Genomic DNA, 106,965 nt, shown 5'->3' with positions numbered 1-106,965 from the left:
TGTCCTGTGGGTTTTAGGCATTTCCAGCACTAAGCAGATACTGACTCAAGGACTAGGGAGAAGGTTGGGTAGCTATTTTGGACTTTTTGGATCTGGCCCTTGCTAAATGTATAAAGTCTGTTCTAGAACTGTTTAGATGAACTGACATGAATAATCCCATAACTCTATTGGAGAATGAATCCAAGAAGTGATAAATAATTATGTGCACTAATGGCTATGTAGCTCTGGCTTGATACTAAAATCACATGGCTAGTCTAGCACAGAACTCATACATACAGGTTTGCCTTTATATCAAGACAGCAACAGGACCTTGAATTACTAGTACTTAACCTTTATTTATCATCTTTGAAAGCTGCTGAGTTCAGCTTTTAGACATTATGAATGCTCTCATCCAATCATCTTTGTTTTCCTTTCTGTTATTTCTTATTTCCTTCAACAGATATTTAAGAACATATGCGATGCATAGGTGGGTCATTGGGGGGGGGGGGGGGGGGGGCATCTGCTCCCCCACCCGAGATTGGCTACTGCCGAAGCTGCCACCGGCTTCTAGGGGCAGTCGCCGCTTGCCACCCCTCCAATGCGGTTGCTGGCGTCTGCAGGCGGTTTCCACTTGCCGCCACCAATGCTGGTGGCCAAGGGCAGACCCCTCCTGCCACTTGCTGCTGCTGACACTGGTGGCTGCAGGCAGTCCTCACATGCCGCTCGCCACCATGGTGCCCCGCCAGTCTCAGGAAGCACCAGTCATTCATATATAAGAAACCTCATAAATTCATAATAATTCTCCACTTCATTCTTTAGCTAAAGGAAGCAGATGGAAAGAACAATAAGAGATCTTGTAGATGTAACTGGCTAATTAAATAACTCAGCTAATGTGCCTTTCTCACACAAAGCATGAGTCTACCACAGTGGATTACGTTAACCTGGTTGCTTGAATGGTTGCTTTAATTGCAGGGCGGGGTGGGGGAAATGTGAATGCATTGCTTTATAGCCAACCATGAGTGTTCATACACCATTATTTAGGCCCCAGATTCGGGAGACTAGCTTAAAATCATAAGACTGTCAAATAATAAACTTGGCATCTTGTTTGTCTTATGATTTTCTAAGCTACTGGTGGCCCTTTTCCAAGCTTTTCTCTATAAAGGGGCTAAAACCTTTTCTCTTTAATGTGAGAATTTCAGCTACCCTTTTTTATTACTTGGTTTCAGAATCTGGGGTTTTAAGAGAAACACTCAACACTGAAAGATTTAGCAAAATCACAAGAGTTAACAACAGTGATCTGGTATCTCTAATCATAATGTTATAGTTAGACAGAGATGAGACACAGAAATCTCATCCTTTTACTGGTATGATTGCTCATGCAGTTTATAGGGTGCTGGTAAGTGTAGCAGTAACAACTATCACTTTTCTACAGGAAGTTCAATTCAAGATTTACCAGCATGGAACACAGCAGTAAAAACCATATTAACCAAAGACATGAGGAGAGATTATATAGTTTTGAGACAAGCATGCAGTACTGAATCCTGTTTTACTCTGATTTATCCTGCAAACTGATCATAGCTTTTATACTTATAATCAGTGATCCTAGTTTTCTTTGTTTAAAAATTGCAAATTCTTTGATAAAAAAAATTGTGAATTCTCCAATTAAAACCCCCAAAATCCATGTTTTTCCATGATTAAAATGAAATGCCACTATATACATATAGGTATCAGTTGAACACAATGTTTTACTGATATATTTACAATTTTAAAACAATTTGGAAACCTCTCAGTGCTTCAATTATTGGCATTTGATTTGGGGTTTTTGAACATAGAAAATCAGAGCTCTCCGTGCCTCCTTCATTTACCAGGATGTGGGTCCAGCTGTGGATGCCTCCTAGGGTTGCCAACTCTGACTGAAGCTATTCCAGGAGATTTTTTTTTCTAACATGACGTAATGTCATTAATAGAGGTGCACCGATAGAGATTTTTTTGACCAATGCCGATGGCTGATTTTTAATGCGCCATGTTGGCTGATACCTATCTGATTGCCGATATGCAGCCAGGCAACTTGGAGAGCAGCATTGTCCTGGTAAGTCTGTTGTGGGGGGAGGGAAGGGGTGCAGAGGGGCAGATTGAGGCACTACCCCCAGTCCCCACCTGAAGCAGCAGCCCGTCCTTGCCCCGCACACAGATCCAGGGGCACATGCCCCCCATGCCCTCCTCAGGTGCATGTAGTAGTGGGAGCTGCCAGCCCCTCCCTTCACCCCCCAGATGAGCTGCTTGTGGCTCCGTGCTGTGCCCCACCCTGGCTGTGCAGTGCCTGCCCCTGCTCCAGCCCCACTCCCTCCCTCATTGCTGGGGCCTCAATCTGCACACCCCATACCCCTTCCCTCACAACAGACTTACCAGCCAGACCTGGCTGCTCTCCTTGCTGCTGGGCTGCACTCCTGGCCACCTGCGCGCTGAGCTGCGGCTGCACATATGCACCGGGCATTTACTGGCCACATTAGCCAAAAATAGCCGATTGCCGATACCGTTGATTTTCCTTATGTTGGTGCCTATCTGATATGGGTCCAATGTATCAGCGGACCTCAAGTCATTAATTGTACTGTTCAACCCCTTCACAATACTTTCAGTAGTCACTGGGAGATAGATGCCCATTCCAGTAGACTCCCAGCCAATCTGGGAGGGTTGGCAATCCTAATGCCTCCTCCCCTCTCACCACACTGCTTTGTGGCTTTGAGCAGCCCTGATATGCCGGTGGCCTGCCCAAGCCATTGCCCCTCACTTCTGACCCACAGCCCCCTGGCCCTGCTGGTGCCCCCTCACTCCCCATCCACAGTCCCCCATCCCCCCAGCTGTACTGGTGCCCCTCACTCCCCATCCACTGCTCTCCCACCTCTGCTGGTACCCCTCACCCATTACCTGAAGCCCCCTTCCCCACCTCCGTCCTGCCAGAGGGGGGCCACAGCTGCCAAGAATATGGGGCCAGGGACAAGGGTCCACATGTCCCTGTCCCCCCCCAGCAGAACCTGAGCCCTGGGTGCCACCCATGGGAGGCAGCGGCTGCTGTGGCTGGAGTGGATTGTGGAGCACAGTTCCCCCTCCCCCACAGGCAGCACAGCTGGATGCCTGTTGGGGGTGGCAGATGCAGACTGGTAGCCATGGGCTTGGGCCCCACACCCTGGTGCCCTCCCCCCAGGGGCCTCTACGGCCCAGTGGGTGGGACCCAGCCTGGTAGGCCAGAGTGGGATGGGGAGGCTCGGTGCTACCACCAGGACCCCTGTGTCCCCATTGCAAGATGCCCAACAGCAGGAGGCACAACTCCATGCCTCTAGCTCTTCTCCTGTTGGGTGGGCAGGGGGCACATAGCCATGGTAGCCTACAGCTCCCAATGGTGGCACTGAGCCTCCCTGCCCCTCTTTACAGCACTGAGTCCTATACACTGGGCCATGGAGGCCCCTGGGGGGAGGGCAGCAGGGTGGGGAGCACCTAGCCTGCAACCACATCCACCTCGCCCCACACAAAAATCTGAGGCACATGTATCCCCCAGGCCCTTCGCAGGAGTTCATGCAGTGGCGAGGAGCTGGTTCCACCACCGCCCTCGGATGAGCTGCCCACAGTTCTGTCTCACTCGCCAGCTAGGCCCTGCCACTGTGCATTCCCAATCTGGCCTGGACCCCAAGCCCCAGACCCCATGCACTGCCCCAGCTTAGCAGCGCCCCCAGCCTCAGCCCTGCTCAACTCCCTCACTCCTTCCCTCCCTCACTATAGGGGCCTGAATCTCTCCCATCCCCAGACTTAGCTGCAGGAGCTGCTCTCCACACTGCCTGGCAGCCGTGTACGTATATGCACACGCACATGAATGTGACACCCTCTGCCTGATCACTATTCTCCTACTCCCCCCAGTCCCTTGGAGGCTGGCACTCTATAAAGCTGCAAGGGGAAACCTGACATTCCCTACATTTTTTCTTCTTTAAAGGAGAAAATCTTCATTTTTCTCCTTAAAAAGAGAAAATCTATGTTTTCCTCTTTAAAATTTAAAAAAATCTATGTTTTCCCATGGCAAATGGAAAACCTGGATTCCTGCTTATAAGAGCTGAAACTCTATGTCTGAAGGGGAACTCTAGGCTAGCTTTGGGGGCGTAGATAAATGTTAAGTAGCGCTGATCCCATCTCCCCAGAATAAGCAGCAGCAAGAACACTGCAATAAACACTGCAAAAAGGAGAGGGGAGGGGAGGGGAGGGGAAGGGTAGATGGTTTCTGGAAAAAGGAAGGATTCACCTCTTTCTTTCCAGTCTGCAAGGCATACCTCAGTGAAGCACATTCTTTCCAAGTGTCTCATTCCTTCAGTATTCAGTAAGGCTCAGGCATTTGCCCCCCTCCCCCCCCCCCCTGCCAAATCTATACTCCAACTAGATTGCCCAGGTGGGCTAATGTCCACTCAGGATGGTAAGCTGCCCACTTTTCACTAAGGGCTGAAACTAACCCAGCTGAGTGCTGCTAATCCTCAACTGCTTTCTCATATGCCCAGAAGAAAAAGACAAGTTCATATACTGAGCACTGAGAGTACTAAGAACCATGGGATAGGTCACCAGGGAGCCCTGGGGGTGCAAAGCACTAGTGAGGGTCCATAACTGGGAAGAACCATGTTGTATGACTGTTCATAGCACAGCAATGCTGATGAGGGTGTACAGAAGAAGAGTGCCAATCACTTCAGTTAGCTCTGAGTACAAACACCCTCTGGGCAAGAGAAGGCACCAGAACACTAATCTGTATAGAAAACCTCAGCATTCAACAGCATTGTTAGCTTTTCATTGACTTGAAACATTCTTTGCAATGAAATTCAGAGTGGTTTTACCAAGACAGCATTTTAAGTTAGATGTTGCATAACATAAATAGGTATTTGTCCTCTCTCTGAGCAGGCCATATGGTCTGTGACTTCGTTAGGGATCGCCACCATGAAAACATCCCCACCACTTGCTTCAGCTCCACTCTGCTTACACCACATGCCTAGCAGAGGGAAGGTAACTGTCATTAAAGCTGCACCAGGCTTATGCTAGTCAGTCCGCCCCAGGCTCAGAGCCTGGGAATAGTTCTGGGTGTGCCTTAGGCATGCAGGGTGCTTATATACATTTAGTGAGTCTGCTCTGACACTGTAATTACAGTGTGTCAGAGCAGACTGGATTAATCAAGTCTGCTGGAGCATGGTAATTACCGCGCTCCAGCAGACTCCGGCGTCACGTGTATCAGCGTCCCCACACTGAAAAATGGCAGTGTGGGTACTTTAACTCAAGCTGGTTTGGCAAGCTTTAGTTAAAGCGCCCCTACCACCATTTTTCAGCATGGGGACACTGATACACACAACACTCCAGGGACTTTAATTAGAGCGGCTCTCAGAGCCACTCTGATTAAAGCACCGCCCCCCCACACACACACACTCCTGGAGCATGTGAACAACAGCTACGTTACACTTTTTTTAGCTTTTGTGAGACTGCCCACTGCAGTGGCTTAGCCCCCTCGCACCAACAGTCCTGTGCTCTTCACAATTTAATTCTGGGGCCCAGGAGGTTAATTAACAGACCTCCCCTTTTCATCTCAAATGCAGAGAAGCAAACAGGGCATAGTTGAAGGACTGGCTGCTTAACTTGGCTACTGTATATTCAGGGCATCCTCTTCAGTAACAGGCACCTCAACCCACACCCACCTCCACCATTCTTCTTCTCTTCACTCCAAATGTACCCAAGCCTAACAGAGCCTGACCTTGCACTACTAAATTACTGGGCTTAGTCCTTGACATCTATGGCAGCGGGGGGAGGCCATAACTGAGGGGTGGCAAGACAGGTTGAGTTTACAGATACATTTTGGAACAAGGAAAGCATAAGCAGGGAATCCAGCAGTGTCTTAGAGATCTAAAGCCTTGCTCTAATGCTATGCTGTGGACAGCAGTCATTTAAAAACTGTTTACTGCCCAGAGCACTTGTATTGACAGGACAAGCAGTGAGTCATTATACCAGAAAACACGCAGCGGAGCCTAGAACGCATTCAGCCCCCAGGGACATTCCGTCTCCTTCCCAGTCCCACACCCCACAGTTACCTTCCGATCCGGGATTGAGTCTGCCTTGCTGCGCCGAGTCAAAACACAGAGCACATGTGAGGGGCATTAGACAATCCAAGACAATGTCTTCAAGGGCCCTTTGCCTTCTGTTGAGATGCCAGACACTACATCTGCAAAAAGCAGCTCCCTCCTCTGCACGACTGAAGTCAAGTTCTGAAATCAAGTGGGAGATGCACTTACTAATGTGATGTTCCTCATGTGCATATCCTCATCCTGGCTGCTGAACAGAAGGTGCCATGGGCGGGGGGCACAAAATGGGAGCACGGACAGACCGTCCACCCACAGCAGGAATTCCACAGCAGAGTTTGTTTCTTCAGGCAGAAGTACAGAAACCCTAAGGAGGAGGTGAACTGGAAACACAATGCTCAAATCCTCTTTATCCTGTCAGTCCTCATCCTGTCTGTGCCGTTGTTCACTCCCTTATTTTTACAGACAGCAGAAAGGAGCCGACTTCTGTTCATTGGACCAGTAATGGACATGGCACAGCTCACAAGCCAGGACTGTTCTCAATGCAGTGACATTGCAGGAAAAGCAGAGGACTTGTTCTTCATTGGAGACTAGATGTCTTCACTCTGCACATACATCATGAAAGCCAATGATGCAAAATGACAGGGGTCTTGAGTGTGCAGCTCCAGACAGGCAAGAGGGATGTAGCCAACAGCACAAAGGCAGCGTCTTTCCCATCGCTGTTGCTCTGCCCTGGAACGCTGTAGGAGAATGACTGCCCAGCACAAATCTGTTCCTCATTATCATCCCTGAGTGTCTGCTGATCTAAGCTCATTCACCCAAGATTTACGCTGTAGTCATAACCGGTACATATACCCATAGCACCGAATAACCAATAGTTCTACATGACTTCACCAGCTCCAGCTGAAAAGCAAAGTATAACTGGAAGGAGCCAGTATTTTCAGCTCCAAAAATGAAGTCCTGCAAAACATCAGGCCTTTATGAATGAAATGGTTCTCCAGGAGGGCATGTAAAACAGGCCATGGCAGGAGTCAGTGGGGAGAGGACAGCCTCTGGGCCGGTGTGCTAAAAGATCTCTCTAGCCATGTAGTCATTGGGAATGTACCTATCGCTGTAGTATCTTGGCCACTGACACAGCTGGCCTAGAAAGGGCTCTGAGGCAAGCTGCAGCAGTGGCATTCTGGAGGTGTTGGGTTAGATGCTGGGATGGCATTCTGGGGGCCCAGAACAAGCATTCAAAGAAAGGACACTAGGGCATTGAAGCAGCATGGAAATTAACTGCAAGGGTGGTTTCAAGGGAGAAGCTGCACAGGTGACATTTTGGAGGTGGTATGGCTAACTGTAGGGATGTCATTCACAGTCTCCAAGGGTGACATCCTGAGGATGCTAGGTTATATGCAAGGATGGCATTCAGAGGATGCTGGGGCAAACTGAAGAGGGATACAGTCAGAGCATGCTAGCACTAACTGCAGGGGCACTGGGGCAAGCTCTGGAGTGACTGCAGTGCTAGCATTTAGGTGTCAGAGAAGCACCCTGACTGGGTGGCATATGGGAACACAGGAGCTTGTTTCAGGATGGGTGTTCAGGAGATGCTGGGTCTAGCTAAAGGACTAGCATTTGGGACACTAGAACAAACTACAGGGTTTGCATTCAGGCAGCAAAATAACAGAGGCAGGCATTTAGGGGGGTGGAAGTGGTAGAGAATTGGTGTTTAGTGTAGAGGGGGTTCAAGGGCTCATTGGAGGAAAAGCATTAGGAATCAAGGAACATTCATACCCGCATTAGCTGATGTGAGGGGAAAGGTTGAGTCTAAGGTGTTGTCCCACACTCTGCCTGCTAACTCCTGTTAAAACTACTCCAGCCTGGTCCCTCTAGGACAGCGGTTCTCAACCTTTTTAGACTGAACACATCCCTCACTGGACTTGAGGCACTCCTCCACAACTTCTGTCAATTGAGCAGCACCTCATTTAACAAAATTATTTTATTTATTACAGTGCTTGCCTCCTTGCAGAGGGGGCAGGCAGGGGCCTGATCCTGAATTTATCTGCTTATCTCCTAATCTTGAGGCATCCTTCAAAGGATCTTGTGGCACCCTAGGGTGCCCTGGCACCATGGTTGAGAACCATTGCTCTAGGATTTTACCTCATGACAGCTATGGGAACACATCTTTTTTCATAGCAAGACAAGGCCAGAAGTTATGCTGTTCCAAAGTTTATCCCAGGACATATCTCATATCTTAGGACAGCTCAGAGAGGACATCTTGGCTCCTCCTTTTACCACTTCAGTGTAAAAGAGTCAGCTCTCGCAGTCCCACAGCTCCTTGCTTCAGCACAACCCAGCATAGGCACCACATTTTATTTTTGCGGGGGTGAGGGGTGAAGGGGGGCTAAGATGATGCCCCATCCCCCTAGCAACACAGCTGGAGCAGAGCCAAGCAGAGCCATGCTGTCCCAGAGTCATGCAGACTGGGACCGGGACTTCATGTTCCCATTTCAGGACTGTCCTGCCCAATTAGGAAGGGTGGTCACCCTACCCATTTCCTGAGGGGAGCCTGGGCCCTTGGGCCCCCATGTACTTAGTACCTATGTAACCCAGATGTATCTGAGTCCAACACCTGTTCTGCTGTGGGGACCAAAGAGCAGACCTGTGTGGCCTCTGAGACCTGCCCCACCACTAGCAATAGAGAAGGTCTCTCAACGAAAGCAGCCTGGTGAAAGCAGATCTCAGGGGAAAACAGCCTTGGTCCTCCCCTAGGAAGCAGCAAAGCTAGTAGTTGGCACCATGTTGCAGGACAAAGTAACACAAGATGCTTCAAGGCGCCATGGGCATTTATACGCATACTTTTTCATCCTGCAATGCGCTGGAGATCCTTTGCTTTGGAGCAGACTTGATTAGTTAATTAACCTTCTACGTGCTTTAGTAGAAGTGCAATTAACTCTGCACCCTCATTCTGGGCTGCAAAACTCCCTAGGCCTTTTTCCCTCTTGGCAGTGGCCCGCTCCGGGACCTTTGGCCACACAGGCCCTGGCCTTCCCTGTAGGCCATTTGGGACTCCAGACCCTTGCAGTGGGTGCTCTGGCCCTTTGACCAGTCTGGTCCTGACCCCAGCATGGGCCAGTTGAGGTTATTTTGGGTAGGCTATTGAGCTGCTCATCCTCTCTCTCATATGGGTCCACCTTATCAGGCCCCTCCAAACACTGTGCCACAGTTATTCTGGACTCCTCCTGGGCCTGCTGTTCCACCCCCACTGGGCTCGCTCACTTGCTACTCAGGCTGGCCTACGTACAGTCCTTCAGGCCCCGCATAAGGACCCTACTTGACACAGCTTACTCACTCTCACATGCCCATTCACTAGGACCACTAGGCCTTATGCCCCTTGGGCCTTCGGTGTCCGATGTTGTGCCTGGACCCATTGCCTGTCCCCTCTGTGGGGTAACCTACCAGGTAGCATGGGTTGAGGCTATACAGCGCCACATACTTGCCTTTCACTAGGGAGGTACCTCTGTGGCATTTCCTGGGGATCATCTTGCCACAGGCAGCCCCACCACACCATCCAACCCTAGAAGGGTATAGTTTTAGGTCATTCCCCAGGACTAGGAACCTCCTCCATCCCCATATTTCCTACCCTGTCCTCCAGATGTTCTGGGAACAGCAGTTCTCCAGCTGGGCAATGTTCTTTCAGAGGCATCCCTACAGCAACTGGCACCTCTGCTCTGAGGGCCTGGGTTTATACTGAGACTGCCCAGCCCCATCCTCCAATCCAGGAGCCCTCTTGCAGTCATGTGACTGCCTCTTAAGGCCTCACCGCACCTGCTGGCTGCTCCATAGCCTGCTCAAACCTCTTAAAATGGCAGGCACCAAAGGTGCCCTGCAACATGGGGCCTCCAGTAGGAATCAGTGTCACAGGAGGTCCCTTCCAGTCTTCTGCCCCAAGCCTGACTTCCCTGTGCTATCCCCTCACCCCACCCCACCCTATTCCAGCTGCCACATCCTCCTGTTCCCTTAGCTGATGACAGTTCCTGGTTAACCAAACACACTCAGCAAACTATATTTAAAAATTTGGCAGGACAAATTTAATATCAAAACAAATGACACAAGAACACAGTGCTGAGTGGTACTGACCTGTGGCATGGCGCTAGAAGGCTTTCAGGGGGAGCTCTGCAGGGTGGTCTGCTAGGGTGCTGCTGTTTGCTGAAAATTTCAACCTCTAAACCCACTGAACCCACTCTCCATTTAAAACCTAATGAATGGCTGACCACCATTTGCTAGCTAAAATGGTAATAAGTGCCCATTGGAACATTAGCTACGTGTAGGGGGTGCATGCGGGTGCATGTACACCCCATGAGATTGGTGGTGCACCCCCTGCAAAAAATGCCACCGATACTACCAGCAGCGCCTGTGGGCGGTCACCGCTCGCCACCCCCACTCTGCTGCTGACACTGCCGTGGCTACCCGCAGGAGCTCCCCACCCAGCCTGCCCCTGCTGCCAACAGTGCTGTAGCTGCCTGCTGGAGCTCCCCACTCACTGCCGCCACACCCCCACTGTTGACACTGCCACTGCCGCCTGCAGGTGGTCACCATGCCCCCCCACCCTCCGGTGGCATGCATCGTTCATGCATTGGATTGGAACATATTGGCCACTGGACAGCTTACCTAAGAGAGTACTTGTGTCTCTATTCCTGGGAGGTTTTTAACATACTGGATATCTTTCTAACTTAACTAGCTGAGCAGAAGAACTATATCTCAGAAGGGATTCATGTGGGAGGTTTCCTGGCCTGTTTTGTGCAGGTAGTCATGCTGGGTAAACACAACCTTCTGATCTTTGCATTGCTACACAAATGTTTGGTGTTGTTGTCTATCACACCTGGATGGTGATAGTGCTTATTAACAACGGAAGGTGCAGTTAAGGGTGTAGTTCCACCATTTGAATTAAATCCAGTGCTTTAAGGAAAACTGGGCAAACTCCCATGCAGTTATAAGGATGCTGCATGTAGATTTACAGCAGAGTTCAGACATTGGACCTTCTGCACAGACCTCTATCCACCTCAGGGACTGCTACCCCTTCAACTTTAGCAGTAACTGCTTCCATTTCTGAAGTCCAGTCCCAGGAGGCTGGTGTGACACAGAGTTGGACAGCAGGTGCACAGCTCTGTTAGAATAAGTGTGCTGCGAATCAGGTGCTCTGGGATGGAAGAGCAGACTGGCAGACAGACAGGACAGGCAAACTCACACGCTTGACACAGTTGTTCTGTAAAACTGACAGCTTCAGGCTTTGATCCAGTGGACTGGATGAAGACCTGGATTCTCTTCCTAGCTTTGCTTGCCATGACCTTTTGCAATCTCTTACATAATGTGGTTGCTAAAAGAAAAGGAGATAACAGCTACCTGTCTCCAGCTGCCAGATGAAGTAACTTAGCCTAGTAGTGAGGGCTATGAAGTGGCCAAAAATATACCACAGCTGGTAGAACAAGGGACTGAAGAATTTTTCTACCTTCTGGCTCCCAGTCAGTGCCGATTCCCCTAGGTGGAAGGGTAGTTCTCTCATGACACCTGAATATTATCTGTCTTATCTGTGCCTGCCACACAACCCCCAGCATAGCTGCAGCACAGAATGCACTCTGGCTTAGGTATCACAGGAGTAGGGAGGGTGTGAGGCACTCAAACAATGATGCATAAAACTCAACGTCAACAAATGCAGCGTGTTGCCTTTTAGATGGCAAGTCCATGAAACTAGGATCACCCCTCCAACAGAGGTCTCCATTCAACTCAGCCCTATTTCCACCCAGCCCCATCTGAAATGCTGTAGGCATTTCCTAGGTGGAGCAAAGAGAAATGACGCAGGCTTTCAAATGCAAGCAAGTGTTAACTGTGGGTGCTGGTGATATTTTCATTGTAATTGCTATATCCTTATAATAGCAATGAACAGACTCTGACTGTCCAACAAAAAATTAATTCTGCTTTACAATGGATGTGTGCATATTAACATTACCACAAATTGCATATATCAGTGGGTGTTATACACCCATTCATTGATTGAGACATTAATGGGTATTTTGATCATTTAGTCAGGACCTTCTGTTTGATGAAGAACAGAAAATGTCATCCTGATTCTTGCTCCAGCCCAAGAACTCTTTGTTGAACTAAAACAGAGGTGGCCAAACTCTGACATGTGTGACACAAGTGGCTTGAGCAACCTGTGTGTGTGGTATACAGCAGATCAGGGAGAGGACAGGCAACACAGTGGCAGACAGGGTAGGGAGCAGAAAACAGATCAAGCAGGGAGAACAAGGCAGAAAGCGCAACAAGGTAAATGAATTGTAGTAGTACTTGGGGAGTGTAAAGGGCTAATTTATACCATGTCTGCCAAAAAGGCTGGCACTCATTAAGATAAAGCATATTTAGCAAGAAAGACACACAGGTTTGATTCAAGAGCCCCTCCTCACACCCAGGTAAGTTTCTCCAATGACTAATCTCAGAATGCCTCTTGGTGTCTCTTCTCTTGACGCAAACTTGTTAACAATGTAGTTTGGGGCCCAAGAACGAATGTACTCGTGTCCTAGGGTACATCAAAAGGTTTTTATTGAATAGGACTTCCTCTTTGAGAGTGTGCTTTGACTCTCAGCATCCAACCAGGAAGCATATGAAAACAGAAGATAAACAGAAAGCACTGGAAAAGAGGAAAATGAGTCTTAACGATTTAAATGCATTTTTTCAATGTTCTCACAAAGTCTGATCTGTGAAGGTGCTGAGCACTTACAATGTTGGGTTAGTTCAGTGGGATTTAGGAATCCTTAGCACCTCAGGAATAATACTTTCTTATCTTGACCACATATGAAAGCAAATCACTTAAGGGGGGGGGGGGGAGGAAGGAGCAATAAACACACACACACACACACACACACACACACACACACACGTACATGGTTTCAAATGGAACAACAGTGAGAGGCCCCCATATGGAAAATTACAGGGTCTGGCTTACTCAGGCAGTTCCCTGATTGGACTGCTTGATAATAACAGTTACAGGAGTGAATGTTTTTGGCTATAACCTCATGAAGTGATTCATTCGGTTATTACATGACTCCAGTCCTGAAGAACTAGAGGTTTGGGCATGTGTGCTCATGGTTTGGCATGTGTGTTTTATTTTCCATAGAAGCATATGAGTATTTTTAGGTTGATAGATACCAACCAGTCTGTGTAGTGGGGTTAGGGTAGGAGCAACTCCATCCAGACCAGACTCCTCCTGCAGCCTGCTGTATTATAGTGAAACAAAGAGCCATCAAGATGCTGGGGAAAAAAAAGAATTGAAAAAATATCTATTGAGGAGCAGTTCTTACTGGAGGGGATTTCTATAGGGAATGAATAGAAAACTTCCACCCAGACATCAAAAATAAACATGAAGTGGCCTAGGATGAGAGCAATTAAGATTTATTTTAACCTCTCAGCAAGTGATGTGGAACTCCTGGAGATATGTTGCATTATGGAACTAGAAACCCTGGACAGTAAGAAAGTGTGTCTGAAGCCAACTTAATGCTGGGAAAGATATTACAGGCTGATCTCTACAAGCGAGTTTGACAGCTTAAACAAATTAGCTACTAGGATCAAATAACTGTTTCAGACACTAGCAATCAGAGCTAGTCATTGCTAAACCCCAAACATTTGTGGGATCTCCTCCTTGAGGAGTTATGTTCCATCGACACAACATTTCCGAGAAATTATTCGAGCACAGCATACAGCCTGTGGCAACTTCAGTGCCACATCACAAATCTAAACTCCTGAGAGTCAGAAAGTGCAAAGGCAAAGGTTAAACATGCCGCCTTGACACTGAGCTTTGTGCACTGGCACAGGATGGTACACAGTTCTTTAGCAAACAAAATGTATTTGTGATGGGTGGATACATAATTGAAAACTGAACACATTTTACTTGTACATTATATCTGACTGTGGTCACTATTCCTCCTCTTTACATGAGGATACAGGACCTCTTCAGTCAAGGATCATTTCCCTCTCAGTGGCCAATACCAGATGCTTTCAAGGAAGGTAACATTCATAAAATACACCTCTCTGCAATACTGTCCCTATCAAGAGAAGGTTCTTTTGTGACCTCACTGACTGGTCAGCCCATGCTTTGGAGCATGAGGATAAATAGAAGCAGAGCCATGATTCAGGGCTCTCCTTTTCCCAACGTGCTGTCTGCTAAGGGCCTGTCATAGTTCAGGAGTGAGCTGTACTTGCAACTTGTCTCTCAGTCTCTAAACAGGCATGTCTTTCCTGTGATGGGCCTCACTCTGAACTTCTCTGAGTGGAACACTTTGAGTCACCCCACTCTTGACCAGGCCACATAGATACAGAACCCCCATTTCCCACATGTATCACCTCTTGGCTCCAACCAGGCTTGTTTTCTGCTTTGAAGCCCTCTCTGGGAGCATGACCAGCCAGGGAACAGCTCATTCAGAACAAAGTGTGGTTTATTTATACATAGGCACATCACAAGAAGGTTGAAATGACAAGAAGGCCATATATGCCATCTTCTCTTTCCTACACCTTGTCCCTTTCCCTCCCCTTTTCAGGTGGATTCCTGTGGTCCTCATCACTTCTTCCAAACCCAAGGTTAATCCCACACTTTTGCAGATCCTTTCACATGCTCGGGGTCAGAATTCACAGACTGTTTTTAATTCAGTCCCAGATTTCTTTGTCTGCTCTGGGCCCCTAAACATGGGACAAATGAGTGTATACATCTTCATTAAAGGCTGGAGTTGGAGACTGAGGCTCTCTGCTTTAGCCTTTAATGATGAATGAGAAGCTATTGGAAATAGTATTCCTGGCTGTGGTGGTCAGCATCTGTTGGAAGTTACACCAGTGAACACTAGGCATGTGCAGAACAGCTAGTATTTGCTTCGAATTTGGATTCAGCGATTTGGGGGACAGTGATTTGAGTGAGTGATGCGAATGACTGTCCCAAATCAATTTGGCTGAATCAGATTTGGAGATTTGGCCTCAGCCGAACTGGCCAAATCTCCAAATCATCCCCATCCCCCACTCTCAATGGCTGCCCTGCCTGCTGTCCCAGCTCCCGGCTCTTTAGCAACAACAATAAAAAAAGTCTTCACTCACCGGCTGCTGCCAGGTTGGGGGGGGGAAGGGGAGAGGGGGTAATCCCTGCTGCCCCCTACTATCCCACGCTGCGTGGGGGGCTCTGTCAGGAGCCCCCTGACCCCCTCTTGCTCTCTCAGCCCCTCCCCCCATGGCTGCCCTAACCACCCGCCCCAGCTCCTGGCCTTCAAAAAAAAAAAAAAAAAAGCCCCACACTCACCAGCTCCTGCCAGGCAGGGGGGCAATCCCCGCTGCCCTGCACTGCCTCACGCTGTGTGAGGGTCTATGTCATGAGCCCCCACAAGCTCCAAGGCTGCTGCAGCAGTTGGTGAGTCAGGGGTGGGGGGATTGTTTGTTTGTTCTTTAAAGTGCTGGGAGCTGGGGCAGGCAGGGCAGCCATGGGGGGGGGCTGGGAGAGCGGGCGGGGGTCGGGGGACACTCAGAGGAGCTGGGGGAGCAGGCAGGGGATAGGGCCTGGCAGGGGTCCCCCCAAGGTCCTCTCCCCCTGCCCTTGCCCCCTACTTACCAGCATGGAATCTGGGTCCAGCTCCTTGCTGCAGCAAGTGGGGACTGCCTGAATCTCCGAAGCTCTCCGGATCTTTTCTAAAGCAATTTGGAGAGCTTCAAATAGATTCAGACCATTTAATTGGTCTGCTGATACAATTTGGATTCAGAGATTTGGCCACCAAATTGGGCCAAATCTCCTCCAAATTGTATCAGAACCTGAAGCTTTGCACAGCCCTAGTGAACACAAACCTCAACATCATAGCAAACATGAATATAGGTTTATCATAGGAAGAATCCAGCAATCTCTGCTGTTCATCACCATGCCCAGCATTGCATTGATGGCTCTGGTTTATACCCCCACAGAGATCTGGCAGTGTAAACTAGAGCAGCCCTTAGGCTGTTGTATCTTATGTTAGTGCTAAGGTCATGGCAGCAGTGGAGTCTCAAGTCTCAAAACAAGGGTCTCTGTTCATATGTATAAGTATCTAGCCTGGTTTTGCAATAAGAACTGCTGCCTCAGCTGTATGCTTCAGGCATGAGCTGTACAGGGCAATTATGACCTTTGGCGCACAGTATGAGGTTTGGATCCTGTGACAAGCAGTACACACTATTAGGAATCATTTCACCAGCTCCCTGCCCATCATAGGACCCTACAACGCAAGCTCCCTGGCTCCTTTTACATGTGATGCCCTTAGTGGTAAAATTATGTGGGCGCTCAACAGAACGCTTTAATCCCCGAACCCTGAATTTGGGCTCAGGTGCTTACTGCGCGTCATAGGTTCCACGTGCCCCATTTCTTAATAGGTCCCATTATCACAGTCAGAGCTAGGCACCAGAACCAAAAATCCCACTCCAAGTTTTGCCAGGTCTCCCAGGCAGCACCCCCTTTTTACATGACATGTCCTCAGCTCTAAAAAATGGTGTGCACCTTCAGGAGTTTGAGCTTATGTGGCCCCTGCATGCGGCACACAGCCACACAGCAGCCCTGGCCTGTGCTTCAGAGATCCAGCTTCAGTGAATTTGGTGATGGTGGGAGGGCTTGGTGTTGTCTGGGTGTGGGAGCATGCTGTATAGTCTCTGCTGCAGCCCCTTACTCCCAGCCCGCAGCCCCTCATGCCTGCTGTTGACCCTCAGTCCTTACCCTCAGACCCCTGGCCCTGCCAGTGCCCCTTACTCCCTATGCACAGTTCTGTGCTCCCCCAGCCATCCAGATGCCCCTCACTCCAGACCCACAGTCCCCTGCTCCTCCCAGCTCTGGTGAAGGGTGCCCCCCAGCTGCTTCCATCACGACTGGCCTGCCTCTGGCATGGGCTGGAGGGAAGGGGAAGGGGAAGGCTGAGGGTCCAGTGCTGCCCCAGATGCCTGGCCATTCCCCCTTCCCCACCTAGGCAGCATCTCCTGGCCACACCCAGGCCACAACTCTGGGCCGTACTGGGGAGACATGGAAGTTGAGCCATTGATTGGTATTTAGGGGGAACAAAAGGTAATAACGTACCTGGAAAATCAATTAAATAAGCTAGCCTAACGTGTCCATCGCTGAGCAAATGAAAGAACATGGGTACAATCAAGACTAGGTGCAGTGCCACAGCAAGGCGGAGGCCCTAAAATGTGCTTTCCATTGGGCCAAGGACCAGAATTTTTGTTCAGGGGCTGCATGCAGAATAGTCCTGTTCTATGATAAGCTGTAGACCCTTCTGATGAAGGATGCAGGAGACGCCTGCCTACATTTATTTGGAATGGCAGATGTAACAGAGGCAGCCACACTGTCACCTATCCAGGCCAAGTCCACAGACTGTCCTGACACCAGAGCAGGTAGTGCAGTTGCCACTGTTCAAACTACACTTAACCACTCGGAGGTGGGGGGCAAGTGTTTGCAGCAGCTATGGGACATGGAGAACCAAGACCAAGAAGTTATCTGGAACATGACTACAATCTCCCTGCGATCTTTCCTGAATATCCGAGAAGAGGAGTAGGAGGAAGAAGAGAACGCATTGGACTCCATCATTAACCTGATCCAGGATTTTTTTCTACGCACCAGAAAGATTGCTGTCTGTGCAGGAGACATCAAAAGATCCACACCCTGGGATTTGTAAGTTATGGAGAAGGGAAATTAGATTGTTTGGGGTGACTGGGGCTTTTGTGCATGAGAGTGAGTGAAGGGAAGGGGTTAGTGTTGGAAGCAGCACATATGTCCTCTCCTTGCAGTCATGCAATGTTTCTCATACATGGAAAAAGTGTGTGTGGGGGGGGGGGACAGGTACTGGGCTGCCTCATAAAATTACTTTTTTGTTTTCTCCTGTTACGAGCTACCACATCCACTGGAATTCTGGCATGTGCACCTGAAGCTCAGACAACAGCACACACCAGAGCTGAGCAAATGCATGAGCACCTTTGCGAACAGTGACAGTCAAAAAAAGGCATGATGGATGTTGAGTACAGGCCGCTGATTGATTGGGTGACAAAATGCATGAGGCATTTATAAAGATTAAAGACAGAGGCAGCAGCTCACCAGATCATGGCCAGCACAATAAGATTCCTAGACATGGCCAATAAGTTCTGTTTGAATGCCGAACAGAACTGGCATCAGGAGGCAAAGTTTAGACGGGAGTTCCTTAAATGACTGAGCAACAGCGGCCCCATTGAGACTGTATCAGGGTGACGTCCCTAGGGATGGCTGCAATACCCTTAGAGCCCTTTAACCATGCTAATCTTGTCTAATAGGCCACGCCACGTCTTGCTGGTACTATTAATATTGGGAGGCTGCCCCTTGGTCTAATTGCTTGGACACAGTCTTGCCGGACCCCACTGAACCCTGAAGTTCGTCGACCCCTTGGTGTTCCACTTCACGATGGATGCTTCAACGAGACACCCTCCGCCTTCTGGGCTATATGCGTGGCTCCAAACCACTCCTTTACCATGCCCCAAGCCTCACAGATGGTATTTACGTTGTCTCACCTAGGCCTTGCTATAATTAGGCCCCCTTGTCCTCACTGGGCTCTCCACAGCCCTGTCTCTACGCCTACCCTGTCATCGGGCTCTCCACAGCTCTGTCTCTCTGTGACTGCACCCTCAGGCACTGGGGTTTGTTCACCCTCAAACACTGCACCCACACTAGCACTGGGGTTTCCCCACACTGTAGTGGGTCCCCAATGAGGCCTCCTCCTTCCCCAGTAGCCTCAGACCATTCCTCTGGTGTTATAAAACAGCAAGCAAAACATGAGCCCCTGGGGTATAACATAACACAATAGTTTAAGGCGTATCTCTCCCTTTTCAAAAGAATCAAACTAGTGCCCCTAGCATTACCCGAAGCTAGACTTGCAATCAAGCCTCCTCCCATAGCTTCCTCTAGGAGGGCTCCTTCCCCCTTGGCCTCTGGCATAGAACTACCCTTCTGCTCCTAGCCCTGGGGTCTATATCTGCCCAACGCCCTGCCTCTCCTGGTCAGGTGACTGGGTGCAGGTGCAAGCCAATTTACTCCTTGGCCTGTTGCCACAGTAATCTGCATCTCTGGGCTTCTGCCTGGCTCTTAAGCTGCTCTCCCCAGGCAGTTTCTGGTCTTATAGGAGCAGGCACCTTAGTGCCCTGTAATGGAGACAAACTCGTTGCTAGGCTCTTGCCTGTGAACAAGGGGTGCCCCTCTTCTAACTGCAGAAGGCAAGCCCCAGTATGCTTTATGGATGAAGGGGACTTGGGGGGGCAAGAAGACCCAGTGATAGGTATTGAGTTCTCTGCTGTAAGTGAATTGCCCATGGTTTCATAGGAAAAACTGTGTGAGTTAGTGACAGATGTTGCAAGGTGGTGGTGGGGGGAAGGGAAAATGACTGGTGACAGGATCTTTACCTGTACTTGCTCGTGCTATAGTAAAACCAAGGAAAAATATGAGACCCCAGGTGCAGGAGAGGGGTGGGGAAGCAGGATAATGCAGGGTGATGGGTCTTTAGCAGTGAGTAACAGTGAGTGAATTCCTCATCCTTCCAGAGGAAGATCTAAGCAAGGTTGAGCCAGAGGGTACAAGGGTGAAGGGTAGGGGCAATTTAGGGTCATGGGGTTTTAGTTGTTAGAGAGTTTCTTCTCTTCTGGTTCATTTTAGTGACATTTAAATCAAGTCTAATATTAAATTTAAAATATTTTTTTCCATGTCTTTCTCATGACAGGGGAATGGTTGCAGTGGTGTGGCCTACTTTCACACCCTCTTCCTCCAGGTTACACCCCCAATGCACGTTTAGAGGCAGGAGGGAAACATTACAAGATTTTTTTATTGAGCTGCCTGTGCTCCAGAAGCTGTGCCAGCAATGGCCTCTCAAACACCTAGGAGGGCATCAATTCCTGTGGTGATGTCATCCTTGGCGGTGGGGGGCAGGAACATGTAGTGCTTTGACAGATATCTGTCCAGGCCTCAGCAGAGATGGTAGCCCAGTCTTGGTAGCCCAGATAGCCCATAGTAGCCCAGACTAGCCCCCAGCACCATCATAGCTCAGGGTCCTGAACCAGGAGCACTTGGAGTGTGTCCAGGGCACCAGTAGGATGAGCAGGAGCAGGGCATAGTGGCTCCATATGCCCTCTGCCTACATAAACAGATTATCTCCAACTGACCAGGGGACATGCTGCAGAGGCATACTCAGGGCACAGCACTGGCACAAGGGGGAGGCCATCCCCCTGGTACCTCCCTGGAGAAGGCACCTGTGGGAAGGCAGAGGAAAGGCCAGCCCCTTGCCCCAGGTGTCTGGAAGTCCCATGAGACCCAAGCTTAGATGCCATGAGCTGTGCGGCAGCATGGCTGCTCAAGATTGGCCAGCCTTAAGGGAAACAGGGGGGCAGTGGGCTCGGTTAAGCACCAACTGGCCAGGGGGAAGGGGAGGCAGCCAGGTTGGCTGCAGCCAGCACAAAGCATGGTGATGGCCACACAGGATCTAGCAGGGGACAGGTGGCTCAGCCAGCCAGCAGCCTCCTGGGAACATCCCAGCCAGCCCACTAAGCTTATCATGTTCCCTGGGCACCTTCCTCACACTGCCAACCTCCAATCTGAAGCTGGGCACCACTGGGCCGACAGTGCAGAACATCTCTTCAATGTTGCAAACTCACACAAAGACCTCTGTCTCTTCCCTGTTCAGTGCCAACATCTGGAATCAGGGGTGAGTGAGCAGGGCCTTGGGGGAGTGCAGCCTCAGGGGTGCCTACCAACACCCCCTGCTGCAGATGCCCAGGCATGCATCACAGACTGGACCCTACTCCAGCAGCAGATTTCAAGCCATGGACGTCCAGTGGTGGCCTCTTTCATAGGGTCTGATGCACTGCACTAATAATATTAACTATGAGTACATGCAGCTTTACATAATTCCTAGGGTAGCCTATCCAATTGGGGAGCAAGGTGGGCCATGGGCAATCAAGGCCCAGGCATTTAATACTATCACCACAAGAAGAGCAACCTTTCCCCAACCCCCAACCCCCACAAAGTCTACCTCTTAAACAAAGAGAACGTGAAGTAAAAAATCCAACAAAGCAAATAGAAAACTTTATTTACAAACAACAGAAATGTAACATGAAAAGAGGACTATAAATAACTATGAATCACTATTCTATAACTATGCTATTAATTAGGGCTGTGTGAAGCTTCACATGGTGATTCAATTTGGAGGAGATTCGGCCTGATTCAGTGGCTGAATCTCCGAATCCGAACTGAACTAGGTGGCCAATTAAAAGGTCCGAATTGATTCGAAGCTCTCTGAAATTTCAGAAAAGATTCGGAGAGCTTCAATGATTCAGGCAGTCCCTTGAGACTGCAGCAGGGAGCTGTAGACAGACTTAGAGCTGGTAAGCAGGGGCTGGAGGGGGGGAAGGGACCATGGGGAGACCCCTGCCAGGCCCCATTACCTCCCTGCGTGCTCCCCCAGCGGGGTACCCCCCATGGCTGTCCCGCCCACCCCAGCTTCCAGGGCTTTCAAAAAAAGCCCCAGTGCTCGCCAGGTGCTGCCAGGCAGGGGGGAGATCCCCGCTGCCCCCCATTGCCCCATGCTGCATGAGGGGCTCTTGCATGAGTCCCCCAATCACCGCCCTGCTCCCCCAGCACCCCCTCCCACCCCATGGCTGCCCTGCCCGCTGCAGCTCTGGACCTTTAAGGAAAAAAAAAAATGGAGAAAAGCCCTGGGACTCACTGTGGGGATGGCAGCACCCACTGAGTCCGGACTTTTTCTTTTCCAAATGCCTGGAGCTGGGGCGGGCAGGGCAACCATTGCCAGGCTGGGGGAGATGGGCCTGGCCTGGGTGGTTCAGAGATTCAGAGATTCAGCAGCAGCTGACTGGAGGTAGGCAGGGTCCTGGGACCTTATAGCCCAAGCCCAAACCTGGTTTGGGAAGTCTTTCCCTGGCAGCTGCAGGGGAAGGAGCTCCTACCCAGGAGAGCCAGCCAGGGATGCTGGGCCAACCACTTTGCTGCCTGCAGGAACAGTGGGGCTCAGGGAGCAAACAAGAAGCCTAGGATGCTGTGTTAGTGAGTGAAGGTTTACACTCTTAAAGGGACAGGTGGCTGTTATTCCTTAATGTTATGTTGTAGGCCAGGGGATTATGTTTACATTGTGTTTAAACTGGTGGTATGAGTTGGGAATATAGAGTACGTTTACAGAGATCCCATTAGTGCCCAAGGGGTACATAACCCCTGTGATGCTGTGCCAAAAACAGGCTCAAGTCTCTAGTAAGTATTGAGCCCAGAGTGGGCGTAGTGTAAGGCACAGCCACACAAGGGCCTGGGGCCTGGCACCAGAGAAAGCGCAGCCAAACAGGAGCCTGGAGACAGGAGACAGGGGCCAGCGGCCCAGTGACAGAAGGGACAAACATGAGCTAGAGCCTCAAAGCCAGGTCTGAAACAGTGAGCCTAGGCTAGAAAGCCTAGCCAGATTAAAGTGGCAGAGGCTGAGAAGGCTAAAGCCCCAACAGTGATGACAGTAACACCTGCGAGGCATGGAGCATGGGGTAGGGAAGGATTTGGAGCCTCCCAATTAGCCCTTAAGGCAGGGGTGGACAAAATATGGCCTGCAGGCTGGATCCGGCCCCAAAGCCATTCTATCCAGCCCATGGGGCCCCTAAAAATTTAGAAAATTAATATTTATCTGATCCTGGATTCCTGTCAAAGATGACAGGAGCCAGGGGCAGTAGGACCAAGGGGGAGCTGGCAGCAGGACACAGCAGCTCAGCCCTGCCTCACCCTGCCCCCCGCCCCCAGTTATTTCCCTGCCTTCCTGGCCTTGCACTGCCCCAGCACCACATGGCTCCTGGCTGCATCACCGGACTACAGGAGCATGGCCCATGCTGGTACCCCAGGTGTGTGTGTGTGTGTGTGTGTGTGTAGGGAGGGACTCAGTGTGTGTGTGTGTGTGTGTGTGTGTGTGTGTGTGTGTGTGTGTGTGTTCATAGGGTGAGTCTCACATGCACACCCCACCATACACGTGCACTCACACCCCCCTCACACTGCCATACACACAGACACCCACAGCCCCTCACACACTCCAGCCACCCTCTCTCCCCAAACACAGCCCCCCATAGACCCCATACCCACCCATACCCCACTTATCCACACACACACCCACATGCTCCCTCACCCCCACCCCACACCTATCCACTCCCCACAGGCACATCCACACCCTCCCCCACACCCCACATACCCACAGCCCCCCACAAATCTATACCCACCCCCCTACAATATATAAGAGTAAGACTTCATTTTAAGCTATTATATACAATCCCTTCTATGTACACTACACAAACACATGTAAACCAGGACAAAAATGTTTTTTGAAATGAAATTAATGAATGTTTTAGATGTTCACTTTTTAGAATATAATTTAGTATTTTTCTGGTTCCAAGAGAGCAAACTCCCTTGCTGAATGGAGTACTTTCTGGGGCAAGGGAGGGACTTCTGGTGGCAAAGGTCAGGGGTTAGGGGGCAGAACTTCCAGTCACGAGATGGCAACCAGGGGGCGGGGCACCTGCCAAGGTGTGGGGCTACCCATGTGCCCCTTGACCACTTGCCAAAACTCAGTAAGTGGCCGTTCACCCAAAATAATTGCCTGCCCCTGCCTTAAGGCTTTGAGTGCCCTGCCAGGCACAGTTGACTATGGGAGTCCATTTAGGGGCCTGGGACTATGGAGGCCCAGCCAGGGCCTGAGGATCAGTGAGGACTAGTAGGGTGCCAGGGACCCTAGTGGGGTTTAGCAGAACCAGGGGTACAAAAAGGGTCCACGAGCAGCTTCCCTATTCACCCTTTTTCCATCAAGGCATGGCAGCAAAGATGGGAAGGTGCCCAAGGGGCAGAGCAGGGCGCAGTTGTGGAGCCTGCAGGGGGTGTCACAGTTACCCTTGGGACCCCAACCTCATCACATGGGAGAGGTGTCAAAACTGGGAGTGGGATGCCAAGCTGTGGCTGTAATCATGGGAGCGATTAAGAAATGGTGCATGTGGAACCTGACACCTGCAGTACCCACCCACCCTGAATTCAGGTTTTAAGAGTTAAAGTGTTCTGCTGAGTGCCCAGATTTTTACCACTGAGGGTGTCACATGTAAAAAGGAGGTGCTGGGAGACGTGTCAAAACTGGGAGTGGGATGCTGAGCTGTGGCTGTGATAATGGGACCTATGAAGACATGGGGAGTGCACCTGTCATCCAAGCAGACCGAGACCTATGTGCTGCTGGCTGCTCAGTTTTGGCACGAACCTCAGACATCTCGGATAAATTAAGGGTACCCACCACCAGGGAGCTGTGCACTCAATTCATATTTTCACAGGTTGTAAGGCTGGAAGGGACATAGGAAGATCGAGTCCAGCTCCCTGCACCAAGCAGGAAAGACACCTGGGTGTCAGGTGACCCCAGTGAGGTGACCGTCCAGTCTCCTCTTGAAGATTTCCAGGGTAGGCGATTGTACCACCTCTGGAGGGACCTTATTCCACAGTCTGGACACCCTAGTTGTAAAGTAGTTTTTCCTAATGTTGAACCTGAAATGGTCTTCCAGGAGTTTGTGACCATTACTCCTAGTTTTCCCCAAGGGTGCCCTGGTGAACAGTTGTTCACTGAGCCCCAGATGTACACTTCTGATGTAGCAGTAAACTGCTACCAAGTCCCCTCTCAGCCTTCTTTTTTTTAGGCTGAAGAGTCCCAGATCCCTCAGCCTTTGCTTGTATGCCTTGCCGTGCAAGTGTCTGATCATACAGGTGGCCCTTCTCTGGACTCTCTCAAGCTTTTCTATGTCCTTGTTAAAGTGTGGTGCCCAGAACTGAACACAGTACTTAAGTTAATAGGTCAATTAATAGGTCTTGAGGTGACCTGTCCAAGGAAAGTTCAACACCCCCCCCCCACGCCCCTCTACTCCCAACCCTGTAGTGCCTGTGCAAAATTTGAAGACCAGACATGCTGCACAACTCTTGCAATTTTTGGTGTCAGACTGAGATGTTCACCTGTGTCATTTTAGGGCCAGGCAGGGTCAAGGAGTGGTGAGCTTTGTCTAAACCCAAAGCATCTCTGTGCATCAAAGGGCATGCTGGCTATGGAAGACATTGGACAGTGAGCACACACTATTCATAAACCTGCTCTGCTTTTAGGTCCATGAGTGGGTTCACAGAACCCCACTTTTCGGTGTTAAGTAAAAGTGCCCAGACATTAATGTCATGGGGGTGGGGAGGGGGAGTCAAGCCTCAGACAACAAAAAAGCTGTGAACCTGTAGTGCCTGTGTTTATAACCATAACATGTCTTCATAGGTCCCATTATCACAGCCACAGATAGGCACCAAAACACAAGAGCAAAATCCCTCTCCCAGCCTGGCCACGTCTCACAGCACTCCCTTTTTGCATGAGACACCCCCAGTGGTAAAAGAAAGTGGGTGCTCAGCAGAGCACTGAGATGCCCAAACCCTGAATTCAGGGTCAGGTGGCTACTGGGGGTGTAAGTTCCCCGTGCCCTATTTCTCAATAGGTCCCATTAACATACCCATAGCTATTCCAGGCATCAAGGCATCTTTGCAACAATAGAGGAGGCCAGCTCTGGCTCTGTTGGTTGTGTTTTGCTCTGAGCATTTAACACCTCATAGGACTTTAATGAATGTGCCCCCTAAGCTCGATGGGCATTGTCCTTATTCATAGATTGTAAGGGACTGGAAGGGACCTCGCGAGATCATCAGGTCCAACCCCCCTGCACCAGGCAGGAAAGACAACTAGGGTCAGGTGACCCCAGCAAGGTGACCATCCAGTCTCCTCTTGAAGATTTCCAGGGTGGGCAATTGCACCACCTCTGGAGGGAGTTTATTCCACAGTCTGGACACCCTAAAGTTTTTCCTAGTGTTAAGCCTGACACAGTCTTCCAGGAGTTTGTGACCATTACTCCTGGTTTTCCCCAAGGGTGCCCTGGTGAACAGTTGTTTGCTTAGTCCTTGATCTATTTTCCTGATGTAGAGGTAAGCTGCTACCAGTCCCCTCTCAGCCTTCTCTTTTTTTAGGCTGAAGAGACCCAAGTCCCTCAGCCTTTCCTCATATGGCTTGCCGTGCAAGTCTCTGATCATATGGGTGGCTCTTCTCTGGACTTCCAAGCTTTTCCACGTCCTTGCTGAAGTGTGGTGCCCAGAACTGGATGCAGTACTACAGCTGCAGTCTCTCCACTGCTGAGTAAAGCAGAAGAATCACTTCCTTGGTTTTGCTTGAGATGCATCGGTTGATGCATGCCAGAATATTGTTTGCCCTGCTGGCTACAGCATCACTCTGATGGCACATGTTCATACTATGGTGTATTATTACCCCTAGGTCCCTTTCAGTTGTGGTACTAGTCAGTTTGGTGCCACTGAGCCTGTAAGTATGTTGGGGATTGTTCATCCCCAGATGGAGCACTTTACACTTCTCAATGTTGAACTTCATCTTGTTCCAATCCACCCAACTTACCCACCTGTCTAGGTCCACCTGTATCTGCAGCCTATCTTCAAGTGTGACTTTGCTCCCCAATAACTTGGTGTTGTCTGCAAACTTGGCCAGTGAGCTCTTCACCCCCACATCCAAATCATTGATAAAGATGTTGAAAAGCCCTGGACCAAGAACGGACCCCTGAGGGACACCACTGGCCACTTTTCACCAGGATGACACAGATCCGTTCATTAGAACTCTCTGGGTCCTGCCCTGCAGCCAGCTTCCTACCCACCTAACTGTTGAGCAGTTAAGCCTGCAATCCTCCAATTTTTCCGTGAGAACATCATGAGATACCAGATCAAAAGCCTTTTGGAAGTCTAGGTATACAATGTCAACCTCCTCTCTCTTATTCAGGTGGTGAGTTGCCTGGTCATAGAAGGAGATGAGCTTGGTAAAATAAGACCTACCCGCAACAAAGCAAGCTGGGCTGTTGTTCAGAATCCTACCTTCTGGAAGCATATCACACATAAACTTCTTGATTAATTTTTCCAGGATTTTTCCTGGGATAAAAGTTAGGCTAATTGGCTTATAGTTGCCTGGGCCCTCTCTCCTCCCATTCTTGAAGACAGGCTCAACAGTGGCCCTCTTCCAGTCTTCAGGGACCTCTTGAGTGCCACAAGTTTTGGAAGAGTTTTGCAATGACTTTGGCCAGTTCCTTCAGCACTCTTGGATGAAGTTCATCTGGTCCTGCTGACTTACAAATGTCTTAACTTTTCTTGATCACACACCAGCTCAGCATCAACAGTAGGAAGGCTGTCATTCCTACTGTGCCCATTCTGAACCTTATCTACCATGATTTTCCCTTAGTTCAGTGAAATACTGAAACAAAGTTCAGGAGTTTAGTTTTCACCTGAGTGTCAGTAACCAGTTGTCCTGAGTTGTTGAGCAATAGCCCTACGCTTCCATTTGTTTTCCTCCTGTTCCCTGCATACCTAAAAAAGGACTTCTTATTGTCCTTGATTCCTGTTGCTAGTTTCAATTAAGTTGCCACCTTTGCCTTTCTAATCTGCTCCCTACAAGTGCAGGCTGGTGTTGTATAGTCCTCCTTGGGGACTGTCCCAAACTTCCATTGTTTGTATGCCTCTTTCTTCTTTTTCAAGAGGATCATGATATCCTGATTAAGCCAAGAAGGCTTCCCAGCCCTTCTGCTACCTTTCCTCCGTGTGGGAATGGACATCTTTTGTGCTTTGAGGATCATGTCCTTGAGGAATGACCACCCCTCATGCACTCCTTTCACCTTCAGTCCCTGGTCCCGCAGTGCTTCCCCTACAATTGCCCTGAGCCTGTTAAAATTCACTTTTTTGAAATCCAAAACTTCAATCTTGCTAGCTGATTTGCCTGCCTTGTGACGGACAGTGAACATGATGGTTTCATGGTTGCTGTCCCCCAGGCTACCCTCTATATTCAAGAGAAACGCAGGGCAAGGCAGGGCAGGGCAGCAGTTTTGGTTCAAACAGCCATGGATTCCAGGCTTGCAAGGAGGTCAGGTCTGCCAAGGAGACATGACTACCGATATCCTCCCCCCATTCTCCACCACCATTCTCCCCCCTCCTCCCCCCCCATCTGATCTTGTCCCACTTCATCCTCCACCTTTCACCTTTCCCATATATATTATCATGGTGGTGATGCTCCTGCCTCCCACTGTGTTCAAGTTCCCATCATCCACTGTGGTCATGATTTAACCACCTACAGTGGTGTGGCTTCCCTCACACACCCATTCCAGCCCCCGCCCCCAATTAGCAGCAATGTCAGGACCAGGACCCAGGGGCAGAAGTACAGCCAGTGCGGATATAGTAATAGGGTAATAGGGTATAGGTATTTCCACAGAAGGCTTGGGGACTGTGGCAGGGCAAATTTTGTGTCTGCCACTTTAAGGGCCAGAAGACAGCAGCCAGCAGGTGCCTGATGAGGGCTGCCCATATAAACAGGGCATTTTGCTGCTGGGTGCCAGGCAACAACATGGCCTGGCTGCAGGGAGGTAAGGGAGGAGCTGTAGGGGATGGTCAGGAGGCTCCTGGTCCTGGACATGACTTAAAACTGCACCCTGCCAGGAGTGGGTGGCCTGGTGGGGCTCTCAGTGGCGCAGGAGCCCCCAGGAAATGTCAGGCCAGTTACCACCCCGGTGAAAGGCAGGTCGGGGTGCCTTAACCTCAGCTCCCACAACTGGGTGAATTACCCAATAGAAGGGTCAGGAAGGTGGACCTGAGAGCGGGAGGGTGATAGACTCTTAAGCCTGACTTGAAATCCCCCGACTGGTCCAAGCTGGGGCCAAGACCAGAAGGGTCGAAGGGCTGGGGGCCCACCACAAGGAACGCCCAAGTGCTGAGGGCCCGGGGTTTCAATTGGCCTAGAGGTGGGCCAGGGCCAGTGTAGCTAAAGGTCCTGGGGGGACCACACCCGTAAGGGGGAACAGATCAGGGAGTTAGGCAGCCCCAAATGAAGGCAGCGTAGGCTGCCTGAAAGGAAGGATCTTAGAGGGGTCCTGACTGGGGGATTCTAGGGCCCAGAGTGCAGCCGATCATATTGACAACATCTGGATACCATCTGTGAGGCTTGGGCTGCAGTGCAGGGGAGGAACGGGAGGAACGGAGCCACAGATAACGCCCCCTGGCATTGGGGCAAGAAATGGGCAGCCTCCAGCTTAATCAACATCAATTAATTAATTATCATCAAGGCATGGCGGACGAGAAGGTGGGCGGTTAGCCTAGAAACAGGTGGGTGGGTCACAGGGAAATTGGCCCTGAGAAGGCCCCCTGTTACAGGGACATATCACTCAGGAAATCTGCTGTAAAGGGAGGTAAGAAAACAGAGTTTGGAAGTATGGGGCAAACCCTGACATCTTCTTTCTTCTTTAGCACTTCTTGAAGAGAGGATGTGGAGCTGAACCTCAGCAGCTCTCTATCTCTCTCTCTAGAAACACATGGGCACACTATGAACTGCCTGCCTCCAGAGGAAAGCTCTATCAGCCTCTGGATGATACTTGTGAGTAAGCTACTTTAAATCTAACTAGATATATAGCCTGCAGTAACTCAGATGCATGATCAAAGGCTACCATGCCACCGTTTGCTCTAAGGTGTTTCTTTGATGTTGCTCTACTCTGTACCCTATTCCAAACCTACTCCCTGTAATCAATAAAGTTCTCTTCTGTGCCTGGTGTGGGAGACTTATTGGGAGTGGGTCTAGATTATGCCTTGGGGTCCCCTTGGTCCAGCTGACTAAGGGAGACCACTATTTGTGCTTCAGACTAAGGGACCTGCCCCAAGTTCTTGCAGTGGGTCAAGTACCCTCTCCTATAAAGCCTGTCTACCTCATGAGGCACAGAGCCGCTAAGAGACCAAGACTCGTGAGTGGTGGCAGGCTTGTGGGTGTGCTTCAGAAAGGGGGTCAGCCAGACGTGAAGCACCTCCAGGGAGGCACTTGGAGCTTGGTAGGTGTTTGGCTGCAGTGAGGTGGGTAGCTCAGCACAGTAGCACCCCCTACTGGCCTGCCACACAAGTGACAGATTTTTGGCCATATTGGGACAGTTTGCTACATGCCAAACTAAACTACACTGAGCTGTAGTCTAGTTTGCCATGTTATGGGACAATTTGAGACACCCAACCCTTGTGCATGTGCATATGGTGACACAACTAAGCTACACCAATGGTGATTTTCATCATGTGCACATAGGAAAATTGTCATGGGTACAAGCACCCCAGAAGGCTACTTCCCAGAAGAGATGCCAACATCCTGAGGGATACCCAGCACTGGTTTCTTGTGGGTAGTTCTTGCTTGACCAATCTCATTTCCTTTTACGACCAGGTGACCTATCACCTGGACAGCCTGGAAGAGATTGATGTCATATATCTTGACTTCAAAAAAGCCTTCGATCTGGTATCCCATGACCACCTCTTGGCAAAACTGGCTAACTGCGGCCTTGACCTCACCACAATCTGCTGGCTGGGGAATTGGCTCCACAGTAGGACCCAGAGGGTGGTGGTTGATGGTAGCCAATCATCGTGGTGCACAGTGACCAGTGGGGTGCCTCAAGGCAAAGCATCCACACGTGAGGCCAGGAGGGTGATCCAGGCAGATCTTAACAGGCTCATGAAGTGGATGGATGAGAACCCGATGGTGTTTAACACCGAAAAATGCAAGGTTCTCCACCTTGGGAGAAATAACCTGCAGCATGCTTATAGGCTCGGCAGTGTGACTCTGGTTAGGACTACAGATGAAAGGGACTTGGGGGTAATGATTGATCACAAGATGAACACGAGCCTTCAATGTGATGCTGCGGCTAGTAAAGTGAGCTAAACACTGGCTTGCATCCATAGATGCTTCTCAAGCAAATCCCGGGGCGTCATTCTCCCCTTGTACTTGGCCTTGGTGGGGCCACAGCTGGAGTACTGCATCCAGTTTTGGGCTCCACAATTCAAAAAGGATGTGGAGAAGCTTCAGAGAGTGCAGAGGAGAGCCATGCGCATGATCAGAGTTCAGGAAAACAGACCTTACGATGACAGGCTGAGAGCTATGGGACTCTTCAGCCTGGAAAAGCGCAGACTCAGGGGTGATCTGGTGGCCACCTATCTATCAGGGGTGCTCACCACAATCTGGGGGAACATCTGCTCACCAGAGCACCCCAAAGGATGACAAGATTGAAGGGTCACAAACTCCGCTGTGTCTGATTCAGGCTGGACATAAAGGAAGAACTTCTTTACTGTCTGAGCCCCCAAGGTTTGGAATAGACTGCCGCTGGAGGAGGTTCAAGCACCCACTTTGAACGCCTTCAAGACAGATTTAGATGCTTATCTTGCTGGGATCCTATGATCCCTGATGACTTCCTACCTCTGGCACAGGGTGCTGGACTCGATGATCCTCTGGGGTCCCTTCCAGCCCAAATGTCTATGACTCTATGAAAGAAAGAGTAGGATTCTGCATCTGACTGGTTAGAACATCTCTCTGGGAGCAAGAAAGACCTTGTCCCTGCTCCCACCACTTGGGCTGGTCTTTTAATCCAATGCCTATCCAACCACCAAGCTGTTACATAACAGTGGCTAGCACCATTCCAGGCTGCATGTGAAAGTGGCCACAGCTCCATTCTGTGAGGGATGTGCATAGGGTGTGCAGAGAGTACCAGGCACACACTCCAGGGGACTCAGGCTGAGAAATTTCTGGGTTCCAGTGAGAGTTTGGCAGGTGATGAGCATTTTGGGATTTATACCCATCAGTTCCTTTTAAGTCTTTTATTAAATTAGCCCTAAATCTTCTTTAGGTAAACTGAACTGGCTTGGCCTATTATGGTTGCCAGAGATCCTATTACTATATGTAAAGGAGCATGGAAAGAGTGCCACCCTATTTTGACCTTATAAGGCCATGTTTTAACTACAGTTACAGCAGTTATGGCCCTTGGTGTAGACACAGCTTGAGAGCAGTGTCCTCAGCAGGGGTTTTGCTGGCAGAGCAGCATCTACTTTAGGGTGTGATCTGTTCAGACACCTCACTGACAGTTCTGCTGGTGGTACCTAGTAAGGTAGACAAGGCCTCTGCGTTCACATGTACCATTCCAGTTCAGGTCTGCCTAGCAGAGAGCAGCTCCTCACCTCATTAACAAAAACCAAGATATGCAAGCAAGGAAGTGACACATTTAAGAGCCTCATAAATCTTCCAGGGCCTGCAGAATAAGCCCAGGTGCATTGTTTTCATTTAGAATAAAAAGACAGCTCATTGTAATGCACCACCCTGCTTTCTGATTCAGACCTAATGCTATTCCTTTCGGCAGCAAGCCCTGAATGGAAACCCTGCACCAGAATGAACAGAGATGGCTGCAGGAAGAGAAAATTGCACCAGAGCTAGGCTTTAAACCAAACTTCTACCACAGACTTATTTTATATTCTTGTTTATACCCATATACAAAATCCAATCCATCAGCAAAGTGCCAATTCAGGTACCAGAGCCAGCTTGGTAGGTTGAATTTGACCCCATTTCCTGGACAATACTGACTACCCCCAAAATCATGTTAGACATCATAGCAAGATAGGAGGAAAGCAGGGAAAGAAACCTCTGGGCATAACCTTACTTCTGCTGGTGGGAGATGCTGTCTAACACAGTGGTTCTCAAAAAGGGTGCTAGGGCACCCTGGGGTGCCTTGACATCTTTTGAAAAGTATCATGAGGCAGGAGGAGATAAGTTCAGGCTCAGGCTCATCTCTGCCTGCCTATTGCCCTGTCCCTTTGCAAGGAGAGAAGCACTTTTTAATAAATCAATTAGTTTTGAAATGGGGTGCTGCCCAATTAACAGAAGTGATGGAAGGGTGCCTCAAGTACAAGGGTGCCTTAAGCCTCAAAAGGTTAAGAATCAGTGGTGTAGCACCCCAAAGAATGGGATGTGTGGAAATGTTGCCTATCTGAGGGGGCACTTGGTGTTCTACCTAATGTTCTACTTGGTGTTCCCCAAGTTTAGATAGCCAGCTGTGCTGAGGCTCTTTGCTTAGGTGAGGCTCTTTCAAGTGGGGGCTGCTTTTGAGGGAAGAATCCTGGCTCCTGGTATTCTGGAAAGAATATCTGAAAGATCTGTGCTACCCAACAGCAAAGGGTGTTAGCTCAAGTGGTGGCAGAGGGCCGTGGCTGGTTCTGAAGGGCTTGAGCTCAGCCTCTGTGCTGACCTCTGGCTAGTTTACATTAATGAAGGCTTGGTACAGAAGTTACACTTATTGCACAATAAGCGAGCTGAAAGCACTATCCAGCCATAATAAAACAGACAGTCAGGTCACACAGAATGCTGTAAAAATGGCAGATCCCACTCTAAGATGATTCTGGATGGATGTGGTATCATACTTCAGTGCTGTAGGTTAGAGCACAATAATGAACATCTGTACCAGATCCCCTCCTGACTCATGGTAGGTTGAATTCTGCTGACATCCCATGGAGCATTGCAGCACCCTGCTCATACCCTCCCCCCTCATGGGGCAGCGGTCTAACCTAGGCCAGAGGTTGTCTCTTCTGCCCAAACACTGGGACAGCCCTGCCCGGGCTCTCAGTGACCTGAGGCAGTGAAGCACCTGTTTCCAAACCCCCGACACCCTTGCTCCCTCCGGTCAGCTATAGGCCACCATCTAGTATTATCGCTCAGTGTGTGGATTCCATCTACCCCTGTGTGAATGTGGTGTCCAGCAAACAGCACAGCATTTAATCAAAATCTGTGCTGTTTGCTGGATACCACATTCAGACAGGGACTGTCCAAGATGTTCATCTTGTACAGTGTTGTTTTGATGGAGCCAAGTGCATGAAAACATAACTTCTGTCTGTGCCCTAGATCTAATGCCCAAGGGTACATCCAGACATACGTGGATGTTTGGCTCCCTGGGGACAAGTAGCAGCGGTGCACCTTGCACCACTGCTACTTGTCCCCAGGGAACACCAGTGCCACACACACTTTGGCACGTGGCAAGTTACCCCAGGGGAGGTAGGGGAGGCTGGGGCCAGCACAGTGCTGGCCCCAGCAGCCTTACCTGGGGTCCTGGGGGCCTCCCAGGACTGCAGCCATGGTAATTCTGCTGCACGGAGCCTGGCTGGCAGTGGAGCACAGCTCCAGGTGGCCCAGCTCCACTTTTCAGCAGCACAGGCTGCCTGAGCATGCACTGCTCTGGGTTTTTTCCCACTGTTTTTTTTACCCCTGGATATCCATTTTGACCCCTACTCATCCAGGGAGGGCTCCTAGACCACATGGGTGAGGAGCTACTCATCCAGGACTTTGAGAATCTGGACATCCTGCTGCTGTGTGGGGCTGTGGCCACCATTATCAGTGAGGGGAAATACAGGCATAAGAGATATGCACATGCATGCATGTATACATATACAACCCAGGCATCTGGGACAGACACACACATGCACACATGCATGCACAGACACACAGACACAGGACCTAGGCATCCAACATATGCAGACACACACATACTGGGCAGGCACAACGCGTGCTGGGTGATCATGTACTGGCTGATGAATTGTGGCCATGACAAGCCATTGCTGCTTCAGACCCAGGTGGGCAGCTATGTTCTTACTAGCCAAAGAGGGATAATTTGGCTTTTTGGCTCTGCCCAAGAGTCTTTGGCGGCCTGGGGATGCATACAAGAGCCCCCCCTACCTTCTGGGTTCGGATCGTGCAGGTAGGTTCTGAACCCTCACTCTCTCTCCCCCCACCTACCCACAAGGGATAACGTGTGTTCTGCTTCTTCTCAACCTAACTATGGGCACTTAGAGTAAAGCTCGGAAGTTAGAGTGCTTCCATCACAGGCTTCTTGAACACCTGTACTTAGCCTGTATAATAGAATTATGTTGTGGGATAATGTAGCGGGACCCAGGCTGAGCAGTTACACCAGGATGGGGCCTGTGTACCACACGCTCAGCAGGTGTCTCACTCTCTTATTTTCAAATCTTTCCCACCATTACTTGGTGTAACTGAAAAGGGGTAACAGGAGGTGTTACCTCCTTGAAGAGAGTTCGCTGAGACTGGCGTGGGTCATGACAACTGTGGGTCTTCTGTGGGGCTCCTCCTTCCCTACACCCCACCCCTTTCCACTCAGGTGTTCCTGTTGGTGCTTGGTGCAGATGCTTGGCTCTGCTTAGGATCTGGCCATGTAGTCCAGGCAAAATAATCCACAATGGGAAGAAACTGCATTGCCCAGAGTCAGCATGTTTTGGCTGAGCCCACCAGTTTCTACTGCAGTTCTGGATTAGTGGTCTATGGCCCACATAAACAAACAAATAAATTAATAACTTAAATAGTTGTGTTCCTGTCTGCTCCAGGCCTTTCCTTGGCCCAGCAGTGCACCCCAGATGTCTTTCTTCAGGCAACCCCAGTCCTCCAGGGCTTGCTCAGTCCAAATGGGCTGGTCCAATGGACTCCACCCTTCAAGTAATATGGAGCCAGTGGTATCATGAGCCCTGGAGTAGCCCCTAGAGGTACCTGGCTTCCTATGGCAGAGTGGTGGTCAGGAATCCATCTGGAGAGTCAGAGTGATCCAGGTCCTTGGTTCCTGGTCCTCTGCATCCATGGGGAAGCACAGTGAGAGTCCTGGCTTATACATGTGTTCCCCCCTTCCTGGAGTCAGTGCATCCTTATTTAAGGTGTTCTGGGTTGGTCCAAACCAATCCAGACCCTTACTTACCCTGACAAGCCCTGCTGCTGCTGACAGGTGCCAAGAGCCCCAGAGGAGCTCATTCTTCCCTGCACCTATCACCTCCAGGCCCTAGGCAGTACTTCCAGTGCCGGCTGCCAGTTTTCTCCTCAGGATGATGCCCAAGTCCACGTGGAACTGGGATTTTGATCCCTACCCTGTTCTGGGAGCAGGGCCCAGAGGATGTCTGCCGCATCCTGATTGCCTATCCGACAGTGCAGCAGAGTATTCCCTGGGCATACAGGCTTGCTGTTTTCTCGTGAGCCCGGTCAGGGATCTGCGTCCTGATGAGTATGCTGGCAGCCCTTGTCCTGGCCCCTGCAACAGGTAGTTATGTTGCAGCTAAGTTTTTGCTTAAAACTGAATTTTATATCGTCTCTGAAAATCTATCATAAAACCCCTGAACCTGAACTAAAATTGCAGCTCAGAGGTTTCTAAAAGCTGTATCCAGTTTGAGTAAGACTCAAACCCTGTTGCCTTCTATAGCAGAGCTGGCACTGGCCAGATCATGAGGCAACCCCTGGCTGAATCTCTGTGCTTTATGACAGTGCTTGTATGCAGGAGCATGCAGGAGCTGGCCCTGCATACCTGGTTTTGCAGAGCATTATAGAACACATGGTGTCTTTTTCCTACAAGAAATTTCTGCAGAGTGAATGAGGAAGTCACTGAATGGAAGAAAGGACAGCTCTGTGGTTAAGAAAGTGGCTTTCACACCTGGCTTTGCTACAGACTATCGACAGCAGGGGTGGCCAGCCTGCATCAGGTATGCCACAAGTGACACAAGCAGCTGCTGTGTGTGATATTTGAGCCCTGGGCACTCAATAAAGGGAGCCACTGCTGGAACGGAGGAAGAGGGAGCTCAAGCAGGGGCAGGACTATGGCCAGCTGCCAAAAGTCAAGTTAACCTTTCCTGACTCTGCAGCTGAACTCAGTCTTTGGATCCTTTCCTGCTATCACAGACCTCTATTGGTACTGGAACATCTTCATTCTCAGGCCCCAAATTTTCCTCTGCCACTGTGTGTCTCACCCATTTCTTGATGATCCTACAGGAGGCTGGAGAAAAGCTATGCCCCGAAAAAACTTATCAGGTGTGTTGTATATGGTGCTGACTCTATCCAGGGTTCCTCCACCCCTACACATTGGTCTGTCTCTCACCCTCTGATTTTAATGATATTGGCTGCCATATAGATAGCATCCGTCTGTTACTCTCTTCCATAGATTTGGTATGCCACAATCAGAATTGGGTCATGATTATCAGTCTATTTGTACACCACCTGAAATTATATCAACTGAGAAAATAACCAGAACAACCTTGGGTTTGTGGGCCTGTACTTTCAGTCGCTTCTCTTTTGGGGCCCTCTAAGCTCAGTGGACCCTCTTTACTTAATCCATGGGGTCTTTGGGGTGTTCTCCACCTGCACGTTGCTCTGAATGAGGTCTTCCCCCACTTCTTTTCCCCCTTTCTGGGCTGCAAGCCACAGGTGCAGTGCAGGGTATTTTCCTTGTTTATTTGGCTGCCTTGCCCCAAAGTGATAGGCTGTGGGCCACCTAGACCTCTCGAGCCTGGGAAATTGACAGTTCCCTCTGCCTAATCTAGATGCCAACCTGCAGTGTCCTACTACTACCCATAGCAGCTCCACAAACCCCAGTTGTGGCTTTACATAGATCCCTGAAAGTTCTCTTCGCTTTGCCCTGCTATTGCGCGGGGCTACAAATCCTTGTCACAGAGGGCTTTTGGGACAGGGTACCAGCATTCAATTATTGGCACTACTCATGATTGCTCCCCACCTCTGTTCATCTGTTGTCTCCCGCAGGTCCCTGGCTTTTCAGGATCTCTGCATGACACGATGAGAGCCCTGCATCCTCTCTCAACTTCCTTCAGGAACTCCAGAGCCGGTCTCACCCTGGATCTGCCCGCGCCTCCACGCAGGCACCCGGTAAATTGTTTACTCTTGGCTCCTTCCCCTTTCCAGGGGATGTGCTTGCCCTTACTCTAGGCAGTCTTGGCTTTTTGGGCTAGGATGCCAAAGTCCTTTTAAGTTTTGCTTCCCCACTTCCACTTGCCAAACTTGCCAGTCTTAAAAGGGCTCTGCCTGCAACCAGGAAATCTCGCTGTGGCACTTCCAGCTCAGGCTCGTCAGGGAGGACAAGCATAGCACAATCAAGCCCCGACTCCCTGCTACACCTGCCATATGAAAATGTGGTGGTTGTGGGAGCAGGGAAGAGTTAGCTTGGTCCTTGGTGGTGACACCTTTTTCACAGCAGCATTCTGCCCCTGCTCTGTACAGCTGGAGGCATGCGTTCCCCTTCTTCCAGTTCAGCACCCCGGGGTACAAATTCTATTAGGTACACCTCCTGGTGGACAGAAATTAAGGCAATACTCAGGAAGAGGGTGGAGCTTTACTTGTGGCACTGCCAAAAATGTTGGCTACCACTGGTCTATAGCAGGTATATCAAACATATAGCCCACAGGCCAGATCTGGCCCATATCACTGCTCTATCTGGTCTGATGGATTACTGGCATGGACGAGGAGTGGTGTGCCATGGAATCGCGATTGACAGGAGGAGGGTGAGTGAGGACTGAAAGCCCTGGTCATTTTACTGGTCACCACTGCCACAGCCCTAACTCCCCAGCTGCCAGCCCCAGGGCATGCCCTGTGCTGGAGCAAGAGCTACATTGCAGCAGCATGTATGACAATGGCAGCTCCAACTTCAGCACAGGGTATGCAGCAGGAGCTGCCACTGCTGCTGCATGCTGTGGTCTAGAGCAAGATCAGTAGCCTCTGGATTCCTCACACCCCAGTCTGGATTTGGTTCATAAGGAGCCCTGTGGTCTGGATCTGTCCCAGGGCACAATGTGCGTTTTACACCCCTGGTCTACAGGATGGTGGGTAAGTCACTTACACCACTCTTGGGTTGTGCCTTCTAGGGCTCTCCAAGTCCCCTTGTACAGAGTGACCTCTACTGTGCTCTGGAATGGTTTTCAAACGAATAGTGGTAATTGTGGCTGGAAACCTGTCATATTTACCTTGGGATGAGCCATCTTATCCTGAGACAAAGTGCAACTGCACTGACATCCATGTTGATTGTCTCAGGATAAATCCTAAAAAAAGTTTCTCAGATAAGAGGTTGGTAACAGTTTATCCTGAGATACTGCAATGTACATCTATACATTTATAGGATTGTGTCATTGAATCATTAGCAGAAAAGTGGCAATGCATTCAACCACTCACTAAACATCCTGATTAGAAGGGTGATATGTGTACCTGCCAATCCCAGGATATTTTTACAGACACAGACACAATTTATCCAGGGACAAGTGCAACATCTGTTCCTAGCCTGTGAGCTAGGTATTTCTGGTATTTTGATCCCCAAACAAGTGTTCATACTGGCCTTTGTCACCACCCCAGGGGAGGCTGGCTGGGGTATTCAGTGCCCAAGGATAATGTTGTGCTTCATGTAACATATTTGAATTCATGTATTTTAAAATCTGTTTTACAGGGGCACCTTCCTGTACAGATACCCATTTAGAGACAGTCCCTGCTGATCAATGCTCTCATCTTAAGACAAGGGACAGAATAAGACAGACACGAGACAACAAGACCATGATTTTCTGATGGGCCATGATATTGGCACATCATCTGCACTACCATTATCAAGTTTGTTGCAAGTATCATGGAAGAGGAGATAGCGAGGGGAATCACAACGGTACTCATTTAAGGCCCATAAGACTGGCATCAATCACCATCTTGCTAGTGCAGCAGGTGCGGAGGAACAGGGAGGAAGGACTCTGACAGCAAACAGAAGCAGCCTGCGCTTGCTGTCATTGTGAAGTGAGAGCAGGAACAGAGTGAAGAACCAGGGAGGAAGGACTCTGGGTGTGTCTACATGTGGATTAACGTGGTTTTCCTAATGTGCGTTAAATTTAGTACCTCCAATATGAGGTAGTAAATAAATGCACATTAGGCTACACTAATGCACAGTAGTGCAAGCGCATGCTTTTTAGCTAACAATGTGCAGTAGCTTATTCTACTGTGCATTAGTGTATTAGCACTTTCTTTTACAAACCACTTTAATGTGCAGTAGAATAGGCTACTGCACATTAAACCGCATGTGTAGACATGACCTCTGACAGCAAAGAGAAGTGGCCTGCTCTTTTCTTAAGTGGGAGCCAGTGGAAGAGTACAGTGGAGGGACATGGACCAAGCAATGAGTCAGGCAAGGATTCCTGCAGCCAAGTTGAGAGCAGAGGTAAAGGGAGTGAGATGGGACTAAGTAATTGGTTGGACAAACACTTGTCTGGTGTAGATGGATGATTCTGCCTTGATCAGATGATTGGACTAGAGCAGGGGTGCTTAACATCAGGCCCGTAGGCCAAATGCCTATGTGGAGCCATAGGTATTTGGCCGGCGGGACTCCCCAGGGATCCAGAGATTTGGCAACAGGGGAGCAGTGGCAATAAATACGTCCACCCACCCCCACTATTTCCAAGCCCAGAGCTGAGATCAGCCTGCGCGGGGCCTGTGCAGGGAGGTGAAGGTTGGTGAGTGACCGAAGTGTGAAGCCGACAGTACACAGCAGCTGTGCAGCATGGTGGTGCCCTCGGCATGTGCCAAAGGCACTGTCCGCAGGACCTGCACAGCACTGTCCACAGGGCCCCCCAAAGCGTGGGGTCTGGGGCGGTCGCCATGATTTGCACCCCTCCCCCCACCAAAGGGACGGCTCTCCACAAGTCTCACACAGCAGGTTGTGGCCAGGTCATGCCCTCTTCCCCACCCCAGTGGCTGGATGCAGGACCACACCCTTTCCTCCTGGCAGGGGGCAGGGGAGGGGGTTGAGCCCAGGACACACCCCCTTTCCTCTACAGGGCTGGGACACAACTCCTTCCTTCCCCCCGCACAGGGCCAGGTTGCAACCTGGATGAACCTTGCCCCCTCTGCGTGCCTGGATGGGTCCCTGCCATGACTGCCCCATGCCAGATCAGAACCAGTTGGATCTGCCTTATGGATGCCCTGGGCACTACCCATCCAGCCTACCAGCCAAAATAGTTTCATAGATTTTATAAACATTAGGGTTGGAAGGAACCTCAGAAGATTATCAAGTCCAGCCCCCTTCCCTAGGTGCAGGAAGTCAGCTGGGGTCATAGGATCCCAGCAAGATAGACATAGAAATTTCTCTTGAAGGTGTTCAAAGTGGGTGCTTGAACCACCTCCAGCGGCAGTCTATTCCAGACCTTGCGGGCTCGGACTATAAAGAAGTTCTTCCTTATGTCCAGCCTGAAACAGTCCTGAAGGAGTTTGTGACCATTTGATCTTGTCATCCCCTGGGGTGCTTTGGTGAACAGATGTTCCCCCAGATCCTGGTGAGCACCCCTGATAGACTTATAGGCAGCCACCAGATCACCCCTGAGCTTTCGCTTTTCCAAGCTGAAGAGTCCCATAGCTCTCAGACCCTCATCATAAGGTCTGTTTTCCTGACCTCTGATCATGCACATGGCTCTCCAGTGCACCCTCTCAAGCTTCTCCACATCCTTTTTGAATTGTGGAGCCCAAAACTGGACACAGTACTCTATCTGCGGCCTCACCAAGAAGGAGTACAATGGGAGAATGACATCCTGGGATTTGCTTGAGAAGCATCTATGGATGCAAGCCAGCATTTTGCTCACTTTACTAGCTGCAGCATCACATTGAAGACTCATGTTCATCTTGTGGTCAGTCATGACGCCCAAGTCCCTTTCGTCCATCGTGCTAGCCAGCGTAGCACTCACGAGCCTATAGGCATGCTGCGGGTTTTTCTTCCCAAGGTGGAGAACCTTGCATTTCAGTATTTCAATATTCCCCCTGGTTTCTCCCATGTTGCTTCCCTGCACATCAGCAGCACTGCTGCAGACAGAGGCAGGCAGGCAGGGGCACAGGTCACAGTCCAGTGGGGAGACAGAGTGGCATGATGCACCAGGCAGGCGGGCGGGGTAGGCTGCCTGGTGGGTATAAGCATGCTGTGGGTTTTTCTTCCCAAGGTGGTGAACCTTGCATTTTTCAGTGTTAAACACCATCAGGTTCTCGTCCGCCCATTTCCTGAGTCTGTCAAGGTCAGCCTGGATCACCCTCCTATCCTCAGGTGTGGACGCTTAACCCCAGAGTTTGGTGTCTTTGGCGAACTTGGCCAGTCTGCTTCTGATACCAATGTCCACATCATTAATGAAGATGTTGAATAGTCTTGGACCAAGGACAGAGCCTTGAGGGACCCCCTGGTCACAGGGCACCACGACGATTGACTTCCATCAACCACCACCCTCTGTGTCCGACCACGGAGCCAACTCCCCAGCCAGCGGATCATGGTGAAGTCGAGGCCACAGGTGGCCAGTTTTGCCAAGAGTTGATCATGGGATACCAGATCAAATGATAAAAGGAAATAAGATTGGTCAAGCAAGACCTACCTGCAACAAACCCGTGCTGGCTGTCCCTCAGGATGCTGCCATCGGCCAGTCTGTTAAGAATGGCCTCTTTGATAATCTTTTCTAAGACCTTCCCCAGAATACAGGCCAGGCTGATGGGCCTGTAGTTTGCCGGATCCACTTTCCTCCCCTTCTTGATAGGCACGACATTGGTCTTCTTCTAATCATCGGGCACTTCACCAGAGCATCAAGAGTTCTTGAAGATCCATGCCAGTGGCTAAGCCATGATGCTAGCCAGCTCCTTGAGTACCCTGGGGTGTAGGCTGTCAGGGCCAGCTAACTTGAAGGTGTCCAGCCTCTCAAGATGTTCCTTCACAAGGTCAGTATTGATGGAAGATAAGGAATCACCCTCACCCAGGCGTTCCTGTTCTGTAATGGGCAGGGGCGCCCCTTGGGACTGGTGAAAAACTGATGCAAAGTACCCATTTAGCAAGTTTGCTTTTTCCTGGGCATCAGTTGTCAGTTGTCCCATCTGGTTTAGCAGGGGTCCAATGTTGCCCTTGCTTTTCCTCCAGCTCCCCACATATTTAAAAAAGGACTTTTTATTGTCCTTGATACTTGTAGCTAGTTGGAGTTCAGTCGCAGCCTTGCCTTTCCTGGTTCACTCCCTGCAGGTCTGGACCAGTGCAGAATGTTCCTCCTTGGAGGAAGATCCAGTCCTCCATCCTTTGTAGGTCTTTCTTTTTAGATGCAGGAGGTCCGCTAGTTCCCTGCAGAGCCAAGGGGGCTGCTGTGCCCTTTGCTGCCTTTCCTCCGAGATAAGATAGACTTTGCTTGTGCATCCAGGATCGGTCCCTTGAGGAGCAACTACTCGTCCTGAACTCCCCTCCCCTTTGAGTCGTAGTCACTTAGGGCCTCACTGACAAGCCTCCTGAGCTTGTCAAAGTCAGCTTTCCTGAAGTCAAGGACTTCTGTATTGCTAACTGACTTGCAAGCTTTACAGCAGATGGTGAAGGTGATAAGCCATAGTCACTGTCACCCAGCTTCCCTTCGATCGCTAGGTCGCTGATTAGGTCGTCCCCCATAGCCAGTACCAGGTCAAGCAGCGCTTTATCTCTCATTGGCCCACTGACTTTTTGCGTCAGGTACAGCTCATCTATGCATGAGAGAAATCTTCATGACAGCTCAGATTTGGCCAAGCGCTCTTCCCATGAGATGTCTGGGTAGTTGAAGTTTGCCATGACAACCATCCACTGGGAGTGCACAGCTTCAGTCAATTCCCTGGCAAACTCCACCCTGGGCACCAATGTCGGCTTGCAGGGACGCGTAGCTTTCCTGGACATAGAGAGCTACACCCCTGCCCATTTTGTCCGCTTGATGTCTCCTGTACAGGGTATAGCTGTCTATACCCGTGGTCCAGTCATGGGTAGAATTCCACCAGGTCTCCGTTATCCCGTTAGCCACAATTTAAGGACTCTGCAGGAAGCAGGTGCAAGATTTAACCATTGCCTAGATGGGCGTGTATCTGCAGTGAAGCAGGGCTGTGTGAAACAGCAGGGTTCCACTTCAACTTCCGTTTCGACGGAACAGTGTTTCGTTTCGAGTTTTGTTTCATTTTGAAAGCACTGTTCCATTCACTTTTGTCGAAACAGTTTCACTGTTTCGACGTTTTGCCCATAGGCTAAAATGGGGAAGCACAAAACACCCTATAACTTTGGAATCAGGCAAGAAATGACAATGAAACTTGCAGGGATTGTAGCCCCTTCTGAGGCCATAAAGCCTACCAAGTATCAAGAAGATTGGTGCAGAGGTTTCTAGGAAACTGCACCTCAGGCTGCTCACAAGCAGAAGGTGGGGAGCAGGAGCAGCATCCTGTGACCATCAGGCAGATTGGGGGCCTGCACCCCCGGGGGGAGTCCTGCAGAGTCCCCACAGCCCTTCTGGGGGTGCAGGTGGGCCCCCGATCTGCCTATTGTGTCACAGGTCACTGCCTCTGCCGCCTGGGATCCAGCACTGGGGAACTGAGCCTGGCTGGGGTAAGTGCCTCCTCCAGCCAGGCTGAGTTCCAGGCCCCTAGCAGCCCTGGGGAACTCAGCCTGGCTGAGGGAAGCACCTCCTTCAACTGGGCTGAGTTCCCAGCCCCTCACAGTGCTGGGGAACTCAGCTGGGCTGGAGGAGGCAAGGGGCTGGGGAACTCAGCCAGGCTGGAGGAAGTGCTGGAGGAAGTGCCTCCTCCAGCCTGGCTGAGTTCCCAGGCCCTTGTTGCGAGGCACTGGGAACTCAGCCCAGCTGGAAGAGGTGCTTTCCCCAGCCTGGCTGAGATCCCCAGCACTGAAAGCCACTGGGAACAGAGCCCATCAGTGGGAGGTGCTTCCCCCAGCTGGTCTCAGTTCCCAGAAGCTTGCAGCCCCCTTGGAACTCAGCCTGGTGGTGGGAGACACCAGCTCTGCCCACCTTCTGCCACCGGGCTGAGGTCCAGGGGACTAGTGGAGCCAATCGGAGCGCAGCCCAGCAGCGGGAGGTAGGCAAAGCCAGTGCTGCACTCCAATTGGCTCCACCAGCCCCACAGAGCACAGCTTGGCAGTGGGAGGCAGGGAGAGCCAGGGCTGCGCTCCCCACCGCACTGAGTCACATGGGAACGTGAGCCGCTGGGAGCGCAGCCCTGGCTCTCCCCTGTCTCCCACTACCTGGCTGGCTGCTTCTTAAGTCGAAATGTTTCAAAACTTTCGAAACATTTCAACTGGCCTCGTTTCGTTTCGAGGCTGTTTTGAAGCCCTTCGTTTTGATTTCTCTGTTTCGAGCTCAAAACGAGCTGAAACAGCGTTGAAATGAAACAGCCGGTGAAGCTTCACACAGCCCTACAGTGAAGCATCCACCAGTCTTCGAGATTAGTATAATCCTGTCAGTAACCAACCTGAAATACCTTAGTTGTAATCCTCCAGCTATTGTTGGACATTACTGAAGGGTTTGGCAGGTTTGTTTGGATACCTTTCCTGAATGTTTCCAGCCTTCACCCATATAGATTACCTTTAACATTCATAGCATCCTGACATTTTGTTATATGCACCATCCTTGTATTTTGTTTTACCCCAACTTACCAAGATGGGCTCTTAACTTTAATTCTAGCCCAATGTCTGTTATTGTCTGACTGATGATACGTGTATTCCAGCAGGACGCAAAATGCTGCAAGAGTCAGAGAGAAATAAGGAAGGGAAGAGATGCCTGTTTGAGACCAGTTTATCGTAAGTTACAAAATACATGGTATATATTTCCACATTAAAACAAATATTCTTTTCAAGTAAATATATTACCTCTTTAAATAATTTGCCATACCATGGTTACAAAAAACACTGACAGAGCTATAGGTTTTATTGTGGTCTGATATCAGAAATCAAAGACCAAAATAAAGGGTACAAGTAATGCAAAGCAATATAAAAAGCCCTTGAAAACCTGCAAGGCCCTGCACACTCCACATTGCCAGGTACAAGGCACAAAAGCCTTCAGTGAGGGTGCCATGAAAGCAGAAAAAGCAAGAAGGAAGGATTATGAAAGAGTTGCTGTGCTGGTTTGGCCCAGGTTGTGCAGAGCAATGGAAGAAACCTGCTCTGTTCCTCCTGCCGTGCGGCCTCTCAGATTCCAACAAAATCTGCAAATTCTAATAAATTCCTTGTCACAAGGACACAAAAAAGGAAGGAAGCACTCCTAGGTTATGATAAACAAGTCATGACCTTTCTTTACTGTGGTGTTGGTCAAAGCTTACATATGTGACAAGTAACTCCAGGCTTACTTGCTTTCATAGATTTCATAGATGTTAGAGCTGGAAGGGACCTTGAAGATCATCGAGTCCAGCCCCCTGCCCCAGGGGCAGGAAGTCAGCTAGGGTCAAAGGATCCCAGCAAGATAAGCATCCAAACGTTTCTTGAATGAGTCCAGAGTAGGTGCCTGCACCACTTCCGGAGGGAGTCTATTCCAGGCCTTGGGGGCTCAGACAGTAAAGAAGTTTTTCCTTATGTCCAGCCTAAAACTGTCATGAAGAAGTTTATGACCGTTGGTAGGACTATTTCTGTAGCTAGTGGCACACAAGGGAATTATGAAGCCAACATCATATCCAGCTGCTTTCAGCTTCAGAGCCTGAATGACCAGGCACCATTTACAGCTGAGCTGACTGGGGTCAGGCATTTTTGGCAGGACCCCAGAGCAGGTTACTTGAGCCTAGAGACACAGGGAGATATTTTAACTGCTCTGCACCTGCACCTGCCCCTCCCCTGGGCTGGTGCTTCTGTGTATTAAAGGGTTACAACTAACCCTGTCAGCTGAGGTTGCCAATCCCAGGTAGTAGAGCAGCCCAGGATGCAGATTCCAAGCAGCCAGACTGGGAGGAAAGGCTCCAGGTGGTTTCAAAGCTTTGAGTTTGCATAAGAAATGAACTAAGTTTATGATCCATTCTTCCCATCTGCTGGCACAGAAACTGTTACGGCCTGAGGTCAGTTTACCTATGCATGATCCCAAATTAGCAGCTGCTCTGGCCAGCGCTCCTCCCTGGTGCAGTGTAAATGGGATTCCATCCCTGGGGAAGCAACAGGGCAGGCTCTCCAGCTGCTCTCCTGCTAGTCCTGTACTTTACAGAAACAGACACAAGCTCCACGATGCAAGCTAGTAGACCAGATGGCAAGTTCCAGATTAGTTTCCCACTCCACATGGATGGGCTACATGCACTGTCTGTCTTACAGTCTGGTTGGCCTGTTGAACTGAATTAACCACCTGCTGTTGCTTGGCCCTGCAGATGGACTCATCCTGGTATGATCTTCTGGAACCATCAAAGGCTGCAGCTCCTGTTGCTCAATACTCTCTGGGCTGCTGTCGCTCTGGGACCTGCCACTCTTAGCAACATGGTTGGGAAACTGAAAGCAGGTGCGCTGCTCTGGCATCGTCGGGCTGGCTGACTGGGGCTCCTCCTCTAGCACTGGGCTGGCCAGTTTCTTGCCATGAGGGCCTGTCTCGACCCCTGTTGGGGAGGCAATGCTCTCCAGTGAGGAGATGCTTTGGTTCCAGGCTTTTTTCATGTCCACTGGTACAATTTTGGTGGTTTCTGAGGAGATGTAAACAGCAAGGCTGTCCTGGTCACCCTTCCATGGCAGCTCTTTCTCTGCCAAGGTGGGTGAGGGGGGGATGATGCATGGGCTTGGGCAGATGTCCAGGCTACCTGGAGAAACAAAGACAAAAGAGAGTGACATCAAAGAGATGCATAGGCAGAGCCTGCTCTGCACTCCGTAAGGTAGATCTTGGCTGCCAGCTGCTGTTGTCCCCTTGGGAGCCCTTAACTAGATGCCAGCACAGAAGTCATGTGCAGAGCTGAGGTGGGGGGAAACAGCTTTACAGGCTCATTATCAGCAAGATAAGAGAGTGGCCTCCACAAAGGAGATGCATGTGTCTTACAAGCCCAGTGGATGAGGAGAGAGATGGAAACCTTTCCCTGCTATCGCACCCTGGCAGACACTGAAGGGGGTCTGGACAGGAGAGGGTTGTCTGTCAGAGACAGTGATGCTAACACAAACCAGCATTATGTGGGATCCTCACAGGGAGAGCAGCTGCTGACTGGATTGTCTTTATCACAGATCACATCCCATTAGCGGGATGCCTTCCCTGCTGACCCAGTCCCTCAGCCAGTCAGTCAAGGGGACGGCACTGTCTGTGCCAGGACCAGAGAATCATGGGCACTGGCAGGGAAAGAGAAATCAGTTGCTTTTCCTTTCCCATGAGTACTGACTGAAAAACCCATGTACACAGGTTATCACTTTTCAGGGGAAAAGAGGTACAGAGTGAGTGTCCTCTCAACTGAGGCTATTCCCCAAATGTTTCCAGGTGAAACAGCACCCTCCATGTGGTCTCTCCTAGGGGGGAAACAAATGCTCTAGAAAACTTCAGGAGTGAGGAGTTTATGGAGGGCTTGATTCAAACCAAAAGGAGCCCTTGCTGTGGGGCATACAGCACTTGCACACTACCTGGGTAGGGGGACTTCCAGGGGGCCACTCACTGACGCTGCTGGGGTTAGCACTGAGGTTTGGACTTTATCTGGGCCCCAGAAGCTGGTAGGTCAGCATTTGAACCTGGCTTGTGACTTGCATGGGCTGTGCCTGCTCCATACAGAAGCTCCCATAGACCAGGCCTGACCCCACTGACCTAAAATGGTTACCAGACTTACCCCACTTACCTGCAATGCCCCCGATTGCGGATCACAAGGGAGGGAGACTTTCGCTCTCTATACACACACACCAGTGCCCAGGCCAGACACAGCCTGGAGTGCAGCAAATCTGAGAACAGGACACTGGGACAGGAGAAACAGGGTGCCCCATGAGGCAGCAACTCTACCATGACCCTGTGTCCCACTGACCTCGGGCAACTCTCTGAGGACAGCTCTGGCTTTGCCTCCAAGCGCCATATGATGTGCCATGAGCCATACCTTGGCACAGTGGGTGATGTAGGCCCAGGCAGCCCATGCCAAGCTGCCAAACAACACTCCCCCAGGAAGGGGTTTATCTGACAGCTTCTGGCAGGGCTTCAGTATGACAGCTGCTGGCTGCTCTCACAGTGGTTGGCAAAAGGGGCTCCAACAATCACCTGCAGATAAATGCACCAGTTCCTCAGGTCAAACTGTACTGCCACACTCCCGGCCCAGAGCCCCAGCTTCTAACTGGGGCCCATGTGCCCAGGTCCTGATTGGGCTCAGTCTTGGAAGGAGGTTTATACACCTGACACCAACCCTACAGTGAGCCATTGATCCACTGGATTCAGCCAATGGTTTCTTTGCCCCAGTGAGGGGCACTGTTCCCCTGAGGGGCAGGAAATCATCTTTCACAGGCTCAGCTACATTACTGGCTCTACAGTACTGGCCCTCTTTACCCCAGTGGGAAGGGCAGCCTGTACTAGAAGTCTTCTTTCCCTGAAGGATTTCATCCGTCGCTCGAGCAACAAATACAATCCCCTCATCATCTTCCTTCTCTGTCTCCGAGCTGTCGCTCTCCTCCTCCTCTGAGTTGACCATCATTGTGACAGGAGCTGCAATGGGCAGAGATAGGGAAATATGTCGGGTTCAGGACTTGGCACACTGTGTGATGGTCTCTCTGTGCTCAGTGAGCCCTGTGCTCTTCCCCTATCACTACAGCCTCTAGAAGGAGACCCAGCACCAGGAAAGCTCAGGGCCTTTCCCTGGTCCTCTGTGCCCTCCTCAACCCCTTCCCCCAAAGCTCAGTAATCCTGAAATTCCTCACTGCAAAGCTGTCCTGCAGACCTTAATCACCCACTGTTTGGCTGAAAGTAGTAGGATATCAAGGGTGCCGGTGCCAAAACCCACTTACTCCATGCGGGGCTGGAATTCAGGGCCACCACCTTGCCCAAGGCAGGGGACAGGAGTGCCAGGTAGTGTTGAAGCAGGACCCACCAGTGCCTGCGTACCTTTGAAAGTGCTTGCTGAGGCAGATATCCTGGGCTCCCTAAAGGCCTCCTCTACTGCCAATCTGTACCCTTGAGTGCAAAGTACTTGGGTGCCCAGCTGACTGCTCCATCTGCAGAGCTGCCCACTTCCATGTAGCATGATTGGCATCAATCGGGCCCCAGGTCTTTTCCTCTAGAGATGAGATCTGGCTAGCAGAAGCCAAGTGTGTGCATGGAGGAGCTGGGAGCTTCAGGGAAAGCAGGGAAGAGTGAGGGCAGTTTCCTGTAGCCCTCTCTGACACCCATTACTATTCTTACCAGCCAAATAAGGCCCCATGGCAGGCATAATTGTGATCTAGCAAATCATGACTTCCACTTCCAGGTTCCCAGATGAAGTGGCCCAAAGAGCTTGCTGCCCTCCCCAGCCCCAGCTCCTTTATGCCCCACTGCTGTCTTTCAGCCTTACCTGTCTCCTGCCAGGTGACACTTCTGTGTGGCTTCCCATTGGGCAGCTCACTGTTCAGAGCATCATTCTTTTTCTAACAGAGAGAAAAGGCCCTGGATGAGTTCCTGGCACTTCAGCTTGGGCTGGTTCTCCTGCTCCCTGCGTCCATGTTGAGCTATTCCCAGGGCAGGCCTCCTTGGGATCTGGTGAGCTTCTGCCCAAGCTTTGCATTCACCTTCCTTTAGCATTAACACTTAGCAGTGCCTTTAAGATAGCCACAGTGGAAAGCAACTCTCCTCCCTCCTTTGCGTGCAGCACAGGGGATGTCTCCACCTCATAGCATTAGCTCTAGTGCACTTTGTTATGACCCTGAAATTACTGGGTGGATTGGAGCAAGGATCTATCCAAGCAACATTTCACTAGGCAGCATCTACAGGATCCCTAGACACGTTCAAGGGCAGTAGGTTCCTGCTGGAGTCCTTTGCTTGGTGTTCCCCCTGGGAATCCTAGTTCTTAGCCTATAACCTGCACTCCCATTCCTGTTTTCTCATGATTTGCCCCACAGGATTAGTTATTACCTTGAGTGGCCTCCCTCCAGATACTGAGGGGGCCTGTAGTTCTTCATGGGTCACCATCAATGTATAAAAAATAGGCATGACTCCAATAGCAGCCAGTACCTGATTCTATTCAAAAGAGAATGTAGGCTACTCTGCAGTAGGCAATTACCTGATATTCTGTGCATCAGAGGAGTTTCTTCCAAGCCCCATTTGTCAGAGGCTGGCTCCCGCCCTGTGGCAAGAGGCCCTTAGATTTTGCCTCTTATGTCACGACAGCAAACACCACAGCAATACTCCACTCCAAGTACCCTTCCCAACACAATCTTGGGTGACCTAGCACCTAAACCCCTGGACTTTCACTGAGATCTACATCCCCTTTCTACTAGCTCACTTTTGAAAGAGGGATTTAGGTACCTAGGTTACTTTAGCATCTTAGAACTGCTGTTACCTGCAGTTACCAAAACACTTTCATCTGAAACCTCCAGGAATAACCCCCTACAGCTCAGACAAATCTCACACCAATGGAACATTAGCATATGCAACACCAATGTGTACATGTATACATGTGCACAAGCCTGAAGTGCAGGCATGTGGTTCACCATGTATACTGGCAAGAACAAGATTCCTGCACATTCACTCATACAAACATGCTCATGTATGGTGTTTGTGTAAACACACACTCACAAAGAATGTGCACACACTCACATAAAGTGTGCATTAATTAAGATCTTAATGACCTAGGGCCATCATTTTGGCTCTAACACAGCCTGGTGTATTGGATGTTCTTGTGGGGTAAATGGACCAAAAGTCTCTAGCGAGTCTCATGTAACCTCCCCCTTGTTGCACCCTTTTCCAAAGTTACAGGCTGGGTGAGGCAGGTTTTAGGAGCCACCCTGAGGAGAGATTTGTTGCAGAATTCAAAAGCCACTTAAAAGTCACCAAAGCAAATGCCAGTTGAAAATAATTGGGCATCTACAATCATATCCCAGCACCCCTGGCTGCTTTGCAAGGTGCATTGCTGAATTTGGATACCAGGTTGGTTAAAAGGATTAGGACCAGTTTTATGTGCTCCAGCATGTAATACCAACACTGGGGACACTTACACACATGTGGGGAGACTGCTCCAATGTGCTGGAAATTCAGCACGTCAGAGCAGACTTGATTAATTGAGTCTGCTGGAGCACATATATTGAGGTGCTCTGGCAGCCTTCAATGTCACGTGCATCAGCGGCGCAGCACACCTCTGTGCTGAGAAAATGGCGGCAGTGCTTTAATTCAAAACACACTACCACCATTTTCTCAGAATGGAGGCACACTGTGCTGCTGATACACTTGAAGTGCAAGTGCTTTTAATTAGTGCAGCTCACTAACTAAAAGGGCCCAGCACTGTGTTGGGAGCACATGTAAAAATGCTCTGAAAGTCTACTCTGAAGCCTCCAGCTTGGCATCCCTGAAGCCTGGGTGAAAAAGATGCCAACCTGGAGTCTACAAATGTCAGAGTTTCCCCTGGTGGCAAGGGTGGGAAGCCTGTGTATTACTGATGGGCTCTGCATGCTGAGGCAATGTATGGAAGGGTTGAAAACCTTAGAGGTAGGGACTGGCTAGTGCACACAGACAGGAGAGTCAGCCCCAGTTCAGCTGCTGCACTCAAAGCTGCTATCTGAGTGAGGCTGGTATTCTGGGGTGTACAGTGCTCACTTTGCATCTGGATCTCACCGCCTCCTTTCAGATCCAAATGGCTCTGTTGGAACTTGCCTCCAGAGTGGAAACATTTTAAGCAAGGTTTCCATAAGGTCTTGACAACCACATTGGTGAAATGCAACTGTCATAGTAAAAAAAGCCAGATTTGCTCACTGAGTCACTGAGAAGTGTGACTACCAAACAACCCCAGGTCTAGTCTCATGTGTGTGGGATATAGGCTGTTCACTGGGCCCTGTGCTCTAAATAACTTCATCCCAGTGTCCTACAGCCTTTGTGCTGTCAGAAGTCGTGGACATCCAGCTCTTGAGGGGAGGCCAAACCCACTCCAGTGCAGGGCAAGGGAGGGAGCTGCAGACAGCACTGCCAGTGGGGAACTTGCCTTTTTCCTGACATCTTTTTTCAGCCGGGCCTTGCTCTTTGAGGAGCAGATGTTGTGCTTTGTGGACTTGAAGGTCTCCAGACGTCTCTTCATGTTTTGCTGGAATATCTCCTTGTCCTGCCGCTCTTGTTTATCTGGAGAAATGAAGTGGCGGCTGTAGCTGGCCTTGTACTAGCCAAAGGAGGAGGCAAAGAGACAAGGGTTGAACCATCAGAGAGATGGAGCAAGCCATTTGTTCTATAGCCATTCATGGCTTGTTCCTCCCCATTGGCTCCAGGGCATCAGCCTTACAATTTGCAGCAAGGGTTCCTCCATAACTAGATCACGTGTCCTACAGACCAACCCCAGCCCAGCCACAGAAAACTGTCCCAGTGACAATGTACTTGGCTGCATAGGAGCTGGACATTTGTGGGAAAGGCTCAATTAGCTCTTCAGCATGAGGGAAGCAGGCTGCCTGCTGCCAGGCCACAATTCAGCAAGTTCCTGTGCCCCACAGGATGAGATTTTCAAGGCCACTTCATCTAAGTGATTCAGGCAAACCATGCCCACTAGTTTGAATCTGCTTAGTCTTCTTCACCATGGCCTTCAAGGTGATTCAGGCTAGGCACCATATTATTGACCTTTGGTTGAAATGGGGACCTGGGCCACAGCAGCATGAGGGGAGCTTGCCTTGCTGTCAGAAAACCCAGAACCTTGTGACACACCAATTTCAATCCCTCCTTAGGAGGACCACTGACACCACTGGGCATGAGGAGCTTGCAGGGCCAGACGTTGCACGCTAATAAGCCAGGCGTTCTGATGCAATATTATCTGCTATGCTCTGCAGTTGCTAAATACTACTGTTTGTAGTTTTCATTCCCTAGAGCACAATGGAGACTCTGGATATCTACCTTCTTGGCAGAGCAATGGTATGTCAATTATTCTATAAGCATCTTATCATCAAATTATCTGATGCACTTAGGCCAAGGAAAGCCTCAAATAGCCCTTCTGCCAGCTACTAGGATACTAAGACTCCACCCAGAGCACTTACATTCTGGGAGAAGTCCGTATCAGGGCAAGAGTCAGCTCCCTAACAACAGAGACAGGGTCTTTTCTCATCCCCCTTACACTTGTCCTGAGGTCAGGGTGCTACAGCTAAGACACTGTTGCTGTTTCTCAAATTACTACCATGTGAAAGAAGCATTGCTCACTCCTCCCTGATAACCTTAGGAGTCTATTAAAGTGTGAAATCAGTATTTTGGATCTGATTTCAGAAATACTCTGTACCCAGAAGTTCCCATCATCCCCACTGAAGACAGCAGGTATTAAGCTCTTTCTGAAAACTCAGGCCTCCTAGGTTAAGACAATTGCACTAGCAGCTGGGTACTCAAATCCCTCCCCATAAGTCTATAATATTTTTAATTCTTTATACATTTTTATATGTCTGGCTTTCTGTTCCCTTTTGCTGCAAAAATAGCTGTTTCACATGGGAGCCTTATACAAGGGACACTAAGTGGAATTTGATGCCAGTGCTCAGGAAGCAAATGATTTACAGAGCAAGAGCAGCAGCATCCCACCAGCCAGGGTCTGCTAGCTTTGAGCTAGAGCCCATAAAAATCAGCCTGAAAGCAATGTGAATATGGGATAAAATGAGGAAACATCATGGGAACAGCCAGGTCTTAGGAGCAGGACCCCACATTAGGAGGTACACCTCCTGTGCAAGTCTCTCTGCTGAAGATAGTCAGCACATGACTGATATCTGACCCCCAGGTAATACATCTGGAGAAGACATGGCGGGTGGGGCTTTTCCCACAGCCAAAAGTAGACAGATGACAGATTCTGACTGGAAACACTAAAGATCCTATCTGTGCCCTGCTCGTAGACACACCAAACATCTCTGAAAACCTGTGCCTTCCTCACTACCTCTTGGTAGTAACAAAATGCTTCCTGGCTGTCCACAAGAAAAGACAAGACACAACAGAAGTCTCTGCTAAGCAGGGTTTGGGTGAGCTTTGTCATGAGGAGCTCACTTAAGAGTCTCATTTCAGGTCCAAGTGATTTGTCTGTGGTGTGGACCCCGCAAGAACAGTGATGGACAGGAAAGGCCCAATGGTTCCTCATAAAAAGGATATGAATGGGCATGTCCTGTACTGCCCAAGCCTTCCCTGGGGCATGTGGCTCCTTCTCCACCCCACAAGAACCAGCTTGGGAGGGTGGGAGGAGAGAGGGATGACTGGGGTCTCTCCTAGCTTTATTTTATACCTTAGTATCAGGAATAACAGCACCTTTTCAAGTGATAATGGTTAAGCAGACACTCTTGATAGATTAGGGCAATTCAGTGCCCTCCTCCTGGGACAATGAACGAGGAGCTGTAGCTTTGAAAGTTCCCGATCCTCTCCAAGCTCCAGTGGCTGCAGCAAAGCATGATTCAGAGCAGTCCTAGTGAAGACCACTCATTCCACACTAGCAGCAAGGCTGTTTAAAAGGGCACATTGCTCCCCCTTGCTGAAACAGACTTCCCTGCAGTAGAGGCTGGGGACTATTTGATTGTACACCTTGGCACTGGGGCAAGAAGTAAGAAACACCATAGGGCAGATCCGGCCCATAGAAGGACTTCGTTGGTCTATTGGTCCCATCTAGCCCAGGCACTGTCCAGCCTGTGGTGCGTCCTGCTGCCCCCTGGGCACACAGCGGGGTTAGGGTGGCTCCACAGCTGGACTGCCTTTCTAGGCAGCCCAGGTGGTGGCAGCTCCTTCCAGCTGCTGTGGTATTGGCAGGGACCTGTGTGCTCAGCCCTGACCCTGGACCGCTCCATGCCCATTCTGGACCCGGTCCGGTGAAGCAGATCAGCTCCGGACCAGCTGAAACCCATGCGCACAACCCCTACCCAGCCCGCCCTGCACCTGCTCTGGACTGCCTGCCCATGCTAAGCAGTGGAAGCAGTGGCAACAGCCAGGCAGAAGCTGCTGCTCTGCATGAAGGAAAAGCAGCCCCTCCCGTTTGCCCATGCCTGGGCTGCCCTGTGGCTCCTCTGCACTGCCACTGCTGCCACACTGGGCAGCCCAGAGGTGGCAGTGATGGCAGCAGAAAGGAGCAGCAGGGAAGGCTGGGCATGGGCTCTGGGCGGCTGCAGCAAGAAGGGCCCGGCAAATGGGGGAGGGAGGGTGAGAACAGACACTTTTCTCCTGGGCCCATCAGTAGCTTCTGCCCAGCCACTGCTACTGCTCAGCATAGTCAGGCAGTCTGGAGCTGGTCAGATGGGGGCTCTGCGTGCCCGTTCTGGCTAGCTCAGAGCTGGTCCACTCCACTGGGCTATCTGGAACGAGCATGGGGCAGGCTGGGGTCAGGGCTGTGCAAGTGGGTCCCTGCCAGTACCATGGGGCTGGGGTAAGTCAGGGGTGGGCAATTATCTTGGGCAGAGGGCCGCTTACTGAGTTTCGGCAAGCTATTGAGGGCCACATGACAGGTAGCCCAGGCCAGATTAATATTAATTTTCTAAATTTTTTAGGGGCCCCGCAGGCTGCATAGAATGGCCTGGTGGGCGGCATCCAGCCCCCGGGCTGCATTTTGCCCACCCCTGGGTTAAGTGGAGGTGGCAGCCAGGAGCCACTGCTGCCACCTAGGCTGCCCAGAAAGGTGGGGTGGGCCAGGGTTGGGGCTGGGGCTATGCACTGTTTGTGGTGGCAGGGAGGAGCTGCAGGGCATGTGGGCTCTGGGATGTTGTGGGTGGAGGGTACTGACTGGCTCGTGGGCCCAAATAATTGCCCACCCCTGCTATAGACAATGATCAGGAGTCCAAAACCAATGCCCAGGAATCTTTGGAGGCACCCACAAGTGGTTAAGCAACTTTCTATGTGTTCCCATGCTTTTACTGTTCACTCTGTAGTGCAGGATGTCAAGGCTGGGGGATGCCTACCCTCCTGCGTGGCTTGTAGAGGCTCCCACGTAACACATGGTGCATCACAGCATCTTCCTTATCCCGCCGGCACCGTACTGTGTCAATCACCTGCAGATCCAGGCGAGCTCCGCTGCCACTTTCCCTCCTGTGTGTGAGACAGAGCCACAGTGCTCAGCATAGGGTGATTAGGGCACAGTCAAAGCCCTGGCTTTGTACCTTCACTGTCTGTTAGCACAAAAGCAACTAACAAGATTTGTATGTGCTCCAGGGCTGGAGCTGGCATTGAGCAAGGTCTGCATCAGGCCAGCACAGCCCAGCAGGGCAAGCACAGACCTGAAGAGCTCATTTGATCCCATCAAGATCTGAACTCCTGGCACACACAAGGGGCATGGAGGTCTTGTGGTTTCACAACAGCAGCCCCTGGGAACCTTAGCATACCATTTCTTCTCCTGTAGTTAACACACAGCAGGTGATTCCCCAAGCAGAGCAGAGTCAATGCGCTGCCTTTGACACTTTGCTGTCTGTTGGCACAAAGGCTAGTGGTAAAACATCCCCTGTGAAGAGGGAGGCATACCCATGCACATGGGCTTACTCACACAAGCATGTGACACCCAGTTCAAGAGGCCCTTGGGGTTTGCACCTTGCTCACACTTGGCCTCACTCAGAGACAGATCCCTTGCAGACTAGCTGCAGCTAAAACCAGGACCCAAATGACTTCTGAGAGCAGAAGTATCAAACTCATCTGGCCCCGAAGGCTGGATGAGTAGCTTGGAGCCAGTCTGTGGGCTGGACCAGGCTCATGGACTCCCTCCCCTTCTGCTTCCCCCAGCATACCTGATCTGGTAGCTGCTCCAGGCAGTCTAGGACCTATGCTGCATGCAGCACATATCTCAGAGTGGCCAGAACAGGCACCACGTGCAGTGCATTCTGGTCAGAGAAGCTGCTGAGCTGCACATGGTGGCTGCCCTGGCTGGACTGTTCCACACACGGCACCTGCCCTGGCACCTCTGGGACTGCATTGCATACAGCTCCTGCTCCAGCCAGTCAGGCACCTGTGCTACCAGGGTGGGTACCACATGCAGCACAGTCACTCCAGGATCCACACTGCATGTATTGTGCATCCCAGACCAGCTGGAGCAGCCACTGGATCAAGTATGCTGGTGGAGGAGGAGAAGCAGGAGGGGGTCTGTTGCCCTGATCAGTCCCAAGACATGGGCATGTGCCATGTCCTGTATGAGTCTGATCAGAGCTGGGGCAACACCAGTGGCTGAATGGCGGGGTGCTCCGCTAGCTAAGTCCAGCCTGCAGGCCATATGTTTGACACCCCTGCCCTAGGGTCATCCTAATCTAACTCCACTCTACAAAGGCAGCCAGCAACCACCTAGACCTTCCAATTCCATCATCTTGCCTGTCCCTGCACAGTGATTCCTACTGCACTGCTGCTCAGGCAGCCCCACAGCCCCAAGCAGCAGTGTTGTGATGAAGCTATAATGCTTCAGCATAGAGCGACTCAGCCCCTGCCCCCCTCCCCATAGCTCCCCACAGATCTCTTCCCCCCCATACACAGATCCTTCTCAGCCACCTTCCCCATCTGCTCCCATTGCCTCTTTACCCCGAGAACCTAGGAAGGGAAAGCAGGACCTTTTCAGTGAAAGCTCCACTTCTCCCCTTAACTGCCCTCTGCACAGCCCTCCTCCATCCCCTGTGTACTTCTCCATGCCTCCCCTCCCTCCCATATAGGCCTGCTTACATTAACATGCCCACAGCCTAGCTCAGCACTCACACTCTCCAGCCCCTGACCTCCTGTTTTTCACAGTAATGTTCATGAACACTCAAGAGTAGAGCAGAGGCTGAAAACAATAGCAAGGCAGCCCAGGAATGGTCTGGCCAAAACAGGGAGTCAGGGGTGGGATATGATGAAGCAGTGGGTTTGTGTGGGGGCTAGGCCAGTATTAGGTCTGTGTGGGATTCAGGGAGGCACAGTTGGATAATGTGAGTGAACACACTGCCTATACTTACAGACATACTCAGAAAACATGGGAAAGCCACACACAAAAACTCAATTAGCTTAGAGAAAAGGTTGCTCAACTACCATTACAAACCCCTATATAGCTGGGGCTGTGGAAGGCCTGACTGTAGAGGCCTGGGGGCATGTACTATTATTGAATCTTTGGAAAAGGAGCTGGCTGTGGAGCACTGAAGAATGGGTTTGGGGTTGAAAGCTTTGAGTAGGGAGGTGTGGGAGCTGCCAATGACCTGGTGACTAATAGTAAGCTGTGCAGAGGCTGGATAAAATAAACTGCAGAGCCTTGTGCTCAAACCACAGGTGCACCCAGAGTCTCAACCTCATGAGGGGAGCTGGCCACTCTGGGACAGAACATGTTAACCACAGCCTGGAGTCTACACTCTCCCTCACCCCCAAAGTAAACCTCTCTTTCTAGGCTGAAGCATGTTCCCTTCTGCCCAGGGCCATACCTCAAGCGCTGGTAAGGGGAAGGCAAAGGGGGCTTGGAGGCCTTTGGTTTTTGGGTGTGTCTGCAGCAGGGAACTTTGCCAGAAGCACCCTATCCCCATCCCACCCACTGAGAGGAAACATACTCACAGGAGATTGGTGACCGATGACTCTGACACGGAGGTCCTACTGGGCATGGAGGGCAGTGTGAGCTTTGCTGCGGAGAGCACATGGCCACCCTGCAGGGAGCAAGAGATCCAAATGTACATCAGAGCACCCCACTGCACTCTGGCAGCAGAGGCCAGCTGGCTGCTCAGTGTTAGCCCAGCCAAAGGGTGCAAGAGTGACCCATCTCAGGTCTTAATGCTGAAGCCTGAGTATTCTTTCAAGTCTATCCCTTTGCAGAAGCCTCAGATCTCAAGGGACTGGGCATGGTCCAGGCCTTGTATTGGCAGAGGCCTCCTGAGGTTTCTATGTCAGCTCTGTGATGGGAGCTGTGCTGGTGTCCTGTGCCTTCCCTGGGCTGTTCCTGCAGGAGCAGGTTCCTAGGCCCCAATTTTTGATGCACCATCCCAGGTCCTTCTGCATTAGCCATGTCATAGCTGGGCACAGCTGCCCCACAAAGCCTCTCCTGTTAGGGAGGGGAGCAGCTTGTTCTAGACAGCCCTGGGCAGGGAATGCTTTAGGGCACTATTGCCATCAGAGTGCTCTTTGATGGCCATGTGAAATGTGTAGGCAGGCGCCATGCATTTTCTGGGGGGCATAACAGAGCCACCCCCACAGCCAGCACTGACTGGGCCCCTTGTTGCCAGAGCACATTATAATGGATCTGTATGAACTGTGACAAGGAAGTGCCCACCCCACAGCAGATACAACAAGGCAATTGTACAGCTACCATGGCCCCAGGAGCTTTGAATCCAGGGGAGAATCCTTTACAACAGCCTCTTAGTGCTAACAAGCAGCATTCCTAGGGGCCACCCCACTCCCAGCCCAGGATCAACAGTATCCAACTTGCAGCCCCTCCCCATAGCCCCCAGCCACTGCCACACAAGGGAAATCCCTGTTAGGCCCAGACCATTCCCATATCTCCACATTCTCCAGCACAGAGGTTGGAGGGCCTTTCCAGTCTGTGCTACATATGTGTGGAAGGATTTAAGAGACACAGCCAAGGGCTAGAAGGAATTCTGCACCTTGCTGGAGGGATGGGCAGGTGTAGACCCAGTGTGATACACATGACTAAGTGCAGCCACAGGGTGTGACATTTATTCCAGTGGTAGCTGGAGCTGGGATGAATGAGTTGCAGCTGTTTATGTGGTGGGTAACACTGGTCCCCATATAAAGCACATGCAACAGGTGTAAACATAGTTAGGCTTGGCCCAGGTGGATGAGGAATCCATTTCAGCTGAGCTGCAAGGAATCACTGTCAGGGTAGAGCAGAAGGGCGCTGGGCAGGGCTGGGCTGCTTCAAAGCAGTGCTAAGTGAATCAGTGCAAATGTCTCATGTTGTTCAGGTCTTGGGAAAGGGAAAGATCAGAAGCAGGTTCTGGCAGGAAGCTGTGTTGTGGAAGAACCTGGGGTAGCAGGAAGAGATGTGTGTGGCTGGACCACACAGCAAGAGAAGGCCCTACCTGGGGCATGAGCTGGGCTGGGCCAATGCAGGGAGCCAGGTGTTTAGCCTGTAGCGCTGGCTGCTCTGTGCAAGATGCTGACAATGATTTCATGGCCTCTCAAGGAATATGACCCCATTTCTGATGCTGATGCCAGCCCCCGGGCATTCTTGTTCTCATTCATGTGGTTGCCCTGTAAGATGCAGGTGGCTGGGCTGTTCAGAGAGGTGACACAGTCTTGACTCCCCTTGTTCAGACTTTAGCTCTTTCTCCCAGCCAAAGCACTAAAGCCCCTGGGGAGTGCAAGAGCTGAGCTGGATGCTGGAGCACCATGGAGAGGAAAGCAAGATCTGGGAGAGCCAACTCCCCAATGCACAGGGTACCTGGTGCTCTCTGGACTCATGAGAAAGGGCTGGGACCTGGTTGGGGGCAGTGCCAGTGCGCAGCAATGTCTCTAATGGATGGGCAAGAGCACTGTGGGATCATGTACACCTGCCTGACTTTTCAGCCTGCCAGCACTGACAGGCACAGCCTGATCTCAAGCAGACCCTGAGGCAACACTGCAGGCCACAGCCCAGGAGCTGAAGGGCATTAAGGGGCCCATGGTGCAGATGGCAATGTGAACTTTAACACTGACCCAGACCCCCAGCAATGCTAAGGAGCACAGGAAGTCTTTCAGACTGCTGCAAAGTCCCAAAGAAGACCCCATGGATGCACCTGGGACCTGAGGTCTGCCAAGGGACTACCAGGGGCTCAGAATGGTATCTGAAGTCTTATGCTCTCTCCCACAGATTGAATGTCGAGCGCCAGTGACCATGGGGTAGCCCAAGGCACTGGCTTCCCTTGTCCTGTTTCCTCAGGGATCTCTACAATAATCCTTGTAGGGAGAAGACAGAGAAAGCCCCACTGTAAAGTCAGCTGATTCCAAAGCTCTAAGAGTCATGGCATCCCACTCCCAACCAGAGCTGTGAGGCAGCCACTCCCAAGGCATGTGGTAGCTGCTGGCATGTCACACACTTACCTGGTCCACAAAGCTGATGGCATCACGGATGTTTAGCTTGTAGTAAACATCCCAGATTTCATCTTTGATCCTGTAGGCTGATTTCCTCATCAGGAGCTGGCTCAGGTATTTCTTGTCAAACTGTTCCCACCTGATATAAGATGAGGAGGGTACTTCTATCTCACATATGCACAGCACGTGTATAGAAAGTTGGCATTACAGGGCATACTGCCCCCAGCACCAGCCCCTTCCATCCCAAGATGGAAGGGTTTCACCAGTCAAACAAAGAGTCTTCTCCAGCTTCCAGCCGAATACCAAAACCACAACTAAAATAGGTACAGAGATGCCATTCCCAGCTGGGCCTGGCAGGAGCAGGGATAGTTTAGTGAGAGGCAGTGAGCAGTGATAGCTCAGTGGGGGTGTGAGAGCTATTAAAAGGAGATAGTAACTATTTAGTCACTGCAGGCACTAGAGAAGGAGCAGAGCTGAGAGCAGCTGCTGGAAGAAAGTTCTGTTCTGAAGGAGGGGGAAATGTCAGCCACCACAGTGAAATGCCTGGAAAGGAGCTGAGTTGGGGAAGGCATGTCACTGTTCCCAGCAGTGCTGTGGGCTGAAAGGTGCGCCCCCCTACAACAATGGACAGCTACAGCAGGCCTGCCTTACACACACACACACACACACACACACACACACACACACACACACACACGCCTGCCTAGCACAGAGCCTTCCTTTCTCTCAAGACTGCTCATAGCAAGAGGTCTCTGTCAAGCCCGTGCAGGTCACCATGGACCTCATTGCACTGCCTTGTGGCTGACCTGTTTACCATCAGTGCAGGAGCAGGGGAAAACAGTGGGACAAGGGGCTGAGGATTGTGTAATGCACACTTGTCCTGTGTGAAGGACTGGGGGTGGCTCCAGTGTATGTGGTCACTCACTTGTCTCGCCAGTAGTGGTAACCATGGTGCCCAACAACATCTTCCACTGCTGCCAGAATGTGGTCAAAGGCCTTGAAAGAGGGAAAGCGAGAGCAATAGAAATGCTGCACCCTGGGCAGCAAGGGCCAACTGCCGTTGCCTAAAGCTATCAGCTGAGGACATTAGGGGGTGGTTCATGATCCGGAGGCAGAGAGCACATCCCTCAGCCCCCTGTGCCCTCTTGGTACCTACATGCTCATGCAGTTCCTCGTTCAGCGTTGGTTTGTGATGGTCGCTCCGCTTCACCTTCAGCCACTTTACTAGAGGTTTAATGGTCAGACCCTGAAACAAGAGAACAGGCTCAGTCCATGGTGGGGCATCCTTGGCTAGGACACAGTTAGCACTCAGTCAGGCCCTGCTGGCTGCTGCCAGCTGCATACTGAGCCCATCCCACTAGCCCCAGCTGGTGCAATTTTTTCCTGGTACTTGGGCTACCCTGCCTTTACATGATTTAAGCACAGGGGTGGCCAAAATACAGGGGAAGCAAGTGTTTCTGCTTAACCGATCAAAATACAAGGGAAGCAAGGAAAGCTGGGAAAAGAGAGTGAGAAAAGATAAGTTAGAGCTGTTGAAAAGGGCTCTGGGCACAAGGCTATGGGCATCTCTGGCTTCGAGTCCATTCCCATTCTGGTGGCTCAGTGAAGTCCAAGTTACATGGGGGAAGGGAAGAGAGGCACCGGGTTTTGTGAATGAAGGAGTGATGGGATGCAAAAGTGGTGATTGAGAAGGGGCTGAAATGCCAAATGCCTGTTACAGCTGCCTATTTTATGACCTTGTGATGGGTCCTGAGGCTGATAACTATGTTAGCCCACCCATCTGTCCAGGGCAGTCTGCCCATGTCTCTTACCTGCCATGCTTTATGATGTAATTAATAAGTTGTTTCTAGGTGGGAGGCTGGCCTTTTTATGCTGTAATACCAAGGGCATAATACAGGATTCCAACCATCCTTATATTGTGTCCCGAGCCTTGCAGGTGTTATACTACTATCTTTCACTTCAGATACTGTGAAGTGCTTACCATGCATTTATTTAATACGTGTATAAGCAAAATAAATGAGCAGTAACTCAAGTTACTGTGCAGTAGCACAAGCGGACGCCTTTTTTATGATGCTACTGCAGAGTAGCCTAATACTACTGCACAGTAGTGTCACATCACAGTTTTTGTGATGTAACACTACTGCACAGTAGTATCAGGCTACTGTGCAGTCAGTGTTCCATGTAGATGCGCCCAGCGAGTACCATGGTTACGGCTCTTAGTACTGCATGCCATTACTGAACATGGTCAAATCTGCCTGATTCCCAGCATGAGAGGGACATTTGGAAGATGTAAAGAGCCTCTGTTCCAACAGCAGGGGCTGCTTCCTTGCTCCATCCCTCCGGGCACATGCTGCTTCAAAGGGGATAAGTTGGGGCCATGGCTCTGAGCTCAACTCACAGAAGGGTGTAGCAAGAGCACCCCTCAGGGAGGAAGCACCCTGCAGGCCCTGGCTAGGGGCAGTGGGTAATGAATGTAGAGTTGGATCTAGTCTAGCTGCATCCTCTGGACACAGCAAGTGAAGTGCAAGGGCAGGCCAGGCAACAGGCTGCCCAGAACTGGAAGCAATGCATCCTCCTAATCTTCTGGGTCCTGGACCACCTTGAGGGGAACCCTGTAGGGAGCTAGTGATATGAATGGGAATATGGGGTGTTGTAACAGAGAGCCTGGTGCTCTCTGTTACATAAAGAGGAAAAGCAGCCCAGGCAGGGAGCTCTGCAGGCAGGCACGGGGCAGCAGCTACCAGCTGCTGGGGCAATAGGGCTAATGGGATTATTAACCAGCACCTGCAGGTGGTCAGATGACCAGATGCAGGCAGGACCAGGGGAACATATAAGCTCAGGGCTGGGGCTATCAGGGTCACTCTCTCCCTGGCTGCCACAGGGTAAGGAGTCCCTGCTTTAGAGAACTGCCTACAGATGTTTGATTGCCTGCTTTGTTCCTTACAAGGATAGAAAGGCTCCAGGAGCCTACAAAGTACCCAAGGCTAGGAGATGTGCTGTCCTAGGGGGAAGTTTGCTTCTTAAAGGGGCAGAGCATGGTCTCCATGGTTGTTTATGTTATGGCCCAGGGGCTTATGATTTATGTTATTGTTTAACCAGTGTTTTGCAGATGAGGCTGTAGGGGAGGTGGAGGCCTCATTAGTGGTCGGGGGGGCACTTGACTGCCTTGAGCCCTGCAAGGGGCAGGCTGAGGGCTTGAATGCTTATTGAGTGCAGAGCAGTGTCCAAGAAGGGCACAATTGTACAGGGGCCAGGGGCCCAGCGCCAGAGGGCACAGCCACACACGAGCCAGAGGCCCACTATACAGGAGCCAGGGGCTCAGTGACTAGAAGGGACAAGTAAAGCTCGAGCCTTAAAGCCAGGTCCTATTCAGTGGGCCTAAGCTAGAAGGCCTAGCTACATTAAAGGGGCAGAGACTGAGGAGGCCAAGGCCACAACAGAGGGACAACATACCAGTAACACCTGCGAAGCATGGGGTGTGGTAGAGGGGAGGTCTGGAGCCACGCAACTAGCTTATAAGGCTTTGGGTGCCCAGCTGGGTAGAGTGGACTACAGGAGCCCAACCAGAGGCCTGAGAGTACAGAGGCCCAGCCAGGGGCCTGGGACCAGTGTGACTGGGGCCTAGCAAAGGTCTGTGGGCAGCGTCCTTTTATATTTATTTACATTACCATCAAGGTATGGCAGGAGAGATAGGAAGGCACCCTCGGGGTAGAGCAGGGCACAGTCACAGAGCCACCAGGGGGTGCATGGCCACCCCTGGGACCCCATATTATAGGTGTGTATTTGAGAGGCTTGGCCTGGACAAAGCCTCTTCCATTTCCAGCAATACCCCCTCCCCACCCCAGCCCATTGGTGATTCTGCAGGAGCAACCTCTGAGAGATGGCCCAAAGAGCAGCTGCTGTGTGGATCCAGAACCCTTCCACCTGGCTGGTGTCCCCTCAGCGCCAGCTTGAAGAGTGAAGTCCTGAGGCTGTTCAGTGCCAACTCTGAAGCTAAGCCTCTGCCCATTTTCCCACTTGTCCCACCACTCTTACCCACAGGTAAAACATGTGCTTTGTCCCCACTAGGTGATACCAGCTGTTGACTTCAAAGGCAACAGTTAGGGGGTACACATGCCCCCCCTGAGATTGGCCACTGCTGATGCTGCCCCTGGCATCTGCAGACGGTCACCGCTCACCGCTCACCACTCCCGCTCCCCTCCCCCCCCGCCACCGCAGCTGCCTGCAGGCGGTCCCTGCTCAGCCCACCCTTGCCACCAATATCACCATGGCTGCCTGAGGGTGGTCCCCACTCACCGCTACCACGCCCCTGCTGCCAACACCACCAATAGCACCTGCAGGTGGTTGCCATGCCCTCCCAGTCTGAAGAGGCACGAGTCATTCATGGCTGAATTACTCCTCTAGCTCCAAGCACAGAGGTTTGGGCTGTAAAGAACAGAAACTACCACCCTGCATCTGACTTGAGTCCCAGCCAACCCAACCTCCTGTTTCTGACAACTGCCAAGTTTAGCTGTGACTGAGGAAGAGGCCACAGCAGCAGACTCCAGTCCTGTCTTGATTCCTGCTTGCCAGAGACTGCCTCAAACCCTTAAGCAGCAAGATCGATCTACCTGCCAGCACTACGTGCTAGAGCTCTGGGCACTTGCTCATGTTACCCCCACAAACACCCCCTTCCTCTTGACTCCTCTACAGTCCTGGCCACAATGAGTTCTAGAGCTTGACTCTGTGCCATAGGGGAGATCATTTCCTCACACCAGTGTTGAATGTGGCCTGGTATAATGACTGGTCCTCACTCCTGTGCTGTGAACCAGCAGGGAACCATAGGCAGCGCTGGGGTGTCACACCCCAACACTGGCTATTTCATCTTAGTGCATGCAGTTTAAAAGGGCCCACCAACAGGGAAAAAGCCCCAGTTAGATGTGGGAGCGGCGAGAGACGCGCGGGTGAAAGCCCACTGCACCCCCGCTCCCCCGAAGCCCCCCAGAGACCCTCCAGCAGCCGCGGAGCCCCCCGCTGACTCCCAGCACAGCCGGAGGTAAGCAGGGCCCGTGGAGAGAGGGGGCTAACCCCTTAGTGTGTGTGTGGGAGGAGGCAGCTGAGTGGAGCCAGGCTGGGTCAAGCCCCGCCTAGGCCCCTACTTCGCCCAGCCCCCCAGGGAGCCACGCGACTGGAGCTGCGCGAACAGGCTGCGCAAACAGGTGCGCTTCTCTGCCGGCGCGTGAGTTAGCGCGGAGTTAGCATGGGAGGGCGCACGGGAGGGCCCAGGACCCTGCATGCGCACCCCCCAGGGTAGACCGTCCCAGCCGTAGCCAGCCTACCAGAGGCATGCCACGGATGGGCACGTGCTGCACCCCGAGGGTCCCCTTGGGCTCCACAGCCCCCCCCGGCACCTCAGAGATGGCCACCCAGACGGAGCCCCTGGTTCTGGGCTCCACACAGACGGAGCCCCTGGCTCTCGGCTGCGGGGGCTGCCTGTCCCTTTTTCAGGCTCTGGGACCTGGGAGCATGGTGACCTCCCCTTGTGGGGTCTGCTCCCTTTTGGGGTCTCTGGTGTGCCAGCTGGAGGAGCTCCAGGCCACAGTCCAGAGACTGCGGGCCATCAGGGACTGCAAGCAGGAGATAGACTCCTACTGCCAGGCCCTTATCCCCCAGGAGGCGGAGGGTAGACCACAGTCTCCCTCCACGCCAAAGGAGGACTCCGGGACCTCCCGCTCTGTCCAGCCAGGGGCATGGACCACGGTGGTCAAGGGCCCTAAGTCCGCCGCACCAAGGCCCCTCCCCCGCTGGAGCTGAGCAACAGGTACGCACCTCTTGCAGCCCCAGCAGAGCCTGCTGAGTTGCTGGCTCCCACAGGCAACGTGGGCCCAACTGCAGCTCCCACCCCTGCTCTCTCCAAGACAAAACATAGGGTGTTTGTTGTGGGAGACTCTCTCCTGAGGGGGACTGAGGGGGCAATCTGCTGCTCCAACCCCTTAGCCCGGGAAGTCTGCTGCTTCCCAGGGGCCCGCATCCGGGACATTGCGGAGAGGATCCCAGAGGTCCTCAAACCCACAGACCACTATCCCATGCTCCTAATTCATGTGGGCACCAATGACACGGCTCGGAGCACTCCCAGCCGGGTCATGAGGCACTACAGGGATTTGGGAGCGGGGCTAAAGGGTCTGGGGGAGCAGGTGGTGTTCTCGTCAATCCTCCCAGTCTCAGGCTATGGGCCGAGGAGGGAGAGGAGGATCCACGTGGTCAACCAAAGACTGCGGCGCTGGTGTCGTCGGGAAGGCTTTGGCTTTCATGACCACAACCTGCTCTTTGGTGAGAGAGGCAGCGAGCTGCTGGGGAGAGATGGTCTCCACCTCTCTCCCCTAGGGAGGAGGCTCTTCTCAGCCAGACTGGCTGACCTGCTCCACCGGGCTTTAAACTAAGCCCGCTGGGGGACGGGGGCACTACTGCCACTGCTGGCCCGCTGAGCAATCCTTGCAAAGCCAGCAGGTCAAGGCACTTAAGGGAGCCCATCCCTGCCCCAGCCCTGGCAAAATCTGTGGGCAAGGAAGGAGCCCCCCAGGGGGCACTTGTTTGCCTGTACACAAATGCAAGGAGCTTGGGGAATAAGCAGGAGGAGCTCATCCTCCTGCTCAATGCAAACAATTACGATGTCATAGGGATAACGGAGACCTGGTGGGACTCCACCCATGACTGGACCACGGGTATAGATGGCTATACCCTGTACAGAAGGGATCGTGTAGAGAAAAGGGGCGAGGGTATAGCTCTCTATGTTAAGGAAAGCTACACGTCCCTGCAAGCCGATATTGGTGACCAGGGTGGACAGCTGGAGACCCTCTGGGTTAAAATCCATGGGGAACACGGCACAGGGGACACAATGGTGGGAGTCTACTACAGACCTCCCACCCAAAGTCCTGAGCTTGACCAGGAGTTTGCCTGGGAACTGGCTGAGGCCGCATGCTCCAGGACCATGGTTGTCATGGGTGACTTCAATTACCCAGACATCTCGTGGGAGGATCACTCAGCAAAATCTGAGCGGTCGCAAAGCTTCCTATCGTGCGTGGATGACCTCTACCTGACTCAAGAAGTCTAAGGGCCAACGAGAGGCAAAGCACTGCTCGACCTGGTACTGGCTACTGGGGATGACCTAGTCGGTGACCTAGTGATCGATGGGAAGCTGGGTGACAGCGACCACAAGCTGATCACCTTCACCATCCGCCGAAAAGCTGGCAAGTCAGTCAGCAGCACGGAAGTCCTTGACTTCAGGAAAGCCAACTTTGACAAGCTCAGGAGGCTTGTCAGTGTGGCCCTAAGGGACCATGACCATGGGGAGAGGGGAGTTCAAGAAGAGTGGTTGCTCCTCAAGGGAGCGATCCTCAATGCACAAGCTAAGTCTATTCCATCTCAGAGGAAAGGCAGCAAGAGGGCACAGCAGCCCCCCAGGCTCTCCAGGGATCTAACAGACCTCCTGAGGCTAAAAAGAAAGGCCTACAAAGGATGGAGGATGGGAGTCACCTCCAAGGAGGATTATTCTGCACTGGTCCGGTCCTGTAGGGAGCAGACCAGGAAAGCCAAGACTGCAACTGAACTCCAACTAGCTTTGAGCATCAAGGACAATAAAAAGTCCTTTTTCAGATATGTGGGGAGCAGGAGGAAAAGCAGGGGCAATGTTGGACCCCTGCTGAACCAGATGGGGCAACTGACAACTGACGCCCAGGAAAAAGCCAACCTATTAAATAGGTAATTTGCGTCGGTCTTTCATCAGTCCCATGGGACGCCCATGCCCGCTACGGGACAGGGAAGTCCGGGTGAGGGTGATCCCCTGCCCTCCATTGATGCTGACTTCGTGAAGGAACATCTTGAGAAACTGGATACTTTCAAGTCAGCTGGCCCTGACAATCTTCACCCCAGGGTACTCAAGGAGCTGGCGAGCATCATAGCCCAGCCTCTAGCTATAGGCCCATTAGCCTGACTTCTATCCCGGGGAAGATCTTAGAACAGTTTATTAAAGCGGCCATCTTTAATGGACTGGCCAACGCCAACATCTTAAGGGATAGCCAGCACGGGTTTGTTGTGGGTAGGTCTTGCTTGACCAATCTGATTTCCTTCTACGACCAGGTGACCTATCACCTGGACAAGGGAGAAGAGATTGATGTCATATATCTTGACTACAAAAAAGCCTTTGACCTGGTTTCCCATAATCACCTCTTAGAGAAACTGGCCAATTGTCGCCTTGGGTCCTCCACGATCCACTGGCTGGAAAATTGGCTCCGGGGTTGGACCCAGAGGGTAGTAATTGATGGAAGTCACTCATCGTGGTGTCCTGTGACCAGTGGGGTCCCCCAAGGCTCTGTCCTTGGACCCATACTGTTCAACATCTTCATTAATGATGTAGACACTGGAGTCAGAAGTGGACTGGCCAAGTTCGCTGATGACACCAAACTTTGGGGAAAAGCATCCACACCAGAAGACAGGCTGACCTGGACAGGCCCAGCAAGTGGGCGGACGAGAATCTGATGGTATTCAACGCCGATAAATGCAAGATTCTCCACCTTGGGAAGAAAAACCCACAGCATCCTTATAGGCTCGGCGGTGCTACGCTGGCTAGCACTATGGAAGAAAGAGACTTGGGGGTCATCATTGACCACAAGATGAACATGAGCTTGCAGTGCGATGCTGCGGCTAGTAAAGTGACCAAAACGCTGACTTGCATCCATAGATGCTTCTCAACCAAATCCCGGGACGTCATTCTCCCCTTGTACTCGGCCTTAGTGAGGTCGCAGCTGGAGTACTGCGTCCAGTTTTGGGCTCCACAATTCAAAAAGGATGTGGAGAAGCTTGAGAGAGTCCAGAGAAGAGCCACGCGCATGATCAGAGGTCAGGGAAGCAGACCCTACGATGACAGGCTGAGAGCCCTGGGGCTCTTTAGCCTGGAAAAGCGCAGGCTCAGGGGTGATCTGATGGCCACCTATAAGTTTATCAGGGGTGACCACCAGTATCTGGGGGAATGTTTGTTCACCAGAGCGCCCCAAGGGATGATGACTAGGTCGAATGGTCACAAACTACTACAAGACCGTTTCAGGCTGGACATAAGAAAGAATTTCTTTACTGTCCGAGCCCCTAAGGTCTGGAACAGCCTGCCACCGGAGGTGGTTCAAGTGCCTACATTGAACACCTTCAAGAGCAAACTGGATGCTTATCTTGCTGGGATCCTATGAACCCAGCTGACTTCCTGCCTTTTGGGCAGGGGGCTGAACTCAATGATCTTCCGAGGTCCCTTCCAGCCCTAATGTCTATGAAATCTATGAAATTGATGAAAATCTGGCCCATGTGTTGCACAGGAAGAGCTTTTGTCCAGTTCTGCCACACATCTCCAAGAGAAAACAGCTGCCTGTGGATCTCCCCACTGTGAAGTCTCCAGCTCTAAGTGAAGGTATAGAAAGCTTCAGTGGGAAGCAGGGGACAAGGATTTAAAGGTGGCAAAAGCAGGATTCTTTACATTGGTATTCCACCAGTCCAAGGGTGTTAGCCTGCTTGACAGGATACAGGATGATCATGGTGGGGAGTGACCACCCTCCCACAGTTGGTGAGGATCTTGTGGGGGAACACCTACAAAGCTAAATATCTATAAGTCAGCAGGACTGGATGAACTACACCCGAGAGTGCTAAAAGAACTGGTTGATGTCATTGTGCAACCAATGGCAAAGTTATCTGAAGACTTGTGGCACTCAGGAGAGGTCCCAAAAGACTGGAAAAAGACCAAAGTGGTACCTATCTTTAAGAAAGGGAGAAGGGAGGACCCAGGAAACTAAAGGACCATCAGTTTGACCTCAATCCCTGGTAAAATTCTGGAGAAAATGATCAAAGAATCCAGCACACATCAGCTAACTGAAGGTAGTATTCTGAAGTATAGCCAACACAGCTTTATTATGGGCAGGTTGTGCCAGACCAACCTCATTTCCTTCTGTGACCAGGTAACTTGCCACATGGATAGGGAAAATGAGGTTGATGTTATATACTTGGACTTCAAAAAGGCCACTGACCTGGTCTCCCATGATGTCCTCACGATTAAATTGAGGAAATGTGGCCTTGACTACTTTACAGTTCAGTGGCTAGGTAACTGGGTCCATGGTAGGACCCAAAGGGTATTGACTGACAGAAATGAGTCATCGTGCTGGAAGGTGACCAGTGGCATACCTCAGGGTTCAGTACTTGAACCAGTGCTTTTCAACATGTTCATCAATGATTTGGACTTGGGTATCATAAGCAAACTGGCAATGTTTGCTGAAGACACCAAACTATGAGGGAGTGTGATAACACTCAAAGACAAGCTGGCAATACAGCTGACCTGGACAGGCTCATGAGGTGGGCCTGATGTCATTTAATACAGAGAAATGTAAAGTGCTCCATTTGGGGAGAAATAATCCACAACACACTTACAGGCTCAGCAGTGCTACGCTTGCCAGCACCACAACTGAACAAGACCTGGGTGTCATGATTGACAATAAAATGAACATGAGCCACCAATGTGATGCCATAGCTGGCAGAGCTAATTAAGCACTGGCATGTATCCACCAAGGCATCTTAAGCAAAGCAAAGGATGTCATCTTCCTGCTCTACTCAGTTTTGGTGAGACTGCAACTGGAGTACTGCATCCAGTTTTGGGTGCCACACTTCAAGAAGGGTGTGGAGAAGCTCAACAGAGTCCAAAGGAGAGCCTTTAATGCATGATTAGAGGCCTGGAGACCAAGACATATGAGGAGAGGCTGAAGGACATGGGACTGTTAACCCTGGAGAAGGGACGACTTAGGGGGAACTTGGTTCAGAGCTCGTGGCGGGGCATATATTCATCAAGGCCCTGCAGAGGAGGACAAGAAATAACAGGCACAAGCTGACTAAAGATCACTTCAGGCTAGATATAAGGAAAAACTTCTTCAGGCCGAGTGCCGAGGGTTTGGAACAGGCTCCCCCAGAGGCGGTACAGTCATCCACCTGGCTAGGGTCATCTCACCCCAGCAGTCTTGCCTCCCAAGTACAGGGGGGCTGGGCCCGATGATCTGTAAGTCCCTTCCAGCCCCTAATAACTATGAAACTATGAATTCTTCAAGCTTATTAAACTTCCCAGGAGCTCACAACGGAAGTTGTCTCACCACCATTTTACTTAAGTCACAGTGCCACCTGCTGGCCACACCTGACTTTTCCACACATAGGAGGCACAGAAGCCAAACCACCACAAGTGGTCTTAAGCCCACTCAGGCTTATTTTAACCTACATCTCAACCAGGGTTCGAATTACGCGGGGCCTCAGGTGGCGGACTGAGCCCCCCATGAGCCCCTCCATAAGAGACAAGTGCCCCTGGCTCGCACCACGCCTTTCTAAGCAGCTCAGGCAGCACCAGCGGCTCCTTCTGGCTTCCGGCTGCCACCACTGAAAACCCCACCAAGAACTGAAGTGTAATTCAAACCCTAATCCCAAGAATTTTTGAAGTACAGAAACCAAGCAGAGACCAAGCACAGAGACCAAGCAGAGCTAAGCAGCTTCCTCCTCCCACAACTCCAGGCTGCGACCAGTGCATGCAGAAGTGATAATACCTGCAAGATCAGGGGTGGGCAATTACTTCGGCTGGAGAGCCACGTAATGAGTTATGGAGACCTATCAAGGGCCACATACATTTCCCACCTGGGTCACATCCAAACTCCACCTGAGTCCACAGCTGATGTAGCTGTGTCAAGGGCTGATGCAGCTGGGCAGAAGCAGTCCCACCCACCCATCTGGCACTAAGTGGCAGCCAGAGCTGCCATCTGCCCACGGACTAGAGCTAGTGAGTTGGCAGCTGTCCAGCCATAGGCCAGATCAAGTCTGTTGGTGGATTGGATCCAGCCCACAAGCCATATTTTGCCCACCCCTGTGCAAGTCCACTTCTGAGGGCCTGAGTGCCACAGTCATGGATAGTTTGAGATTTGCTTGCCTGGTTTACTGCCAGGGGCCTGTACCACTCTGTGGTACCACACTGGGTGAGGCACTTCTGGTAGAAATTCTCCATGAACCTAACTTCATTTAATAGCTCTATTTATAATGTGATGGAGTCATGAAAATGAATAATGCAGTCTGCACAGCAGGTCCTGGGCTCTTTGCTGTAACAGTTAATTCAGTCTCACTCTGCCCCCTCCTTTTCTGTGTTCAGTGTGGTGGCACCTCTTAGTACTGACAATGTGAAACTGCCTCTGAAAAGTTGTCATGGGGAAAGGTGCAGGGAATGGGTGCACCTCAGGATGAGCGTGTTTGCTGGTGTACAGTTAGACATAGGACCCTCACAACCCATACTAGACCCTTCACAAAGCAGCTGTCCCAGGGGAAACATAATGTGTGGGGATCATGTAATGAAAGACTGGGTGACATTCTTTCCCAGTTAGGTCAATGGGAGGACTGCCAGTGATTTTAGTGGGGTCAGAGTTTTACCTTGTATACTAACATAGTGGTGATCCATGAGGTTATGGTGAATCATCTGCAGACCACACTGGCCCCCACAGGCAAAGTGTCCAGCTGAGTATGCCTGTTAGCTGCAGAGCAGTGCTGTACCTTGGGCCCCTACCACATGATCCAACCACACCAGACACATCTCCTGGCATGTGGCAGGTCTTGCAAAATTTGAGACTTTGAGCAAGGCACACTGAAGTCAGAACTCAGGTAATTCAGATGCCTGCCTTCTCCCCTACCTTAATAAGATTTATTTAGTTGTTATAGCAACTTTTTTCAGTGTATCTTGTAGAGGAAATTATTTATTTCCAGGTTCATTGAAGCTTAATAGATTAGCTGTTTTCAGAGAATAAAACACTGAGAAAAATAAGCTACTCAAGTCATGATCACGTACCCTTTCAAGAAAGCTCATGTACCGTCTGCTTCAAATATGATTTTGGCGTCTAAAGCTACCCTTATTAGCAAACAGAAAGATTCATGGGTGAACTCCTGTGAAGTTATATCCAAAGAACCCATACTGTGTCTATTTAACTTCCAAACAGAATTAGATGCCTATACATCACTCAAGGGAAAAAGGAGATAAATATTTTAAGTCAGTGACTTCTGGCTACTGTCTCCAAGACAACATGCTGGGAGTTGATTTCGTCTTGATCCATTGTTTTTTGCTGAAGCAGCAACATCCATCTCATTAATGTTATTCAGTGGAAGGTAACTTAAGAATTTTACTGTTTCCATTAGGTTTGATGATGAGGGATTATGACGGCCCATGAGAAATCCTGAGAACTAACAATGATATATTGGTTTGAAAAACTCTGGGAACTGCTGTCCTAGTGCATCTTCATACAAGGGGCCTGAAACAATAGTGGACAGCCAGACAATTCTGGCATCTCCTCACTTTTCAATGTTTGACTTTGCAGCCTTAAGAACAGCCTTTAACTGTAGCTTCTGTATGTTATTGTATAGGTTTTATGAAACCCCAACACTCTAACCCCTGTTACATATAACTCTAACTCCTCCCCACTCAAACAGCAGAGCTGAGCTTGTTAAACTACAGTGCTGTGGCACACACCTCTGCTATCTGAACCAATAAGCGAGCTACAAAAGCTAGCACCAGGCACAGGTTGTTCTCCCTTGAGCCAGATACTAGAGAAGCAGCTACGATATACTGGTTGCGACTACACCAGACGCTGACTGCGCAGTAGCTCATTACTGCTGCACAGTAGTGTCAGGTGGCAGGAAGTGTGACACAATGCTACTGCGCAGTAGTAACAAGCTACTGCACAGTTACCTAAAAACCATTCAGCAATGCTACTGCACAACAATTCTGGTTACTGCACAGTAGGGCTGTGTGAAGCTCCGGGTGCTGATTTGATACGGAGGAGATTCAGCCCGATTCGGTGGCCGAATCTCCGAATCCAAATGGAATCCAGTGACCAGTTAAAAGGTCTGAATCAATCTGAAGCTCTCCGAATCTATTTGGAAAAGATTCTGAGAGCTTTGGTGATTCGGGCAGTCCCTGCTCACTGCAGCAGGGAACTGGACCCAGACTCTGAGCTGGTAAGTAGGGGGCAGGGGAGGAGAAGCTGGAGGAGTGGGCAGGGGACCATGGGGTGACCCCTGCAAAGCCCCATCCCCTGCCTGCTCCCCTAGCCCCTCCAAGTGCCCCCGACCCCTGCCCACTCCCCCAGCCCTCCCCATGGCTGCCCTGCCCACCCCAGCTCCTGGCCCTTTATAAAAAAGTCTCCACTCACTGGGTGCTGCTGGGCGGGGGGGCCAATCCCCTCTGAATCCCACTGCCCCGTGCTGCATGGGGGGCTCTGCCATGAGGCCCCCCACCCCTGCCAGCTCCCCCGGCCCCCCCCCATGGCTGCCCCGCCCACCCCAGCTCTGGCCCTTTAAGAAAAAGAACCAAACCCTGGCTGCTGCAGCAGCCTCAGGGCTTCTGGGGGCTCGTGCAGAGCCCCCCATGCAGCATGGGGGCAGCGGGAATCACCCCCTGCTGGGCAGGAACCAGTGAGTTGGGTCTTTTTTTTTTTTTAAAGGGCTAGAGCTGGGGTGGGCTGGGCAGCCATGAGGGGGGGCTGAGGGAGCAGGCGGGGGTTGGGGGGCTCGTGACAGAGCCCCCCCATGTGGCATGGGGCAGTGGGAGGCAGCGGGGATCAATCCCCTGCTCAGCAGGAGCCAGTGAGTGGGGGCTTTTTTTTTTTAAAAGCTGGGAGCTGGGGCTGGCAAGGCTGGGAGCTGGGAGAGCAGGTGAGGGATGGGGCCTGTGTGATTCAGAGATTTGGCCAAATTGATTCGGGACAGTGATTCAAATTGTCAAATTGAATCACTGTCCCCCAAATTGGCTGAATCTGAAGCGAATACTAGCCGCTTCACACAGGCCTAGTGTTCAGTCATTTACTACTTGTTTATACAAGTACTAAATGACTGTGCAGTAACGACTGCACAGTCAGCATCTCATGTAGATAAGGCCACTGGGACTGAGTTATATGACCGAGAGTAGCTGGGTTGCACAGGCAGTAGGCCATATACTCAGACTTTACAATTTCTTGCAGCTTTTGGTCTGTCATGGTGCAGATCTCAATTCCATTCCAGTTTGCATGACTTCTCCATGGGGAAGGAGGCCTTGTTTTAGCAACATACAGTAAAGGGCACATTATTAACGCAGTGAGCTGGTGGAAGAGACCACGCTTTGTGAGCTCCTCACTTCCAGACCAGTGCATTACTCCGCTAGACTGTAGGGTATGGAGAGAACAGAATGTGGCTGGCACCATCTCCTGTCTGGTGGGCTCTGGGTGTAGCACACTGGAGCAAGATGCCAGGGTGGGGGGATGGGCACAGCTGGCTGAATATTTGAGGTTTTGGCAGGAAGCCAGGCAGTAGCCAGAAGCCATTCAAAGGGACAATGTGATACAGCCGTGAAAGAGGTAATCCCAGGACGAACCAGGTGAGGTATTTCCATAAGAGACAGGTAAGCATTAATGGCCATGTACAAGGTAACATGAAGACCTCATCTGGAATACAGTGTATTTTTCTGGACACCCATACTTGAAAAAGACAAACTTAAACAGGGATAGATGCAGAGGTACTGAGAGGATTGTTTGGGGAATAGGGAGTCTGTTACAAGAGGAAGCTAAAATAACTTGCCTTGAGCAGCTTAGCCAGCCGAAGGCTCTTAGGGGACCTGACTGCTGGCTATAAATATGCCAGGGTAACCTCCAGGGAGGGAGAACTATTTAAGCCAAATGGGCAACATTAGCACAAGAACATGTGAGGATAAAATAGCCATAAACAGAAAGGGGCTGGAAATGAAAAATTGTCTAAGTGGAGTGTGATTTTGGAGCAGCCTTCCAGAAGGAAGAAAAGGGACAACAGCTTAATGGCTCTGAAGGCAGAACTTTATCAGTCTCTGGGATGATGCAGTGCCTGCCATAGCAGGTACTGGGCTCACTGAACCTGGAGATACCTTCCAGTCCCTTCATTCCTATCCAAGTCCAATCCTCACTCCCCACCCCCGAGCGTGAAAGTGCTATGAGGGAGGTGGGTTGCCTAGCAACCTTTGAGCAAATATTCATTTGTCTGAATAATGTGTAACTAACAGGAGACTGGGAGCAGAATGAGAGAAGTGCAAAGGAAAGAGGGCAATGCAGGCTGCTACTGCTGGACCAGCTTTGCAGCACTGCCTCTGTTTGCTCCTCTCCTGCCTTGTCCTCCAGGTCTGGGCTCCTCTCATGTATTGTAACTGGAAGGACGGCATCTCTCCACATCCCCAGCCACTGTGTGGACCCTGCACAGGCTGGGACCAGAAGGGTAAACAAGGTGAAGGTCAACCAGGCCCTGGAAGGCTAAGCAGGACTCTGAGTGCCTGGGGAGTTCCAAGGGATGAGCCACATCTCTTAAGGCTTTTTCTGCTCTAAGGGGAGAGAAGTCACCCCATCCCCAGGAATCACTATAGACCAGGACACAAAGGAGGCAAGGCTGTCCCAGCAGCAGGTCAGAGCCATCTCCCAGTGCCAACCTGCACCAGTCCTACCACTTCAAGGGCCCAAATCCAGAAACACAAAGGCTGGCCTCTACTACCCCATGCCTTGGACAAGACCACGAACTGTCTCTGGATGAGAACTCCAATACCAGCACCCTACAGACAGACAAGGTGGCCTGACTGTGAGCTCCCCACCATGTTCCTGCTTTCCAGGAAGGGTATCACAACTGGCAGTGCCCTGCCACACTGACCTGCACGATGACCGTGAAGAATACAACCACAATGGTTGTCGCCACAAAGTAATCCTTAGCTTTGACTTTGTCTCTGTCCAGCAAGATCACCAGGGCAAAGGCAACAGCCCCTCGCAGGCCCCCGTATGACATCACCACCTGGTCAATCCTGTCCAGTGGGATCAGTCGGAAGTGGTTGAGCACCCAGGTCTGAAGGACAACACCTAGGGGATAAAGGGAGGGAAAGGTTCTGAGGGTCTGGCAGAATTATGCAAGCCACAGGAAAAGGAGCAGGGCTTTGGCACAGTGGGGTGCTCTTAAGGGTGCAGTCATATGCAGATCTCTTACAAACCCCTGCAAATTCCCCCGCTCCACCATGGACATACCCTACCATAAACCAACTGATGTGCAACCCTTGCCCATGCTCTTGGGGCTCTTCTGCATCCCTAGGGCCTTTCATAATGCACAGCAAGGGGACCAGGAGATAAAGGGGAATGCATTAGCACAAGCAGGCCAGACAAGTGAGTGCCAGACAAATTGACTGACCCACAGCCCTGAAGAGCAGGATGAACAAGAGAGTGCCCAGCACTAGTGCTGTGTCCCAGGCCCACTTGGAGGTGTCCACAGCAGAGATGCCCAGGAACATGAAGATGATGGTCTCCGAGCTGCTGGCCAAGGTCTTCATGGTGTACTTGACAGTGGTGCGGGACTTCCGGGAAATGTTGGCTTCCACATACTTCTTACAGCAGATCCCACAGAAGGTGACCCTGGGAAAGCAGTGAGAGCTTGGGATAGGTGCCAGTGGGAAGGGCCACACCACACTGCCCAAGGCACAGATACATCCTCTTCTCTCCTTGCTGACAGGCAGGTACCCTGGGTCTCTGTACCACTCCCCACTCTCTCATCCATCCAATAGCAGCTGAGCTACAAGCCAGAGTCCATGTAAGTGGTACTGGTGTGGGCACATAGCTGTGGGACAAGCCCAGCCACAGAGCAGAGTGGGAGTGGGCTGGGAAGGGTATAGATCTCCTAGCAAGGGTAGCAGTGGGATGCTCCTGGCACGTGTACCCCAGCCAGAATGGGAGGTCACGGCATCTCCCATGGTCAAAGCAATGAAGAAGACCTGTCTTCCCCCAGCAGGCTGCTTTATACTCACGGGTGTGCTGCAAGCTGCTGTATACTCACGCGAGGATGGAGGAGAGTGAGACCATCTCGGCGGTGAGGTATGCAATGTAGGCGATCAGGAAGACAAAGAGTGGCTCAATGATGCGCACACGCTTGGTGAACCTAGTGATCAGTGCCAGCAGGAAGGCGAAGAGCAGCCCAATGGCCGTGCCTCCCAGGCTTACAAGAAAGAAGGAGGCTGTGGGAGAGCAAGAGCAGGCTGTACTGAGCACTGAGGCTGCAGCAGCCTGCTTTCCAGCTGCAATCCTCTGCCGACCATCTGTCTACTGCAGGGGTTCTTATCACCACCAGAGGGAGCCCTTCTCCCTTCCTGGGCAACCTCTGATTCTGAGCCGGTTTGGTTCAGAGGGTCTCCCCTAAGAATGGCAAATCATGGGGCCAGTGAAACCAATCTTCTGTGCATGCAGGAACAGCTGTCTCTCCCTTATTTAGAAGGGAAGAGAATCTCAGGGCAGTTCTCTGCAAAGCGCAAAAAAAAGGGCTAAGGAAATGTTACAGCTGAAAATGCAAAGCTGCAGTCAGAGCATCCCAAGGTCAGAAAATGTGAAAGTTCAGGCTACAGATGGGACCTGCCTAGGCTGCCTTGCTGACTGGTTGCCATGCAGCCCTTGACTACGAGATCACAAGCCCTCTCGAGAATACGACCCAGAGCAACTGGTGTCCTCTTGCACTCTGTTCTGCTGCCACCTGGACACGTCACACAGACCAGCACGGAAAGGAAACACAGCAATGGGTTTAATTTTGGCTTCTTAGTAAGATAGGGAACAACTAGAACCACTAGAACTGACAGCACAGCAGAGGAGGGGGTGAGGTTTCATATGCAGATGCTACAGCAGAGAAAAGGGAGCAGTCTCCATTCATGTTGCTGTGCTAGGACATTTCCCAGAGTTCAGTAGCACGGTCTCAAGCTGCATGAGGGACCCATGTGACAGCTAGTGGGTAGTGACAGGTAAATGCCTCCCTCCTCCCTACAATTTAAAGCTCATCCTCCTCTGCCCTAATCAGGAGGGGAATTGAACATGTAGCTCTTCTCCAAGACCAAAAGCATTCACTAAAAAAGCAAAGCCATCACCTGGGGCTTTCTCAGCTCACATCACCTCCAGGTCCCCTTGCCCACCTGCCCAGCCTCCTGCCCTCCCTGCAGAGCTACTACAGTCCTGTAAAACTGACAAACTAAACATCAGGGGGGCGGGGGGGGGGGGGACGGGACAAATAAGTGAAATGGGAAAAATAATAACAACACAAGGGTTACAAGGCTGCACTGGGGTCAGGGAAGGGACAGAGGGGATGGGGGCACAGTGCTGCAGAGGGTGCACAGGCCTGGACATTACTTGGCCACTCTGTGGTGTTTTTAAGCTGACCAAGAGCACCCCAAGACTAACCAGACACCTCTGAATAGGGTTAGCAGATGCCAAGTTCACCTGTGTCTCAGACAGGAGAGGTCAGGCTAATGCTATGTTGCCTAATGCTATGTTATGATCTACATGAGTTGAGCCTGGACCTACACCCAATCACATGACCCTGTCCCAGGTCACCCTCCCAGCTGTGCTTCTCCCACTCTTCTGCAACCTCCCCGAACCCAACAATCCACTTACCTGCTCACTGTCTGTGCAGCTGTGAGGGGTAACTGAGCTTACCAGTTCCTATTAACCTCTTCTTTTACCAGTGTAAGGTCTCTATAGCCATCACGAGAGCTACATGGCATTCATGTTCACCCCCTAGGCTTTCCAGCAGAACAGAACAAGGTCTGGTGACAGTATGACTGAGAGAGAAAGAAAGGCTGGCACTGGCTGGAGATATACTCACCTACACCCTTTACATAATCTGTGACCTGGACATGTGCAGGGCCCATCTCCACAAAGGAGTTAAACACCTTGTACAGCACCTGCAGGGCAAAAGTGTGGTGTTAGCAGAATGGAGGGGCTGGGACATGGGGAGAGGGTAGCACTTCAGCCCCATAGTCCAATAGCCCCTTCTTGTCTCCAGTTTGCACTATCCTGTGAAGAGTAAAAGCAAGCTGCCCTCCCCTCCCCTTACCCCCCCCCCCCCCAGTCATAGTCTTTGGAATGGAGAGTCTGACCTTGCAGACTTTGCGAGTGATGAGAGGAACTGCCCCCTGCAAAGGACTCTGAGGCTGCAGTTACTATGGTTCATTTGTGCAGACGTTCCCTGGAAAAGGGATGAGGGACAAAAAGGCAAGGCAGGTCTCATGCCTCCATCTACTCTAGATCAGCCTAGGAAGATCACCCAGTGAATCCAGTGCTGGGCTCTCCAAAAAATGGGCTGCAAAGGGTCTGGTGGTCTGTGTTTGGCTCCAGATCTGAAGTCATGATTTTAAGGGGGATCAGCTGGGGCATTAGGCCTCTGTCCTGCTTCATCTGCATCCACAGTGCTTTGGAGACCTCCTCTGCCTCAGATCCTTGGCAGGCCAGAAAGTGCTTCTCCACTCCTTCTGAGAGAACCCCAACCTCTGCAGCCATAGAGAAACTTTGGCTCCTCCCAGTGAGAGACAGAGGAAGCCAAGAGCTGGGCAGAGCCCAGTGATGACTGCAAAATCTCCTTTACCTTCAAAGACAGGAAATCTTCCTGACAATAGGGTTCTGGGGCCCAGGCTGGAAACACTTGGCTGGCTTGGGAGAAATGCATCTTGTCTAGAATTGAACTTCAGAGCCCCTCTGCAGTGGCCAGCAGCCCTGTGGTATACAAGTTCCCCATAGTCTGCCCCAGTGCTACCAGGTAAAGCCATCCCAGGAGCCATAGCCTTAGGACAGCACTCACCACAGTGACAGCATCATTCAGGAGAGATTCCCCAAACACGATGATGAAGAGGGTCTCATTGACGTGAACCTCCTCAAAGACAGCCAGCACTGCCACAGGGTCCACAGCTGAGATGAGGCTGCCAAACAGCAGGAAATCCATCAGACCAGCTTCCACACCCTTATCTGCCAAGACAAAGAAACACAAGGCTCAGGCAGTACCCTCAGGAGACAATGCAGACTTGACCTCCTCTTTCCCACCCACCTGCCCACCTGACTCTGCAGAGAGGAACCAGCCAGATGTACCAGGCAAAAAATGACAATGAAGGAAGCCTACCATGGTTGTGCACTGAACTAAGGCATGGGGGCCTGTGTTAGGAAGGCCAGGCTGCCCATGGGATATGGGATGCACACTCTGCACCCACTCTGTATGTTAGCTCCCAAACCAAAACCAGTGTAGGCTTGTTGGTGAGATGGTTTTTGTAGAGGCACCACATTAACACAGTTACATGATTCCCAATTCAGGAGTGTCTCTGTGTGGCATTACCTTACACCATAGAGATGTACCCCTGTTTGTTCATTGGCAACAATGGGGCCCTGCACATCCCACAGTCAAAGTGTGGCCCTGTGAGGAAATGGGGTAAAGCTAATGGCTGTGCCAAAGGCCAGAGAGCCCCCCCACCCCAACTGAGCTCCCAGGAGCAGCACTGAACTGCACCAGACTGGAAGCTCCTTCCCCTGCCTAAGCAAGCCCCTGCCAGCAGTTCTACATCTCTTTGCAGTGTGGCTGGGCTGAGATATCTTCTTTCCCTCCCTGCACTGGTAAAACGTCTGAGGAGGCGGGTGGCAAGGAGCTGCATGTTTTGTGGGACAGGATCTGCAGGGGTGTCAGAGAACCTTGTCCTTGAGACATAAGGCCCAGCAATGGGACAGAGCTTGAGGGAGCAGCAACCTCTGTGACCCAGCCACTCCCTCAGGGAATATACCCCAAGGGGTGGGGAGACATGCTCAGGAGACACAGAAGGTGGCCAGCCCCCCAGGTAATACCTGAGGCCTACCCTAAGCCTGGGAGAAGGAGTCTAGGCAGTGACTAACACCTCTAGACAAGCTGCAGCTGCTGGAGTTATGAATGGTAGGGCAGGGCCAGTAACAATGCTGAGCATGAGGAACATGAAGATGAGGGGACAGATCAGGCAGCCTCTCCACTAAAATGCCCTGAACTCTCTCCATGGCAGGTGTGAGGCCCTGGTCTTGCTGGTGTCTCAGGCTGCAACAGCATGCCCAGAGGATAAATCCCATCCGGCACTATTCTTTTCTGGGTAGTATGGCCCATTGGAGGCCCATGGTAGCAGGACACACACTTGGCATTGACAGTCTGAGGCCCCACAGAGAACTGGCACCGCTGAATAGCAGCTGTGTGGAGGTGGTTCTGCCATAACACCCTCAAACCTGAACTAGTACATGTGTCAGTAGCACTGTCCCCTATGTTTGTCTGGTGACTGGCACTATACTCTGTGCACCTAGCCCCAGTGAGAACAGTCATGGGGGAAGTTCCTAACACCAACCACTGACCATTTCTGCAGGTTAGATCCAATGGCTGTAAGGCTCTAAGGGTTGCTAACCCCTAGCCTACATTGTCACAAAGGGTTCTTCCTTGGACTACTATGGACAATGCCCTGCATGGTCTGAGCTAGTCAGTGGCACGCTTGAGATACTGTGGGCCTCCAGCCCCTGAAGGAGTCTGAACAGTATGTAATTCACCTGCCATGGACTTGGACTCAGGAGGGCAAGTGCAGCTCTCTGGCACCTCACCTTTGGTTATGGCTTATGTTCCTCAAAGGCGTGAGTTGGAAAGGCAAACAGCTTGGTAACTGTCCCAGTCCAGCTCTTCTGACCACCAGCCCCCCAGACCATGTAAATGAGGGGCAGAGGTTCAAACAGCTCAGCTTGCTTACCCATGAGCCCTGCCTGCTGCATGCCCCAGAGGGAGACTCCAGTGGTGAAAGAATTCCACAGGGTGCCAATCACTGCATATGTCAGAATTGCACCAATGTTGTCAAAAAAGAGCCTGCTGGGCATGAAATAGCCTGAATCCAGGACAATGGGGGGAAGGAGGAAGAAGAAGAACATGTTGGGTTCCAGCTGGTACTCTGCTTTCTTAGCGATGGCCAAGACAATTCCCCCAAGGCCCAGGCCCAGCAGGATGAGGAGGCAGCTCTCTGGGACCACAGATGTCACCTTGCGAGACAACTGGAACACTGGAAGGAAGAGAGGGAAAACAAGGCATCAGCATGAGGCCTGCAGCCAGGCAGCAGAGCCAGCAGGGCCTGGGCTTACCAAGCTCTGTCCCTGCCCCCTGGGAAAAAACAAGACAGTCAGCCCAAATATACAGATACTGCAACAGGACTTGGCTAAGGCATCTTAACCAAGACCTATGAGGGGAGGAGGGTCAGGGAACATCTCAGACTTGCCCATAGTTATATACACAGGGAAGTGAAGGATAAAGGTGTTCCAATACTCTTGTCCCACTGGCTACAGAGGTCTCCTTTGTCATGCTCCAAAGAAAAAGGGAAGTCCAAATCCCATTTGCTTCTTCTGCCCTTCTCAGATATGCTGAGGGGATAGCTGTGCTTCCTATCTGGTTTCTGTTGCATATTGATTTTTCGTTAACACCAAGTCATTTTTTGTTACTCTCTTCTGTGCTGTCATATGTTGTGATCTGGAGAAATCAGAAAGTTCGCAAATCAGGACAGCCCACAAGCAGCACTGTACCTGCTGCCCAGCCTCAGCCTCCTTCCCAGGCCATTCCCTGAGGCATGGCTGGGGGGCTCATTACCCCTGCTCATGGAGCAGGAGAAACCTGAACAGCATCAGCATGTACCATGGTCATCGCCTTCTCAGCAGCAGCTTGCCTCAGCAAAGAAACAGGGCAGTATCTGAGAGATTGCAGCACAACATGAAATCTAATCGGATTCCTTCCCCGAAATGGAGTGTGGCTGTCTCCAACAGAGGCTTATTTACAAGCATGTAAAAAATGCCAGTGTGCAACCAGGAGATTTATAGATTTTTAAAGTGGTTTATTCAATCTGGGCTCCTGGACTGAATATTAAACAGCTACAAAGCAGGATTTTTGAGCATTTTTGAGCAAACAGATTATGCTATTACACCAACGCACCAATCTATCAATTATGTAACAGAGGCAAAGACCAGGTATCCAGGGCAGAGAGCCTCAGTGTTATTGCTGCCAGGACATTTACCAGTGCCCTCACTTTCCTGTGAAGCAACCAGTCCTAAGTGGCAAGCCTTTCTCAGTACCTGGCTGCATGACTCTATTCCCAGCCAGGGCCAGCGTTGGAATTATCTCAATGACACTGGCAGCCACCAGGGTGCACTGTAACATGCTGCCTGACCAGAACTTGAGCCCCTTGGTCTGGTACCCAGAGCACTGCAGGGAGGTCAAAGATGGTTTTGACAGGGCTGATCTTGTTTTAAGCAGAGGGTTGGATTAGATGACCTCCTGAGGTCCTTTCTAATGCTATTTTTCTATGACTAAGCCTGGGACTCCGTTTGCAGTGCATCATTACAGCAGGTAAATGATGCTGACATGCCTTGGCCATCTGAGATGACCTTGCAGGAGCCCATACTGTAGCCCAGGTCCCTACTAGTCCACCTAGTGAAACAGCAAAGTTGAGATCTTCTGAATTATTCCTCAAACAAATTGGCACATTAGTTCACAGGCAAAGGAATTGAGTTCTTCTTGTTTTATATTCCTCAGCTTCACATGAAGAGAACTGGCAACTCTCAGGTTGGAGAGAGGATGTGGTGTCATTTGGTATTCAGGAGTTTTCTAACAGCCTTCTTAAACTCAGGTCATTTTAACTTCCAAGCAAAGCAGCCTGGGGTGGCCCCCCCAGCATGCTCTCCCTCACTAATTTAAGAGCCTGCTACTTGCTTTTAAAGGCTTCAGAACCTATCAACACAAATGAGTGCTTTATGTAAGTTTTGGAAAGGTTCCCAGCAGGCCTCAGGCTCAGCATGACTCTGGCCAGCATCTCTGAGCAACCTGCAGCACTCCAGGGTACCAGCCGAAGGGGCTTAAGCTCAGGTCAGGTGGTGCAGCAGGTCCAGCTGGCTGCTTGTGATTGTGTGCCAGTCCCAGATCTGGCCCTGCCTGGCCATGGAATTTTGCAGTCCTGTGCTGCGGAAGGGATCTGTTGAGCACAGGGAATCACAGCACTGAGAGCAGGGGGAATTAAAGAAGGAGGACCCCTCAGAGCCAACAGGGCTCAGATGTGCTCAGCTGCCTCTGACCACTTGCAGGTACATAAGTTTGCTGTGTGCCCTGGTGGACAGCCTCTCTGGTAAAATGATACCTGCCACAACTTACCCTGGCCCATCCCCACCCCACAGCATTGCTATCATGGTAACCTGCCATCATCGGTAACACCTGCACTAGTGCCACACAAATGGCAGACCCAGGAGCTGGTTCTCTCTTCCTGATGGAGCAGGATTGCCCACTGCACATGGAGATCTAGGGACATCAATGGAGAAACACGTCCAAGGTAAAAAGATCCCAGCTTTGATTCAATGCCAGCCCTGCTTGCACATTCATAGGCCAGGCATCAGTAACACTCAGCTCTCACCAAAGCCCCGGGCACTCGACCTCTGACACTCCCTTGGAGCCCACTTCAGACTTTGCTGGATCCCAATGATTCCCCTCTCCTGGGTTCTCTCTCCTTACAGGCACTGCTGACCTAAGTGTGGCCTGCCAGGACACCGTGCTGCAGGGTTGGGGGCTGCGTCAGTGGAATCAGTGTGGTCTGTCCATGCCCCAGCACAGCTCTAAGGGTCTGTGTTACTGAGGTGCAGCAAATATGGAAGAGATGGAATGCTGTGCTTCTTTCAGAGTCCAATAGCTTTTTCCTAACAGTAGGAAACACCAGATTAATCCCCAAGTCTTGGCTAAATCCAAGCTGTATAATTAAATTCTGATCAACTAAACTACCTGTAGTTTAATTAAAGCCAGAGTCTTCATCGTTGATTTAATCACAGTGAGAGAAGCTAGGAGAAAGGCTGTGTGCCCCTAGACAGCACTTCCAGCCTAAGTGTGTGTGGGGAAGCTACCTCTAACTCCATGTGCTAAAATCCTACAGGACCCAATCCCCTGAGCAAGGTCCAAGACCCTGAGCTGTCACAAAGCCAGTCCCCAGACCTGACTATGAGGGTCAAGTTATATGTTAAACGTAGACCACACTAAATCTGTGGATTGTTAAGCAGGGTCAAAGTTAGAACATGCTGTGAGCAATAAGAGTTGCATATTTACTCAAATACAAGACCGGGGTGGAGTGAGGGGTGTTGCTTCTTCCTTTGCCACCCAGCAATTGGGAGGGACAAGACTGTTCTTGAATTTGAGTACCAGCCTGGGGCAGGCAGCAGCTCAGCTCCTGGTTTGGCCCCAGGCTTGGGGCTAAAGCTTGAGCTGGGCTGCACTTTACCTGGTCTGGGGTAGCTTGTTTAGCAGCGGAGGGGACTCACAGCCAGGGGAGCATAGGGGAGACTGCAAGGAGAGGAGGAAACCTGAAGCCTTCTCCAGCTTTGACTGTGGATGTCCACCTTGCTTCCCCCACCCCCTGCTCCCCCCACCCCCAGCTGCCCCTTCCCCCATTACCTTCTGTTCTTGCTCCTGATCCTCTAGCCCCAATCCAGCCCAGCTGGTGGGGCTGGTCTAAGGTATAGTCCAGTCACACTACTGATTGCCCCAAAGAGCAGATCTGCAGCAGAAGGTAAATGGGAGGGGGTGAGCAGGGAGGAGGGAGCAAGAGGTTGGAGGCAGGTGGTGCAGGGAGGAACAGATGATGTGAGAGGCAAGGAGTGGTGGGGACAGGCAACAGGGCGGGGAGAGCAGGCACAGGAATGGAGGAACAGGCAGCAGGGGGGCTTGTGGCAGGACATATGGCGGGGGCAGTTGCAGGGGGGACAGGCACAGGAGGGCAAGGGAGCAAGGGGCAGGGGTCTTGTCTTCCACCTTCTGCTGCTGCATTCCTTGCCACAGTAGTAGAAGGGTGAATTTAAGACAACTTACCACTAATTTGATTCTATACTTGGAAAATTATAATAAATGTATCATTTTCTATGTATAGTATTTAAGTATTGGGGGGTCATCTTAAATTTTAAGTTATCTTGGATTCAGGAAAATAAAACATTTCTTGCCTGCACAGCTCTGACTTGCCAGTAGAGGGCTGGAGAGCAGGGGCATGGCTAGGAGCCAGGACACCTGGGCCTTATCCCTGTTCTAGAGGTAGCAAGATGGGGAGGAGCTGGGAACAGTGCATCCTGGGATGCCAGAAGACTGCAAATTGCTCGTTTTATCTCCGTGGAGCAGAATGAAATTATCTTAATATAGTCTATACAGCACAGCCCAGAATTAACCCTTACCTGAAGCAGTTTAAGTCTGAGAGACTCAGAGGGTACTTAGCACAAGTTAACGTGTTTTAACCAATGGATACTTGTATTTCAAGCGCCCTTAGTATGATCCAATGTTCCCTCTAAGGCAGGGGTATCCAAACTTTTTGAATGTGGGGCCGGATCACGAACTTTTTATCACCTAGTGGGCTAGCGAGCCATATTCAAAGACCTCACAGGAAGTGGTATCACACCAGGAAGTGATGTCACGTGACCTTTGACACCAATGACGTTGCAGGAAGTGACAATGAAATGGGTCTGGAAATGTGGTTTAAAATACAAAATAAAAACAATATAAAAGCAAGAATGAAATGATACCAAACACTTGATTAAATAAACACTTTCACTTCTACTCACTTCTCAATGAATGAAAGAAGCATAATGCAAGTCGACAGATCAAATGTAGAAAAGATATCAGTCAGAGCGGAAACTAATCAAAGCAACAAAATATGGGCATTTTTGAGAATAATCTTCAAGAAGATTTACTTTTATTGAATTAATAACTCGTTAGTAACACATCTTTAACAAGTAGTAACAAGTTGAATCCCCAATCCCGTGCAAGGAGAAACAGAAGCAAACACAATCCAAACACTGGACAGTATTTTTACAAAGATTTTTACCTGCTCCAAATTTACGTTGGAGCCCAGATCGTTCATGCTCTATTCTTGAGCATATTGTTCAGTTTTAAAGGAGCATACAGCACAGCTGCACGGGGCTCAGCCACAGCTTTCCCTCCCTGGTTCAGCCCAGCCAGCCCATCCCGTCCCCTATCAAGCGGTGGCTTCCCCACGTGCTGCTACACTTTCCCCCTAACTGTGCCAGCTGGTCCCAAAAGCCAGGAGGCTCCACCGCAGCTGCTGCTGGCCAGTGCCGACCCAGCCGGGCGTCCCCAGCAGCACGTGGGAAGCCAGCTTCAGCCGCATGCTGCCCTGCCCAGCCGGGTCGGCACCGGCCAGGAAAAGCAGCATGCAGCTGAAGCCGGCTTCCCATGTGCTGCTGGAGACAGGAGGAGGCTGGCCAGGTCTGCACCAGCCAGCAGAAGCAGTGGCGGAGCCGTGTGCCGCTTGGTACTGACCGGAGCAGGCAGGGGGAAAATGCAGCTGAGCCTCTGCCACTCCGGCCGGGCTCGTCCCATCCCAAGCGGCACACGGCTCCACCGCCACTTCTGGTGGCTGGTGCAGACCTGGCCAGCCTCCTCCCGTCCCCAGCAGTACATGGGAAGCCGGCTTCAGCCGCATGCCGCTTTTCCTGGCCGGTGCTGACCCGGCTGGGTCCGTCCCATCCAGAGCAGCATGCGGCTGAAGCCAGCTCCTCATGTGCTGCTGGGGACGGGAGGAGCCTGGCCAGGTCTGCACTGGCCAGCAGAAGCAGCGGCGGAGCTGTGTACCGCTTGGGACGGGACGAGCCCAGCCGGAGCGGCGGGGGCTCAACTGCACTTTCCCCCTGCCTGCACCGGTCAGTCCCGAGCAGCACACGGCTCCACCACCGCTTCTGCTGGCTAGTGCTGAGCTGGCCGGCCTCCTCCCATGCCCAGCAGCACATGGGAAGCCGGCTTCAGCCACATGCTGCTCCGGATGGGACAGACTCGCCCGGGTTGGCACCAGCCAGCAGGGGCGGTGGCAGAGCCATGTGCCTCTCAGGACTGACTAGCACAGGTAGGGGGAAAGTGCAGCTGAGCCCCTGCTGCTCTGGCTGGGCTCATCCTGTCCCAAGAGGCACGTGGCTACTCCTCTTCCCACACGCACCACATCGGCAATGTCAAGCTGATGCGGTGCGTGTGGGAACCTTGTCCCTTCCCTAGCCCTTCAGCAGCCATTAGGAAGTTGCTGAGGGGCTGGGGGAGGTACAAGGGGTGGGAACAAAGGTAAACCGTGTTTACTTTGCAGCACTGCGGGCCACAGAAAATGCCTTGGTGGGCTGCATGGCGGCCTGCGGGCCGTATGTTGAACAAGCCTGCTCTAAAGTGTGGCAATCTGTGAGTGCGCTGCTTTGGTCCCGCCTCCCCCTTTCGCTAAGCCTGGATCCAGACTATGCTAAGCCTAATAGACTACAATCCTCATGTAATAGATCTTCATGCACTGGATTTTGCAATAATCCTCCAAGCATAAGACACGGGGCTGGGGAGTGGAGCAGTTCCCCTAAGCCAGTAATGGGGACTCCCTATTCATGATGCAGAAATCTTATGTCATGGTTAAACAAAGTTTTTGGGTAAATGTGATATAATTTACCAAAAGCATCTTGTCTGCCTATGTCCTTAGACCAGCACAACTGTAACCAGCACCCCCAAACTACATCACGGTTAGGAATGATTCCTTGCACCTTCTCCTTTTCCTCTGATGCACACCCAGGTTCTGCACCATTGTGCTCTGCCCCACACACCTTTCCCTGCTGCAGGTAACCAAAGTGAATCCAACCGTGGTACATCAGGCTGTGTAAACAATGTCATTGGGAGAGCAACGTGCTGTCTGAAGAGGAGTGAAGTTGTCAGGGTGCACTCTTGGCTGCCTCGAGCTGCTGCTGCCTGCAGCATTGAATCCAAGATCTAGGGAAGCCAAGCTCCGCACGTGTCCCTGCTCTGGGAGTGAGGAGGCACATGGACTCCGGGCTGGGGAACGGAGCAGTTTCCCGATGCCAGCAGAGCCTGTGCCAGCCCCCGACCCCACCACGCCTCTGGGAGTGAAGAGGCACATGGCCCCAGGGCTGGGCAGTGGAGCAGTTTCCCAGCAACAGCCCCCAGCCCCTGCCTCCACGAGTGAGGAAGCATATGGCCTCGGGGCTGGGGAGCAGAGCAGTTCCCAGGGGCCGGCAGAGCCCATGCCAGGCTCCAGCCCCAGTCCCTGCGTCACCTTGCCTTGCCGCAACCCAACTCCTCTCCAGGAGGGTGCGCAATGTTGTTAAGTTAGTGTATGGCATGGTATTAAATTGTGCATGGCCGCACACGCACGCACCTTGGAGAGAACTAAGTGTAACATGTAACATCACTCTGACTATTCATGTACGCATCCAAATTGTTCTAAACACCTGCTATGCTCTTGACCTCACTGGTGTTGTGGGGCAGTGAGTTCCACAGGCTGCCAAGGTATTGTTTGAAAGAGTGTTTCCTTTTATTAGTTTTTAATGCACTACCTATCATTTTCTCTGGGGGTCCTGTTGTCATTCTGTGGGGGTCTGCACAGGGCTCTATTCTCAATCCCCTTCCACTTCCTTCACCCTTTCTCTAAGGGGTCCCATTGACACACCAAACTCCACTAGCCATGGCTGCTTCTGTCCAGTCCCATGGCAATGCCAGTCCCCAACATCTCCTCCAGGAGGACATGCTCACAGTTGACTGCGCCTCTCTGCCAGCCCATGCATCCAGGACAGAGACAAGCCTTGCCACTTCTTTCACCACCGTGATGGTTTCCAAGAACTCACTCTCTCCAGTTTCAGCCTCTCAGCCTCTGACCCAACCCCTCTCAGTTGGTCCCACATGCAGGAGCTCATCTTCTTCTGGCCTATCAACTTGTCCACATCTTGGTCCCTGAATCACTTTGCTGCTTGCCCCTATCCATCACCACCATCACTTCACCACATCACCCAGACACTTCTTGTCCCCACCTTCAAGGCCATAAGCAACACTGGCCCTTACATCCTCAGTGCTGTCTTTGCCTCCTCTCACACTGTTCCCAACAGGCCCACACCTGCAAGGTATTCAGGTCCTATCCTGAGCTCCTCCTCTACTGTGTCAGCTGCAAAAAGCAAGTCAGACATTATATGCCAAGAATGAATCTACCCAATCCCCTGTTGCATGCTGGCTTCATTGAGCAGCCAAGCAGTCTCTGTGCAGGAGAACCAGGCTGCTTCTACCACCGCTCAGAACTGCCCTGAAACCCACCCCTCTGTGGTGAATAAAAGCAACCTGGGAAGATCACTGGGGCAGTGACCTTGCTCTCTTCCCTCCCTGTGAAGCACCTGACACGCTTCAGGGTGCCAAGAAATACTACAGCTCAATAACATTACTGTAGCATTGGAAGACAGAGTTCAGAGGAGCTCCTAATTTACATTCCTTAAACTAGTCCTCAGAGCCAGCCTTAGGGGTAGGTGATATGAGTGACAGCCCAAGGTGCCATGCTCATGGGGGTGCTCCCCACCATACACACACAGCACTCTTCCTCCACACCAATTAAGCCAATCCCCACCCTAGGCAAGAGGAGTGGCTCCCAGTCCAACCTCCAGCTGCTGCTCAGGAGGAGCTGTGCTGGGCAGTGCAGCTGGCAGCAGAAGTGCCTGCCCTCCTGCCCACCCACATGCCTGGTGCAGCATGCCACTCTGTCTCCCCACTGGACTGCGCCCTGTGCCCCTGCCTGCCTGCCTCTGTCTGCAGCAGTGCTGCTGACTTGCAGGGAAGCCACATGGAGGAAACCAGGGGGAATACTGAAATATTGAAATGCAAGGTTCTCCACCTTGGGAGGAAAAACCTGCAGCATCCTCATAGGCTTGGCAGTGCTACGCTGGCTAGTACTACAGAAGAAAGAGACTTGGGGGTCATCATTGACCTCAAGATGAACATGAGCCTGCAGTGAAATGCTGTGGCTAGTAAAGCGACCAAAACGCTGGCTTGCATCCATAGATGCTTCTCAAGCAGATTCCGGGACGTCATTCTCCCCTTGTACTCGGCCTTGGTGAGGCCGCAGCTGGAGTACTGCATCCAGTTTTGGGCTCCACAAGTCAAAAAGCATGTGGAGAAGCTTGAGAGAGAGTTTATTAAAGAGGCCATCCTTAATGAACTGGCCAATGCCAACATCCTGAGGGATAGCCAGCGTGGGTTTGTTTCAGGTAGGTCTTGCTTGACCAATCTCATTTCCTTTTATGACCAGGTGACCTATCACCTGGACAAGGGGGAAGAGATTGATGTCATATATCTTGACTTCAAAAAAGCCTTCGATCTGGTATCCCATGATCACCTCTTGGTGAAACTGGCCAAGTGTGGCCTTGGGTCCACCACGATCCGCTGGCTGGGAAATTGGCTCCATGGTTGGACTCAGAGGGTGGTCGCTGATGGAAGTCAATCGTGATGGTGCCCTGCGAATAGTGGGTTCTCCCAAGGCTCTGTCCTTGGACCCATATTGTTCAACAACTTCATTAATGATGTGGAGATTGGAGTCAGAAGCAGACTGGCAAAGTTCGCCGATGACACCAAACTTTGGGGCAAAGCATCCACACCTGAAGACAGGGGGGCAATCCAGGCTGACCTGGACAGGCTCAGCAAATGGGCGGACGAGAACGTGATGGTGTTTAACACTGAAAAATGCAAGGTTCTCCACCTCAGGAGAAAAACCTGCAGCATCCTTATAGGCTCGGCAGTGCTACGCTGGCTAGTACTATGGAAGAAAGAGACTTGGGGGTCATCATTGACCACAAGATGAACATGAACCTGCAATGCAATGCTGCGGCTAGTAAAGCAGCCAAAACACTGGCTTGCATCCATAGATGCTTCTCAAGCAGATCCTGGGATGTCATTCTCCCCTTGTACTTGGCCTTGGTGAGATCGCAGCTGGAGTACCGCATCCAGTTTTGGGCCCCACAATTCAAAAAGGATGTGGAGAAGCTTGAGAGAGTCCAGAGAAGAGCCATGATCAGAAGTCAGGAAAACAGACCTTATGACAACAGGCTGAGAGCTATGGGACTCTTTAGCCTGGAAAAGCTCAGGCTCAGGGGTGATCTGATGGCCACCTATAAGTTTATCAGGGGTGACCATCAGTATCTGGGGGAAGGTTTGTTCACCAGAGCGCCACAAGGGATGACGAGGTTGAATGGTTATAAACTACTGCAAGACCATTTCAGGCTGGACATAAGAAAGAATCTCTTTACTGTCTGAGTGCCCAAGGTCTGGAATAGCCTGCCATCAGAGGTGGTTCAAGCACCTACATTGAACACCTTCAAGAGTAAATTGGATGCTTATCTTGCTGGGATCCTATGACCCCAGCTGACTTCCTGCCCTTCGGGCAGGTGGCTGGACTCAATGATCTTCCAAGGTCCCTTCCAGCCCTAATGTCTATGAAATCTATGAAAGCTCAACCAGGGCACCACTTTCCCTAAGGCCGGCTCTGCCAGTTCTTATTCCACACAGCACTCTCAGCTCCCCTTTTGCACATCTCTCCAAGAAAAACACCACCAAGCTCTCACTAGGCTCTGACCATTCTGGTCATCCTTTTCTGAGCCTCTCTATTTCTTCTGTAATTTCCTAAGATAGGGTGATCAGGCCTGAACAGGCACTGCAAGTGAGGAGTGCCACTGATTTACAGAAAGGTGTCAGATAGTTTCTACCCTGGCTTTAGGCCCCCCAGCATTCATTTGTTTTCTTAAGCACGCCTGCACACTGAACACAGACCTTTCTTGAACTGTCCCTTCCCCTCCCTTAGTACTCAGAGCTCCCTTACAGCCCAACAATGTTTGTGACACAAGGCCAGTTAAGTATTTTCCCTAGCCAAGCAGAAGATTGGGGTAGCATGATCAGGCCATTTTTTGTAGCCAAAGGCACACAAGGTAGTGATGTGATCAGCATCACATCAAGCTGCTTTTGACTCCTGAATGACCAGGTACCATGTACAGCTGGATCAGTTGGGAGATTCCTGCACCACAAGTCCAGAAGGTGGTTCAAAAGTCAGACCTCTAGGCCCACAACAACATGTGTTAGCTTCTCTGCCATCCAGCTCCAGTAGGTGCGAACCAAATAATTCTGCTCAATATGGATCCCCTTCCTCTGCAGTTGGCCATGGGGCCACTGGGCTGCCATGACAGTTAGGTCCCTGTAGATCTCCTCTGGAGTCTCAGTTGCTGTTGCAATGGCAAGACAGGGACAGGGAGCATGACTTAAAACTCAGGTTTGGGTGATCTTAAGGCTCCCTGAAACTGCTAAAATAGAGAGGAGGAAAAGCAGAAGTGGAAATAAGGTTCAAAGCCCATTTCTTACTGACTTTTGGAATGGTCCTGCAAAGCCCACTGGAAGTACATAAGGGTATTCCAGCTTGTAATGGCAAGCATAATGGCAAGGCTGCACAAGAAATGGTTTGAGGAAGAGAAACTAATGTTAATGGGCTAGGGATGGAAGGGTGTGAGAAGCTGGGACCATGTCTGGGTCTCTGGGTCAGATATCCTGCAGCCAGCTGGCAGGCACCAATGTTTGGGGAGCAGCTAGATGCCATAAGCAATTCTGAAAAAGATATGCAAGGTGCATGTGGCTAAGTCCTGTGCAGATATCAGAGCTGTGCAGTCCACTTTGTATACCTCACACAAAGGGCCAGGCTCCAGAGACAGAGGAAATGGGTCCATGCCCTGTGTTCAGGGAGCACAGCTATTCATATGCACCTTTTTACTTCTCGTCCTCCTCCCACCCCACTTACAGCACTGGGCTCCTGCTCCCAAAGCTCTGAACTGGTGCATCTGAGAGTCAAACTGTATTTTGGATAAGGACAATGATTACGTTGCTGAAGCTAAAGGTTCCTCTCAACCAGCGGTATCAGTAGTACCAGGACTGCAGCCCTCAAGCTAAGTCCACATCCAATGTAAAGGGACCAATTAGTGACACATCAGTGCCACACCCTCTATGGACTTCTACCAGATCCAGCCTAGACAGTAGAGGAGACTTTCTAAACCACTCTGCAGCTCTGCAGGTGGCACATGAGAAGGGCAGCAGCTGGGAGAAGCAAGTGGGGAACGTGTTGTACTTGACTCACGCCAGGAGACTGAAACAGTCTGTGACACTACATCATGCCAACAGGAACAAAACTCTGGAGAGTTTCCAGGAGAGTGACAGGCTTCAAGCCCCCTCTCCTAAAGTCAGGTTTAGAGTTAGGAGAACCCAGCAAAACTGGCAGCTAGGCAAGGCCAGGCTGTGCATGCATGATGCAGCAAGCTGTGGGTGCTGGGCCCCATTCGCCAGATGCTGCTGCAGCTGTACTGAGCCATGGCAGGGTGAGGGATTGCCCCAGAGCTCGGTCCATGCCGCATGCGCCCAGCAGACAGTGGCTCCACACCCCCAGCAGTGGTTCCAGCATGGACCTAATTAGCTCTGCAGTAAATAGTGCACAAATATTGTGGGTGGGGGTGGCTGCAGCTCCTGCCTCAGGCCTGGGGAGCAGTGTATCCCACTCCAGCTGCTGCTCCTGCTGTCTCAGCTGGGGATGGAGCCTGTGGCTGTGGGGCAGGGTGCGGGTCAGGTGGGGGCCCCAGGCTTGGGGGGGGGGGGGGCAGACCCAGGGCCCAAGTGAATCTTAAACCGCCCCTACCATCATCCTGCCCTTGGACACTAGCTCCTTCTGCCAGGTTTAAGTTAACTGTGCTGGTGGGCTGGGGCTGTCACAGCGTTGTTTGCCAGTCACTTATCAAGGCTGTATACTAGCTTCTCTCCCAGGGTTTGCACATCTGTGCCAAAGGATGTGGGTGCTGCGTGGCACTGGGTGAATAACAGTGCAGCACCTTACAGTGGCCATGACTACGAAAGACCCTCTGGGGGTCTGTGGGCACCAGCTCCACCATGGGAGCCAGAAGGTAGCACCCACATCCTGCAAGCAGTTCCTGCATGGAGCAGGCCTCAGATGTGTAGGTGACCACTTTTTCAAAATGGAAAGGCAGGACACATGCCCACTTCTCCCCAGCCCTCCTCTTCCCCACCCTACCTCCTGTGGCATGGCCGAAACAGAGATCAGCAGAGTGGAGAGGATGTGGACTGTCTATTGGTGGCTTGGGGCTCTTCACCCTGTTGCCTTTCCCCTGGGAGTCCCACGCTGGCCATCAGCCCACTGTCCACCCAACAGAGTGGGGAGCACAACTCCACGTAGCCGTAACCCTTACTGCTGCCAGGCAGGGAGAAGGCACATCGCCATGGTGGTGCGAGCAACGCAGAGCTCCTGGGGGGATGGCAACAGGGTGGGGAGCCCAGAGCCCACAGCAGGCAGCCCACATCTGCCCCCACCCCCGCCCCATGAACAAATCTGAGGGGGCATGCCCCCTCAGCATGTGCCCCCCATGCCCCCTGGACAAGCTGCATGTGGCTCTGCCCTGCTCCATGCCCTGGGCTCTGGCCCCATGCACCACCCTGACTTGGCAGCACCCACAGTGCCTGCCCCACTCCCTCCCTCACCATGGGGGCCTTGATCTGTCCCCCCACACTCCCCCCATGACACCTCCCACCCATAGACTTACCTGCAGGAAGCTGATCTCCACACTGCCTAGCTGTATTCCCAGCCATGTGTATGTGCGCACACATGCATGTGGTGGCTCCTGCATCCCACTCCCAGCAGCCCCTTGTGGGCTGGAACTCGAGCCTGGAAGGGGAAACCTGCTGTTTCCCTATCTCTGCATGATACTGAGAATCCAGGACAAATGCTGTCCTGGAGTCATGCAGCCTGGGACCAGGACTTGATAATCCCATTCTGGGACTGTCCTGCCCAATTAGGGATGGTTGGTCACCCTACAGATGTGGCAAACAAGGCCTATGTAATTTTGAGCAGCAAACCCAAAGATGCCAACTGCTAGTGCAAAGTAAAGGAAACCCCAGCTCATGGTAAGATCTTACCAGAGCCACACAAAGAACACTAGAGGCGCCTCTCAGTCCTTGGGAGCCACCAAAGGGCAAGGAAATTAAAATGAAGGGAACTCAGACACAAGACCAAAAGCAAAGGAGGGTCCTAAGGGCTTCAAAGGAAAGCATTGGAGCATGGCCGTGGAGACCTTGGGTCAGAGATAGCTGGCAGCAGGGGAGGATGTGCTGGATAACAGAAATGATGTTACAAGAGGATGGTGCCTTCCACAAAAAGATCTGGCCCCTCCTCAAAGGGCCTGTGGGGCAGAACACTGATGAAGATGACAGGTCATGGTGTCCATGTCTCATGACCCCTGAGCCAGCCTCAGGAGCTGGGAAATAACACAGGTGGAAGAAGCAATAGGAGGCTGAGAGGGGACCTGGTGGCTGCCTACAAACTCATCAGGGGAGATCAACAGCAAATAGGTAGAGCCCTTTTCTCCCTAGCAGCACCTGGGGTGGCAAGGAACAATGGTAATAAGCTGATGGAGAATAGGTTTAGGTTGGAGATCAGAAGGCAATATTTTACAGTTCGGGTGGCCAAAATCTGGAACCAACTTCCCGGGAAAGTGGTCCTCGCCCCTACCTTGGGCAAATTCAAGTGGAGGTTAGATGATCACCTGTCTGGGGTCTTGTGAACCCAGTATTCATTCCTGCCTGTGGCAGAGGGTCAGGCTAGATGATCTGTTCAGGTCCCTCCTGACCCTAGCTACTATGAAACTATTAAACTATGAGCCTCATGATCAGGATACTCACACTGTGGTGGGAAATAGGATCTGGGAAACAGGCCTGCCCTGGGCCTGAAAGAATTGAAAAGGACCCAAAAAGTGCAATTTCTATGGTCCAGCCATTTTACCTACCTAGGTCCTTGGGGAACACCAGTTCCAGGCAACAGAATGGCTCAGCAGGCAAACTATGCTGATCCTGCTGCAGCCAGTGCAGGAGAAAAGAAGATATGCAGATGCACCTGGAAGGCATTCATTCAATAAAGGTGCTGAGTGGGGCCTGGCTGCTAAGAGCATGAAGAGGTGAACATCCTGGGCTGTGCAGTGCAGATGTAGCCTCTGTCACTATACGCTGCAGCAGCAAGAGCAGCAGTGGTTGTTGCATGACCAGGACAGCCTCAGCTCTGAACTGCCCAGTCCCCTGTCACTGCTCACACCCCCTCACCCCCACCTTGCTGCTGACACTGACACGGCCAGCGGCATCTGCAGGTGGTCGCCGACCACTGGTCAGCGCTTCCCACCCCCCACCACTGTGGCAGCCTGCGGGAGCTCCCTGCTCAGACTGCCCCCGCTGCTGACATTGCCATGGCTGCCTGTGGGAGCTCTCTGCTTGCCGACGCCACACCCCCGCCACCAACACCACTGCCTGCAGGCAGTTGCCGTGCCCCCTCAGCCTCTGGGAACGCATGGTGTTCATGGCCCCATGCTTTCCATGCACTCTGAGACAGAAAGCTGGTGCTAGCTTACACACATGCTGAGGGAAAAATACAGCTTTAAAATACAAAGTTTGGGCATATTTTTAGTTGGTTGCCCATTGCATGTCACACCCTTCACATTATGGCTTTCACACTGGTTCACAGATGTTTCTATCCCCTTCCCACACACTCTTACAAGCTGGGACCACATGTGATCCATGTCGCATGTTCAACTTAAGTCTCTTCTTTCTTATTTGCTAAGCTTCACCAATATACACAGTGCTACAATCCATGGACAGGAATGAAGGTAATAACTTCTGGCTCTTCTGCAAGACTTCCATACAAGTTCTCAAGGCACTTTACAGAGAAGGTGTCAATCTCCTGAGTGCAGCCAGCTGCCAAGGGTATATTTGGTCTCTATTCTGCGCTGCCAAGAAGCTCCACAGAAAATGCAGGGCACTGGTTACTACCTAAAAAGCACTAGCTAGCTGAGTGTCCAGGTCTCCCAAACAGAATCCTCTTATCCCCATCACCACACAACCCACACATGCAAGCTTTACATCCTGAGGAGCAGCCTGGAGAAGTCAAAGCCAGGCTTCTCAGTAGCAGCTCATTATCTTTGGTGGGTGAGCCTGGCTGCCTTCAGAAAACAATGTCTTATCAGCTGGCTATTTGCTCAAGGCTGACTCAGTTCTCCTACCATCTACTGACCCTGTAATCCTGGTTGCTCTTCTCCAAGTGGGAGGAACTGAGTACTAGTGAATGTTTGTTGCCTTAACGGATGCTGTGCACAGTGGGGCCGGAGCCTGCTGCCATGCGAGTCACAGAAAATGCCTATAATCCCTGGAACCAAATACAGAAATATTAAATGCCTTTGTGCACTTGGTGCAGTGATCGGGGGAAGGGTGTTAAGAGCTCTAATTTTACACACACTAGTCAGGAATTTCAGAATTAAATGTTCCCACGGCAACTGTAACTTGGCCACGTGCATTAATTTCAGTGCCTTAACACCATAAACAGTTATCCAGCAAGGCTCATCTACAATAGCTATTAGATCTTTGGACAAAGCAGTGACTTGCTACCCTGATGTCACAAAATAAAATAAGGATAACGTTGCTGATGTGACACCACAGAATAAACTTTAGGAAACACAGGTGCCAAATTAAAAGAAATGAAAGCTCTGCATTCAGCTATACTACACCTGAATGGGTAGGCTGGCATGGAAAGCTGGGATCTGAGGGGCTGGAAAATCATGAGAATAGTTTCCCTTTTGTGAGAACCCCTAGATCAGGGGTAGGCAACCCCCGGCACGTGTACTGAGCATGGCACGCAAGGCCATTTTGCTCAGCACGCCATGGCCAGCCCCGGCTCTGGGTAGCAGCTGCCAGCAACGGAGCCTGGGCTACTCCCAGCAGGGCTTGCAGTGTCCCAGCTGCCTGCTGGGAGTAGCCCAGGCTCCTGGCTGGCAGCAGCTACCCAGAGCTGGGGCCAGCTGCAGCTGGGAGGCTCCAAACAGCTGTGCCGGGCTCCGGCATCAGCTCCATACTGGCGTGTGCACCCACACCTCAGAGTGGGCGGTGGGGGTAGGGCCCGAGGCAGCGCTGCCCTGGTCTCTCCCCTGCTCCTAGCACAGAGGTGATGGCAGGCTTCCGGAGCCTGGCTCAGCTGTTTGTAGCCAGCCTGAGCTCTGGGCAACTGCAGCAAGCAGTGAGCAGGCTGCAAACAGCTGCAACAGGCTCCACAGCTCCGGCATCAGCTCCATGCTGGTGGCAACTGCACGTGCACCTCAGGGTGGGCTGCATGGAGTGGGGAGCCTAGCATGGACTCCACGGGCTCCAGGGAACTGCTCCATTCCCCTGCTTTGCCTTGGAGAGTGAGGAGGCACGTGGCATCAGGGATGGGGAGTGGAGCACTTCCCTGGAGCCAGCGAAGCCCACAGAGCAGTTCCCCAGAGCCGGTAGAACCTCACTCGGGGAGGCAGGGGCTGCCTGCCTCAGGTGAGGAGTGAGGAGCTTACCTTCAGTAAGTGTCCCACGCCATACTGAAGCAGTGCGCTCATGGATTGAAGCAGCGCGCTCATGGACCGAAGCAGTGCACTCATGGACCGCTACTCCTTAGAGGGAACATTGGCAGGCACGGTAGCCCCTGCTGAGGCCACAACGCCTGCCAAGTTTCAAGGAGATATGTGCAGGGGTTTCTGGGGAACTGCACCTCAAGCTGCTGACAAGCAAAACTCGTGTCACGTGCGTGTGTTAAGGTGCAGTGAAGTGAAAACAGCAGGCATGGTAGCCCCTTCTGAGGCCATGAAGCCTGCCAGGTTTCAAGGAGATAGGTGCAGGGGGTTCTGGGAAACTGCACCTCAAGCTGCAGACAAGCAAAACTTGTGAGATGTGTGACTATGTGTGCCTGGTGCTGGGGCCTCTACACAACACACTAATATGTCCCAATGAGGTCTTGTCCTCCCCTACAGCTTCGTCTCGGCCCACCACTTTAAATAACAATAGGTAAGCACATGAATCATGTGTGCCTCCAGTGGCTGAGGGGGCACAGCGGTGGGAGCGCAGCGGCGGTAAGCTGGGAGCTCCCACAGATGCTGCTGATGCCATCAGCAGTGGTGGGGTGGGGGTGTTGCGAGCGTTGATCAGGGGTCGGCAACCACCCACAGATGCCACTGCCAGTGTCATTAGTGGGGGTGCCGAGCAACAACTGCCCGCAGGTGCTGCCAACTGTTTTGGTGGCACCTTTTTGTAGGGGGTGCACCGCCACGCTCAGGGGGTGCACATGCACCTACATGAACCCCCTATGCATCCTAGCACTGCCACTTACTTACTGAGTGGCCTCAGACAAGCCCTTTTTCCATGCCTCAGTTTCCTACTGGAAATATAGATATGATACTCAAGTCCATTGGGGGAAAGTGGGAAGACACCTGAAATCTGGCCCCTGTGAGAACAAAGTAAATGAAAGTTTCTCAGATCAGCCATTGCACCCACGCTGGAGGTACCCTTTGTTTTTAAAGTATTTTTCTTGCCTGATGCCATGTGATAGATCCACCCATACAGACCGCAGGGCTGACTGACTATCCAGTTCACTACACAGGGAAAGAATAAAATGGAGTTCATGCAGAGCACTGTCAAATGTACAAAGGAGAACTGAAAAACAGAGAAAAGTACCTTCCTCTTCTCATCTTCTGTGATTACACAGATATTAGTGGTTTATCTGTAACACCTGGTTGGGAAACATTTTCAGACAAGTATGTAAGTTTTGTGAGATAACAGGGCTCTCTTCATTTCATAAATGTCTGTCAGATACTTTGGAATCCTTGGATGGAAGGATCTAAACAAGTAAATATTAAAAAAAGTGAAAAATTAATGTTTTGACAGCACTTAAAAGCAGTAGATGCCATCTAAGCCTGTAGTTACTGCTGTTTTCCAAGTGTGTCAGGGTTGCTGGTTGTTTACAGATTGTTCAACACGTACGTTTGTCCTAAACAGACAAGGAGACACCTTCTCAGAAAGACTTGAGTCTGAAAGGCAGCACCTGGGTGGAAGTGCTATCTCCATCTCACTGCATTATGGAGGGGCCCGCATTGCACACTTGGGGAAGCATGGAGGGGAATTTCTCACTTAAAAAAAACACAGAGCCAGCACTGGTTCAAGGTCACAGGTGACTCCCTGTCAGTTGTGGGTCTCTGGCAAAGGTATGCTTTTGAGGCACAAATCTAAGCTTCCCTCAGTCCAACCAAGTGGCTGCCACTGCCCCCTGTTGCATGATCCCCAGTCTCATGCTGCATAGAGATTCATGATTCCCTCCATTATATCAGACATGGAAGCATGAAATGGCAGCCCATCCCCACACCAAAGCTTCACTGCTTGTGGGGTGGAGCATGCCTGTGCTGCTGTACAGCCCCCACCCATCAGCCTGTCCATTCAGTCTAGATTTCCCAGTGCACTCCCTGCTCCCCTATCAGCTACTGTGACACAACGAGAGATGAATGATCAGAGTTACCATTTGGCCCTAGTTCTGGCCCCATCTCTGGATGGATTTTCCCTCCACCTCTATGCTCCTTGTTCTCTTCTCCTCTCCTTTCTCTCCTATTATTCTCACCCCTCTCCTCTCTGTCTCTACTTGGTTCAGCTGAAGAGGTCCTAGAGCAGGGGCAGGCAATTATTTTGGGCAGAGGGCCACTTACTGAGTTTTGGCAAGCCATCGAGGGCCACATGACAGGCAGCCCAGGGAGGATTAATATTCATTTTCTAAATTTTTTAGGGGCCCCACAGGCCAGATAGCACAGCCTGGCAGGCTGCATCTGGCCCCTGGGCTGCATTTTGCCCACCCCCGTCCTAGAGAGTGGGCCTTCCAAGGAGTAAGGTATTCCAGGACTATTCACCACTATGATCTGCACCAAGCAAATGCACATGTGCTTACATACATCATTCTTGCATTATCTAAGTCTCCTGCCTCCTGTCAGGGCACTGACCCTATTACACTGCTCCTTTTACACTCATACCAAGCCCCTACCCTACAGTCAAAGGCACACTCCCTTCCACCACTAGCGAGGTACAGTACTTCTCCGCGGCAGCGGAGGAAGGAGAAGGAGACCAACCCCAGGGCTGCAAATCCCACTCTCCCACGCAACAACATGCCCCCTTTGCCAAAGAATGTGTGCATCCAGAATTGGGCTGCTCAGTCACCTGAAGACCCACCAAGCTTGATGGACGTCATCCTTGATTTCGAGGGACCACTGCTGCCGCTACCAGGACTCCTGGGTGGACTTGCTGTTTAAAGGGCAGGTACACAGAGCACCAAGCTGTGTACAATGCAATTATGTAGACAAGCCCCATCCCAAAACCTGTAATGATCATCTCAAGCCCTGGAGGACAAAATTCCATCAGTCGTGATAACCTCCAGAGCAACACACATTGCTAGTAATGACATCACCATCCAGATGACCTCTAGCAGCAGGACTATCTAGGGCTGGTAAGTGGCTGAATGAGGAATGATTCTATCTAGCTCCCAATTCATTGTCATTTAAGACTGTTTTTTCCCCCTAACTTATAAAATAGGGTAAAGAGGAGGGACTTTCATGAAATCCCAATCAGGTCCTTTCCCCCATAGTGATAGCCCTCATTCCTATAACTCCTTGTCATGTGTATGTTCTCAATAGAGATGAAAAGTTTAAATTTTTTCCCAAAACTTGATTACCTTATCCAAGGTAAGGATTGCCTTATGAGTTAATCCCTTTTTCTCTTGTACTGCCTAAGCCCACAGTGTGTTTTGAAAGATAGAGTTTCTTACAAGCCTCTGTACATAGCAGGCTTGTCCAACATACGGCCCGCAGGCTGCCATGTGGCCCTCCAAGCTGTTTTCTGAGGCCTGAGGTGCTGCGATGGGAAACAAAAGTAAACACTGTACTTTTGTTTTGGGGGGGAGGTGATGTGATACCACTTCCTGTGATGTCTTTGAATATGGCTCACCGGCCCACTGGGTGACAAAAAGTTCGTGATCTGGCCCCACATTCAAAAAGGTTAAACACCCCTGGGGGACTAACTGGAACTGGGGTTCATCCAGTACAGCAACCAGTCTCTGCCACTGGTAGCTCACCAAATGCTTCAGAGGAAAGTGCAAAAATACTGTGGAGAACAATTACTAAATGAACTGTCTGCACAGGACACTTCTTCCTGACCTGCATCAATCAGTGACTGGTTTATGCCCTTAAGCTCTACAGAGGTTTCCATGCCTTTAGTTTCCTACACTATCTAATGCCAATGTGCATGTTATTGTTATTATTTATATAATAAATATATTATTGTTTATAAAAATGCTCACTCCTTCCATAAATCCTGCTAACCTCTTGGCCTCCCTGAAATCTCAGCGCAATGAATTCTACAGCCTGGAATGGGGTATGGCCCTACCCATCCTAATTTGCCTTTCTTTGGGTGCCCTCTGATTGTACAACCATGGGACTGAGTGGCCAGGACACCTGGGACACCTCCCAGCCCTCCCCTACTCCTGTGTACAGCTCTCCATCACAGGCCCTTTTCTTCAACAATCCTCTGCTACGCTGCCCTAATCGCTTTAGTCTTCTTTCCCACAGAATTCCCCCCCCCCCCCCCGTTCTTGTTTCTGCTCTTCTCTGACCCCTTCCATGACGGGAAGGGAGCCAGCACTGCAATGAGCCACCCCCGATGCACTGGGCCCTCTGTCCACAACCCCTCCCTGCCCACCGGCCTGCAGCCCAAGAACAGCACTCAGGCAGGGGCCACAGGACTGGGCTGTGACCTCTGCAGCTCTTCCACCACCGCCGCGGGGCTCGCTCCCGTGGGGCCCGGGGAGGGAGGCGAGGCCGGGGCGCTCCTCTGTCTCTTGCCGCCCGTGCTCTTCCTGCGGGCGGGCGGGCGGTGGGTCAGCGCCCGGCGCCCCGCTCCGCCGGCTCGGCTCGGCTCGGCTGCCTCCCCGCACCTGGCGCTGCCCTCGGTCCCTGTCTCTCCTCGCAAGCGCTGCTCGCTGCGCTCTGCTCCGTCTGTCCCGAGCAGCCAGCCCAGGGGCACCGGGTACAGGGATGCGCAGGGCCCGGCTCCCCGCTGCCCGCACCGACACATGCACCTGGGCGCAGGGCCGGGGGCCGGGGCCCGGGCTCGGGGCTGGGTCTCCACGCGGACTTGGCTCGGAGGCCCGGGGACGGCGGCTGGGATGCGGCATCGGGGCAGGGGGCGGCCTGGGCAGAGGCGCGGGCCGGCTCCGTCCCTCCTCGTGGCCGCGGCCGCTACTCACCGATCTTGGCCAGACTGGCCACCAGGATCCAGGCCGCCACCAGGTAGGGCACCTGCACCTCCTGCCACTGCCAGCGCAGCAGCTCCGAGGCCGGGGGCGGCGCCGAGCCCGGCGGGGCGCCGGGGGCGCAGGCCGGCGCCGAGCCCGGGGGGGGATGCATGGCCCCTCTGCTCCGCTCCGCTCCGCTCCGCTCCTCCGCTCGGCGCTGCCCGCGCGGCCCCGCCGGCGCTTCCTGGCTCCGGGAGGCACGTCACGTGCACGTGGGGCAGCGACACCCCGACAGTCCGCGCCGCCCCGAGCCCCCGCCGGCCCGCTGCGCCTCCGCCTCCGCCTCCGCCTCCGCCTCCCTTTGCAAAGCGGCCCGGCCCCGGGGCAGCAGCAGCAGCACGCGGCTTTGCCGCCGCCCCGCGCCCACAGCGCTCTCCTGGCCCCCGGGCGCCTCGACCTTCAGCCCCCGACACAGCCCCTGGCGCGGGGCTCAGTGCTCCGCAGCCCGCCCGGGCAGGGCACAGGGCAAT

The 106,965-nt window shown here is 51.5% G+C and overlaps 1 protein-coding gene across 2 annotated transcripts; it reads right to left on the bottom strand.

Moving 5' to 3' along the window:
* Nucleotides 1-45,362: 45,362 nt before the first annotated feature.
* On the bottom strand, nt 45,363-106,730 carry SLC9A5 (solute carrier family 9 member A5). Of its 2 annotated transcripts, XM_059713613.1 has the most exons (16): nt 106,448-106,727; nt 84,188-84,490; nt 82,255-82,418; nt 81,283-81,361; nt 79,477-79,654; nt 78,838-79,058; nt 78,313-78,515; nt 62,759-62,848; nt 62,528-62,598; nt 61,612-61,741; nt 59,134-59,222; nt 56,550-56,676; nt 52,655-52,825; nt 50,039-50,111; nt 49,042-49,197; nt 45,363-47,344 (listed from the first exon to the last, which is right to left on the bottom strand). In XM_059713613.1, the coding sequence occupies exons 1-16, from the start codon at nt 106,605-106,607 to the stop codon at nt 46,866-46,868; spliced, it is 2,694 nt and encodes an 897-aa protein (XP_059569596.1). In that variant the 5' UTR covers nt 106,608-106,727; the 3' UTR covers nt 45,363-46,865. The 2 variants fall into 2 exon arrangements, with proteins under 2 accessions (XP_059569596.1, XP_059569597.1); XM_059713614.1 differs by lacking the exons at nt 45,363-47,344; nt 49,042-49,197; nt 50,039-50,111 and having other exon boundaries at nt 52,655-52,788; nt 106,448-106,730.
* Nucleotides 106,731-106,965: the final 235 nt, after the last annotated feature.

The sequence above is a fragment of the Alligator mississippiensis genome, chromosome 10 (genome assembly GCF_030867095.1).
Source record: "Alligator mississippiensis isolate rAllMis1 chromosome 10, rAllMis1, whole genome shotgun sequence".
Lineage (NCBI taxonomy): Eukaryota > Metazoa > Chordata > Crocodylia > Alligatoridae > Alligator > Alligator mississippiensis.
This window is presented reverse-complemented; position numbering and strand designations above follow the sequence as displayed.

Bases quoted from the DNA above. Each gene is read 5' to 3' on its own strand.
- SLC9A5 (XM_059713613.1), bottom strand. From the start codon at position 106,607: ATGCATCCCCCCCCGGGCTCGGCGCCGGCCTGCGCCCCCGGCGCCCCG. The intron at 81,362-82,254 runs GTGAGTGCTGTC...TTTGCCCTGCAG, and splicing joins TGAATGATGCTGTCACTGTG to GTGCTGTACAAGGTGTTTAA. The intron at 50,112-52,654 runs GCAAGTTCCCCA...TCTCTCTGTTAG, and splicing joins AAAAAGATGTCAGGAAAAAG to AAAAAGAATGATGCTCTGAA.